General features: G+C 53.9%; 1 protein-coding gene across 1 annotated transcript; it reads left to right on the forward strand.

Moving 5' to 3' along the window:
* Positions 1-24056: 24056 nt before the first annotated feature.
* JADE2 (jade family PHD finger 2) lies at positions 24057-97153 on the forward strand. Its single transcript, XM_054389470.1, has 12 exons — positions 24057-24114; positions 31648-31705; positions 34433-34518; positions 44594-44751; positions 62398-62567; positions 72478-72689; positions 77195-77362; positions 77780-77896; positions 82885-83346; positions 87630-87747; positions 91596-91724; positions 93966-97153. The coding sequence occupies exons 2-12, from the start codon at positions 31648-31650 to the stop codon at positions 94820-94822; spliced, it is 2535 nt and encodes an 844-aa protein (XP_054245445.1). The 5' UTR covers positions 24057-24114; the 3' UTR covers positions 94823-97153.
* Positions 97154-115479: the final 18326 nt, after the last annotated feature.

The raw sequence follows: 115479 nt of genomic DNA on the forward strand, positions 1-115479 counted from the left end.
TCCAAGGCCTACAGCTCCATGATTCTGTGATCTTTCCAAGAGTTATTGCTGCAGGGCTTGTGCTCCAGGCAGCTCTGTGGCTCTGCAGAGCAGCAAGCCAGAGCCCTTCAAAGTCTGCAGCAGCAAAAGCCATTAAAAAAAAAAAAAAAGACTATATGGAAGAGTTTTGTTGCAATTTCTCTTGTGGACAGGTTTAAGAACCAGCTAATGAAGTGTGGCTGTTTGGAGCATGCTGGCATCCTGGAGATTTAAAGGGGGTAGCTTAAAGAACACACACGGGGGAAGGAGCTTAGGCTTGAATTTGATTCACACTGGGCTAAGCCATTGCCAGATGTTTTCAGGGAGCTAACAGGAGGAAAACAATGCTCTGTGTGGGAGAATCCAAAGTATCAAAGGTATGAAGTGCTGAAAATAGTTGAAAATATCAAATTAGTTCTTCTCTGATGACTCAAGGCCTTTTTTTTTTTTTCCTTTGTTCCTCTCCTGCATTGTGGAGAGTTGGTGTAAAAGGGCTGCAGTGATGGGAAGCCACCAGGTAACCACCACTCATCTAACACAGCTCTGGATGTTTAGAATATAGCCAGAAATGACTGGACATTGCTAGAACAAGGCAAACGAAGGGATGGAAAGAGCACTGAAAAGCAGGTACTGAGGACTCATGCACCCAGAGAACAGTGTTTTACCTGTCTGTTGGAAAGCAGAAAGCACAGGTGACAGTCTGGTGATGCCAGACCTGTTTGATGGGGCAGCTGGTACCACAGCAGCACACTTCTGTCCTTCTCCTCTCCAAATAATGCCATGTGCTCAGGGATACAGTGCTTCAGTGTGGGGCCTCAAACTGAACCCAGTAATTGAGGTGTGGCCTTGCCAGTGTCCAGTGCAGGGGCATGATCACTGCCCTGGTCCTGCTGGCCACACTATTTCCGGTGCCCAAATGCTGCCCTCCATAGCAGAGAGCCTGCTCCCAGAGACGTGGCTTCCTCTCTTAGCAGGGACATCTGAGGACCATATTCTAAGTGAAGACATCAAGACTTGGCTTAATATACCTGTAGACATAAGGCTCTTGGGGGGCATAACCTCAATTAATTTGTGTTTTATTGAGCATGGTGTTGGCCAAGTCCCTTGTGCTACAAGGACCTCTCTTCTGGAGAAACCAGGCCCTTAAATGCACCAAAATGGAGAATCTATACAGAATTACTGCTGGCCTGAGGACATTGCAGAGCCCCATCCAGTTCTCAACACTTCTCTGCCTTGGGTCCAGCACTACAGACAGGTTTATTTACTTGGCTCTGCTGTGTTAATGAAAAAGCTGCTTACCAAAACAAACAGAAGGAAGGGTGGACATTTGCAGCCAATTATGGGATTGCAGATCAGCCAAATCGGGCTGGAAACTGCACGTCGAGGTGCAGCTCAGGCAGCTGATCAGTTACCTGGTAGCTTGGTGCCAGTGCACTCCATCAACTTACTAAATCAGTGCAGCTTCAGTCGCTGTGCCAGAATGGCTGTGGAGTCCAAGTGACAGCACCATGCTGTGATGGTGGTTACAAGGAATTGGCCAGACCCCACGGGCTCTTATCTGCTCTGCAGCCCCACCAGTGCTCCAGTAAGTTGGGTGGAATTTGGCTGCCTGGGCTTTAAATGTACCCCTGGGCATCATTTAACATCAGGGGTTTAAAGCCTTTCTTTTTTTGCAACCACAAGGCAAGTTCGTGTGCCAGGCTGTAACTCAGGGCTGACCCAACTGCCAGCCAGCTCCCTGCTTCTAGGGCGAGACTTGCTGCAGCCCTGGAGAGGGCTGTAGAAAATGGGTGGCAGATGCACATCTTGGCTGGTTTCTGGGCAGCTTCCTCTTCATAATTGGCTCTGGCATTTTAGCTGCTGTGCTCTGGGGTGGGGTTAGAAGGGAAGGCTGAACTCACTGGGTTTACTGACAAGAAAGTTTGCTTGAAGTGTGGGGAAAACAGGGCTGAAAGCTCTGTGCTGAGCTGGAGCAAAGAGATGCAGGAGCTGCTGGAAGTGCTGCTGATCACTTGCTCCCACAGCTGCTGTCCCCAGTTTCAGTGCTCTCAGTTCTTCTCATAGAACCACAGAATCGTTTTGGTTGGAAGAGACCTTAAAGACTATCAGGGCACCACTAACCCATGGCCCTCAGCAGCACATCCACACAGCTTTGAAATCCCTCCAAGGACGGGGACTCCACCACTGCCCTGGGCAGCCTGGGCCAGGCCTGGACAACCCTTTTGGGGAAGAAATTATTCCTCATGTCTAACCTAAACCTCTTCTGCTGCAGCCTGAGGCCATATCCTCTCGTCCTATCATTTGTTACTTGGGAGAAGAGACCAAACCCCACTTGGCTCCAATCTCCTTTCAGGTAGTTGCAGAGAGCAATGAGGTCTCCCCTCAGCCTCCTCTTCTCCACACTAAACACCTCCAGCTCCCTCAGCTGCTCCTCACCAGCCCTGTTCTCCAGATCCCTCCCCAGCTTCATTGCCCTTTGTCTGATCCCTCCTCACCCTCCTGCTCCATGCCAGTGCCAGCTGCAGCTTGCTGGGTGCTGCCAGCTGTGCTGTTCTTCTCCAGGGGATGTGCTGGTACTGGGTGTTTATAGGCTGGGAGCACATGCAGGGAGCTGAGCCATGGCTGTGCTGGGTGCTTTGCAAAAGCAGGAGGAAAAGAATGAAAGGCAATCCCTGCCCTGAGGGTCCTGTGCTCTGCAGGCATGAAAACCCATGGGGATAGAGCATACAAAAAAACCCTAAACATTTACAAATCCCTATAGCAAGGACCCTTTGGGATCAGTTTGGGTTGGGTGATGCTTTGCTGAGGGCACAAGGAGGGAGCAAGGAAGGCAGGGAAGAAAATCCTAACTCCTGCGTGGCCCAGCTGCAGCCAGGGCTGTGTCTGCAGGGATTTTTGGCAGCAGGGAGTTTGAGGATGGTTCTGAAGCAGGAGGAAGGAGTGGCTCTGCAGATCTTATCGGGCAGCTTTTTCCCAGGCTTGAAAGAACAGGAGGCTGCTCCTGGAGAAGGAGCTGGGGAGGATTAGGGAGGCTGGCAGGGCAAAGGCTGTGGGCTGGCCACATGGGAGCCAGGCGTGAGTTCAGCCAGGGAAGAGGAGATGTGCAAATGTAACAGGGATGAGGAGAGGGCAAGGAGCTTGGCAGTGATGTAGGTGAAAGCACAGTGTGATGGTGAAGGGATGTGGGCTTGAGGGCAGCAGCTGAAGCCAAAGATTACAGCAGCTGATGGAGGAGGGGGAGGCTGGGAGGAGAGTTTGGTTTGTATTGGATAAAAAGGCTTTGGGGATGTTAAAAAGAGCAAACTTCAGATGTGATTCCAAAGAAATCCAGTCTGCAGGTGGTGGATGAAGGCTGTGGACCTGAGAGGAAGGATGGGATGTTGTTGAGTGAGAGAAAAAGGGGGCAAAGTGGGAGGATGGCAGCAAACTGCTTACACCCAGCATACCAGAGGGGTGGGAAGCAGAGCCCTGAGCTGTTCTAGAGAGTTGCTTCCTCCTTTTTGAGTGATCTGAGTATTGTTTCCAGTTCTTTGATTAACAGAATCATTGCTGATTCTGGCAGCCAGGCTTTGTTCAGCGGTGCCCAGAGACAGGACAAGGGGCAGCACACACAAACTGGAACATCAGAAGTTCCATCTGAACACGAGGAGGAACTTCTGTAATTTGAGAGTGACAGTGCCCTGGAGCAAGCTGTCCAGAGAGGTGGTGGAGTCTCCATCTCTGGAGACATTCAAAACCTGCCTGAATGTGTTTCTGTGTGACCTTTAGGTGCCTTGGCAGGGGGCTGGGCTGGATGCCCTCCAGAGGTCCCTTCCAACCCCTGCTGTTCTGTGAGCTTAGCCAGAGGCCCAGAATGTGGCTGCCTGTGGGTGGTATCCTGCCCCTTCAGTCTGGTTCCTCAGCTGACACCAGCTTCACACAGGGGCATTTGCTTTTGCTACTTCCAGAAGTTCAGAGCAGCAAAGCACTGAGCAAATGTTGTCTTGTGGTGCTTTATCCTTTCAGACTTTGGCCACCGCTCAGAAATTGGCAATGGTTTGTGGAAAAAAAGAGGAATTTAAAAAATAGTGTAGCTGGATTTTTCCAAACCAGCAGAGCAGTTTTTACCCATTCCTGAGAAAAGAGGAAGGGTCAAGGGACCCTTCCCTTGATGCCAGGGTGCAGAGTATTGCCCAGGGGAGTCTTTCACTGCAGATGCTTTTGTGTTTGTCCCATCAAATGCAGAAGATTTCCTTTCTTTCTCCGACCTCCAAATCCTTACATTACAGATGTCAAGAAGCAGATTTGTTTTCCTTCCTTAATTTACTTGATTGGAAAAAAAGCGTTCTGGGTTATCCAGAGCTTTTTGTTCTGTTCAGGGCAGGATGCAAAGCCAGGCTGTGGGACAGCTGGGGATGGGCGGGGGCTTCATGTCAGATTTGGAGAGCATCACATCCCAGTATGATGTGTGGGAAAGCAGGGGTGAAATCCTGCATCCAGAGGCAGCAGTACTGCCTTTAGCTTTCATTCCCTGCATGAGATGTGAGTTAAACCAGTACATGCCCTTTCAAAAGCCACCACTTTTCCTCCAGAAGTGACTGCTTTGGGATCCCTTTCCAGTTGGAAACTATCCTGCTTTATCTTAGTTCTTTCTGCAGAATCACAGCTTTGGCTCTGAGTTCCCTCAGGCTTCCACAAGGAGGTCCTGAGCTCCAGATGGGGTGGGATAGTTAAGGAGCATTGCTGGAGAGGATCTCTGGGAGGTGATACTCATGGATCATATGTCCATAGAAGGGCAACGAAACTGGTGAAGGGTCTAGAGAACAAGTCCTGTGAGGAGCAGCTGAGGGACCTGAGGGTGTTTGGTCTGGAGAATGAGGAGAGACTTCATTGCTCTCTATAGTTCCCTGCAAGGAGGTTGGAGCAAGGTGGAGGTTGGAGCAAGGTGGGGGTCGGTCTCTTCTCCCTGGTAACAAGTGACTGGAGGAAAGGAAATGGCCTCAAGTTGTGTCAGGAGAAATTTAGGCTGAAAATGAGGAAGAATTTCTTCCCCCAAAGGATTGTCAAGCTCTGGCACGGGCTGCCCAGGGAGGTGGTGGAGTCCCCATCCCTAGAGATGTTCAAGAAACCTGTGGCCATGGCACTTGGGGACATGGTTTAGTGGACATGGGTGTGTTGGGTCAACAGTTGGACTCAATGATCTTAGAGGTCTTTTCCAACTGAAATGATTGAATGATTCTATGAAACATAGCCCCAAAGGAGCTCTGTGTCTTTACCTTGGCCTCAGATGGCACACAAGAATGGGGAGGTCCTGCAGCCCTGGATGCAGCTTCCTCACCCTGCGCTCCCAGGGCTGAGATCCTTTTGCATAAGGAGCAGGTGGGTGAGCAAGAGCTGCCTCTGCAGACAGCAAACGCCGCAGGTAGCCTGTGGTAGACCTGCTGCAGCTGTGGGCAGGGAGGAGGTGCTTTGCTGGGAGCAGGGCATGAAAGCCTTAGTGGCCGTGGCTGTGCTTTGAAAGCCACTGAGCCCCACCTCTGCACAAGCAACTGCTTGGTTATCAGAGCAGGCATCTCCCAAAGCCCTTGGAGCCACTGCATGAACCAGAGCTTGCTGCTGTTGCTCAGCATCTCACTCTTACTCCTGCAGTGTATTGCTGCTCATTGCAATGACATCATGGGTTTAAGGAGTGCAGTTCTTCAGGCTGCTCCTTGAAGTGGGCTCAAGGTGGTACAAGTGGAAATCACAGAATCATAGAATGCACTGGGCAGGAAGGGACCCTCCGAGGTTATCTTGTCCAACTCCCCTGCAGTCAGCAGGGACATCTTTAACTAGAGCAGGCTTCTCAGGGACACATCGAGTTTGAACTTGAATGCCTCCAGGGATGGGGTTTCTACCACCTTTCTGGGCAATCTGTTCCACTATTTCACAGCCTCATTGTGCAGAATTTCCTCCTGATGTCCAATCTAAATCTGCCCTGCTGCAGTTTCAAACCATTGCCCCTTGTCCCTTGTAGACAGTCCTCCCCCAAATCCCAGCATCCCAGCATGCTGGGGTTGGAAGAGACCTCTGGAGCTCACCCAGTCCATCCCCTGCTCCAGCAGGGCACCCACAGCAGCTTGCCCAGGGTCACAATGGCCAGGGGGGTTTGGAAACTCTCCAGAGAAGAAGACTCCACAACCTCTCTGGGTAGCCTGCTCCAGGACCCTCACAGCAGAGAAGTTTCTCCTTAGTTTAGGTGGAAAATCTCCACTGTTAGATGGTTGGCCTGGATCTGTGGCACCTGCAGTGGCTGTGTTTGCCCAGTCCTAAGCTACAGCTGTGCAGTGGCACAGACCTTTGGTTGTCATCACAGAACTGAGCCTAAGATTAAACTGGGCTTGCTCGTAGAGAAGATCGTTTCTTCAGAGCCAGGTGCTGGACACAGCTCATGGCCAGGCTGTAAATCTGGGGGCTGAGTTGTTCCTGACTTTGGCCTTGGATGCCTAGATTGCTGGAGCAAACTTCTGTGTTTCTGTGTCCCCATGTGGAGCTAAGGACACAGTTCCCTGGATGAAGTGCTAAGGAGCCATGCTGATTGTAATTATTATTAGGGACAATGGTTTGAAACCAGAGCAGGGCAGATTTAGGTTGGACATCAGGAAGAAGTTCTTTACTGTGAGGGTGGTGAGACACTGGAAGGGGTTGTCCAGAGAAGCTGTGGGCACCTGAGCCCTGGAAGTGTTTAAGACCAGGCTGGATGAGGCTTTGAGCAGCCTGGGCTGGTGGAAGGTGTCCCTGCCCATGGCAGGAGGATTGTGACTGGATGCTCTTTAAGGTCCCTTCCAACTCAACGCGTTCTGTGATTGTTGTATGTGCAGAAGCTGGCAGTGCTGCTGCTGAGCTTCCTGCAGGAGTGCATGCCTCTGCAAAAGGGAGGAAGAACCCACAGAGGAAGATTTTGTCCTGTTTGAGTTGAGGAAGCAGATGATCTGTGACACAGCCAACAGCTTTTATATACTGTGAACATCGGAGTCTTGCTGCCAATCCCCCATCAAGATAGAATGCAGGCATTTGGTTAAAATGGTAACTTAGTGCTCCAGAGGTTTAACTGGCCCCACTCTAGAGTCAGAATCAACACAGAGTGCAGTCTGCAGCTCCTAACTTCAGCCAGGAATGCAGCTCCCCACAAAGCAGTCAATAAGAGGGAGATGTTTGCAGCGTGTGCTCAGGTTTTCTGCTCCTTCCCACAACAAACTTACAAACCTGCTGCTGCCAAGAGCTTTCTTGCAAAGCCCAGGTTCTCCCTTAGCTATTTCCATAAACTTCACAGCCTCTTCCTGCTGCATTTAGCTTTGTGTGTAGCATCTATATCGCTGGTACTGAACTGAGGAGTTCACAGTGCTGGCAGACAGAATTTCCACCTTGCTTTCCTGTACCAGCAGGAATCACCAGGCTGAGCTCAGCAGTGCTGATGATTGAGCTTTGGAAGGGCCTTGGCTGCAGAAAGGGTCAATGAGGCAGTTGCACTTTCCTGGGCTGTGGCTGAGGTGACCTCTGGCATGAGCCTCTGCTCTATGGGATGAAGGACCAGTGCTCCTCTGCTGCAGTTCCTGCTGCTTTTCCTCTTTAAAGACTTCAGGCCTTGCAGCGTAGCTGTAGGACCAGCTTTGGATCTTTCCTGGTGCAGTTTTCCCTTTGTAAGTGAAGCTTTATTTAGTCCAGCCCATTTTTTGAACAAGGTCACTTGGCTGTGCCAGCTCCTGTGGATCCCTGGACAAAGTCAGTATTTTACCCAGTACTTTGCAAAGCCTTTCCCCATGCTGGTACCCAGTCAGACAGCTCTATCTGAGCAAGCCCAGCCAGCACAGGTACTGCCAGTAGTGCAGCTGCAGTCCTCTGCCTTCTGCTGGGGGCTGAGCTCTGGCTTCCCAAGCTGGAGCTGTTTCTGCAGGAGCCATCACAGATGTTGCTCTCTACTTTCTACTCTCTCTAAGCAAGGGCTAAATGCTCTTACCACCACTAGCCCCCTGAAAAAAAGCAACACCTTCTGTATCCTGCCCCTCCTGACTTCTAGAAAGAAGAGATACCCTGTGAGCACCCCCTGCCCAAACAGTGCTGGCCTGGTTAGTGCCACACTTTCCATCCAGCACGAGTGTTTGTTTTTCCATGCTCTTAATCTTACAAATTGAATCGACTCTGATAAAAGTGACTTCCTGAATATTGCATAACAGTTTGTGTCTGTCAGCATGGAAGGCAAACAAACCTGACCTTCAACTTGAAAAGTTTTCTCCCAGCAGGTAGGATCTTCCAAACACCTGCAATGATCTGGGGAATACCAGAAAAGACTCCTGGTCTCCTGGCTGCCTGGGACATCCGTGAGGTTTCCCTGGAAGCTACTCTGTCCCCCCCAGAAAAGCTTTGGATTCTCCTCTGGGGACTGGAGAATCCACTGGAAAGAGCTGGGGCAGGAAGGCAGCAGCATGTTCTGGCTCCAAAAAGGAGGCAGAGGAGGAATCCTGTCCCTATCTGGCGCAGTTTAGCCTCCAGGGATTAATTAAAGGCTTTTTCAGTTTTTCTTTCAAACCTCACAGCATTCTTCTCTGCCTGGCTGCACAGGAAGAAGGGAGAGGCGTTTCTCGCTGAATCACAGCCTGCTTCAGTATGCACTTTTACATTGCAGTAATATTTTTTTCCTAAGGGAATACCACAGGGAAGGGCAAGCTTTGACTTCTCACCATCAGAGCATTGCGTCATTAGCAGGAGCTGGAACCCTGAGTGGCAGGGGAAACAAACATTCCCTTACCTAAGCATTCCCTGCTTTCCCTTGCTTCTCCTGGGCCCTCTTCCCTGCCCAGGGGTGAGACAGGTGAAGGTGTGGGATGGGGGACCAGGAGCCTGTCTGGTAAGTGTCCATCTCCTCCTGAGGAACAAGTGACAGGATGAGAGGAAACAGCCTCAAGTTGTGCCAGGGGAGGTTTAGGTTGGAGATCAGAAGGAACTTCTTCACTGAAATGGTTCTGAAACACGGGAGCGGCCTGCCCAGGGAGGTGGTTGCTTCCCCAACCCTGGAGGTGTTTCAAAGAGGCAGAGATGTGGTGCTGAAGGCCTTGGCAGAGTTAGGGAAGGGTTGGACTTGATCTTAAAGGTCTTTTCCAACCAAAACAATTTTATGATTCTTTGCTACAGGAGCAGGGAGGTGTCCTGCATCCCCTGAGTTGCTGGCAGTGCTGGGACTGGATACTAATAGAGCTCTGGGGCAGCAAAATCCTGTCTTCTACAACTCACTTGTGGTGATGGATGCAATGGGGGAGAAGGAGCCACCCAGCTGAAGGGGCTCCACATGGAACCTTTCACATGTTTCCCAGCACCAGAAAAGCATGGGAGTTGGGAGACTCTGGTTTGGGGGTACCATTGCTCCTGGCTCAGCCTGCCCTGGGCGTGTGTGGTGCCCTGTCCATGGGGCCCTCCAGCTGTGCCCTGGCTGTGGTGTTTGGCTTCTGACCCCAGTACCTATCCCAGTTTGGTTTTCAGCTGCTTAGGCTTGATTATTTTAACCCCCTTCTATCTGCTTACCAGCAGGCTATAGATGAAGCTTCCTGGGGATCCCCAGCAGCACTGCAGGAGGATCATTGGCCTCCCATTCATGCTCCTGGAGGGTGCTGGTCAGCAGGGAGGTGAGGAGGAGAGCGATGGGGATGGTACCAGCCTGGGGGAAAGGTGCAGCCTCTGTGATGCTGCCTGACAGATCTGAGGGACTTTGCTGCCTGAGTGATGCCCTTGCTGCCATGGTGTGCAAGCAGATGCACGCTGGGAGGTCCTCACCACCCTAGGAGGTACTGGTGGTGGGCACCATGACACATGCTAAGCTGCACCAGCATGGGAGGATGCTTCTGGGAGTGGAGCTGGGCATGGCGACTGGTGCTGGCATGGCAGGGTGCTGTGGATGGGTACTGAAGCTGGGCAGCCCTGTACAGCCTTCCCAGAGCTGCTGTGCTCTTCCTTTTTGCTTTTCCATTGTTACCTAAAGCTGTCCTCCTCCCACAGCAGGGTGAAGAAGCCTCCAGCTGGCCTAGGAGCTCATCAGCTCTGGCTGGCTGGGTGTTAGCAGCTATTTGCATAAGTACCTGTCCCCTGCACCCCGCTACCTTTCTGACTCACCCTGTTTGCTTATTGCTCCTCCAGCAGCCAGGCCTGCAGCTCCCCAAGCTATGCCAGGGCAGATGCCTCCACCCCTGGGCACAGCAGGATTGGGCCAGGCTCTGCACCCTGCTTGGCTCCCCTGCTTCCTGCAGGACCAGCTGGGAAGTTCAGCGCACAGCTCCCTGAGTCCCCTTTGCTGCTGGCTGTCAGGGTAGAGTTAAACTGAATCCCCCTGCACACAGCTGACCCTGGCTGGGGAGAGTGAAGCTACCTCTGGACTTCATACCCAGTGTGCATCAAAGAAGATTTGAGGGCTGGAAGCCCTCTGCTGTGAGGCCAGGCTGAGAGAGTTGGGGTTGTGCAGCCTGGAGAGGAGAAGGCTTCAGGAGACCTTCTGGTGGCCTTGCAGTGCTTCAAGGGTGAGCAGAAAGCTGGGGACAGAGTTTTGAGCTGGGCCTGTTGGGACAGGATAAGGGGTGGTGGTTTGAACTAAAAGAGGGAAATTCAGACAGGATACAAGGAAGAAATTTTTTCCACTGAGGGTGGTGAGACCCTGGCCCAGGTTGCCTAGAGAAATGGGAGACGCCCCATCCCTGGAACCATTGCAGGTCAGGAGGTCAGGTTGTTTGGGGCTCTGGGTGCAACTGTCCCTGCTGACTGCAGGAGGGCCGTGAAAGGTCCCTTCCAACCTGAAGCATTTTATGATTGCAGGGAAGGGTGATGCAGCTGGGTCAAGGGTGGGTCACCATCTCCTCCCTGCTGTTAGATGAGCAGAAGCTGAGATCCTTAAAGCCCTCTCTGAACTCAGGTCTCAGTTCCAAAGGCAGCACAACCTGCTGGACCGACTCTGGATCTGATGTGCTGAAGCAAGCATGGCTGCAGCTCTGCCCCCAGTGCTGCTCACCTCCGCAGGTAGCAGCCAAGGAGCCTTGTTTCTGCTCATTAGCTCCCAGAGCTTTTTTCATCCATAATAAGAGAGTTGTTAATGTTAAACTTCTGCTGCCAGCTGTGATTGACTGGGAGATTAACCCCCGCAGAGGGGCCTGTGCTGCATGTGCACTGTGGTGAGTGCTGGCATGCAGGAGCTGCTGCTCCAGGGGGTGTCTGCCAGCCGATGCTTGGATGGATGTGGGGCTGCTCATGGCCTGTTGGCAGAGGGTACATCCAGATCAGGAGCTGGTGTATGTTCTGATCCATCCCCTGTCCCAGGAGATGCTGGACTCTGGTTTAACAACTCCTCATGCTCTTGTTGCTGTGATAGTTTACAAATGTGGGGCACAGCCTCCAGGCCCTCCATGTTCATAGGAGGGCAATACCCAGCCTGAGCCCCCCTCTGCAAGGAGCCACCACTACTGAGGTCCTGAATTCAGGACACAGAAATGTGTCCTGCTGGTGTTATAGAATCACAAAGGTTGGAAAAAGAGTTCTAAGATGAAGCCCAACCATCAGCCCAATGCCCCCACGGCCACTAAACCACATCCCCAAGTACCATGGCCACAGGTTTCTTGAACACCTCCAGGGATGGGGACTCCATCACCTCCCTGGGCAGCCTGTTCTGTTCCCTGACCACTCCTGCAGCAAAGAATTTCTTTTTTTCCTCATATACAACCTAAACCTCCCCTGGCACAAACTTCCCCTTACTCTTAGGTCCTCCTGCTCCATCACCACCAGTCCCATGTCCCACGTGCCACCCTGTCTGCTCGCTGCAGCCAGGCTAAGTTTGCTGGTTTGGAATATTAGAATCATAGAATCATAGAATCATAGAATCAAGAAGGCTGGAAGAGACCTCAAAGATCATCGAGTCCAACCTGTCACCCTACACCTCATGACTATCTAAACCATGGCACCAAGTGCCACGTCCAATCCCCTCTTGAACACCTCCAGGGATGGTGACTCCACCACCTCCCTGGGCAGCCCATTCCAATGGCCAACCACTCTCTCTATGAAGAACTTTCTCCTCACCTCCAGCCTAAACCTCCCCTGGCACAGCTTGAGACTGTGTCCTCTTGTTCTGCTGCTGGCTGCCTGGGAGAAGAGACCAACCCCCTCCTGGCTACAACCTCCCTTCAGGTAGTTGTAGACAGCAATGAGGTCTCCCCTGAGCCTCCTCTTCTCCAGGCTAAACAGTCCCAGCTCCCTCAGCCTCTCCTCACAGGGCTTGTGCTCAAGGCCTCTCACCAGCCTCGTTGCCCTTTTCTGGACATGCTCCAGCAATTCAACATCTTTCCTAAACTGAGGGGCCCAGAACTGGACACAGGACTCAAGGTGTGGCCTAACCAGTGCTGTGTACAGGGGTACAATGACCTCCCTGCTCCTGCTGGCCAAACTATGCCTGATGCAGGCCAGGATGCCATTGGCTCTCTTGGCCACCTGGGCACACTGCTGGCTCCTGTTCAGCTGCTGTCAACCAGTACCCCCAGGTCCCTTTCCACCTGGCTGCTCTCCAGCCACTCTGACCCCAGCCTGTAGCTCTGCATGGGGTTGTTGTGGCCAAAGTGCAGCACCTGGCACTTGGACTTGTTGAATGCCATCCTGTTGGACTCTGCCCATCTGTCCAGCCTGGCAAGGTCCCTCTGCAGAGCCCTTCTACCTTCTAACAGATCAACACCTGCTCCCAGCTTGGTGTCATCTGCAAATTTACTGATGATGGACTCAATCCCCTCATCCAGATCATCAATAAAGATATTGAACAGGATGGGGCCCAGCACTGATCCCTGGGGGACACCACTAGTGACAGGCTGCCAGCTGGATGTGGCACCATTCACCACCACTCTCTGGGCTCTGCCCTCCAGCCAGTTCCTAACCCAGCACAGAGTGCTGGTGTCCAAGCCACAGGCTGCCAGCTTGGCCAGGAGTTTGCTGTGGGGGACAGTGTCAAAGGCCTTGCTGAAGTCCAGGTAGACTACATCCACAGCCTTTCCCACGTCCACCAGGCTGTCACCTGATCATAGAAGGAGATCAGGTTGGTGAGGCAGGACCTGCCCTTCCTAAATCCATGTTGGCTGGGCCTGATTCCTTGGCCATCCTTCAGGTGTGCAGTGATTGCCCCCAAGACAATCTGCTCCATGATTTTCCCTGGCACTGAGGTCAGGCTGACAGGCCTGTAGTTCCCAGGTTCTTCTGTCCGTCCCTTCTTGTGGATGGGTGTCACATTGGCCAGTTTCCAGTCTTCTGGGACCTCTCCAGTGAGCCAGGACTGGTGGAAAATGATGGAGAGAGGCTTGGCCAGCTCATCTGCCAGCTCTTTCAGCACCCTAGGATGAATCCCATCAGGTCCCATGGACTTGTGAATATCCAAGTGACTCAACAAGTCTCGAACTAATTCCACATGGATTTCAGGAGTACAACACTGCTCCTTGACCCCATCAACCAGCTCAGGAGGCCAGTTATCCTGAAGTCCTCCTGCCTTACTGTTGAAAATGGAGGCAAAGAAGGTATTTAGAATCTCAGCCTTCTCCTCATCCTTAGTTACAATGTTACCCTCCACGTCCAACAAAGAGTGGAGGCTCCTCTTGCCCCTCTTTTTAGCATTAATATATTTATAAAAATGCTTTTTGTTGTCTTTCACAGAAGCGGCCAGTTTAATTTCTAACTGTGCTTTTGCCTCTCTAATTTTTCTCCTACATGATCTAACAACATCCTTAAACATATCACTAGTTGCCTACCCCCTTTCCAAAGGTGATAAACCCTCTTTTTTTCCCTTAAATCCTTCAGGAGCTGCTTGCTCATCCAGGCCGGTCGTCTTCCCTGCCAGCTCATCTTACGGCATGTGGGAACTGCCAGTTCCTGTGCCTTTAGGAGCTCCTGTTTGAAGTAGGTCCAACCACCCTGGACCCCTTTCTTCTTAAGGGCTGTTACCCAGGGAACTTTCCGAATAAGTTGCCTGAACAACCTGAAGTTTGCCCTCCGAAAGTCCAAAGTGAGGGTTCTGTTACTGCTCCTCCCTATTTCCCTGCATATTGAAAACTCCACTATCTCATGGTCGCTGCACCCTAGACAGCCTCCAACCATCACATCTCCCACCAGCCCTTCTCTATTTGAGAACAGCAGATCAAGCAGAGCCTTACCCCTGGCAGGTTCACCTAAGAGCTGCATCAGGAAGTTGTCATCCATGCACTCTAGGAACCTTCTGGACTGTCTCCTCTCTGCTGAATTAAGTTCCCAGCAGATGTCTGGTAGGTTAAAGTCCCCCACAAGGACAAGGTCTGATGATCTTGAGACAGCTTCCAGCTGCTTATAGAATATCTCATTGGCCTCCTCGTCCTGGTTGGGTGGTCTATAACAGACTCCAACCAGGATGTCAGTTTTGTGCAGCCTCCCTCTGATTTTAACCCATAAGCATTCAACCCTTTCTTCTGCAACCTCAAGTTGTGAGGCATCAAAGGATTCCCTAATATACAGGGCCACCCCTCCTCCTCTTCTCCCTTGCCTGTCTCTCCTAAAGAGCTTATAACCCCCCAGTGCGGTACTCCAATTGTGAGAATCGTCCCACCATGTTTCTGTGATGGCAACTACATCATAGTTCTCCTGGTGAACCAAGAGTTCCAGTTCATCTTGTTTGTTGCCCACACTGCGTGCATTGGTGTACATGCACTTCAGCTGGGCTGCTGATTTCACCAGTTTATGTGGTCCGCCCTCCTCTCCAGGGAGACTGGTTTCCTCACCCACCCCCTTCAGACCTAGTTTAAAGCCCTCCCAATGAGTCCTGCCAAGCCCAGTTCCAGCACCCTCTTACCCTTTCTAGATAAATTCAACCCAACTTGGTCCAGCAGGTCAGGTGCAGTAAGAGTTGCCCCGTGATCAAAGAAGCCAAAATTCCGCTGCTGGCACCATCTCCTAAGCCAGCTGTTGATGGTGAAGGCAATGGAGTGTCAGCCCCCCAATGATTAAAAGCAACCCTGTAAGCAAACCCTCATCGTTTTATTTATGACTTTCGGATGAGATAATGGTTTTCCACTTTGAAAAGAAAGCTCTCTCCTCCAGTATGTATTTTCTGTAAATGCCTTGGCATTTATATTGCAACAGGAGACTATTCAGTGACATTAGCTGATAAATATCATGTTCTACAGCTGCAATTTACAATGCATATATTTTTAACGGTCCTTCTGAGCTAAATTAAATGCTCCTGCAATATGGTACTTACAGAAAACAAATGTCTGTCTGAGCACTTTGGGTTTTCTGGGGGCATTGTTGGGGTTTTTAATTTTTTTTTTTTTTAAACCAGATCCCATCTTTATCCTGTCAGGCAGTAAATTATGCACTTGCACTTTCATCAACTCTTCCCTTGGGAATGTAGTCAATGAAATGGAAATGTCTTTTTTACACCCTCCAACTCCAGAGCAATGCAGGGAAACAGCCAACCTGGTTATAAAGCCAGTGTCCAGAGGGAATCCCTGCCACACGTGGGTGACTGCAGCCTTGGTGCATCTGCTGTTTGCATGACACTGCTCCCTCTCATGCTGCATCCTGGTGTGACTCACAGCTTGCCTGGCTCTTTCTCCCTTCTAATGGAGAGAGTAATTACAGGTTCTGTGGTAGGATCTGCAGCTAGGAAGGCACCTGCTGGTACCTGGCTGTCAGCCTCCCTCCCAAGCTAGGGCAGCTGTGGGAGGAGGAAAACTCTGTTGGCCTGCTCAGGGGAGTAAAAGACAACTGTTTTTACACCTAGGTGGATCCTTCTCTGAAAGGAGGTTGGAGTGAGGTGGGGGCTGGTCGCTTTTCACATACAACAAGTGACAGAACAAGAGGAAAAGGCCTTAAGTTGTGCCACGGGAGGCTCAGTTTGGGTATTAGGTACAATTCCTTCCCAGCAAGGGCTCTCAGGCACTGCCCCAGGCTGCCCAGGGAGGTGGTAGAGTCCCCATCCCTGGAGGTCTTTAAAAGCCACATGAGTGTGGTGCTGAGTGACATGGTTCTGTGGCAGTGGTGAGATTGTGGGCTCTGGGTGAGTGTTGGACTGGATGAGCTCAAAGGTCTCTTCCAACCTCAACACTTCTGTGGTTCTGTGATTCTCCGGACTGTGGGATGGGAACAGGCAGAACAAGGCTTTGCAGTAGCATGTCCTGCCTTTGGGATGGCCCTTCATGACTTGGAGAAGTTGATCAGGTAGGTCCCTTCCAACTGAACCATTCTAAATCTACTTCTGTTTTCATTGTCCATCATGCAGAACTGCAGAGTTTGCCCAGAGCAGCCAAATGTCTTCACATAAAACTCAGTGTGGTCCCTGGGGATGCTGTTGGGGGTGCTGAGACAGGAGCTAGCACTGTGCACTCATAGCCCAGCCCCAGCCTGTCCTGGGCTGATCCTCAGCAGTGTGGGCAGCAGGGCATTGAGGGAGGGGATTCTTCCCCTCTGCTGTGCTCTGCTGAGACTCCCCCTGCAGTGCTGGGGCAGCTCTGGAGTCCTCAGCACAGAAAGGGACCTGCTGGAGCAGGGCCAGAGGAGGCCACAGCAATGCTGGCAGGGCTGGAAGCCCTCTGCTGTGAGGCCAGGCTGAGCGAGTTGGACTTGGGCAGTCTGGAGAGGAAAAGGCTCCAGGAGACCTTCTGGTGGCCTTTTGAAATTTAAAGGGGTTTATGAGAAAGCTGGGGACAGACTTTTTATCAGGACCTGTTGTGACAGGACAAGGAGGGATGATTTCACACTGGAGAGAAGGAAGAAATTTTTTCTACTGAGAGTGGTGAGTCCCTGGCCCAAGGTGCCCAGAGAGGTGGGAGATGTCCCATCCCTGGCAGCACTGCAGGCCAGGTTGTTTGTGGCTCTGAGCAACCTGCTCCAGTTGAAGATGTCACTGTGGGAGATTGGATCAGGTGACTTTTAAGGGTCCCTTCCAACCCAACCCAGTCCATGGTTCTATGATCCTGTATGGAAAGCCTGAAATGCCAAGGAGGGAGAAAAGCAATGAAAGTGAGGAGGTGTGATGCAGGGGTCTGCTGTGGTGCCCAAGGATCCATCCAAAGCAGGAGGAGCTACAGCAGGTCTCCTGTCACAGGAGCTGCTCTGAAGCTGTTCAGCTGACCACTGAGGGTCCCCAAAACTCCCCTGGAGGACCCTCTGAAAGCCCCAGTTCTTGCAGTCTGGCGACTGGATGAATTATTTGCCATCTTAAATGTGCTGTACAATAGAACTGAACTCACAGAAAACAGAGAAAACCACAATAAAATGACTTTTCAAATTGGGCAGAAAACCCAGTGCCCCAAGCCCATGAGAGCGTGAACATCCTTGCACAACCCCACTTAGATTCATTCCTGAGAGGTAATCCCTTCAGAGAGAGAGCTGCTGCCATTTCTTTGAAAGATATTAAAGCAGCTCTTGCTGGAACACTGAGAATTTTGGAGCTATCCATCAAGGGAAGGACATTGTAATGCTAGATCTATTTTTTTCTGGTCGCTGTTGTTGTTTACAGTTTATTTTGATATCCAGTTTCTAGCTGCTGAAGGTAATTGAGACTGCAAACAAAATCTCACTATCCACTGATCTGCCAAATCAAATTCTCTTCCCCTGTAAGCACGGTATTTTTCGTTAGCTTCTGTGGGGAGAAGAGTGATGCAGAGTGAGTGAGAAAGGAAAGGGGCTAGTTTGTATAATGACCATGGCAGCCATCTCTCCCTTGATCTTTCCCCAGCAGTTCATTCTGGAAGATGGGAGTGATTATTATTGTAATTTAGAACAGAGCTGCTGCTTTTCCTTCTGCTGCTGCTGCTCCCTGCTCACCAAATTAACACAGCTTTTAATAACAACTAAATATCCTGGTTAGAGCTGGGACAGCACCACCCTGCCTGGACTACAGCTGAAGCAACACCTTCAGCATTTTTCTGTTCCCCTCCCAGAACGGCCACACATTGCTCTGGTTCTTTTAGAAACTGAAGTAGCCATGAGGGAGGGGATTCTGCCCCTCTGCTTTGCAGAGACTCCACCTGTAATGCTGGGGGCAGCCTTGGAGCCCAGAGCACCAGAAGGACATTGAGGGAGGGGATTCTGCTGTGCTCTGCTGAGACCCCCCACCCTGCAGTGCTGGGACAGCTCTGGAGTCCTCAGCACAGACAGGGACCTGCTGGAGCAGGGCCAGAGGAGGCCACAGCAATACTGGCAGGGCTGGAAGCCCTCTGCTGTGAGTCCAGGCTGAGAGAGGTGGGCTTGGGCAGCATGGAGGGAAGTCTTCAGAAGACCTTCTGGTGGCCTTTTGATATTTAAAGGGGTTTATGAGAAAACTGGGGACAGACTTTTTATCAGGACCTGTTGTGACAGGACAAGAAGGGATGGTTCAAACTATACAAGGGAGATTTAGAGAGAAGGAAAAAATTTGTTACACTGAGGGTGGTGAGAGCCTGGCCCAAGTTGCACAAAATTATGGTTGTCCCATTCCTGGAACCATTCCAGCCCAGGCTGTTTGGGGCTGTGAGCAACCTGCTCTAGGTGCAGCTGTCCCTGCTGACTGCAGGGGAGTTGGACTGGATAAGCTTCAGAGGACCCTCCCAACCCAGCCCATGGTTCTATCCAGTGTGCTCCAACAAGGCAGCTGGGTTTTCTTTCTCTCCCATGAGATCTGCCTGCAGTGACATTTTCACTGGCCTCAAGTCACAAGGAGGAGTTCCATCAAACCAAAGTGTGAGCAGATGAACTCTCTGCTAGGCTTGCTCTGGAGCTGCTCCAGCAGTTGTGCAGTGCTGGCTGAGACACTTCACCCCCAAATTGCCTCTTTGCAGCCAGCCAGCAGCAGCTCCCTGGAGCTGGCAGCAGCTCCGAGGGACAGGCGGTGCAGGCAGCATCTCTGTGCAGGACTCAGGGTTCGGGACAGGATTTAACTCTGCAGAACTCCTACAAAATTTAGAGAGGCTCCATTCTTGACTTAAGCTGTCAGTTCCACTCCTGTGCTTATTGGCAGAGCTTCCCTGGATCTTTTTCCTTCAGGTTTGCAAAAATCAGCCCCGGTGAGCGGAGATGAAAGGCAAACGCGGCTGCTGCCTTCCCTGGGGATCATATTCCTGACTTGTTGCATAACTGCTTATTTTAGCATCCATCAGCTGAGCCTTTGTTGTGCAGACAGCTCTGTCCTCTGCAGCACTTGGGCAGTATTATTTCTTCCAAAGTGCTTTGTTGTTGTTGTTGTTGTTTTTATTATTAGATTCATTTCTTCTCTTAACAAACAGCAGCTGACAACACCCTGTCAGAGCTCTTCATGACTGCTATAGAGCTGTCATCCCATGCAAACTGAGCACCACACAGCTCCTGAACATGGTCTTCCTGCAGAGCCACCCAGCAGAGGTCATCTCTGTGTCCTGGATCCGTGTATCACACAGAGACATCCACAGAGGAGCTTTGCTGCAGTGTGCAGGTGTGGTGGCCAAAAGCCTGGTAAGCCTGAGATCACAGAATTCCCCAACGGCAGGAGCTGGCAGGGACCTCTGGAGATCACCCTGCTCCAGCAGGACACCCACAGCAGCTTGCCCAGGATCACACTGGCCAGGGAGGGTTTGGAAGCTCTCCAGAGAAGTAGACTCCACAACCTCTCTGGGCAGCCTGCTCCAGGGCTCAGCACCTTCACACCGAAGAATTTTCTCTTCCTGCTCAGGTGGAACCTCCTGGGTTCCAGTTTGTGCCCTTTGCCCCTTGTCCTGTCCCTGGGCACCACTGAGCAGAGTCTGGCCCCAGCCTCTTGTCCCCCAGCCTTTATCTCCTGCTGAGCATTCTTCAGATCCCCTCTGGGGCTGCTCTTCTCCAGGCTCTCAGCCCCAGGGCTCTCATCATTTGCTCCTCACAGAGCTGCTCCATGCCCCTCAGCATCTTTGTAGCCTCCACTGGACTCTCTCCAGGTAATTTCCAGTCTCTCTGGAACTGGAGCTCCCAGAACTGGACCCAGTATTCCAGATCTAGCCTCAGTAGGGCAGAGTAGAGGGGGAGAACTGCCTCTGACCTGCTGGTCTACTCTTCTTAATGCAAAATGGTCTCATTGGCCTTCTTGCCCGTGAGGGCACATTTCTGGCTCATGGGGAACTTGTCCATTGGCACTCCCAGGCCCTTCTCCACATAGCTGCTTTCCAGTAGGTCACCCCTCACCTGTACTGGTGCAGAGGATTATTCCTTGCCAGGTGCAGAACTCTACATTGCCCTTGCTGAACTTCATGAGGCTCCCCTCTGGCCAGGAAAGAACTCAAAATGCAGAAATGTCTGATTTTTTGTTGGTGGTGCAACTTGATCCACACCTGTTTGTTGAAGTAGGACAAGATTTTAACTGCATGCTCATGAGGTGGTCAGTCAGGGGCTCAGCAGCACCAGCTAGTTTCTATTGCTCAGCAGATGATACTAGGCCTTAGCTCAGCACATTACTCATGTCTGACCACTTTTGGATTTCACAGCAATAGACAATTCAGCTCCAATACTCCTGTGGGCAGGTTTTAATGCAAAACTTCTAAAGGTGGTCATCTTCTGGATGTCAAGAAGGCTTTGCGGTTGCCTCTAGGCATGCTGCAGTGGGTAGCCCATCTGCGCCCAGGGACTGATCTGCCTTCCTGGAGCTTGGCATGCTGTCACCTTCTCTAGAGGGCCAGAAATTCTGGGGAAATGGTCAGCAGGGTCGTAAGGCCCCAGTGCTGCACAGGACCAGAGCCATGCACAGGACCAGGGCCATGGGCAGGTTCCTCTGCAGACAATTACTCATTGCCTCCTGGCTTTTTCTATAGAACTTTTCACTACACCGCACCAATGCCTCATCACCTACATTAATCCAGCCCAAAGTGAACAGGGGCAGGGTGATGCATGGATAGGTTGAGGGTCAGTTGTGACTGATTCATGGTGCTCCAGCTGAGAAGCCTCAAGCCTGCCCGCTCAGAGCACCTCACAACACACAGCACCCACTGCTGCCAGATGGACAAAGAGGAAGCAGCAGCTCAGGCGAAGGCTTCGAGGTGCACACCCACAGCGTGGCCAGTCCAGCCAGCAGCACCCAAGAGCTGGGCTTGATGACTTTGTCACAAAACCTGTGGCAAAGACAAGAGGAGAATTCTCTTCTTCAGGAGAGTTTGATCATGTCCTTGCTGTCAGACTGTATCCGCATCTTGCATCCTTGCCATTGCTCCATGGGCAATGCTTGGTTCTGCAGGTAAGATGAGGGTCTGCCCAAACATTTGGTTCTTCTGTGACTCACAGAACAGGTCTGTGGGATGTAGGTGTCAGAGAGCAGACTGTGACAATGTGATTAAGAAGTGCAGTAGAATATGGGTATGCAAGGAAGTCTCCATGATCTGGTACAAAATGCCTCACCAGAGACCTTTCCGACCTTCTGACCAGGTAACACAGTGACCTCTGAAACATCCCTTAATGCAGCCTGTGCACACGGATGGGTGGCATCCATGGGTGATGGTTGCTGGGCCAGCTCCTGCCCAGGTATCTGGGACTGGTAGGACAGACAGAAGGGGCAGAATCCCACCACTCTTGTCCTACCAGGGAGGGCTTTTTTAAACTAGGGGCTGAGGTTTTCCATTCTCTGGGGAGCTGCTGAGTAGGCTCTGAGCACTGGGCCAGCACATGCCCCAAGAGCAGCATCTTGAGGGACGCCAGACCAGGCATGCTCTTCCCTGGAAGGTCAAGGCCAGGTCGGATGGGGCTTTGAGCAACCTGGACTAGTGGGAGGTGCTCCTTCCATTGGCAGCAGAGTTGGGACTGGATGGTCCCAACCCAAACCATTCTGTGTTCTTTTTGTCATGTGTTGTGAGCTGCTCTTCTTCAAAGCCCAGTGACTAATTTGGGTTTATCTAAAGGACCAGAAAAGGCTCTGCACCATGCTGCGTTTCATGACCGTATTTCCAGAGTTACAGGTCCACAAAAACCTCAACGAGCCCAAGAATGACCAAAGCAAAGCTTCTCTACTCCTCTGCTTTCATCCTTGGAAGAGCCAAAGGTCCTGGAGCATTCATAAAACATTCAGCACAAGCTGCCAAAGCCAAAAGGTGCAGCTTAATTGAATTCACTCCAATTTGGCAAATCATAAGGAGCCAGAGCAGGGCTGTAGATGAAGAAGACATCCATGAATCAGTACAGAATGCCTCACTTTGGATCTTTTGGATGTTCTGAGCAGGTAACTGCAACTTTAAAAATATCCCTTAATGCAGTACATAGGTGGGATGGGATGGGATGGGATGGGATGGGATGGGATGGGATGATCTGTAGGGGGAGTATGGGGAGGATCTGACTAACTTAGCTGTGGTGATTCCAGTTGTGGGGATTCCAGCTGTGGTCCCAGTGGTTTAAACAACTGCCAGAGCTGGCCAACTCAACAAATGTAAGAGTTGATGGCAGACTGTGATGGGAAGGGACAGCTTTAACCTGAATTTTAATTTCCTACAGGGGTGATTTAAAGCAGTGTAAGGCACAATTTCCAAAGAAGTTTGGAACGAAGGATGTTGTATAAGCCCCTCCACAGACCCCTCCAATGTCTTACTTTGATTATTATCATTATTGTTGTGTGGTTTTAGCACATTTTAAACAGGGGCACTATGTGCCGCCCCTGAGCCCATTCAGGGAGCAGAGGGTCACCCCGGGATGGGGGTGGGTGGGCAGGACCCACTCTGCTCCTCCCCATGGACATCCTCCAAGTTTCTTTGATTTTTTTTTTTTGTGTTTTTTTAGGGTTTGGTGGGTTTTTTGGTGGTGTTGGTTGGTTGGTGTGGGGTTTTTGGTTTGGTTTGTTTTTTTTGTTGGGTGTTTTGGTTTTGTTTTGCTTTTTGGGGAACAGGGGGAGGGGCGCAGAGATGATCCTTTTCCCACCCTCGGGCAGGTGTGGGGGGGTGCAGGGCTGGACTGCTGCCCCACACCACTCCCCGCCCTCCCGTCAGCCCCCCGCGGGGGGCGCGCACCCGCGGAAGTTTGCTGCGCGGTGGGGAGGCGGAACTGGGGGGGGGGGGGCGGAAGGTAAAGAAGCATTTGCACACTGCAGCCCCCCCACTCCCAGCTCCGCGATGGGCAAGAGCTGTCTTTTTTTTTGACGCAGGAGAAATAGCAAATTTTAAGTACGTCATTAATATGGCGCCAAAAGGGTGGCTTTTTTTTTCTTAAGTATAAGCTGCCTTTTTTTTTTTTTTTTTTTTTTTAAGGTTGCAGAAGCGATTCCGTCTACGCCTGTGCGGGGAGCGGCGGAGAGGGGGGGGGGGCTGGAGGGAGGAAGAGGAGGGAAAGGAGTGTGAGTGTGTGTGAAGGGACAGCGGAGCGAGCGGGCTCCGGGGGTTCGGTGCTGGGGCTCCGGGCAACGCCATGGGGGAGCCCCGGCGAGCGGCGGCGGCAGCGGCAGCGGCGGGGGGGTGAGAAGCGGAACAGCGGGGAACGGGGGGAGGGGGGCGGCGGCGGCGTGGCCCGGGATGGGACCGGTGCTGGCAGCACCTGGCCCTGCCGCTGCGCCTCGGGAAGGGAGAAGGCGCAGGAGGGAAAGAAATTGACAATTTGGGGCAGGCAAAGAAAGGAGGGAGGGAGTTTTTTGGGGGGTGAGGGGGGGAAGCACCGCCACCATTATCCGTCCCCGCTCCGAAAGTCGCTTCCCCGCCTCCCTGCCGGAGCCCCGGGCGGGCGGGCGGGCGGGCGGAGGGGCGAGGAAAGCCTGAGGAAGTGCGGGGTGAAAAACAAAAAAGCCGAACAGCCCCCCCTCTCCCCAAACAACAACAACAACAACAACAAAAACACAACAGAAAAAAACCAAACCCCAACCAACCGAAAGAAAAAACAACATAACCCAACCGAAAAGAGAAAACAGGCGGGCAGGGCTCGCCCGGCCGCTGCGGAGCGGCCATCTCGGCTTTGGAGCGGGGCCGCATCCATGGAGTCCCCGGGAGGGTGTTCCTGAGAGAAGGGCCCGGGCCGGCGCGGCCCCGGCAATGACACCGGATTGAGGCGGCCGAGGGGGGCTCTGCCGGCCGGGGACTGCGGGAGCATCCCCCCGCCCCCCGCCTCCTTCCCCGCCCGTAACCCGAGAGACAGCCTCAACTCTTGGAAGACACTCTCCTGGCAAAGGTAAAGAGCTCGGCGGGGGCTGGCGGCGGGAGCGGGCTTTATTTTGCAGCCGAGGGGGATTTTCGCAGCTCCCTCTGCTCTGCTGGCATTTATTTATTTTTCATTATTTATCCCCCGCCCCCCCGGGCTGCCGGGCAGGAGATGTACACCGTTTTCCATGGCGGGGGGGGTGGGGTGGGGGGTGTGTGTGTGGGATTGCGCATGTTGGTCACTCTTGCTTTAAAGTCAATGAGGGAGGCAGCGGGGATGTAAACAAGAACTTTTAAAGGCTCGGGCTCACAGCTTCGCCTTTTTATTTATTTATTTATATTATTATTATTCCCCAAATTAATGACTGCGGCAAGAGGCTGCCGCGCTCCCCTGCCCGCCGGGGGTGGGAACGAGCACGCCGCGGTTTCCCGGTCCCGGTGTGTGCCGGTATCGGTCTGGGAAGCGCGGGGATGGAGGAAGATGCTCCGCAGGGCTCCGGACAGCGCTACCGCGGGGGCCGGATAAGCGCTGCGCGGGCGCGGAGCCGGGATGGCGGTGCCCGGGGGCGTGGCGGCTGCCGGCTCCCGCCTGTCCTCCTCCTTCCCCCTCCCCCCGCAGTTCCTTTCCTCCTCCCCAGTGCTCCTCGGGGCTTCCCCCGCCGCTTCCCCCTCCGCTACTGCTGTCTCCGCGGGGCTGCCGTGCTCGGGAGGCGGCTGCATCCCTTCCTCCACTCCTGCATCACCCGAAAACATCCGCCGGTACCCAGCACCGTGGCTCTGCCGAGGTCCCGCGGGGCAACTACCGCAATCCTCAGGCTCCATCCTTTCTCCGGGGGAAGGCTCCCGCAGCGCCCCCGCAGCCGCTCCAGCCCGTTTCCCACCTGCCGAGCAGGGCAGCGGCTTCTGCCGCGTCGCTTTCGGGATGAAGGCTGGGAGCGCCGGTATTCTGCCCTGACCCTTCTCCGCCCTCCGCCCCTCGCTCCGCTCCCGGGGATGCACGCAGCGAGCTGGAAGTTGGGGAGCGGAGCAAAGGCCGAGGCGGGGGAGGGTGTGCTGAATTGTCAAGCTGGGCACAGTTAGGGGAGAGTCAGATGTATGCTCACCTGTGCCGTTGTTGCGGGGAATACACACATGTCTCCGTATGGACCTGTGCATCCTGAGCGCTGCTTGAGTGGGAAGGGAAGGATGGCTTTCCCACAAGGAAAATTCCCAGCTCCTTTATACAGCACGCAATGAAAATTGTTTATTTAGGGGTTTGTGCCTGGAGACCCTCAATCCCGCTGGGACAGTTCGAAGAAGAGATTTTGCCTGGGGCTGGGGGATGTGGTGGAAGTCAGCGATCTCAGCCTTTCTCCCAAGGGTAGGGAGTCCAGCTCTTAGGAATGGTGTTTGACCTTTAAGCGTTTATTGGCTACTGAGGTTAAAATAAGCTTGAGATGGAAGCAAAAATATCTTGCAGAAAGGTTAAATCAAAGGTTAAATTTGTTTTTCCTAGAAAAATTGAGGCTGATGTGCAAAAATGAAGGCTTGGAGTGAAGGATGGGAGGGTAGGTGTTATGTCTGGAGGCAGGGAGATGCAATTCATCTAAAGTATTGGTGGCTGTTGATGCTTGACATCAGGTGCTGAGAATTGGTGGATAGGTGGTCCTCGAAGTTTTAAATGAGGTCTGGTCTTTGTCTTTCTCTGGGTATTTGGTACAAAAATTGGAGTGCCCCTAACTCCTGTTGGTTGTCCTTGGAGTTGGGGATGCTGAGACCTGGAGGATGCAGATGAAGAGCTGTGCCCGGTGTCTCCTGCCCCAAGGCAGGGGTGGCCCCAGTAACCTTTCTGATTACCTGTGCTCTGTCTGGGCTTGCTGAGGTAAAAATGGATAATTAGAGGGTAACAAGTCAGCAGAGGCAAGTGAAGTTGTGAGTAGTAAAGAAAAGAAAGAAAATCCCCTTGTAGATATGGAAAAAGGCAAAGCACAGGAAGTAAAGTAGCACTTGTTTTGTTTCAAATTTAAATGAGATTAAATTTTGCCCCAGGGAGCCACGCCAGCAAGCAGAGCTGGGGAGGAGAGGAGCTTTGGCTCTTGCTGCACCGGGGCAGATGCTGAAGTTGTTGTTGAAGATGTTGGAGCTGACAGCAGGTTGTGCAGGAGGCAGCGGGGAAGCGAGCCCTGGCTGGCAGGGTCAGGCTCCTGCTGCACAAAAAGGAGTATCCTGCGTACCAGGATCGTCCCTTCCTGGCTTTACACTTCACAGGGCTATCAGGGGGGTGAAGGAAAGAGCAGCATGGTGGAAGGGCTGTGCCCCAAGGAGGGTGGTGGCACAGGCGTTGTGTGTGTCTCTCAAAAAGTTTGTTCATCTGCAGCCGTGAGACCAGGGCTCTGCCTGCGCTGGGGGCTCTGCCTGCGCTGGGGGCTCTGCCTGCGCTGGGGGCTCTGCTGCTCTCTCTGAGCTTCCTATAGCAATATTTGGCCCCAAAACTGTTAATGAGGAAAGGAAGGCAATTGGAGGGCGACGCTCCTGTGCTGTAAAGCCGGGGACCTTCCGGTCTCCACCCTTTGTCTATTTTCTAACAACTGGTTGATAGCCCTAGACAGAGCAAAGAAATAGTTAAGCCTGAGAGAGGGAAGCCTGGAGAGCAGCCCCTTGACTCCATCCCTGTTGTTCTCCATCCCTGTCACCCACCTGGGTACAGGTGATGAGTCTGGGGCTCTGGGACAGGGGGTCCCTGGAAGCAGGGTTTCAGGGGTCCCTGAATGCAAGGATTCAGGCTTTTTGGAGTGGTGCGCATGATAGGGCAAGGTCCCTGGGATGGGGGATCCCTGGAGCAGGGGCCTCTAGGACAAAGGATCCCAGATGTAAGGATCTGGGCTGGGCAGACTGATATGCATGATTGGACAGAGGATCCCTAGGAGCAGATGTCCCTGTGAGTGGGGTCCGTACTGACTGGAGCAGTGTGCATGATGGGACAGGGGCTCTGGAAGTAGGAGTCTGCAGGAGCAGGTGTCCCTGGAAGCAGGATCCAGCCTGGCTGGAGTGATGTGCATGATGAGATAGGGTGCCTGTGACTGGGAATCTGGGGATCCCTCAGAGCAGGAATCCAGGCTTTCTGGAGTGGTGAGCATCATGGGACAGGGTCCCTGGGACCGGGGATCCAGGGGTCCCTGGAAGCAGGGATCTGGGCTGACTGGAGCAGTGTGTATAGTGGGACAGAGGCTCTGGCACCAGGAGTCCAGGGGTCCCTGGGAGCAGCGTCCAGGGTGATGTTCATGATGGAAGCAGTGCTGTGGAACCAGAGAAGGGGACCTGAGAGGGGATCCGAGGGGGCTGGGGTCCCTGGGAGCTGGGTCCGGGCTGTCTGGAGCGGTATGGATGCCGCTGGGGGCACTCTTCTGGTCGTGTTCCTATTTCTGCGCTGGAAGAACAAACAGGGAAGTGGTTTTTCTGCAGTCTCATTGCAGCTCACAAACACAGCAGACAATTCAGCTGCTGTTGCTCAACTGTCATAGCGTCAGAGGTGACGGCGCAGGGGGACTGCGCGACGCATCCGTCTCACAGCGCTGGCAGCAGGGCATGAGCCAATACTTTGTTCTTTTGATGCAACCTGTGCAGGGTTCTGTGCCTGGTCCCTGTGGGTCAGTGGGCAGAGGCATTTAGGTGTTCTGGTTTGCTTGTCGCTGCCCAGAAGGGTTCATCTCGCACACAGGGTGCTGGGGTGCCAGGAGAAGCTCCCGGTCCCGCGGGGACTTGACGTGCAGAAGAGTTTGCAGGAAGCAGCAGCAGGTTGCCCACCGTAGGGGGATGGTGGTGGGGTCCACAGAGCTGTTACCATTCTGGGGTGTGTGGGAGCGTGTGGCTGTCCTACGTGGGACGGGAGCAGAGCATCTGGGGGCATCTCTGTGCTGCTGTCGGTGCTGCTGCCTTCACTGCTCCCAGGTTACACGGGTTGGGCAAAATGGCAGCTCCAAAAGCTCCCTTTTCAACCCTCTCCTGCTGTGAGGCAGGATCAGGCAGCCTGAAGCCATCAACTCAATTTTCCCACCAGTCTTGCTGCTAATTTGTCCGGGGCCCTGGTGATTTACATTTGTTTAGGTTGATGGAGGGCCATCATCTTCCTGGGTTTAGCATTTATCTGCCTTCCTCAGCTTGAACAAAGGCAGTGCTGAACATGTGTTAGTTTGCAAGCAATTCCCCTTTTTTTGGTTTTCCAGTCATTAGCACCCAGCTCTGCCTCTGGATTTGAGTTGCAGACACTTCAGGGGGATGTTCATTTGTTTATAAAAGAAACCCACATCTGTTTCTGTTTGAATTTTTTAAGCAAGCATACACAGAAACCTTTCTCTTGGTTTCTGGCTCTGTAAAAGCTCCGGTTTGGGCCAAGCTTGACCTAACCGTGACCTTTTCAAAGTATTACAAATTTTTTTGGTATTTGTTTATGACTTTAATAATGATGCCATGCAGGGAATGGGTCAGTGGAAGGTGAAATTAGCTTCTAATGTAAACAAAAGATTAATTTTGGAGCAGAGACTGTATTTCATAGAGACTTCAAATTGCTCAGTAGTACACCAACTGAACTGCTCCTGAGAGCTCTTCAGGGCTGGAGTTCCAGCCTTGGGATGGGAGGGATGTGTGTGATGGGTCCCCCTGGGCTGGGTGTCAGGAGTCCGTGGCTCACCCAGCCACCATCAGACTTTATGACCCTGAGCTGCAGATGGGGAAATGGCCCAATTACCCTTTTTCTACAGTAAATTCCTCTCTTAACTACCCTGTGGTTTACTACTGTCTGGCTGCTTGGGAAGATCGAGTCCTTCAGAAACCAGCATCTTCTTAGCACTGCCTGGAAGCAAACAGTTTTCTGGAGAGGGTTGGTTGAACCCTGTGGTTTTGGCCCCAAGTTTCACTCCCTTCAAGGAACGCAGTACCTGTGGTACCTTGTATGCCATCCCCATCCCAGGCAGTGGTTGCATTTCAGTGCTGCTGTCCATCCTTTTCTCAAGCCAGAATTTCATTCAGAGCAATTGAAATGTAGTTTGGTTCAGAGGGTGCTGCCTTGGATCTTGCCAAATGGTGGCAAAGTGATTTATTGAAGCAGAGCCACTGCTTTACCTGCAGTGTGAACCACTTCAGTGTGTGAATATAAATCCCTGCTGTTACAAAGTGCATTGTTCAGGACAGACACAGGATGCAAGGACCAAGTTCACTCCAAGTGATTATCTGAACATCTGCTGACAGATATGCCAGAGCCAAAACCAGTCCCAGCATCCTCACACCTGTGCTGTGCATTAATCCTGTGCCTCCTTCTCTCCTCTACACCGGGAGTGATGTCACTGCCCAGCTGTAAAGCAAAGATGGGGAACACCGGAAATCCCACGGGGTATTGGTAGCATTCCTTTGCTTCAGCTCAGGTGTTTTCCCTGTTGTCTTTGGCTTATTTGATGTGGACTAGGAACTGCAGAATCCGTGAGAGCATGGCTCCAGCTTTGTGCTTTAAAAGCCTGTTTGCTGCTTCAGACCAGTGGGAACCAGATTAAAAGGCTCAGATAGAATTTCTACTAAAAATGAGTAAACTGTGGTTGAGGCTGCCCCCAGTATCACTTTCCCCAAGCAGAATCTAGTGGCTGCTTGGAGCAGGACTGGTTTCCCTAGCATCTGTTTCCCCTGGAATCCCTGGGGGCAGGTGTTGACAACGCCGCATTCTCCAGGAGCATGTCAGGTGGCGTGGCCTCACCTCACATGTTGTGATGTAGTATTGCCCTTGTCGTGGTGTGATCAAAGATAGCACAGGCAGCAGAAAACAGAGGCATTCTGGAGGGGTCCAGCTGCTTCTGTGAAACCTTTTCTGTTGCTCTGGGGAGAAGTGGCATGCTGTGGCCTGCTCTCCAGCCAGTGTGTTGCTCATACCTGCTGCCACCGGCCGCACCTCTCCAGTCTCTTGCCACGTTAGCAGCTCTGGGCTCTTACAGAGTACCTCAGGAAGTGATGGGGAAATTTCACAGAATCCCAGAATGCCAGCTTGGAAGGAATCCCAAGGATCACCTGCCCTCAGCCTTTCTAGGGGATGGGGCAGTCGCAGTGAGCTTGCTTAGCACCCTGTCAGGATGAGTCTTCCAACTGTCCAATGCAGGCGACTCCACTGCTTCCCTTGTCCAGCTGTGCTCATGGGGAAACATTTTCTTCTGGAGTGCCATGGGAATGTCCCCAGCAGTATCTTGTCCTCATCACTTTCTGTCTTTTCCATGGCACTCCTTGTACAAAGGGAGTCTCCATCCTGCTGGTAGTCTCCTTTCTGTCCTGGTCCATGCAGATAAGGTCTCCCCTGAGCCTTCTCCTGGCAGAACACCCGCAGCCGTCTCAGCTGTTCCTCACACGGGGGCTGTCAGTCCTCTGCCCATTCCTGTGACCCTTCTCTGGACACTTGCCAGCCAGTCTACATTTTTTTTGTGCAGTAGGAACCAAAAATGAATGCAGTGATCCAGGTGTGGCCTGACCAGCGCTGAGTGGAGTTCCAGAAGGTTCACATGGGAGCTGTGTTTTAGCTCCCACCACGTTGGATAGCAGTTGTCTGCTCCATGGGCAGCCCTTTCCATCCAGAGCTGCTCAAAGCCCTGTAGTGGGAGGCCACATTGATCAGCCACCAGCTACATCAATAGACTTCAAAAGTTAAAATCTCTTTTACTTCTTTATTTTTGCTGTTCACTTAAAGCACTCACTGAAACATGGATCTGACTTTCAGCTCTGAGTGCTGGTTGCTAAGGGGTGAGTGCAGGAGAACCTGCTGATTCCAGGTTTGCTGTGGCTTGTTCAAAGTCACAAAGCAAATCAGTAGCTCAGCTTGAAATGGGTCTCCTGTCCTCCCCACTGGTGCAGTGGTACCTGCTGATGTGCTTTTGTCTCTGAGAGGATGGAGAAGTCCCAGCAGCTGTGCAGAAGTTGCTTGCTCACCCCCCTGGCAGCTGTGGGTCTGGTGGGGGGCTGCACGGCTGTGCTGGAGCAGGCAGAGCAGCTCTGTGTGATGGGAAGCATGCTCCTGGCTGTGTGACAAATACACCAGAAGTCTTAACAGGAGTAGATACTGCCTGAGTGGGAAGATGAGTCAGAGGGTAAAACCCAGGCTGGTTGCACAGAAGGGTCCTCTGTGGCTCTGGGATGCTTGGACTTCCCCTGCACACATACTGAGAGTGCACACAGTTTCAGTCCTTCTAGCTGGGCACTTCTCAGATTTGGAGCCCAGGGACATCTTGTCGCATCCTCCAGTTCCATGGTCTGTGGTGAGGCTTCCTCCAGTGGGATGCTCCTGCAGACGTGCAGTCACTGGGTTGTGAAGCCTGCCAGCGGTAATCACAGAGTGCTCCCAGGAGCAGGGGAGCTGCTGAGAGACAGTGACACCCTGAGAGGCTGACAGGAAGCCTTGTGAGCCATGTTTGCCTCCTTTGTGGTGCCGCTGGGCAGGTGTCTGTCCTGAGGGTGAGCACTGAGATAAGAGGGTGTGCAGGTCCTCAGGGCTGACAGTGCTTTGCTGCTGGGATGAGCTTCCTGGGCACTCAGAATGATTGTTCCGTTTCCTCTGTTGCAGATGGAAGAAAAACGCCGCAAGTACTCCATCAGCAGCGACAACTCGGACACCACTGACAGTAAGCCCTTGAACTGCAGGCTCTGGGGCAGGTAGCTGGGCGAGGGAGAGCCTGAAAGTGGTTGCTGTGCAGTGTGGAGGGAGCTGTGCTCGTGAGCAGAGCTCCTCACAGGGCACTCTGTGACCATCCGGCTCTAGCAGCAAGGCAGCAAGAGGCTGACAGCAGTTTAAAGGCCCCGGCTGAGGCTCCTCTGAGCTGGTGAGAGCAGCTCAGTCCTGTGCAGAGCCTGGTTGCAGATCTGCTAACAAAGCCAACACCCTCTATAGACAACTTGTTCTTCCCTGTGAGCTGCAGCCTCACATGAGTTAGCTCTTGATGGAGTTGTACAGGGGGAAAGAGGAGTTTGTACTGGAATCGGGGTAAAACTGCAGTGCTGGGCCAGCTCTGGAGTCCTCAGCACAGCACAGACAGGGACCTGTTGGAGCAGGGCCAGAGTAGGCCACAGCAATGCTGGCAGGGCTGGAAGCCCTCTGTTGGGAGGCCAGACTGAGAGAGTTGGGCTTGGTCAGCCTGGAGAGAAGGCTACAGGGAGACCTTCTGGTGGCCTTTCAGTATTTAAAGGGGCCAATAAGAAAGCTGGGGACAGAGTTTTTTTAGCAGGTCCTGTTGTGACAGGACAAGGGGTGACGATTCAAACTGCAAGAGGGAGATTTAGACTGGAGAGAAGGTGGTGAGAGCCTAGCCTAGATTGCCCAGAGAGGTAATAGAAGCCCCTGGAACCATTCCAGGGTCAGGTGGTTTGGGGCTGTGAGCAACCTACTTTAGTTTCAGTTGTCCCTGCTAGCTGCAGGAGGTTGGACTGGATGACCCTTAAAAGTCCCTCCCAACCCAGCTTATGAGTCTGATTCTATGATTTTTGCTAGCTGAAGAGTGATGTGGGAAGAGGAATAAAGCTCAAGCCAGCAAGGCTTGCAAGCCCACGCTTGCTTTTCACCATCTAGCTCACTTCATCCTCATTCAGGGAAGCACAGAAGCATGTGCTCAACACCAAACGTGCAAATGTGCTGGATTTGGGCTATAAATAGAGCACTTTCCTCTCCCACTTATTCCAGGGTCTCACCCGCTGCAGACAGCTGCAGTGCTGGGTACCCTGGGGGGCCCTGCTCTAATCCCTTGTCTGGCTCTGGAGTTCCCTACTAGTTGCTCTTTCCAATGTCACAGTGATTTCATTTGGGCTGTGCTGGGAATTTGCTCTCCACACTTCACAGGATCTGGCTGCTGGATCTCTGAGAAGGAAGGGGCTAAAGACACTGCACTTCCTGGGCCCTTTCCTAACAGGATGATGGGGAGATTACAGGGGTTGTGGAGAAGCTGAGCTCGCCGCCTTTGCCTGCTCTGCCCACAACTTCAGCCAAAAAAGCTGTCAATGTGTGTGGGGTTTGCACAACTGCTGCCAAGGAGAAGCTGCTGTTGGGCTGCTGGAGGGGACCCCCATTCTGCCAGGGGTCTCTGGGGGCTGAGCCATGCGTCCAGAGAGTGTTTCAGGCTCTGTCAAGACTGCTTGCTCCTCATGAAGTAAAACATCTCTGTCTCAGGAAGGAGTTTATTGTGGAAGCTGTGCTCCAAACTTCCATCTCCTTACCCCCAGATGTTCCAAGGCTTTCCCAGGGAGCTGTGCTCACTGACTTGCCTGCGTCTGGGGCAAGGCTTCTGTAAGCAGCACATGGAGCAGCTCTGCCTTCTCTCTGCCAGGCTTGGGCAGTGTGCTGCAGGTGCTGCCTTAGTTGGTGACAATAGCTATCCTGCAGGATGACTGCAAACAACGTGGTGACCCTTGTTATGCGTCCTCAGGGATGCTGCTGCCTTGTTACCTGTCTGCATGCCTGTAGCCCCAGGGTGTAGCTTGTGGGGGAGCAAGGTTGGGGGGGTGGGGCAAGGCTTGAGCTGCTGTTGCCCTGCTTTTGAGCAGCTGGCTGGGGGAAGTGGCTGTAGCCTGTGTAGTCCTGCTGCCTCCTGAAATGAGCAGTAAAATGCTGCTTTGTGGAGGCTGCCTGGTGACCTCTAGTCTGAGCTGCAGTCAGAAAAGCAGCTGCTGTCCCGGGGAGCCCCTGCTGCCAGCAGCCCTGGGCTCCACCTTGTGCAGCATGAGAGGAGGCTTCCCACGAGTGCAGGACTCAACTGCCTGAGCTGGCAGAGAGAGGGACATTGCCCATCCCAGTGGTACCTCATCCGGGACAATCCTGGTCCTTCATGCCAGCTCTCAGCTACCAAACGCTGCCTAGGGCATTGGCTTGCTGTGTCTTGTTGGGTGGTTCCCTCTAGGTGCAGAACTGCACACAGGCATGGAAGGGACTGGTGCCTTTTGCCCAGTCTGGGCACCACTTCTGACCATGGGGTGTGAAGTCCTGGAGCAGTTCAGATGCTTGTCTTTGAGCATCCTTCTTTGAAAAATTGTAGCCACATCTCTGTAATTTCTGATCCCAACAGATTCCTGCTTCCAGGAAGGAGCCCTGGCTCATTCCTTCTTAGAAGCTGTTCTTGCTCATGATTTTGGGTTCTCATTTCTGATGTTTGCATTTGGCAGCAGTGTTCTTGAATTTCAGAGGCCTCTGGTTCATCAGCTATAGCAGCAGGAGAGTGATGTTGCCCTGCTTAGGTGAAGTACCCTGGGATGTGCACAGAAATAATGCCCTGTTGTGTGCCCACAGTGTTGGTTGAGGCTGAAGTGCCAGTGGGACTGGTGGCAAAGACTCCTCCAGCTGAGCTGTTTCTGCTGCCTCCTTGCAGGTCACACCACGTCCACCTCCAGATGCTCCAAAATTCCAAGCACCAAATCTGCCTGGTCACGCCAGAAGGAGAAGAAGCCCTCTGAGGTAGGTGGCCTTGTAGGCTTTTGCCAGAGGAGTTTCCCCTGGGGTAGTGCCTGCTTGGGTGTGTTGGCAACCAGCATGCTCCCAGTTGGCTGTGGGCAGTGGGTGCCAGGACAGGGCTTCTTCCAGGAAGACAGAGCCCATGCTGCACATCTGCAGCTCCTGCCAGCTGTGCCAGCTTCAGCCTTGGGAGGTACCCAGTGGGCATCTTTGGTGAAGGGGTGTGACCAAATCTCTGATGGAGGGTGTGCTTACTCCACTGGGGCCCTTCATCTCTGTCGATACAAGTGGGGAGAGGTTGAATTTGGTGGGATTGGGGGGGTCCTACACTCTGGGGGTGGCTGCATGCTGAGGTTTGCCAGTTTGAGTGCCTGCCTGGATGTTCCTTTCATGAATGGCACAGGTGATAGAGCTGGTGCCAGGGGAGGCTGGCTCAGTGACATGGAAACTCCTCCCTGAGAAGAAGTGGGAGGTGCAGAAAGCCATGAAATGAGAGACAGTCCAGCTGAGCTGCAGCTTGGGATGTGTTGGTTTCCTCCTGTCATGGGGCTCAAGGGCGCTAAGCTGAGGCTGTTGGTGCTTGACCTTGCTGCAGGGTTTTCCCTCACTGCAGGCTGGACTGGGCAGTGCTGCCCACCCCAAGGGACATTGCCCAAGTCACCCCTGCCTGCTGGGGTCTGGGACCAGGCTGGGTGGAGCTGTGCTTCCTGAGGACCCTGCTGAAGGGACGTTGCTGTTTCCCTGTTGTCCTGCATGTGTCTCAGATTTCCACTGGGCATGGAAACTATACCAGGCATGAGCTGCTGTTGTAACAACTGCAGTGTTTAGCAGTGGTCGTCTTCATTTCAGGAGCAACATGAGCAAAGCCAGAGGGACATTGTTCTCGCATTCCCTTTCCTCTGGACCAGGGTCTGGAGTCAGAGCTAAATTTAGAAGCAGGGGAAACTGGCACAGCTCATGCCTGCTCACAGGCTGGGAACTCCTTCCCAAGCCCCCATGACACCTCTGCTGAGGCTGTGACCTGGTAAGCACACACCTCTCTAACATCTCCCTTTGCACCAGGCTGAGTAGAGATTTCGAGGTTTTCCTGTGGTCACTGCCTGAACTGCAGCTGCACTTGGTCCTTATCACTCAGGCAGATTTGCTCTGCTAGGTCTGACGTGTTGGCAGTGGGCAGAGACTGGAAGAGTCCAAGCTGTTTGTGTCTTGGGTAAAGAGAGGGACTGAAAAACTCTTGCTACTAGCTCAGTAGTTGGAAACACTCCACAGAGCAAAGAACCAAAGTGCAGATGCCACTGGCTGCTGACAAGACTGCTAGGAAGCTGTGTGCTAGGGCTGGTAATGTCAGTTCCTGGTTATGGATGTCTGTAGGGGATGTATTCTGTGAGCTGGAAAGTGAAGCATTTAGGGCATCTCCTCCTCCTGGGACACTGTTAGCCCCTCTCTGAGATAACTTCCCATCCATGTGCCCGAAGTGCCTGTAGAGGCATCAGGGCAGCTGTGTAGGTGCCTTGCTGGTTAGGTGTGTGAGGATGGGATTGAGGTCACTGACAGTGCCACTCCTGCCACTGTCACTGTGCTGCCCACTGAAATCCTTTTGCAAGAGAACCTGTGTTGGGAGAGCTGTTGCTGCACCACTGCTCCAGACAGGCTTTTGTCTCCAGTGAGGTAGCACTGAGGGGAGAGCACGGTGAATGTGGTGGCAGATGTTGAAACCTCCTGGGCAGTCTGCTCCAGATGCTTTGGGTCTGCACAAGCATTTTGAAACAGTAACTCCAACGCCAGGTTTACTCGTGGTTTTCAGACTTGAGTTGCTGTTGAGGTGCAGAGGGGTCCAGGCATGTCCTGAGGAGCTGCCATGCTAGGGGAATGGGGTAGCTTTGTGTGTGGACCCACCAAGCTTTGCTGCCCCTCTCTGAGTCATGTCCCTGTTTCTCTGCCAGCTGCATTCCCCCTGACAACCCAAGCAGGAGATGCAGAAATCAAAAGCATTAGTGTTGCATTAGTTATTAGCCAGGTCAGGAGGTGATGTTTATTATGAAAGACTGTGTGAGAAGGGATTAGCTCTGGACATGAAAACCCACCCGAGAGAAGGCATCTGGGGGAACAAGCTCCTTAGCATGGAAAAGTACTGAGCTGTTAGTAAACATCTGCTGAGGGGCTGCTGCCAGGCTGATTATATTTATCTGTGCCTGTCACGGGGCTCTGCCCAGGCTCTGCCTGACGTGTCCCAGGCACTAGCTCTTCATCTTGGCTGCCTCCGTGGCAGAGGTGGCATTTGTCTCCCGTCAGGCTCCATGCCCGGGCATCAGAGACCTCAGGGCAAAGCCCTGCTGCGATGCTGATGGTGCCCCAGGTATGGGCATGGCTCTTCTGCTCTGCCTTTTCCCATAGGCACAGAGTGGAGAGCCTCCAGCAGCTTCTTGCATGTGCAGTGATAGCAGTCTGCCAAGCTGGGCATTGTGCTGGAGCCCAATAGAGCTCTGAACCTGAAAGGGAACGTGATGGCTGGTATCCATCCCTGGGCACTAGCAGCCAAGGAGCCCTGTGAGGAGACTCACAGAATGGTTTGGGTGGGAAGGGACCTTGAAGACCATCCAGTTGTAACCCCCTGCCATGGGCAGGGACACCTCCCCCTAGACCAAGCTGCTCCAAACCTTACCCAGCCTGGCTTTGAACCCCTTCAGGGATGAAGAATCCACAGCCTCGCTGGCAACTTGTTCCAGTGTCTCACCACCCTCAGTGTAAGGAATTCCTAATCTTCAGTCTCAGTCTGCCCTCCTCACCCACCCAGAGCCCTGCAACGAGATGCTGGTTGTGCTCCCAGCCCCAGGAGCTGGAGGGGGGAGGATGCTCGCTGGGCTGCTTACTGTGTTGGATGTCGAGTGTGCAGCAGGGCAGGAGCTGTGCCTGCAGTCTGGATTGGTGCTGCTGGCAGTGCCCTGTTGGTGCAGCCCAGCCCCTGGCCATGCCAGTGCAAGCTTCACTGTTTAGCCTGCAGCCATCAGGCCCTCTCCTGCTGCTGACAGGCAGCACTTGTCAGTGTCTGAGGAGGGATGGGAGAACAAGGCAAATGTGTGATGATAGTCACCAGCTCAGTCTGCCAGCTCCCAGCCATCAGCGGCCTGGGGACTCCCTGGGTTGCTACCTGAGTCACTGCCTGAGCTGCTGCCTTACTCATGAGCTCCTCAGCTCTCTGGGATCCAAACCACTACCCTGTGGGGAGCTGCACTGCTCGAGTATGTTCTGGGGTCAGAACATCCACTCTGCTTGTTTGGGCAAACCACCTGCCTGACACTCTTTGAGCCATGCCTTTCCCAGGGCCGAAGAGCCCTGCACAGTCTCAACTCTCCTCCACAGGTGCTGCTCATCCTCATCTAACCGAGTTGGATGATGTTAGTCCTGGGCTAAACCATAGCCCTAAGAACCACATCTGCAGGGCTTAAATACCTCCACCACCTCCCTGGGCAGCCTGGTCCAATGCCTGAGAACCCTTTCAGTAAAGAAATTCTTCCTTCCCTTGGTGCAACTTAAGGTCATTTCCTCTCATCCTGTCACTTGTGACTTGGTTGAACAAACCAACCCTCAACTGGCTCCAGCCTCCTTTCAGGGGGCTGTAGAGAGCAATGAGGTCTCTCCTCAGCCTCTTCTTCTCCAGACTAAATACCCCCAGGTCTCTCAGCTGCTCCTCACCAGCCCTGTTCTCTAGACCCTTCCCCAGCTTTGTTGTCCTTTTCTGAACCCACTGCAGCACCTTGATTTCCGTCTTGGAGCGAAGGGCCCAAAACTGACCCCAGTATTCAAGATGCAGCTCCAGCAGTGCTGAGTACAGGGGTAGGATGGGGGGCCAGCTGCAGGCAGGGTTCAAGATGAAGGGAAAACCACAGATTTATACAGTTTACATTATTTTCTGCTTGCCTTGTTTAGATATTGCTTCCATGTTTTGAAAGATGTCTTTTCATATCCCCTCCCAAGGATTTAACCCCTCTAGCAAACATCCTCCTTGTTTCCTTCCTAGGAAGTCATTCTTAGGACATTAGATCTTGGTTTTTTTCCCTGTCAGGGCATACAGTGGCCCAGTGCAATGTGAATTTAGTCCCCAGGCTCTCCACACTTGGAGAAGGGCTTTCCTGAGAATGGCCAAGCAAGCCTGACTGTGCTTGGGCTGGCCTGGATGAGGAGAAAATCCTTTTTGCTTAAGAGGTTTGGTCGTGGTGGCTTTGTCCCTCTTCCCAAGCTGGCATGGGGATGACAGATTGATACCATTGTCTTTTGAGTGCTGAGAAGGGGCAGACAAAAGTGCTGCACTTGGAGAGGAGAAAGACTAGATGCAGAGACAAGAGGCTGCTCCCAGAAGAGCACAGGACCCACAGGCAGATGATATCACTGCCTACAACACACATCAGGCACTGCCACGCTTAGGAGCTGTGCTCCTGAGCATCACTGCTCATCTTGTTTTGTAGAGGGCTGGAAAATTGTGATATAACAGCAGGGAAATAGGGCTGGGAGGGCTGGAGGGGAGCTGAGACAGTCAGGCAAGGGCTGTACCCACCGAGGTGCCCGCTGAAGTTGATATGGAGACAGTTTGTGCAACCCCAAACTATTCCCAGGGCTCCCATTGTTCCTGTTGTTTTCCCTCTTCTCTGAAAATCCTCATGAGTCATGAGCTACGCAATTTTATGCTTGAAAAAGTTAAGTGCTAATAGTGCTGGCTGGAAATGAGGAGGGAGTCCTGTGTGGGAGGCAGCCCCAGACTGCCCAGGTCCCAGTGTGGAAGGGGATTATGGCTGCAGGCTACAAGGGACACAGCTGCTAGGACTGCAGCCAGGGGCCAAAAAACAGATGTTGAGCCCAAATCTAGAGGCAACCTGTTACCTTGGTGCCAAAATCACTGCCACGTGCAGTGGCCCTGCTGCTGCCATCATGTGGAGCCAGGCTCAGATGCTGTGTGCTTGCTACAGAGAGGTCACCCTTGTGAGGTCCCACCAGATGGAAGGGAACTGGGGGACAATTGCAGATCTGTGGGGTTGGAGGGAATGGATTCAAAAGTGAGATTGCAGATGCAGGTTGTGACCAGTCCCTTCTCACTTCTCCTGTCCATAGTGAGCATGTTGCACTTGATTTTGAGCCATGAGCTTCATTTCTGTTGCAATGCTTCACAAGTGGGTGCTTTGGGAGGGCTTTTTCTTGAGACTTTTCATGGATACAGATGTCTTGGCATATAAACAAAATTATATCCCATGTCAGGACTGGGAGCAGGGATGGAGCTTTTCCCTCTGCTGCAGGAGCAAGGTCTGAGAGCCCCAAGGTCAGAGGCAGGGGAAAACACAGAACACAGTTCCCGCTGGCTCAGAAATCCTGGTGTGCAGGACTCCAGTCTGCTGGAAGCCATCTGTGTGGGGCTGGTCCCTTCAGAGCTGGTTTTCAGCCCGGCTGGTCTGCAGCAGGCGCCGGCAGCCGGCTGGCCCGGGTTATGCTGAGGCCACACTGGGTGCAGTGGCTGTGCCGGAGTCTTCTCAGCAGCCTCTGGGCCGTCAGAGGCTTTGGCAGCTAAGTAAACCAATGCTGGGCCAGGGGGTTGTGTGTTTGGACTGAAAGCCGAAACCAGATCCGGCCTTTGGCCCTCTCCCAGGAGCTGGTTTGGTAGGAGCGGGAAGTGGGGAGTGCAGGATCTGGCCTGGGCGGTGCGGAGCCCTGGATGGGGCTGAGCATGATTGGCAGCAACCAATCCTGAGGCTGCGGTGCCAGCGCTTGGAGAGCTGAGTCCTTGAGAGCATAAAGTGGAGCCAAGTGGCAGTGAGATTGCTGAGCCTGTTGAGGAGAGGGGCTCAGGAGAGGGGCAGAGACCCTGGCAATCGATACCAGTGTCGTAGAGAGGGTGGTGGAGAGGCTCCGTCAGGAGCTGCTCAGGTGTGGAGAGGCAGAGCAGGAGGAATGCTTTGCCGAGTGGCTCAGCCTGGGAGTGGGATCCCAGAATCAGTCACAGAGTCGTTTTGGTTGGGAAAGGTCTTCAAGATTGAGTCCAACCTTCAACCCAGCACCTCCATGCCCACTAAACCCTGTCCCCAGGTGCTGGGGTGTCCATGTGGTTATTGAACATCTCCAGGCATGGTGACTCCACCACCTCCCTGGGCAGCCTGTTCCAGTGCCTGACCACTCCTGCAGTAAAGAAATGGTTCCTAATCTCCAACCTCAGCAGGGGACTAAGAGGGAGGTTTTCTCCATGTGTCTTTCTTCTGCCTGGGTTCTGAGGCTGCAGAGCACACCGACTCCAACATCCCTCTGGCTTTGAAGTAAGAAGTAAAAACTGTTTTGGGCTTGTGCAATTCTATGTTCTATGGAGCTGGAGCACAGGCCTGGGTAGGAGCAGCTGAGGGAGCTGGGGTTGTTCAGCCTGAAGAGGAGACTGAGGGGAGATCTTCTGGCTCTACAACTGCCTGAAAGGAGGCTGGAGCGAGATGGGGGTCGGTCTCCTCAACCAAATAATGAGTGATAAGACCAGAGAAAACAGCCCCAGGTTGCACCAGGGAAGGTTTAGGTTGGACATGAGGAATAATTTCTTCCCCAAAAGGGTTGTCCAAGCCTGGCCCAGGCTGTCCAGGGTCCCCATCCCTGGAGGGATTTCAAAGCTGTGTGGATGTGCTGCTGAGGGCCATGGGTTAGTGGTGCCCTGGCAGTGCTAGGTTGGTGACTGGACTTGAAGGTCTCTTCCAACCAGAAGGGGTCTGTGATTCTTTTTCCCCCTCTCCAAAGCTGCTGGTAGCTCAGGGCGATGCTGGCCCTGGGGCACCAGTGTGAGCATCGCTGCAAGCTGCCTGAGGTTCCTGAGCAAGCAGAGGCAATCAAGTCAGCAGCTCCCTTTGGCCTTCCCCATGCCTGGCAGATCATCAGGCAATAAACCAGATCCTGCTGCCGGGTTGGAAGGGGAGGAGAGAGCCTGGGGTGCAGGCTGCAGCAGCAGCAGCCTCGCTGTGGGGACAGTGTGTCAGCTCCTGCAGCTGGGGAGAAACATCAAACACTCCTTTGGAGGGAAAATTGATTGTTTTCTGGTACCCAGCTTTTTGCTGGTTTTCTGGTACCCAGCTTTCTCTTCCCTGCCAGGTCCTCAGTTCATCAGTGCTCAATTTATCCTTTATTTGATTTTCATAAATAATTCAGAGGAGTTTGAGTAGAATAATTGAGTCTTTTCCGAACCCTAATCCCAGACAATTCAAAACAAAAAGACATTTAGATTACAATTTGTGCATATTAGCTGCTGGGAGATTTCCAGGCAACTGAGCTGCTTTCCTTTACAATTTCTGGGCCCTTCTGTTGTTTCTAAAGTGTTCTGCTTTAATGGTTAATAATAATCTGAGCATTTCCAGCTCTCCATGAAGAGACAGAGGCATGGCCCTGGTGATGCCTTTGCATGGGCAAGAGCTCTGTTTTCCAAGAAGGTTTAGATAAATGCAGTGATGGGATTGCAAATCCAGCCAGGATGTGCCTCTGGGGAGACAGACACAATCCTGCTGGCTTGGCTGAGAATGAGAACTTCAGCTCCTGCACTGGTGGGAGCTGAGGAGCCAGAAGGGGTGGATTTGAGGAAGGCTGGATGCAGGAAAACACCAGACTGGGATCCACACCATGCAGAGAGGAGAAACTGCACCAAGGACTGGGCCTGTGGGTGTGTTTCTCGACGTGGAGGCTGTGAGGTACACATGGAGCTTAGCGGGGGGCTGGCATCTGCTGAGGGTGCTAGGAGCATTGGTGAGGCTGGTGCTGCTGGCTCAGAGTGGTGGTGAGTAGTGTGGGAGGCACAGCCAGCTGCCCTGGGATGTTGCTGAGCGCCTGGGCTGCTGAAGCCCTGACCCCTGCAAAGAGCTGAGAGCACTGAAGGAATTGCCTAATAGCTGTCAGCACTGCCAAACGTGCTTGGCTTCTGACACCAGGAGTTGCTTTGCTTCCTACCTGTGGATGACAGCCCTAGGGGCTTCCCAGCAGTGCTTCCAGCTCCTCCTCAGTGTGGCTGCATGTTGTCATGCAGGCTCCTTCCTCTCCCTCCTCATCAGGAGGAGGAAGGTGATGGGCCATGAATCTTGAGGGCAAGTGTCCCCAGACCAGAATTCTCTGTAGCAGATCTGTAGAGGCAGTGGTGTAGAAGTGCTGCAACACCCTGGCCCCGGGCACTGCCCTCCACCAGATGCCAGGGAGCATCTTGTCTGCCAAAGCAGAGTGGCCCAAGCTGGGGAGGCTCGCAGGGGTTTGCAGTGTCCTTGTTGGAGGTGGGCATCAAATCTTTGTGGCAGAGATGCCATTTGCCTGAGCTGTGCAGAGGTGTCAGGAGTGGGTGCATTTCTACACCATGATGAGCTACAATGGGGTTACTTTGGTTGCTTTGCTACACAGCCAGATGGTACTGGCAGGACAATGGCCCTTCTCACGTGGCCCTTCTCATTTTTGTTGAACACATATCTTCATGTTTTCCTTTACTTTTAAATTTCTCACACTGTCAGCAAGTAAAAGGTTACTGTGGCACCCACAACCATGACTTTGTAGCACGTGGAGGCTTAAAGGGACCTGATCTTTCTCAAACCAAGCCTAATCCTGACTGTAATGTGTAGCCTGTTAATGATGCTTGTTGAAGGATGGGCTGAGCCAGCTCAAATCAGATTTATATAGATGTGGTCAAGAACATCTTCAAGCAGATGCATCAGGAGGGAGGTGCCAGTACCATTCAGAGGTCCCAGCAGAGGAAAGGTTGTTTATGTATTGTGTTGGACTCTAATTGGGTTAGCAGCTGAGACTCTGAGGATTAAGCAAACTGACCTAAATACTGGTCTCAGTGGTCTTAGTTAATGCCTTGTTTCCTGCATCTCAGCTGCTTGGGTTCCTCAGATACTCCCCAAAGAGTGTTGTCGCGGTATCCAAAGTGTCAAACCACATTGTTGTGGTTCTGACAGAGCAATGCTCATTTGGAGGACAGACTCCAGGAGCAGATTGAAGAGGGTCTGAAGAAAACATCTGATCCATCCCAGCCCCATGCAGATGCCACAGGGCTGGAGCAGGCAGAGCAAGGTGGTGTCCAGCCCATTCTGGCTGCAGCTAAGAGCAGATGGCAGAGGACAACTCATCCATTTCCAATGACAAGGCATTCTCCTGCTGCAAGAGGCTGGATTGCTCCAGTCAGTGCTGTCAGACAGCCCTCTGGAAGGAAAATCCTATTTACCACCAGGGATTTTGTGGAATGAGCTTTTCATCGTGGTGTGTTGAGAGAAAACCCTGCAGGACCAGAAGTGAGGTGGGGAGTGAGCTGGAGGCTTGTCACAGAGGAGGACCAGGGTCCATCTCTTTATTGGGTCAGGGAACATCTTTGTGTTTTGGCACCTGGACCAGCACTTAGCCCAGGTACCTACCAGGTTCAGCTGGCTTTATTCTGTCTTCTGCTCCTTCATGTGCAATCACCACTGAAGCAGTTGAGCCCTGATGGCTAACTTCAGCTTTTGGCTGTCCCCTCTTGGGACAGTGAGGAGATGTGATGGGGACATGAAGGTGCTTGGAGCAGTGAGGTGATGTGGGGGGGACAGGAAGGTGCTCAGGGCAATGAGGTGCCTCTGTGTTCCCCACAGTTTCATTTATGTCAAGAACATAATTTCCCCCAATGAGGCTGAACATGGAAAAGCCTCTCTGCTGTGCATTCCTTGGTATTTGGAGCAACTACTGCTGTTAAGACCCTGATCCCCTAAGAAAAAGCAGCCTCTCATTTCTTTAATACTAATTTTTGATCCATGTCTTGGCCGAGCTTGCACCCTGGGGCTGGATTTGCCCTCTGCCTAGTGTGAGGGACCTTGGAGGGGTTGCAGCCATGGGGCCTTGGACTCTTGCCACTGCTTGCCGAGGCAGGGGAGTCCCTGCTTGTGCACCTCCCCAAAATCTTGTCCTGGAGGTGACAAAGTGGCACACCAAAGCCGTGCTGTTGGGGATGCAGGCACCCCTCACTCTGCCCCTTGGGGACCAGTTCCCCAGGACACCCTCCCTGGGAATGTGTGCACCCAGCCTGTGCCAGAGTCTTCACCCTGCCTGGTTTTGTATCCTGGTGCAGGTTTTCCGTACGGATCTGATAACAGCCATGAAGATCCCTGACTCCTTCCAGCTGAGCCCTGATGAGTACTACATCCTGGCTGATCCCTGGAGGCAGGAGTGGGAGAAAGGTGTCCAGGTGCCAGCGAGCGCTGAGGCCATCCCGGAGCCCGTGGTCAGGTAAGAGAGGGAGGTCCCATCTGCGGGGTCCTCTCTGCTGGGGCCCTCCTGCAGGGCTGCCTGCACCTGGTCTCATCCATGGAGGTCCCTTCTGTGGGGTCTCCTTTGCTGGGTGTTCTATGTGTGTTCTCCTCTGCCTTGGTAGGGTGCACACCATCTCAGAGGGTGTTAAAAGGGGTGCATGAGGAGCTGCACCCTGGCATGGGCACTTGCTCTCTGAAGGTGTGGACAGCTTTGCTTGGACAGCAGTGAGGACCTGTGCCAGGTGGACCAGCTCCTCATTTGCTCTTGGTCAGGGAATTTTAGCAAGACCTAATAAATCAAAGGGAGGATAAGACATTGCCAGCAGGAGAGCCCCCAGCAGAGCAGCCACTGCGTGGCTGCTTGATGCATCTGCATCCGGAGAGATGTGGCTGTGCGGCTGCTGTCTCGCGGCAGGGTGCCGGAGCTGGCATTGAAAACTTCCCTCTCCCCTGTGAGCTGCTGGGGCATGTTGGGAACCTGCTGGCTTGCAGACAAGCATCTCACAGGCCTGCTGGAGCTGATGGCTGTCGGCCTGGGTCAGTGTCTCATTAGCTGGAGTTTAAAACAGGTACCTCAGCAGCTGCTGGGGTGGGGCGGGGCAGGGCAGGGCTGGGGGAGCTGTGAGCCACTCGCTGTGCTGGGGATTGTCCCAGAGCCAGGACTGAGGGTGTGAGGGAAGGCTGGTGCTGCTGAGGGGTGGAATGGGATAGTCTGGGAAGGGACCCAAAAAACTCTCAGGGTTGGACCTGAAAACTCTCAGGATTGGACTCAAAAACTTGCAGGGTCAGACCTCAAAACTCAGAGGGTTGGACCTCAGACCTCGCTGGATTTTGGGGTTCGCAGGACCTTTGCAGCTCTCTTGTGCTCACACTCCACATTGTGTGACTCCAGGCACACATCCTGGGCCAGCACGGTGCTGTGGGGTTTGGGAGGTTGTGTTTTGCTGAGGGATTTGGGCAGGATGAGGAGGCTGGTAGAGGCTGTGAGGCTGGTGGAGGCTCTGCTTGTCCCACAGCAAGAGCAGCTGCTGCTGCAGCTGCCGACCCCATTGCTGAAGTGAACTTTTGTGTACACTCCCTTGCTCCCACTGGGGAAAGGAAGAAAGAAATGAAACTTGTAGTGAGTCTGAGCACATCAGAGGGGAGCTGTGAAGGGGGCTGCTGGGTTGATTTAATCCTTGGGAAAAAAGCATAACACAAACACACAATGGAAAGAGGCAAATCCCAGTCCTGGGTGTGGAATAGCTTTCTTTAGGTGCCTTTGATAGCTACCCACAGGCTGGACTCTGAGGACTCTGCTCCCAGCTGAGGGCTCCTTCTGATGCTGTTTCTGGCCCAGAAGTGATATCTTGGTGCTGCCCAGGCTGGCAGTGCCTGTGGAGAGCCAGCCTGCGCGGTGGGCTGCCTGTGGCATCCCCTCGGGTCAGGTTTTGCATCCCAAAGCTCTGAGCTGTGGGCTGCAGATGTACCCCACTGCTTCCCTCCAAGCCTTTGTTTTTTGGTGTTCCCCAGGGCAGCTCTGTCTGTGCAGTGTGTTCCCATGTAGGGATACTCCTGAAGTGATGCCTGGTACAGGTTGTCCTCCCAATGTCCCCATCCCACCTTTCTCTGCCCCAACACCAGCCCTTTCGCCGTATCTTTTGTGTTGGATGTGTTTCAAAGCTGCAGAGATGTGGTGCTGAGGGCCATGGGTTAGAACCAACCTTGGCAGGCTCAGGTCTAGGTTGGACTGGGTGACCCTAAAGGGCTTTTCCAAGTGGAGTGATTCTGTGGTGCTCTGTTTTGGGCTGCCATTGTGTCTCCCCTCAGTCCTCTCTCCTCTAGACTGAAGGGATCTGTTTGTTTTAGACTCAGTGATCTTAAAGATCTTCTCCAGCTAAGTAATTCTGTGATGTTAGCCTCCCAGCAAAGGTCCTGTTTTCTGGAGCTGTGAATTTTTGTCACCAGGCTTCCTCTAATTTTGCCCTGGTTACCTCAGGGATATGGCCATAGGCTTCAGAGGGGCTATGAGACATCCTACCACAGCCTGGTGCTGCCCACTCACCTTGAGCTTGGGTTTCACCTCCACTGCCAGATCCTCTGAAGAATTTTCTCATTCTTGGGGTTATTTTGGTCATTTGTCTGCCTCCAAGCCTGACACTGTTTCATAATCCTTGAGGAACTGCCTCTGGAAATACTTCAAGCTCTTTCTTCAATGCCTCAACACCAGTTTGAGTTCAAGCCTGGCTCTCCAAAGAGTTTGTGACTTCCCTTTCTTTAGAATCATAGAATCAGTCAGGTTTGGAAGGGACCACAAGGATCATCCAGTTCCAACCCCCCTGCCATGGGCAGGGACACCTCACACTACATCAGGCTGGCCAGAGCCTCATCCAGCCTGGCCTTCAACACCTCCAGGGATGGGGCCTCAACCACCTCCCTGGACAACCCATTCCAGGCTCTCACCACTCTCATGGGGAAGAACTTCTTCCTCACTTCCAGCCTGAATCTCCCCACTTCCAGCTTCATTCCATTCCTCCTAGTCCTATCACTACCTGATATCCTAAAAAGTCCCTCCCCAGCTTTCTTGTAGCCCCCTTCAGATACTGGAAGGCCACAATAAGGTCTCCTTGGAGCCTTCTCTTCTCCAGACTGAACAGCCCCAACTCTTTCAGTCTCTCCTCATAGGAGAGGTGCTCCAGCCCTCTGATCATCCTGGTGGCCCTTCTCTGGACAGCTTCCAGCATGTCCATATCCCTCTTGTAATAGGGGCTCCAGAACTGGACACAGTACTCCAGGTGGGGTCTCACCAGAGCTGAGCAGAGGGGGAGAATCACCTCCCTTGACCTGCTGGCCACACTTCTCTTGATGCAGCCCAGGATCTGGTTGGCTTTCTGGGCTGCAAGTGCACACTGACAGCTCATGTTGAGCTTCTCATCCACCAGCACCCCCAAGTCCCTCTCCTCAGGGCTGCTTTCTAGCCAGTCCCTGCCCAGCCTGTGCTTGGGATTGCCTCGACCCAGGTGCAGGACCTTGCACTTGGTCTTGTTGAACCTCATGAGGTTGGCTTGTGCTCACCTCTCCAGCCTGTCCAGGTCCCTCTGGATGGATCCCTTCCCTCCAGCGTGTCTGCTGCACCACACAGCTTGGTGTCATCAGCAAACTTTCTGAGGGTGCACTCAATGCCTCTGTCCATGGCACCAACAAAGATGCTGAAAAAGACTGGTCCTAGGATTGATCCCTGAGGGACTCCGCTTGTCCCTGGCCTCCACTGGGACATGGAGCCATTGACAGCCACTCTTTGGGTGCAGCCATCAAGCCAGTTCTTTATCCATCTCGTGGTCCACCCATCAAACCCATGTGTCACCAGCTTGGAGACCAGGATGTGGTGTGGGACAGTGTGGAAGGCTTTGCTCAGGTCCAGGTCAATGCCATCAGTTGCTCTCCCCTCATCTATTAATGTTGTCATCTGGTCATAGAAGGCCACCAGGTTTGTCAGGCAGGATTTGCCCATAGTAAACCCATGCTGACTGTACCCAATCACCTCTTCACTATTCCTCTGTCTCAGTAGTGCCTCCAGGAGAATCTGCTCCATGATCTTACCAGGCACAGAGGTGAGACTGACTGGCCTGGAATTCCCTGGTTCTTCCTTCTTCCCCTTTTTGGAAATGGGAGTAATGTTTCCCCTTTTCCAGTCAGTGGGGACTTCCCTAGACTGCCAGGACTTTTGGAATATAATAGAGAGGGGTTTAGCAACCTCCTCTGCCAGTTCTCTCAGTACCCGTGGGTGTATCCCCTCGGGTCCCATGGACTTGAACACTTTCAGGTTCTTCAGGTGATCACCAACCTGACCTTCACTTATGATGGGCAGTTCTTCCTTCTGGTTCTTGCCATTCGCTTCCATGACTATTCCAGGAGTGTGGCTGGAGGCCCTTGCAGTGAAGACTGAGGTAAAGAAGTCCTTGAGAACCTCAGCCTTTTCCAGGTCCCTTGTGACCATTTCACCTGTTTCCTTTCTGAGGGGGCCCACACCTTCCCTAGGCTTCTTTTGACCATTAATATACCTGTAGAAATTCTTAGTGTTCCCTTTGCCCTCCCTGGCTAGATTCAATTCAAACTGTGCTTTGACTTTCCTAAGCAGGTCTCTTGCTGCTCAGACAGCTTCCTTACCTGCCCCCATTCCAGCTGTCCTTTCCTCCACTCCTTGTAGAGCTTCCTTTTAAGTGATAGTGTGTCCAGCAGCTCCTCGCTCATCCAGGCAGGCCTCCTAGCATTCTTCCCTGTTTTTCTCTTTGTTGGTATACATTGCTCCTGGACACAGAGGAGGTGGTCCTTGGGTCCTTTGGAGTTAAACTCGGCAGATTGCCCAAGCCTGCCTGGTGTCTGTGTGAGGGCACCAGCCCAGCCCAGGGGCACCACTGAGCACTGCCTGCCAGCTTGGTCAGGATGGGTCTCACCTGCTGCTCTCCTGTCTGTGCATGGCAGAGCTCCCATCCCCTGCTCTGTGTCTGTCCATGCAGGTTGTTTATGGGTGACTGATGTGTTCCAGTGGGCTTCCTGTGTTTGCAGCAGATCATGGGAGTCAGCTTCTGATCCTCTGAAATCTGACCCTCTCTCTGCAACCTCTCAGACACTTGTTAGTGGCTCTGTCACTTAGGGCTAATCCCAGGTGGATTTCTGCTGCCCCTCAGGATTGTGACATGAACTGCTCACCCCAGCCTGTTCCTTCCAGTGCTGCTTACTCATGGTCTTAGCTGCCTTGGAGATCTTCCTTTTCTCGTTGTTCCATCTGTCTGTCCTGCACCTCATCTGCCTGAACCATGCCTCTGCTGGCAATACAGCAAGCATGGCCTGGAGGATTTGTCCTCCTTCTGAAGCCTGCTGAGGGTGTTTTGCCGTGGCTGGCACCATCTGAGTGCAAGGAGGAGCTCAGTTTACAGCAGTGCTAATGGTTCCACCTGGTTTGTGGCCACAATGCACGTCCCAGGGGCACAAGCAGCCACACTGCCAGGTTTTGTTTTGATCAAGCCAACATCTCTCCACATGCCCAGCAGAAGGCACAGCAGAGATAAGCGTCACTCCTGCTGAGCAGTTCTCCCTCTGATAGCTTCCCTGTCAGTGTTTTCCCATCTGGGTCAGTGATGGGAGTCAGGAGAGCTGCGGTGGCAGTGCCAGGCACCGGTGAGGGCCGATGAGGACTGTGGTCCCCTGCCCAGCTGCAGTGTCAGCCCAGTGCCCATTCAGCTTGCCCTCCCCTGCAGAACTGTCAGGGATTTCACAGCAGATGACTGTATTTCATCTGCCTGAAGAGAGCAGCCTCAAAAGGCTTCACAGCTCCCCTTACCTCCCCGCTTTAATTAGCCCCCATCTCCATGACCTGAGCTGCTGCTTTTGGTTCCCCCTGCAACTGCTGCCCCATGGGCTCTGCACCAGGGGCTCCCTTTGCTTCCCAATTTGCCTTTTTCCTTACTCTAACAAAAATTTTTGCTTAAGCCCCACAGATCCTGCTGGGCTATAGGTGGATAACGAATCCTGTATCAGATATGGACAATCTATACTCCTTGCCCTGCTGAAAAGAAAATCCTGGCACTGTTTTTTTTGTGGATTGGGAAATTTGGAGCCCTGCAGGTGCTGCTCTTCCTCTGCTTTCCCCCCACCCCAAAGGTGTAGGTGTGACAGAGTATTCTGCCTTTGAGTTTAGCAGAGGAAGGATGCCTGTGCTGATCCAGTCCTGGTGTTGTCACTCCTGAGGCCATTTCCATCTGAAATTCCTAGAGGGAGGAGAAGCCACTAGAGCCCTGGGAGCTGGAGAGCAGGCAAGCACTGCCTGCACAAATCATCTTCAGCCCCATGACCCTGCTCCCAGGGCTCTGGTTCCTGGGCTGGGTGAGCAGATTTTGCTGTGCAGGGCATGAGGATCATTTCCCATCTGGAGATGGATCTCACCCTTCAAAAGGTGCCTTGTGCTCAGCTGCTGCTGCTCTTTTCATCTCCTGCCTGGGTGCCTGGAAACCAGCTCGTGCTGCCTGCACCCTGCCTCTAGGGTTTTTGTGCCTCCCAAGCTGAAAATTAGATATTTTTTTCTGAAACATTTTATTTTTCTGCAGCTCTGAAATGTCAAAAGCTGGGGGGGAGAGAGAGAAGGAAAGGGCTGTCTTTTAAGGAATGCTTTCCCCAGAAAGCAGCTGTCTCAGAATGCCTCCACTGAGAGCCACCTTAAACCCCAGGGTCCTTTCTGGGTTAGCAGAAATCGCAGTGCAGTGCCGAGGAGAGCAGCAGGGGAAGAGGGGCAGCAGCCCCTGCCTGGCTGTCCTGGGAGGCAGGGCTGCTGCTGGTGGCCACCCTGGTGCTGCTGGTGGCCACCCACATGCCAGGGCTGTCAGGCAATGCAGAGATAAGCTCTTTGCTCTCCACAGTCACGTCTGGCTCAGTGTTACTGAGAAGGGGTGTGCCCTCTGTGTGCCAGAGAGCTGCCCAAGCCTGGCAGGCTCCAGTGTGTGAGGAGAGCTGCCTGCAGTCAGGGGACAGCAGGGCAGTGGGGACAGCACCCTCTGACTGCATGGCTTCAGGTCAGCCACCCTGGAGGGTGCTGACACCACCTCTGCTAGAGCCTACAGCTGAAGGATATCCACCCAGAAGTGAGCTCCACCCTGTGAGAGCTCTACAGTTGATTTACAAATGGGTAAACTGAGGCATGGAGATTGTTGCCATGAGTCAGTGTTAGAGCCAGGTGTGAGGTTGCAGTTGGGTGTGGGGGTGCAGGTGGGTGCTGGGTGCAGTGCTGGATCGTCTCAGCATGTCTTGAGTTGGAGGATGATGATAAAGTGTCAGGAAGAGTTACCAGAACAGTTTTGCAGCATCAAGGCTGTAGGTACTGCAGCTGTTGGGAAAGGGAAGCTTGAGACAGAATCAGATAATTGTTTTGCTTGGAAGAGACCTTGAAGACCATCAAGTCCAACCATGGCCCTCAGCACTGCATCTGCAAAGCTTTTTGATCCCTCCAGGAATGGCGCTCCTCCTGCTCTGGGCAGCCTGGTCCAGGGTTTGATAACCCTTTGGGGGAAGAAACCTTTCCTAATGTCCAACCTAAACCTCCCCTGGCTCAACTCAAGGCTGTTTTCTCTTGTCCTGTTTCTTGGAAACAGAGACTGCCCCCTGCCATGGCTCCAACGTGCTCTCAGGGAGTTGTAGAGAGCAGTGAGGTCTCCCCTCAGCCTCCTTTTCAGCGTGAGCTTTATATTCCCAGACACAGCCTGGCAGGCCCGATGGCGAGCTGGCCTTGCTGGTGTGCTGTGGGTGCTCGCAGGGGGCTGTGAGGCCCTTTGGCAGAGTGGCTGTGTGGGGACTTGCCCTGGGCTGGTCCCTGCCCCCAGTGATGACGCAGGGGCCGTGCACAGGTGTGTCCCTCCCCAGAGCAGCGCCACCCCGATGGGATTCGTGCACCTGTGCAGGTTTTGGTTCCTCCATTCTTTCATGCTTTGCATGGCTCTGCCCTGGGCAGCACCTTGAGGTGGCTTTGGGTGCTGAGCCTCACCAGTGAGCGCTGCAGGTTCTGCTCCCTGTGAGTGCAGGCAGCAGGAGGCTGCCTCTCGCTGGCAGCGTTCCCAGGGGCTCCTGCCGCTGCAGATCTATCCTCGTGTTGCTGTTGTGGCCCTGTTTGAACAGAAAGTGCTGTGGCAACAGGAGGGCACAGCCTCGGCCAGCACCAGCTGGGTGATGGCAGCAGCACGGGCACCGCCTGCCACCTTGACGTGGTGTTGGTGTCCTGGACTTCTCCTTCTCCCCCTGGGCCCCTCCTGGCTCTGCTCCTCTGAAGCCCACTCAGCAGGTAGGGCAGCTCCGTGCTGCACTGCTGGCCACATGTTGAACTGGTGCAGGGCTGGCTGTGCTGGATTGAGCTGCTCAGAGCTCTTCTCCTTCAAGCTGTGTTGTTCTTTAGTGACTCCAGCCCTGCAGGGAGTTGCCCCAACATCTCCAGAGCCCAGCAGCTCTCTGAGAGAGCACAGAGCTGTTGGCAGGGACAGTTGTGGTGTGGTTTTGTAATACCAGTGTCACTGCAAACAGGAGGAGAGGAGGGGTACAGAGTGGGTCTGCTCTCAGGTGTTGAAGGACAGAGACCTCTGGGGATCACCCAGTCCAACTCCTGCTAAAGCAGGGCACCCACAGCAGCTTGCCCAGGAGCACAGTGTCCAGGGGGGCTTGGAAGCTCTCCAGAGGAGACTCCACAACCTCTCTGGGCAGCCTGCTCCAGGGCTCAGCACCCTCACACCAAAGAACTTTCTCTTCCTGTTCAGATGCAACCTCCTGGGTTCCAGTTTGTGCCCTTTGCCCCTTGTCCTGTCCCTGGGCACCATTGAGCAGAGTCTGGCTCCAGCCTCTTGCCCCCCAGTCTTTATCTCTTGCTGAGCATTGCTCAGATCCCCTCTGGGGCTGCTCTTCTCCAGGCTCAACAGCCCTGGATCCTTTCCATTAGTTCCTTGTCTCTGTTGAACTGGGAAGCTCAGGGTGAAGGTACTGTGGTGTGGCCAATTAACTGATGCACCAGTAATGAATGTGGGAGCAGTTCCAGCAAAGGTTAAATAATAACCCTGGGAGCAATCCAAGCTGTGGTGTGGAGCGTGGCAGTGCCAAGGAGCTGTGGCCAGGCTGGCCCAGCATGATATGAATGTCCCAGCAGTGCCCAGCATGCAGCAGGAGCCCTGGCAGAGACCCAGGCAGCATCCTCACAGCAGCACCACTCTTGGCCTGGGCAGGGTTGGCTGAGGCTTGGCTCCCTTGGAGCCCTGTGCTGGCTCAGCAGCAGGCTGCCTGTTGACTCATCAGCAGCCTCCCCTGGGCTTTGCTGCAGAAGGGGCAGGAAGGATTTTCTGCAGCAGTTTGTGGAGCTTTTGGAACAGAGCTTTTTGCCTTTGTTTTTTTTTACCATGATGCTTTCTGCCTTTTTTTCTTTTTTCCCTCTTGTGTGCTTTTTCCTTCTTTCTGCCCTCTCTTGCAGCTCATCCTGCAAGCTGTGTGAGGGGGGCTGGCAGGGGCAGTGCTTGTACAGAGGGCTGTTCCTGGGGTCAGTTACCCCTGTTCTGTGCCTGCCTGCCCTTACATTGGGCTGGGTCCTGGTGCACTTCAGAGGCACACAAACGCTTCCCTTTCAACATCTGAGCCTCTGCTCTGATCAAAAGGAACACAGATCCCAGCTGCCCCAGCTCTGAGTGCTTAGATCACAGGCCCTGGGACAGGGGAGTGCAGAGAGCTTGCACGCTCCTGAGCACCCCAGGGAGAGGCCTGGCCACAGCTAGGGTGAGATGGAGGCCAGTGCCACTGGCCCAGGACAGCAGGAAAGACCCCAGCCAGGTGACATCAGAGAGGTCCCTTTGCAGCTCCACTGCTGGGAAATGATTCCCAGTTGATTCCCAGTTGGATCTGCTCTGGCAGCTCTTGTCCCTGCAAGCACTGTGAAGGGAGGGATTGTTTGCAGGGGGGGATCTGTCCTGCAGGTCTTTAGGTGTCTGACTGGGGTTGGGGTGAGTAGCCTTCAGGGCAGCAGTGGTTCAGAGGGTGAGGGCAGTGCAGAAGGTCGTGTCAGGGTGGTAGAGGTTCATAGAATCATGGACTCACAGAATGGTTTCCTTTGGGAGGAACCTTTCAAGCTCGTCCAGTCCAACCCTGCTGCAGTCAGCAGGGACAGCTGCAACTAGAGCAGGGTGCTCAGAGCCCCAAACTCCCTGACCTGCAATGGTTTCATCATCTACCACCTCTCTGGCCACCCTGGGTCAGTGTCCTCCTTCAGTGTACACCTTCCGTGTAAATTATTTCATCCTTATATCTAGTCAAAATCTCCTTCTTTTGATTTCAGACCATCACTCCTTGTCCTGTCACCACAGGCTCTGCTAAAACTGCAGCTGTGTGCAAATCACCTGGCAGTGGCTCAGTGTCCCCCATGTCCCCTCTGAGCCTGGCAGTCGCTCAGTGCACCCTGTGTCCCCTCTGGCATAGCTCTGAAGTGCTCTTCAGAGGGATGGGAGGAGCAGGGCAGCCCTGCAGCTGCTGGGTTCCTCTTCTCCTGTTGCTGGTTCCTCTGGAGAAGAGACCAGATGCCACCTGGCTCCAGCCTCCTTTCAGGGAGCTATAGAGCACCAGCAGGTCTCCCCTCAGCCTCTTTAGGCTGAACAGCCCCAGTTTCCTCAGCTGCTCCTCAGAACAGTTGCTGTCTAGACCCTTCACTGGGTTCATTGCTCTTCTCCAGATCTGCTCCAGCACCTGAATGTCCTTCTGGGAGTATGGGGTCCAAAAGTGACCCAGCACTAGAGGTGCAGCCTCAGAAGTGCTGAGTACAGGGAAGCAATCCTTGCCCTGGTGCTGCTGGCCACTCCACTGCTGATCTGGGGCAGACCCTCTCTGCTGCAGCCCTGATGCACCAGGACCAGTGTGCCCACACGAGGCAGGTGCAAAGAGGCAGAGGGATCCCTGCTGGATGTCTGCGATGGGCTGCAGGCTGCCTCCTGTGCCTCAGTGCCAGAGCTGCTCTCGGGTGCTCAGGGTTCAGCACTGGAGCAGTGACTCCAACGTCAGAAGAGGCTGGATGCTGCCTTTCCACATTCCTCAGAGCTCTGCTTTCATGGCTTGGTGTTGTGGGAGGAGGCCTGGATGGCACTGTGCTGACCATGGAACAGGCATCTTTGTGGCTGCTGTTGGAGCTCTCTGATGCTTTGCTGTGTTAGCAGCAAGACTGGGGGAGATTTGGCCAATTCCTGATCTGCTGTGACTCACTCACAGCCCCCTCTCAGAGCCTGGCAGGTGCAAAGCTGCAGCCATCACCCACGGCCTCTGTCTCTGCCCCTCCTTGGTAGGTGGTACAGACGTGTGGAGCTGCTTCTGTTACTGCAGTCAGGCTGCAAGCATTATCTGGCTGGGAAATGGGTTCCAGATGCTGCAAGGTCCCTGGTTTGGCTTCACTCACGCCAAGAAGAGCATTTTCCATCTTTTTATATCCACAAACATGCTCCAGTGCCCCTGGCTGTCCTGCTAGCAGTTCCAATTGCTTCAATGGAAATGAGCAGGACACTCCTGACCTTCTGCCTGGGGCTGGAGCAGGTGGACATGTGACAGGAGTCCCTGAAAGGCCACCAGGTAGGTCAGTAGGTGCTGGTCATGGCTGCTGCCACTGCTGCTGTTCTGGCTGCCTGCAGGGAGCAGATGCTGCCTGAGCATCCTCTGCAGCTGCCCTGGGGTTGGGGGTCAAGAGAACATAAGATGATCTCCCCAGGTCAGGAGAGATAAGGAACTACTGGGGAGAGTCCCACAGAGGTCACAAAGATATTGAGGGGCCTGCAGCATCTCTGTGAGGCTGAGAGCCCTGGGATTGTTTAACCTGGAGAAGAGCAGCCCCAGAGGGGATCTGAAGAATGCTCAGCAGGAGATAAAGGCTGGGGGACAAGAGGCTGGGGCCAGACTCTGCTCAGTGGTGCCCAGGGACAGGACAAGGGGCAAAGGGCACAAACTGGAACCCAGGAGGTTCCACCTGAGCAGGAAGAGAAAATTCTTCGGTGTGAAGGTGCTGAGCCCTGGAGCAGGCTGCCCAGAGAGGTTGTGGAGTCTCCTTCTCTGGAGAGCATCCAAACCTTCCCTGGCCATTGGGCTCCTGGGCAAGCTGCTGTGGGTGCCCTGCTGGAGCAGGAGTTGGACTGGGTGATCTCCAGAGGTCCCTTCCAACCCCCACTGTGCTGGGGTCCTGGGGTTCTGTGTTTTACTGGGTTTTGGAGGCAGAAGAGCAGCTCAGGCTGTGCCTCCTCCCAGCAGCAGATCACAGCTCCCTCCTGTTGCCTTCAGTGCTGCTGCTGAGGCTAAATGGTTCAGCAGGGAAAGGGGAGCAGGAACAGCAAGGAGCTCCTGTACAGCATCCCAGTAACATCTCCTGCTCTCAGCCCAGGCACTGGCTGTGTCTGGTCCCCAGCAAAGCAGCTGTGTGTGGTTGTTGTTGCAGGCAGCCCACCAGCAAATGCTGCCTGGCCAGCGCTGCCTGCAGCTGGTCTGTCCTTGCAGCTGTGTCTCCTTCTGCACAGGAGCTGTGCAGGTGACCCCTGTGAAGTGGTGGCTGTCCTCTCCTCCACCTTGGGAAGCTGCTCTGCCACTTCCCACCTGAGCTATTCTTTACCAGGTCCCTTCTCTCATCCACATCAAAATGGTTTTCTGGGCACTGATTCTTGTTGAGACTTAAATAATTCATTTGTTGAGCTAAGTCTTGGTGAGATGTAGGCTAGAATATCAAGGTGAGGGAGGCAAGGACATCAGCACCCTGCTCCTTTTCTAGGCTGCTGAGCATGGGGCTCTTTAAATGGTGATAAACAGCTCGGAAAGGAGTTGGCAGAGATGTCTGCATTTAACAAGATGGCTGTGTAGTGCCTCCTGTTCACTTGTTTTGTTCTTTTTATCACATCAAAGAAGAGTGAATCACTTTCTCCTTAGAGGATTACATTGTTCCAGAGGGCTGGAAGGACCCACTCTGGTTACAGGCTGTTACAGGGGATTTGGGGTGGAGAAGGGCAAACAGCGTTTTTCTCCTTGCACCTGTTAACTGCAGTGTGGAGCTGCAGCTGCATCTCTGTACAACTTGCAGAAGCTGCCTGTATCCACTGGAGCTGCCAGCAGCATGGGAGGGGCCTCCCTACCTTGTCCTTCGTGTTCTGTACAGGAAAGGACATTGTCCCAGGGGAATTTCCAAGCCCAGAAAGGCCCTGGAATGTCCCAGAGCCAAAGGCTGTTTCCCATCTGAGGTGTGTGCGTGGTGCTGTGGGCAGGGAGGCTGTGCTGGGGCTGAGTGCTGCAGAGCTGGGCTGCTGGGCATGGTTGCATAGTGATCATAACAAGGGCTTGGACTGGGTAATCCCTAGAGCTCCTGCCAGCCCCTAACATTCTGTGATTCCTGATATTCACTGGAGAACTCTTTTGGGTATCCATGATTCAGCTGGGAAAACAGCAGCTAAAGAGATGGTGGTGTGCAGCTGAGCCTCACTGGCTGGGCCAGAGGGTGCCAGGAGCCCTGACACATCCCCAGGTTCCTGCTGCACCCTGGGGTCCTTGATGACACATTTCACTGTCCCTGGTGCTTTCTGGGGTCCCTGATGCATATCCCATGCAGGAGGGATGGGATCTACAGAGAGTCTGAGTATGCAGGGATGGGTGTGCCAGGAGGGGTGTGCAGGGGAGGGGTGTGCAGGGGAGGGGTGTGCAGGGAGGGGTGTGCAGGAGGGCTGTGCAGGAGGGCTGTGCAGGGATGGGTGTGCAGGAGGGCTGTGCAGGAGGGCTGTGCAGGGCCGAAGTGCAGCCTGCAGCCAGGCAGCACTGCACATGACGTCACCTGGAGCCACACTCACTGGCTGCTGGTGCCCGGAGGCAGGACACTGCTGCAGGCAGAGTTAACTCCTTCCTGAGCATCTCGAGTAACAGAATGCAACCTTCAAGGGGCTGGCCATTGGCTGCTGATGGCTGCAGTCAGGGGGTCCTCTTGGGCATGGGTGCTGATGTTCCAAGAGCTGAATGAATCCTTCTGGGGCCACATCCAGCTTCTTTCCTCTTCCAAAACAGCAGCAAGAAGTCAGACAGCCTCAGAGCTGAACCAAGTGCTTCTGCCTGCACAAGTTTCTGGGGCAGGCAGTTTCCAGCAGGATTGGGTTATGCCAGAGGACAGTGCCAGCCCAACCATCACCCACATCAGCAGTGCTGGCTGCACACAGCTGCTGGCAGGAGCACAGGTGTGCCTGGAAAGGGTTGGGGTTACCTTACCCACATCCACCTTAATTTGTTGGAAATGTGCTTGTTGCAGCCTCTGGCGTGAGGAGCACCTGGGAGTGGCACAAAGTGGGGTGGCAGACTGGGCCACCAGACCAGACAGGCACCATAGCTTCCCCTTCCCAGACCCATCTCTGACCCCTGGGCTGAGCCCTGCACCTGCAGCCACTTCTGTTATGTACTTAGGAATCGTTGTGGTTTTGCAGAGGCTGTTGCCAGATCTGGAGGGGTCTTGGCTCCAGCAGCCAATAAGGAAATGCTGCAGATTCTTTTCTGCAGAGCAGTCCCAGCAGTGCCAGCTGCATATGGGGCTTTAATTCTTTGGAGGCTCTTGTTTGGTTTAAAATGAAAGTGTTTGGTGCCAGTCCAGACAGTGTCACTGCTCTCCTCTCTGGGACCAGCCATCTCCAGCCTTTTCTTTGCTCCATCACACAGGAGGATGTGTTGGCAGGCACTGGGTACCAGTGGTCCTTCCCTTGGAATTCAGGAGCTCTAGTTTCAGGTCTCCTGCCAGGGTCCTGACAGCAGGGTGCTCACAGGGTCTGCTCTCTTGAGCACTGGTCAGCAGGGTGCTCCAGATGTTACCTGAAGCATCTTCAGTTGATGAGGGCAGTGAAGTACACTAGCACCTGTTAGCACCAAGGCCTGGATCCTAAAGATGCTCTTGGGCTCATCCAGCCACTCCAGCCAGCCTGCAAGCAGGTCTGAACATCAGGCCAGTTAATTTAAACCCTAACCCAGTTAATGTTTTCTTGGCATTCCCTTTCTTCCTTGAACTCAGCTTAGGGAGGCCAAGTTTTGGTGCATGGCTTCACCGGCTGCAGGGGAGCCATGGCAGTGGAGTGAGTGGGCAGGGCGTGGTTGGGGAGTGGTTCTGGGGACACTGAAGGCCACAGAAACTTCTTTGTGGGTTGCAGCTCTGCTGTGACCATCCACCACCATCCTTGAGTGGTGGGCCTTGAGCAGCCTGGGCTTCTCAGCTTCCAACCTAACCCATTCTGTGATCCTTTGCCCTCAGGCCACCAGTCTCTAACATCTTAAATCCTATTCTGCTGTCAAGGAGCAATGGTGGCTGTAAAACTTGCCAGCTGAAGGTCCTGAGATTGGGCACCATAGCTGAGGGGCCTGCTAGGCACTGTTTTAACAACCAGAAAATGCAAACCGTGCCTTTAAGTAGTGCCCTTACAGTCCTTGTGAGCCACAGAGGTCCCCTGTGAGCAAAGCTGGCTGCAAGAACAGCAGCAGTGCTGCCGGAGGTTGTTGGCAGAGTTCTCTTCCCATTGCCTGCCCTAAGCTGATTTATTTATGGATGCTGGACAAGACTAATTTAGACTGGAGCTTAGGTAAGGAGGCCTGGCTACAGCAGGCATTTTCAGAAGAGAGGTGCTGCCCAGGGTGGATTGTTGGTGTCTGAGATGGAGGGGAGGCATGCAGGGAGATGCCTGCTGCCCTCAGCCACAGCGGTGCTCAGCCTGCAGAGATGATTCACCGTGGGAATTTGCTGACTGTGTTGCATTGCCACATCCTCTTCAGGGAGTGATGTGATTCTCAAGAGTGTTGGGGTCTACTTACTCCTTTTCCTCAAGTGCCCTTGAGACCCACTTTCAGACTAATGGCCTCAGGCTTGTGCTTTTCAGGCTGATCCAAATTTCCAACCCTTTGTTTAAATGAGCCCTTGACTGACGGAGATTTTTGGGTTTTTTCAATGCTCTGTTTCTGCCTGGATGGGTGAATGAAGGAGTGAATGCTCCTGCAGCGCTGCAGCTTCTGTGCAATGAATGCTCCTGCAGCCCTGCAGCTTCTGTGTAGTGAATGCTCTTGCAGCTTCTGTGCATTGTGAATGCTCCTGCAGCCCTGCAGCTTCTGTGTAGTGAATGCTCTTGCAGCTTCTGTGCATTGTGAATGCTCCTGCAGCCCTGCAGCTTCTGTGTAGTGAATGCTTCTGCAACCCAACAGTTTCTGTACCTGCTGCAGAACTTGGTGCAGGCTTTGCCTGTGTGAGGCTTTGAGATGGTGGCACAGGGAGAGCCACGGTGTCCTGGTGGTGGCACATCATCAGCAAACACCAGTGCCAGGGTAGACCTGGGCTCCTGGGAAGAAGTTCAGTCACTCCTGGGTAAAGGTGCTGAAAGATCTGGAGAGCAAGGCTTATGAGGAGCACCTGAGGGAACTGAGGTTGTTTAGCCTGGAGAAGGGCAGGCTGAGGGGAGACCTCATTACTTTCTACAGCTCCCTGAGAGGAGGCTGTTGTGAGGTGCGGGTCAGCCTCTTCTCTCAAGTAACCAGTGACAGCACAAGAGGAAGTGGCCTCAAGTTGCACCAGGGAGAGTTTAGGTTGGATGTTAGGAAAACTTTCTTTACTGCAAGAGTGGTCAGGCATTGGAACAGGCTGCCCAGGGAAGTGGTGGCATCACCATCCCTGGAGGGGTTCACCTGGCATTTTGGGGTGTGGTTTTTGTGGGCACGTTGTTGGGTTGGCAGTTGGACTTGATGATCTGAAAGGTGTTTTCCAACCATGAGGATTCTGTGGTTCAGTGCATGTTGGACCAGTGCCTACTGTGCTTGGGGGTTTGGAGCTCCTTTGATGAGAGTCCTGAAGCCTGAGCAGAGCATGCCTGGCTTCAATGCATTAAATACAGCCGTGGCTGAACCCCAAGCCCTGGCCTAGATGACAGAGGCTTGTTTCACCACCTGGGGACTGAGAGCTCTCTGTTCATGGGATTATTTTCAGATCCTGAAATGAAATTTGAGCATGTCCTCAGGACACTGGGACACATCTTTATTTTCAATTTACTGGTGGGGAAAGTAAGACAAAAGAGGCCAAAGGGAGCCCTTTTCTGATGTTTCCCTCTTCGAGCAATCACATTATTGCTTCTCCTACTGGTGGCTATGGGAGTGACTGCCAAGGGCAGCAATTAAACTGCATGTCTGGGTCTGGAGAAACTCCAGGTTCATTTTCCTGCCCTGCCACAGATTTCCTTCCTGACCTTGGGCAAGGCAAGTAAGGTCCCATTCCCTAGGGCAGCTCTGCACAGATTTCTTCTCTCAGTACTTGCAGACCTTGGAGCATCTGCTGCCCAGGGCTCAGCTGGTGGCACCATGGGCATGGTGGCTTTGCCCCAGACACTTCCCAGAGCAGGAGGCCCTCTGTGCTCTGGCATTAGCTTACGTGTCAGGGCAGAAGGCAGACAAAAGCCTTGTGGGGGCCAGTGGGCTGTCCAGCTAGTGCTGGTGCAGGGCTGAAGCCTTGCTGCTTGGAAGGAAGTGAGGAGCTGTGGTGGGTTGCTGCTTGCTGGTGTGTCCTCTGTTGGCATTCCTGCAGGGAGATGGCATTTCAGGGAAGGGACATGAGCTGTGGCACTCCTGCAGCGAGCTGCAGCACCTGGCCTCACAGAGCTGTCAGCTGATATCATGGGCTGCCATCAGCTGGCACCATGGGCAGCTGCCAGCTCACCCCCTGCTCTCTGTGGCAGAGTTGCTGGCAGCCTCCAGTTGCTTGCTGCCCATGCAGGGACTCTCCAGCTGAGAAAAGCACAAACTCTGGGTCTGAGGTCCCAGGCAGGGGAGCTGACAACCAGACTATGCCCAGTGTGTTCTGACACCCAGCTTGTTGTGACACGTCCCAGTTCAAGCCAGCAGATGCAGCGCCCAGACCAGCAGACTGTGGGAGAGTGCCTGTGCCTGAAGTGTGGTCCCCAAGGATGTCCAAGGCACAGGGACAGACAGAGTGCACAAAGCCCTTGGGTTTTGCAGGGCTTGTTTCATTCCCAGGGCCCTCCTTGTGTGTGACATGGCTGCACCCTCCCTGGCAAAGCCCAGGCTGGGAGCTGTAGCTCTTCCTGAACCTCTTCTGCTTTCCTTGCAGGATCATACCCCAGCTGGAGGGCTGCCCTGCTCAACTGTCACCAGCCAGCCTGCCTGGCTCTGAGCTTTCGGAGGCGACCAGGACTCACCTGCAGGGCATGAGCCGCTATGACCTGGATGAGCTGGATGCCTGCTGGTTGGAGCTGGTCAATATGGAGCTGAAGGAGATGGGTGAGTAGTGCTGGTGGTCCTTGCCTGGGCATCCCAGAGTGGACAGTCAGGATTTTTAAGTAATTATGTGGGAGAAAAGGCCTTGAAGATGAAATCTTCATGGAGACTCTCCCAGAGAGATGGTGTGGACTGCTGTAGTACAGGAGCTTGGCTGTATCTCACAAAGGGCTTTAGGGACATGGTGCAAGGAGAGCCATGGGGCAAGCCAGGTGCTGGTAACAGTGCAGGTGCATAGGAACAGAGCAGGAGAACTGCTTCTTCACCTGCAGGAGAACTGACAGATGCAGATCATTCCTGACAGTGCTCTGGCTGCATGGCCATAGTCACCTTCACACCAATCCCTGCAGCCCCTGCACTGCAGGAGGAGAGGTTGGTCAGGATGGGTTTGTGGAGCCTGACTCTTCCTTTTCCTTTCACTGGCTGTATCTGAAAGCTTTTCTCCAACGTACATAGAGTCACAGAATGAGTTGGGTTGGAAGGGACCTTAAAGACCATACAGTTCTACCCCCCTGCCATGGTCATGGACACCTCCCACCAGCCCAGGCTGCTCAAAGCCTCATCCAGCCTGGCCTTGAACACCTCCAGGGAGGAGGCATCCACAGCCTCTCTGGGCAGCCTGTTCCTGTGTCTCATCACCCTCACAGTAAAGAACTTCTTCCTGATGTCCTAATTTCTCCAGTCACAGTCAGTGGGCAGATGGATTCAGAAGGAAGAGGACTTCCTGGTCAGAATTGTCAGCAGTACTGGTCCTGGCCTGTCTCTTATCCCAGCACAGGCCCTGCCCCTTCCAAACAGCCCTCTGTGCATTCCAGCTGAGTGCAGGTACCTGAGCTGTGGCCACTGGCACTGGTACTTAGCAGGGTCTGCTGGGCAGATCTGGCACAGACACCTGGCGGTGGAGTCCTGCCAGCCTGGGGGGGGATTTTCCAGTCCTTGTTAGGTGAGGGTTGCTGTGGGGTAGCTGCTGCTACACAGGTGAGGATAATAGCACAATAAAGCATTCACCTTGTGAGGGCAGTGAGGGCTGAGGAGTGCCTGCAGCAAGAATGCTTCCTCCTTGCAAAGGTTTCTCAGGAGTGGGACAAAGTGTGCTGGCAGGGGCTTGAGCAGGAGGGCTGCTGGCTAAGGGCTGCAGTGAGGTTCAGTGAGCTGTGGCTCAGCAGGCTCATGTGGGGCATGAAGGAGCTCAGAAGTTGGCCACCATGCTGCCTGATCCTGGTGGCAGAACATCTCTTTTCTTCTGATGCACTCCTCATTTACACCAAAGTTTTGTTGCCATGATCTCCAGGACGTTGAAAAGGTTGTAGAGGGCTGGGGGTCTGGCACGTAGGGAATGGGATGAGTGCTGGAGCCCTTGCCTGTGGGACCATGGGCACATCACCCATGGCAGCCATGTCTGGTGCTGGACTGCAGGGGCTGCAGGGCACCAGGGCTGCTTGGGCAGTGGGCTTGCATGGGAAGGATGCATTTTGTGCCTGGGGAAGTGATGGGTCTAGGGGCTTACAAAGCTATTGCAGTAAATCCATCACTACTCACCTCCTGGGCTGTGCTGGAGGGGAGGCTCTGCTTCCTCTGCTTCTCATATGGAAGAAGCCAGGAGCAGTAGGGGTGAAATTTGGGTGCCCTTCAGCACCTAGTGCAGAGAGTTGCTGCTTGCCTGGGCTGCAGGCAGCCCATAAATAGCTTTCTCCCGGAAGCCCTTGACATTAATGACACACTGAGAGTTCCAGAGCAGCTCTGATAATCTCTGAGATAATTAACATGACTTCACTGGAGGACTGCAGCCTCTCTTTCTGCTCAGAGGAGTCAGCAGTTATCTCCCAGCCTCAAGAGATAGGCAGAAGTTGAAAGTCCTCTGAGCTCTTGTCCCTGGGCAGTGCAGGGCACAATGTCTCATTCCCCAAATACTTAAGGCCAGGGAAGGAGGCTGGCTCTGGAGGAGAGCTGGAAAACACCTATGAGATCATCCTGCTGGCTTCCTGTCACACACAGCTCCTGCCTTTTCCAGTCCTTTTTAGGTCACCTCAGGGGTGGAATTTTATCACCCGGATCAGATCAACCTCCAGATAGCTCCAGCTCCCTGTGCTCTGCCTGCTCCTCTCCCAGTTAGGTGGCAGTGCTTGGGACAGCAAAAGTTTTACACATAAAGCAGCTTTAAATAGCTGTAAAGCCCCACAGCGAGAGGCCTCAGTAGCTGTGGCAGTAGGGCTGTGCTGTTTGAAGAGATGGAATCAGTGTTTGAGCAGGCCTGAGAGTTTTATTGGCCACTGCTGTGATGTGAGATAGTGCCAGAAAAGTGTGTCTGGAGGAGACTGACTGCAAGGCTGAGCCAGGCTGTGTCCCTGCTGCTGCAGGCAGCACACACCTTTGCCTTTGCCTTTGCCTTTGCTTTGCCTTTGCCTTTGCCTTTGCAGAGCAGCATTCTTTCCCTGCTGACATTTGGTGCCGTGTTTTGTGATGTCTGATAAATCTAAAGCTCTGCTAAGAGTCAGGCTGGAGAGACTTCAAAGCCCAAAGCTGAAAGATGCTTTTGTGGTGATGGACACCTCATGAACAGACCCCAGATCCTCCAGAGACTGCTGAAGCCGCTGCCAGAACAGTGTTGCTGAGGGCAGAGCTGAGGGATCCAAGCCTTCCCTGAGCTCAATCCATATGGAGCCTGCTGCTCCCATGTCCTTTTGGGAGCCCTTTTTCCCCTGGCATTGGCACACCTGTCCCCATGCAGCTGCACCCACACACCCACAGGTGCCAGCACCATGGCCAAGCTCCATCTTTAGCAGCTCTGGGCACAGTTCCCTGCTGTGCTGCTGTGGCAGAGGCACAGCTCCGTGCCCTGCTGCTGCAGCTGCCCAGAAGGAGAGGTAGGATAGGGACCACTGCCCCCCAAAGCCAGGGAGCCAGTGGCTGCCAACCTCCCCAGGGATCCTCTCCAGCCACAACTGGCTGGGGGATGTACAGAGTCTGTCCTTATAGTGGGATCACAGAATCCCAGCATGCTGGGGTTAGAAAGAACCCTTGGAGCTCACCCAGTCCAGCCCCTGCTCCAGCAGGGCACCCACACCAGCTTGCCCACGATTACAGGCAAGGGCAGGGTTGGAAGCTCTCCAGAGAAGGAGACTCCACAGCCTCTCTGGGCAGCCTGCTCCAGGGTTTGACAAGCCTTTTGGGGGAGAAATTGTTCTTAATGTCCAAACTAAACCTCTCCTGCCACAACTCGAGGACATTTCCTCTTCTCCTGTCACTTGCTCCTTGGGAGAAGAGACCAAACCTCACCTGGCTCCAGCCTCCTTGCAGGGAGTTGTAGAGAGCAATGAGGTCTCCCTCAGGCTCCTCTTCTCCACACTGAACAGCCCCAGTTCCCTCAGCCTCTCTTCATGAGAATTGTTCCCTAGACTCTTCCCCAGCTCTTTTGCCCCTCTCTGGCCCTGATCCAGCCCCTCACTGTCCATGTAGTGAGGCGCCCAAGAAGAAGAATAATTCAGGGTTAAATAGTGCAGGTTAATTTCCTGTGAAAATGACCTTCAGCTTTTAGCTTCTCTTTAAGCAAGGGAATCCAGAGGTATTTCAGGTGGCAGTTCCTTAAGTTGCTGGCAGAGCTGAGAACACCCTGCGCCTGTGGAAGGCAGACTGCAGCTTTCTTAGGTCCTTGTAGGAGCTGATTTCGCAGGGAAGTGCTTTTCATGAGCAGATGAGCAGGGCTGGAACTCAGCAGGAGAAGCTCTATGCATTTTACCTCCCTGTTCTTCAGCCCAGTCAGTTTGATGTCATTCTGCTCTGTCCATCAGTTCCTCCCAGTAGCTGTGATTTCCAGCAACCATCAAAGTTCTGCTACTGGATGGAGCAAGGAGACTTCCATCAGGAGTTCTGCAGGACAGCTCCACAGTGCTGAGCACTGCTGGAGACAGACAGCTCCTTAGAAAGTGGCTTCTGAAACACTTTGTCATCATCTTGAATGTGAGCAATAATTGCTGTTGCTGGGTGGCAGAAAGGTGCTGTAAACCTTTGAAGGCTTTTTGCAGACTGGTGGTGGTGCCAGAAGATGTGGAGGTTGCACTGGGGTGCTCAGGCTGCAGCCTGTGTGGCTGCTGGGTTTCCTGGTCATGCCTCACCTGGAGGCTCTGCTTGTGAACAGCATTGGTGAAGGGTTAAGGTGCAGTTCCTGCATCTCCCAGGCCTTGTGTGCCTGCAGGTGAGGGGTTGGAGGTGGCTGGATGAGTCCCAGGTGGTCTGATGTGGTGTTTGGGTGGTTGTCCATCACCTCCATGACCTTCACAAAGGATGCTTGAGACAGGACTCAGGATAGGCAGAGGAACACCTGGCCTGGAGCAGGGGTACCTAGAGTGCCCATGAGTGCCTTGAACATCTGGCTGCTCAGCTCCCAGACTTACTTAGAGGCAAATCATAGACTAACATAATGGTTTGGGTTGGAAGGGACCTTGAAGATCATCCAGTTTCCTGCCATGGGTGGGCACACCTTCCATTAGGCTCCATCTGACCTGTCCTTGAACCTTGAGGTATCCACAGTCCTGCTGGGCAAAGCAAATCCTTCTGCCTAGCAGTGACTAGACTCCAGCCTAGCACCCAGCCCCTGCTTCTTATCTTGGGGTTGCTTTAGTCTCATGGAACCCCAGGACCTGCTCCAACCTTTCTAGGTGATGGTGTAGATGAAATGAGCTGGCCCAGCAGCCTGTCAAGCTGAGTCTTAAAGCTGTCCAAGGGAGGAGACTCCACTGCTTCCCTTGGGAGATGATTCCAGTGTCCAGCTGTGCTCATGGGGAAACATTTCCTTTTGGACTCCAGTGGGATTGTCCCCAGCAGTACCTTGTCCCTATCAGTCCTTGTCTGTTCCATGGACTCCTTGTACAAAGGGAGCCTCTGTCCTCCTGGCCCTAAAGGAGAATCCTCAGCCCAGCTTTGCAAGGGTGGAAGCCCAAGCAGCAGGTTCAAAGTGACTCCCCCAGAGCTGGAGGGACCAAGAGCTGTCATGAGGTCTCAGGAGCCCATGGTCCCTGGCAGGTATGAACCCCCCAACCCCATCAGGGAGCTGCTGTCCTTTCACTCTCAGTTTCAAAGACACCAGGAGGCTGCATCACCTCAAACATGCTTCCCTTCTTAGCTCAAAAGCCCTCTTGCTTTGCCTGTTGATTGGGATTTGTACTGCAAAGCAGGCTCCGAGGCTTAGAGCTGAGCTGCTGGCACAGCCTGCAGCACTGAGGAATTTGTGCAGGAGCTGTTCCATCTCCAGGTGTCCTCCACAGGGCCAAGGGATTCATTGTTTCAGTCAACTGACTTCAGCAGAGCACCGTTTAGTCACAAAGAGCTCTGTCTGGTGAAAGGTGGCTCCCCAGCTGTTTCCTCCCCAAGCAGTGAGTCAGCTCTAGCACAGCATGCTCTCAAGGAGCAGCTGAGATGTGGTTCAGCAGAGGAAGATTGCTCCTTGGTGGCCACATCAGTGAGGGTGCTCCAGAAATGATCTCTAGGGAAAGCAGCACTGGGTAAAGGAAAAGTGCCTGGTGGTGCTCCCAGACCCACTGCTGAGGCTCTGGGGCCAGCCCAGCAATCCCAGCTCCTGGTGGATAAAACACTGACATGTGTCTCAGATGCTGTGCAGGCAGATGCTGAGAGGTCTAGGGGAGCTGAGGGGCATGGGGTCAGGAGCCTCCAGGGACTGCAGGGGTGCTGGGTGACTGTGGAGCTGCAGGGATTGTGGCAGACCCCAAGGGCAGAGACAGAAGAAAGAGTCTGAGCTGGGAGCAAATTTCAGATGAAAGTCCCAAGTCCTGCACGTTCTGCCTTCTGGAAGCAGAGCTGGAGACCTCCTGTAGCACATCATCTTCTGGCACTGCTCCTGGCTCGAGCAAAGTCTCCCCTCTTCTCTCAGGCACACCTTGTGGCTGGGTACCTGCTGACCACCAGCATCCTGCTCTGGGCTGAGGGAGGACAGACTTTCTGCAGCTGGGATGCCAAGGGAGGATAGTTTCTGACCAGCTGGGATGCAGTGGTATGAATCTTTTCTCCCAAACCAGCAGAGAAACTTCTTTGTTGTGAGGGGGCTGAGCCCTGGAGCAGGCTGCCCAGAGAGGCTGTGAAGTCTCCTTCTCTGCAGATCTTCCAAACCCCCCTGGCCATTGTGATCCTCAGCAAGCTGCTGTGGGTGCCCTGCTTTAACAGGGGTTTGGACTGGGTGATCTCTAGAGGTCCCTTCCAACCCCACCACGCTGGGGTTCTTTGGTACAGTGCCCTTCTCTGTAGAGACTCCAAGAAGGCCTCCTTCTCCCCTCTCCCCCCTCCTCCCCAGTCCTTTTGTACAGGACCTTGGCACACCTTAACCTTAACCTTCCTCTTGGTCAGAGGTAGAGTCTGTGGTTCTGATGATCATCTCAGATGATGATCATCTCAGATCATCTCAGCCTTACTTCCTGGACATCACTTGGTTTATTCACTGTAGCCAGGATCAGTGTCTGGGTCTTTGCTTTCCCTGTCCTGGGGACAGTAGGGATGTCCCTTGTGCATGGCCACAGGGCATGTTCTGGTGGCGTGGTTGCTGTTCAGCTGGCCACAGTCAGCACAGCTCCTGTGCTGCCAGCCAGAAATGTGGCAGTGTTGTGAATGGAGCTGAGCAGCAGAAACTACAGATGATGCAGAAGCAGATGAGTGGAGCACAAATGGAGAGCAGAAGCTGGTACCCCAGGCCCCATGGTTTAGGTTTCATAAGTGATGGATGCCCAGCCAGGGCCATCCTCAGTCCCTGAGCTCCAGGGGGCTTGCCAGAGGGGGGAGCTCCTGGTGTCAGTGCAGCTGAACAGGATCTGTGCCATCTGACAGCCACTTGACACAGGGACTGGGAAGGAAACCTGCCTGAGCTGCTGCTCCTGCTCCAGAGCTCTGTGGGATCAGGGGCAGCTTCTCCCCAGGTTTCAGCTGGTGCTGCCAGGGCATGGCTGTGGATGGAAAGTGCAGGAGGAGGCATGGGAGCAGGTGGCGTGGGAATGGTGATGTCAGTGTGAGCCTCACCCCATGGGCAGGTTGGGGTCATGATTCCTGTGGGAACCTCCCTCCCTTTCCTTCCTCTTGCTGCCTGCTGCCTGCAGGCTGCCAGCTGCCTGCCTGCACTCCTCCCTGAGCACAGCCTGTGGGGAAAAGCAGCAGGAACTATTTGGTGACCATTTTGATGTCCAGAGAGGGCAGAGCCTGAAGTGTTGGGATAAAGAGAGTAGCTCCAGGCTGACACTTCAGTGCCCAGGATCAGTCACAGCTCTGGAGCTGAAACCCTGACCAGTGAGTTCCTGCTGGGCTTGTTTAATGCTTGCATGGAGCCATGGCCTGTGGCTCTGCACAGGGCAGGTGCAGCTTTGCAGCTGATCCAGCCCAACCCCCCCCCCCCACTCAGCACGGACATCCACGACTAGGGCAGGCTGCTCAGAGCCCCAGACAACCTGACCTGCAATAGTGCCAGGAATGGGACATCTCCCACCTCTCTGGGCAGCCTGGGCCAGGCTCTCCCCACTCTGCGAGTGAAAGATTTCTTCCATCTCTCCAGTCTGAATCTCCCTCTTTCAGTCCAACCATCCCCCCTTGTCCTGTCATAACAGGCCCTGCTAAAAGCTCTGTCCCCAGCTTTTTATTGTCCCACTTTAAGCACCAAAAAGCTACCAGAAGGTCTCCCTGGAGCCTTCTCCAGACTGCCCAAGCCCAACTCTCTCAGCCTGGCCTCACAGCAGAGGGCTTCCAGCCCTGCCAGCATTGCTGTAGCCTCCTCTGGCCCTCCTCCAACAGGTCCCTGTCTGTGCTGAGGACTCCAGAGCTGTCCCAGCACTGCAGGGGGAGTCTCAGCAGAGCACAGCAGAGGGGCAGAATCCCCTCCCTGCCCCTGCTGCCCACACTGCTGGGAACCAGTCCAGGACAGGCTGGGGCTGAGCTGGCAGCGCTTGGTGCCAGCTCAGGGCCAGCACTGCACCTCCAGCACCCCAAGTCCTTCTCCACAGGGCTGCTCTCCAGCCCTTCAGCCCCAGCCTGGGCAGGCTGTGACAGCTCTCAGAGCTCCTGCACCCCTTGCTGGGGCTGTTCCCTGGCAGGACAGGTGCTGGCAGGCTCCTGGGCGTGTGGCAGCACAGCAGCGGGCGCTGGAAGGACTGTGCTAGGGAGCAGTGTTGTCTGTCTCAGATGGCATCTCCGACTCGACACAGACGTACAAAATGCCAGGCTGGATGTTTGCAGAGACTTGTGGAGCCAAGGGAGCCGTGCCAGTGTGCATGGCTGGGGGAGAGCCGAGGAAGGCAGACAATGGTGCCTGTGCTCGCCAAGCCCCTGCGGCTGCGCTCCCCCTTGGCAGAGCTTCTCAGCCAGTCCCTGGCCGTTGTCTCAAGAGGAATGGCTGAGGGACTTGGGGCTTTGTAGCTGGGAGAGGAGACTGGGGGGGATCCTATCAATGCTGGCAAATACTGAAGGGGTGGCTGTCTGGAGGGTGGGGCCAGGCTGTGTTCAGTGCTGCCCAGTGACAGGACAAGGAGCAATGGGCACCACCCTGAACATCAGAAGGTCTTTACTCTGAGGGTGGTGGAGCATTGGAACAGGCTGCCCAGAGAGGTGGTGAAGTCTCCATCTCTGGAGTCATCCAAACCCACCTGGATGCCATCCTGTGCACCTTGCTGTGAGGTTTGGACTCAGTGATCTCCAGAGGGCCCTTCCAGACCCTGTCCTTCTGTGTGACTAGGGGAGGGTGCAGCCCCTGCTTGACCCAGGGCAGGGACATCACCCTGTGGCCTGACAAATGCCCAGGATGGCAGATTTCTCGCTGAACATTTCATTCATGAATAGTTCAGACTGGTACTGCCTCTAGCCTTTTTTCCTCCTGTGCTTGTAAATGAGATCTTTTCTCCTATTTCCTTGCAACAAGGAGGGTGGACAGCAGCATGGGTCAGGCTGCTCTGCTGGCTGGTGCTTTCTGCAGTATCCTTGCCATCATCATGGATAATATATGCAAAAAGTGCAAGGGTCAAAAGTCTTGTATTGCATCCTCCTGGTATCTCCATGCCCATCTCTGTGCCTTCCTTGGTGATGGACTAGGGACAGGGTACAGTGAGGACTGAACTCTTCCCTCACTCCTGCTGCTGCCAGATCTTTTCCCTTTTTTGACTTACCTGGAGTGAGCTCAGGTTGTATTTGTGGCACCAGGATCTTGGAGTGTGGGTGAGAGGCAGCGCTTCTGAGAACAGCATTCAGCCTTGCACTGTGCCAGTGCTGCAAAGCTCCTGGCAGCAGCATCCCCTTGTGATGATGGCTGGGTACCCTGCTGCTGGAAATTAATGCCCTGAAAGAGCCTTTCCTGGTTATTGGCCTTGTTTTCCTGGTTGTGACCCTGGAGAAACCTCTGGTAAAGCACCATTGCCACTTCTTTCTGCTAGAGGGGGAATAAAAGACAGCACAGCAGAGTTCAGCTCGTCAGAGTCTGAGCTTTTGGTTCCTCTAGAGCCAACCAGGAGGAAAACCCTGACTTGGTCTTAATTTCAGCGTTTGGCTTCAATTGTGCAGTTCCCTTTAACTGGCCTTTAACTGTACCAATTGCAGCCTTGCCCCTGTGTGGCCAGGGCTGGTGGGAGCCCTGGCTGAGCACAAGCACTTCTGGAGCACTGGTCTCCTCCAGACTGTCAGAGCTCATTGCCCACCCTGCTGCAGCTGAATGGGTGCCCTCCCTGGCAGGCAGCAGTGATGCTGTATCACACAACCTGCAGCCCCAGCCACAGGCAGCCCTGCCCTGTCTGGCTGCCCCTTTGCCCCCAGAGCTGCCATCTGAAAGGCTCAGCCAGGGCAGAGCTCCCCAAGGTTGGCCAAGAACTCCCCAAGGGCAGCTGAGAGCTCCCGGGGGCAGCCGCAGCCTCAGCAGCCTCCTCCGCTGCCTTCTGCCCCGCAGAGAAGCCTGAGCTGGACGAGGTGACCCTGGAGCGCGTGCTGGAGGAGCTGGAGACTGTGTGCCAGGAGAACATGGCCCTGGCCATCGAGACGGAGGAGGGGCTGGGCATCGAGTACGACGAGGACGTGGTGTGCGACGTGTGCCGCTCGCCCGAGGGTGAGGATGGCAACGAGATGGTCTTCTGTGACAAGTGCAACGTCTGCGTGCACCAGGTGAGCCCCGGGCACCTCGCCCCTCCCTGCCTGCTCTCCAGCCCTGCGAAGCTGTGGGGGCTCCTCCGTGCATCTCCCGTGGGGTGAAGACGGCAGGTGGGGTCTGGCACAGCTGGCAAGCAGCAGACTTGCTTGGCAGCAACAGAACAGGGTCACAGAACCATGTTGGGGTGAAAGGACCTTCAAAGCTCATCCAGTCCAACCCCCTGAACTCAGCAGGGACATCCCCAACTAGAGGGGGTTGCTCAGAGCCCCAAACCTGACCTCAACTGGTGCCAGGGATGGTGCATCTGCCACTTCTCTGGGGAGCCTGGGCCAGGGTCTCTCCACTCCCAGGGTAAAAGATTTCTTCCTTGTATCCACTCTGCATCTCCCTCTTGTAGTGTAAACCATCTGCCCATGTCCTGTCAGCCCTGCTGAAGGTACTGGTGCCCCTCTTTAAGTGCTGAAAGGCCACAGGAAGGTGTCTCTGCACAGTCCAAGCTAGAAAACCACTTCCTGTGAGCTTGCCTTGCTCCATCCTTTTATTCTCTGGTTTCTGTGGTGTTTTATTTTGTACCTCCACTTCCATTCCTGTCCTTACTCTGCTTTCTCTGCCCCTTTTTTCTTTATTAAATTGCAGTGGGCACCTAGGGATGACCTGCACCATGTGTGGGACTGGCTGATGGGCTGGGAGGGATGCAGGTCTGCACTCACCTCACACTCACTGGTGCTGCTTGGACCTCTAGTGTCTTCCACAGCATTATAGTGGGGGTAGGAGGACCTTCCATAGCTCTGTCTTACCTCCCAGGGTTTCTGTCCCAGCTTCCCTGTTGAGCAGGGTAGGATTTCATTTCCCCTTGCTGCCTGGAGTAAGCAATTCTGTTTCAGGGCTGATAGAAATGCTCCAAGCCCTTGCTGGGGGGGGCTGTGGGTTCCTGCACTTGGGGAAACCTTGACATGGAGCAAGCAGCCATCTGAGGCTCCCCTGGGGCCAGCATGGGTGCAGGGAGGCTTTGCTGGTCGTGCTGAGAGGGGAAGCAGTGTGTGGTGCTGGGACAGTGATGGCAGCTCCTGGGCTTCTCCCTCTGTGTGAAGGGTTTGGTTTTTCCCTCTGAAGAGAGCCATTTGCTCATCTCTGGGCAGCTTCTCCTGGAGGTGGGAAGGCACTGGAGATATCTATAGCTGGCGGTGGGTGTGGGAATGGTTTCCATCAGTGACTCAGACTCCATGGAATACCAGCACCATTCAGGGCTGGCACTGGGGCGGGTTGTGTGTGTTCAGTTATCTTTTTTAACAATCCCAATTGGCAGCCTCAGGCTGAGAGCTGCCAGATGCCAGGGCCAGGAGCCTGGGGGAAGGCAGACAGCATGCCCAGGGCTGCCAGGGGGCTGTACTGACCCCCACTCTTCTCACCACAGGCTGCAGCTCTGCTTTCAGTGCTGGGAGCAGAGTGGTGCTGCAGAAGAATCACAGAATGCCAGGTTGAAAGGGCCTCCAAGGATCTTCTGGTCCAAGAAGGGGATGTGGTAGGCTGGATTTCTAGGCTGTTGAAAGCAGAGGGAGATTTTCCCTTGTTTTCAGGGAGCAGAGTCCAGCCCTGAGCCCGATGCCAGCCCTTAAGCTGCCTGTGATTTATCTCTGTCCTGATTCATGCCCTAAGCCCCCAAGCCCAGAGCCACAGCCCACAGTGTTCCCTGGCATCATTTCTTATCTAACCTGCCCTGTGCCCCACAACCCAAGCCTGCTGGGGACCTGTCCTGCAGGCAGCTGGGTGCCAGTGCCACAGCCTTCATGTATGTGAGCAGTGATTCAGGGCAGCTGTGGTCCTGTGGGACGTGGCTGGAGCTGTGCCTCATCCCCCTGCACCCCAGCAGGATGGGGCAGAGGCAGGGCTGTGCTCAGACACATGGTGCTAGGTTGTGGTGCTGGAAGGGATGGTTGTGATCATCTCATCTGCATCACACAAGCCGTGAGACTTGCTGGTAATGAATTGCTGTGAAGCGTGGTTCTTGGAAAGCACAGGTAGCGCTCCTTTCAGAGCTCAGAGAGAGGAGGAATCTTTCCCCCTGCTGCTGAACCCTTGTGGTTCAGGCTCTCTGCTTCTGTTTAGTAGGGGAATGATCCAGCCCCAGCACCCAGCCCCTGGTCTTGTCCTGCTGGAATTCCCATCCACTGGTGTGGGACATAGCCCTACTACAAGGACCACTCCCCCTACTACAAGGACCACCCCAAGTCTCTCTGTGGCTCAGCATCCTCCCTCTTTGGTGTCCCCTTCCTGGTGGCATCACAGCAGGGACAGGCACAGCAATAGAACAGCTGCTCTGCTGCTGCTCACAACTGTTCCTGGACCACTTCTGCCTGCTGCTGGGCTGGGACACTGTGTCCAAACCACCCCACTTCCAGAGCTGCTCCTTGGCTGGCACAGAGGCTCTGTGCTGTTTGCTCCCAGAAGCAGAGCTATGCCTTCAGCTACGCTGAAACCTCCCAGGCTAAAGAACCAGAGGCAGGGCTCTGCTGGAGGTGTGATACTGGCCATAATTTCTGTTTTCCCTGGAGTTCTGGGGTCTGTCTGCCTGTTTATTCTCCTGGTGGTACATGCCAGGCTGATTTCTGTCTGGTGCTAGACCTCATGCTTTGTAGAACTGTTCCAGGAATGATTTCCCTCTCAGGCTGGAGGTGCTGTGAGACACAGGAGTTCAGTCTCTGACCTGTGCAGTCTCACAGCAGCATTGCCTCCCTTAACTCCTCATGAGCCCAGCAGTCTGTTCACAAAGAGGCTTTACCTCTTGGCACTCACTGTCAGACTCAACCTGTGTTTTGGGGCCACCTAAAGCCATGTGATGAAGTCTGCTCCTAGCAAGAGAAGGCTGAGGCTGCACCTTTCCCATGCTCACACATCTCCACAGGTATTCTCTGCCCCTGCCCCCTTCCAGCACTGTCACTCTCGGTGGCAGTGACCTGCAGCAGCAGGATGAAAAGTTGTTCTTTGGGGGTAAGCTTCAAGGAGGGCAGCTGACAGAATGCCTGGGCTCAGTTTACAGCCCCAGCACTGGGGGGTCTTGTTGGCACTACTCACTTGCTTTCTGAGGGGTCAGAGCAGCCAGCTCTGGAACTGATGACATCCCTTGAAAGCAGTGAAAGCAGTGCCACAGCCCCACCTGAGTGCCCAAGGCACTGGTCTGCCACTCTGGAATCCCTTTAAGTGCAGGCTATCAGGAACTGCCACTTAGAAACTGTCTGGGTTTAGCAGGAGCTGCTTAACACAGCCCTGAGCTGTGACTGCCCAGGAAAGCCTTTTCTCATCAGCACTGTGTGATGAGGCTCCATCAGCTGCCTCTGCCCTGAGAGCAGAAATATTTATGAAGCACTTTGGCTTCCCTGTGTCCTCTGCTCTCACAGCAGCTCGGGGAGCTCCCACTGCCTTCAGTCCTCACTCTCTGGGCTGTAGACTTCTCCCTGCCTCCTTTACATTTATCATCCCCTATGATTCCTTTGTTTTGCTTCTCGCTCCGGGAAGGACACTGAGGGGCTGGGGTGTGTCCAAACAAGCAGTGAAGCTGGGGAAGGGTCTGGAGAACAGGGCTGGTGAGGAGCAGCTGAGGGACCTGGGGTTTCTGAGCCTGGAGAAGAGGAGACTGAGGGGAGACATCATTGCTGTCTACAGCACCCTGCAAGGAGGTTGCATTGAGGTGGGGGTTGGACTCTTATCACAAGGAGCAAGTGGTAGGATGAGAGGAAATGGCCTGAAGTTGCAGTAGAGGCAGTTCGGGTTGAGCATCAGGAGCAATTTCTTCCCCAAAAGGGTTGTCCAGGCCTGGCCCAGGCTGCCCAGGACGGGGTGGAATCCTCACCCTTGGAGGGGTTTCAGAGCCATGGAGATGTGGTTCTGAGGGCCATGGTTCAGTGGTGCCCTGGCAGTGCTGGGGTAAGGGTTGAATTCAGTGGTCTGAAAGGTCTCTTCCAGAACAGCTCTGTGATTCTATGGCTCTGTGACCATTGGTTTCCTCTTTTTACCTTTCTGTAGTGATTTTCCCTTCCCCTCTGGGCTGTGTTGGCTGTGTAACCAGCCTGACCATCTTGCTCAGCCCTGGGTTGTGGTTTTCCAGCCTTCAGCCACCTCAGAGGCATTCTCCACAGGGCATTTCTTACTTCTCCAAGTCATCATGGGTCTGGTGGCTGTTCAGGGAACAGGCAGGAGATGAGCAGGCAGATGTCCCACCACAGACAGCCCATGGTGGGAGCTCTGGTGGAGCAGCCTGCTTGCCCATCCCCCAATACCAAGGCCTTCATGCTCACTGTTCCAGCAGGAGTGTCCATGTGAGGAGAGGGAAGGGAACAAGGAGGGAAGAGCTTGACCTTGCTGTCTGTGGCCGTGGGGCTGCTCTGTGTCTGCTCTGCATCAGGGTGCCCAGGTGTGGAGGCAGTAAGCCAGTGGTGGTGAAAGAGGTGGGAGTGAAGGAGGAGGTCTGGGAGGATGCTCTTCCTGGGCTGCTGGCACTAACCCATCTTCTCCACCTCTGCAGGCCTGCTATGGCATCCTGAAGGTGCCCATCGGGAGCTGGCTGTGCCGGACCTGTGCCCTGGGCGTGCAGCCCAAGTGTCTGCTGTGCCCCAAGAGGGGGGGAGCGCTGAAGCCCACCCGCAGCGGGACCAAGTGGGTCCATGTTAGCTGTGCCTTATGGATACCTGAGGTGAGATGTTTGCCAGCCTGCTCCAGACAGACAGAGGGGCATGGACCTGCTTTCCAGGTCTGAGCCCAGGATGTTCGTTCATGTCCTGAGTGGCAAGCCCAGAGCCAGGGTCAGGGCTGTGTGCTTGGTGGGCAGCCAAGGGACACCCAGTGAAGGGAGGGTGCAGTTGGGGGGCATTCACAGGAGCTCTGGGTAGGGTAAAGCTAATTCCATGTGCCCAGCCAAGGTACACAGCCACGTCCAGGTGAGGAATTCATTCAATATTAACTCAGAATTGCTTCTGGTTTGGGTGGGGGTTTCCCCAGTTACAAGTGACCCTTAAAAATCCATGCTTCACTCAGACTGCCACCAACATCCCCTGTAGGACACGTGGGGTGGTGGCCAGCATTCACAACTTGTTTTCTATTCCATGCCCAGGTTAGCATTGGATGTCCTGAGAAAATGGAACCTATTACAAAGATTTCCCATATCCCAGCGAGCAGATGGGCTTTGTCCTGCAGCCTCTGCAAGGAATGCACTGGGACCTGCATCCAGGTATGCAACTGGGCACCAAAGAGGCTCAGACCCCTGGGGCTGTGCCTGTAACAACCACTGGAGATGCTTGAGATGGTAGTGACTGTGGTCTGGCCATGGTGTGTTCCTGCTCTGAGCCAACTGGGGAAAGGGAGCAAGAGCAGCCCTCAGACAGCAGCAGATGTTGTCTGCAGCCACTGCATGTCCTGAGTGCTAGGAATCTCCATTAGCTTCCATTGCATGGCCCAGTGATGCTGCTGGAGTGACACTAATTACCAGCACTGCAAATGACCTTGGTTTGGAATCAGGAACCTGCAGCAGTCTGGATGCAGCTGCCAGAAAAGTGAGATGTGCAGGAGAGCCATGGCCAAGCACCTCACAAATCAGTGGGGCCTGGCTGGGAAGCCTTTCCCTGGGGGGGGATATCAGGAAACCCTGGGGCTAGGCAGTCCTCAGTAGCCTGTTGGCTTGGCAAACAGAGTATTTGGCATGTGTGCCGGTGCCACATCCACTCCACACCACAGCAAAGCACTACAGGCACTGGTTGCCTGCTCTGCCCACAGCAGCAGTGTGCTAAAGAGGGGGGAGACCTTCCCAGCCCAGACCAAAAGCAGGATGCTCTGGGGTGTCCTATGGCAAAAGTGGGACAGAGCTTCCTGGATCATGAGCTGTCTTCCTGAGGAGCAAAGAACTGAGCCACAGAATGGGTTGGGTCAGAAAGGACCTTAAAGGTGATCCTGTTCCAACCCCTCTGTCTTGGCCTCCTTCATGGCCTCAAGAAGCTCCCCCACAAAATGCAGTGCCTGGGGAGCCTTACTGCATGCACTCATTCCCCCTGCTTCCCTCTGCCCAGCCAGTGTGATGTTCTGGTGGTGCTTGGGCATGGACTCCAGCACCAGCTGCTGTTGCTTTCAGTGGCACACCAGGTGTGCAAGCAGCCCTGGCACGCAGGGAGGGATGAAAAATGGGAAGAAAGTTTAGAATGGGTACCATCCTCAACTGATGAGCTCCTGTACAGCACCAGGAGCTGCTCCTGTCAGGGTGGCTGGAACAGCAGTGACCATTTGGGGCCCAGAAGAGCTGGCTGGGTGCAGAAAGATGGTAGGAACAGGGGGTCTGCAGGTTCTGCTGTGTTTGTGCCACCACCTTGAGTTCAGTGCTTCAAAGGGAGCTGTTGCAAAGCAGTCATCTTCCCTTGGAGTGAGATCTCAGCATGCTGCTTTAAATCTCCATCTCTGACTCACTTCTCCTTGGTGGCTCTGGCTGTTCCCCCTGCCAGATGGAGACTCTGTGCCATGGCAGCAGCTGCTTTCAAAGAACGGAAGGGCAGGCAGGGAGGCAAACAGGCTTGGCAGCATCTCTGAGCCTTCATCCTCTTGCTGCCAGCACAGCATGGGAGCTGTGAGATCCCAGGGACTCGCTGGATGTGCACTAAATGTCACCAGAGATGGAACAGGAGCTTTATACTCTTGTGTGCCAGCAGCTCACGGTGCAGAAGGCTTCATGTGATTGACAGTGGAGCATTTGCTGAGGTGACCACAGCACAGCTGGGATGGTTTTGCTTCAAGGAGAAGGGGGAGAAGGGGAAGAAAAGCAGGCAGTGCCTTGGTCTAAGGATTTCTGGGGTAAAGCCACCAGGCCAGCCACAGACAAATAACCACTGGGTACTCAACTAGTGGTGCAGAGCTCTCCTTGCAAAGCTTTGTGTTTCTGGAGCACACCTCTGGTGAGTGCCTGTTTGTAGGGGTGTCCCATGAGCACCCCTGTCAGCATCTCAGGGTTGTGACCCAGCTCTGCCAGGAGCAGCCTGTGTGCTGCTGAAGCCCTGAGCCTGTAGCCTTGGCAGCTCCAGGTAGGGCAGCTCTGGGGAGGGAGGAGGGGGTCTTGGTCACAGGAGTGGGGGTTTCCAAGTGGCTGGTTGGAACTGGGCTTGGCCAGAACAGGAGGAGGAATCTAGAAGGAAAGCTGGAGGGGCAGAAGACTCATCCCAGAAGGGCACAGGGAGGCTCAGAGGCTGCCCTGCAACATAAACACCCACCTGGACCACACCTGCAGAGACAAATGTGAGCTGTTTTCCACAGGCACTGCTGTGTCTTGAGATGTTTTTCCCCATCCAAACTTGACCAGCAAAAAGGAAACAAGCCCTGGGAGGCCTGAGGAAGGGCTCCCCACTGCCTTCATGCCTTTGACCTTGCTGCTGCCCTTCCTTTCTGCTGCAGAGCTGTGAGCCCAGGCATGCAGCCCATTCCCATGGCTCCATGGTGGCTCCTGTGGTCAGACATCAGGAGATGACAAGGGGAGCTCAGGATCCAGCGGCAGCTTTCTTGCTGCATTGCTGAGATGGAAAAGGGAGTGCCAGGATCTGGGCTGCCTTGGAGCCAAGTCCTGGCTGTGCTTGCTTTGGACCCAGCTCCTGCCTCACCAGCTCCCTTCTTGCCTCTCACGGTGACTGGAGGGGCTGACCAGGACCTTTCAGAGCAGCACAGGAAGGCAGATCTCTGTCAGCTGCTGGCAGCTTCTGCAGAGGGTGTGATCCTCTGCTGTCACCATCTCCAGCTTGCTTTTTGGGGGTGTTGTTTGGAGGACAAGCCCTCAACATGTCCTCCACCACTCATTCATTGTCACTCCACTGCCCACTGCTGCCTGCTCCCCTTGAGCTGTTTGTGCCTCTGGCCCACATCCCCTGGGATCACTGCAGTGGTGGTTCCCAAAGCTGCTGTCCAGTTGTGCCTGAGAAGGTGCAGCATGAGACCAGAGGCAGAGCAGCCTGTCTGCAGCCCATCCCCAAGGGTGTCTGTGATGCTGAAGTCACTGAGCTCAGCTGGGAAGCACCACCAGGATCCAGGCCATCTGTGGTCACCAGGAATCACATAGCAGCTTTTGTGAGGCTGCAGAACTGTAGTGGCTGATGGCTTGGCCAGGCTTCAGCACCGGTAATTAATTTTTACTTCCTGAGCTCCCCTCACAGCTCTGTTGGAGGAGCTGCTTCCTTCCCCTGCAGTTCCAAACCACAGCACTGTAAGCTGGTAAACCTCTGCTTGGATTTCCCTGGCAAACCAAACCATCCCCCTCTCACCAGCCAGAGTGGCTGGAGGGCTAATTACCAGCCCACATTAATCCCTGGTGCAGTTTTCACCCTCTCTCTCGGAACCCGGAGGTGGATTTGCCTGACTCAGGACAATGTGCTGCCAGCCTTGCCTGAGAGGTGCTGTAGGCTGGGGAGGCACAGTGATAAGGCAGCAGGATTGATAACCAAGCGTGGGCAGTAAGGGAGCAGGGTCAGTAGCAAAGCAGAGGGGGACTGCACCCATCTGAGCCTGCTTTATTCCTTCCGGGGTGGAGCAGTGGGTTTCAGCTGTCAGTTCAGGCAAGGTCCCTGGGTGCCTGTGCCCAGCCAGGTCCCTCTCCTGGCTGCCCTGTCAGCTGAGCTGCCTGATGGCTTCCTCTTTGCATTTGGGGCAGGGTTCCTGCCAAGTGCTGCTTGCCATCTGACGGAGGAGAGCTTCAGGATGGGTGTCACTCAGTTTGCTTGGTTCTTAAGGTGGAGGGATGGTTGTTCCTGCTAGCAGGATGTTGTCCTGGCAGGAGCCACAGCTGTGTTGCTACTGCTGCTGTTAGCTCTGGTGGCAGAAAAGGGAGGGAGGGAGGTTGTTGTGTGGCTTTCCTAGCTCCCATCTGCAGCACAGGACAGCAGCAAGCCACTGGCATCCCCTCGCTCTGCCAGAGGTGTTCATGGGCACAAAAGGCTGCTGGAGTTTGAAGCACCCCCTGGTTGTTACCCCAGAACAGCCAGGGTAGGAGTACATCAGCAGTTTACCAGGAGCACGGCAGGAATGTGTCAATAGCACAGAGTCAGAGTGGTTTGGGTGGGAAGGGACCTCTCCAACTCATCTAATGCAGACCCCTGCAGAAAGCAGGGACATCTGCACCTAGAGCAGCTTGCTCAGAACCCCATCAAGCCTGACCTTGAATGTCTCCAGAAATGGGGCCTCTACCACCTGCCTGGGCAACCTGTTGCAGTGTTCCACCACCCTCATAGTAAAGAACTTCTTCCTCATGTCCCTCCTAAATCTGCCCTGCTCCAGCTGGCAGCCATTGCCACACGCTGGAAGTACATCAGGACTTCACCAGGAGTCCATCAGGAGCTCTGTAGCTCCATGCAATGCTATTACCAGAGAAGCAAGCAAGCAAAGGCTTCCAGATGTGCCATTAAAATGAGGAAGAGTGACTCCTCCAGGTGTCATCCCGTCTCCTTGTAGCAGTGCTCACTCCCAAAGCCACAGGTTGCTTTGAAAACCAGGCTGTGACAGACTGCACTGAGCAAATCTGGATGCCACAAGTCAGCTCCCTCTGTCCCTTCAAGCACCAGAAATACCCACAAGGGGGGCTGGTGCCTCACCCCCTCGGGAGGCTGTGACAGAGTTTATCCCCTGCCAGGGGCAGGCACCCACTGCCCAGCACTGTGCTGGGTGCCCTGGGCTTGCACAGGGAGCACTGGTGGGTCCCACGCAAGCACCAGCAGCAGGGCAGAGGGAGCAGAGTTTTGCAAGCTGTCAGCTATTCCATGAGGAATTGCAGGCTGAAGTGAGGAGCGATTGGCTGTATTGGAGCAGGGTGAGCAAGGGCAGGAGTTCATCATCTGTTTGCACTTGGTACCTGCAGGAGTTAGAGCACAACATCCCTGCCCAGAGCCAGGCTGGGACAGTTCAGGGCTTGGCCAAGGCATCAGGGCAGGGCTGCATCCAGCACTTCCCAGTGGCTCTGGAGAGCCCTAGGAGTGGAGGACCTGGACACTGCTGGCCAGCGCTTGGCCCTGGCAGCCACATGAGTCTGCCCAGCCCATAGGTGCGTCAGGCGTGGGCAGTGCGGGTGTTCCCCGTGAGGAGTAGGTGCAGTGAAGCATCCATGGCTCCATGGGAGGTGCTGCCACTCAGGTGGGTGTCCCCAGGGTTGGATAAGCAGTGGTGGCCCTGCTGTGCCCTGCCCTGAGCCCTGTGCTGTGCCTGCAGTGCTCCATTCCCACCTGCGTCACCGCGTTCCACGTCACCTGCGCCTTCGACCACAGCCTGGACATGAGGACTATCCTGGCAGAGAATGACGAGGTCAAGTTCAAGTCCTTCTGCCTGGAGCACAGCACTGGTGCCACCAAGCTGCCCGAGGAGGCACGGTCAGAACCTGACCAAGCCCAGCTAGACCTGGAGAAGGTCACGCTGCGGAAGCAGAAGCTCCAGCAGCTGGAAGAGGACTTCTATGAACTCGTGAAGCCCTCAGAGGTGGCAGAGAACCTTGACCTAAGTGAATCGTTGGTGGATTTTGTCTATCAGTACTGGAAGCTGAAGAGGAAAGCAAATTCCAACAAACCACTGCTGACACCAAAAACAGATGAAGTGGACAACTTGGCCCAGCAAGAACAGGATGTCCTCTACCGACGCTTGAAGCTCTTCATGCACCTCAGGCAAGACCTGGAGAGGGTGAGTACAGCTTCTCCTTCAGTGATGTGCCCATGTGCTCCACCAGGGCTGCTTTGATGTGTACTGCTGCCTATAGGGTTTGACAGGGACCTCTGGACATCACCCAGTCCAATCCCCTGCTCCAGCACCCACAGCAGCTTGCCGAGGATCACAGTGTCCTGGGGGGGGTGGAATCTCTCCAGAGAAGGAGATTTCACAACCTCTCTGGGCAGCCTGCTCCAGGGCTCAGCAGCCTCACACCAAGAAGGTTTCTCCTCCTGTTCAGATGCAACCTCCTGGGTTCCACTTTGTGCTCTTTGCCCCTTGTCCTGTCCCTGGGCACCACTGAGCAGAGTCTGGCCCCAGCCTCTTGCCCCCCAGCCTTTATCTCTTGCTGAGCATTGCTCAGATCCCCTCTGGGGCTGTTCTTCTCCAGACTCTCAGCCCCAGGGCTCTCAGCCTTTGCTCCTCACAGAGCTGCTCCAGGCCTCTCAAACATCTCTGCAGCAGTTCCTTGTCTCTCTTGTCTCCTTGTTCCCCCTTGGTTCAGTTTGATGTCTCTGAGAGCGGTGTCCCTTCACCTGGAGTATCTCTCAGAAGCAGAGCCCTGCTCAGTGTGTCATTGCTGCAGCACGTTGGCACTGATGGAATGAGTCAGTGATGGACTCACCTCCAAGAGAGCTGCAGGGAGAGCTGCCCTGCAGCGGGGCTGGGAGGCAGATGCTGCTGCTCCACTGAGCTCTTGGTGTCTCAGTGCACAGAATGATCCTGTGCTGCCCCTGAGATGCTTTCCAGCAGCAAGGGGCAGGAGCACTTCGTTGGTTATTTCCATGAAACATAAAGGACAGGTGAATGGCAGCAGTGAGCAGCAGCACTGGGCACTCCTGCAACTTTAAGTGGGTCAGCTCCTCAGGGAGCTGCTGCTTGAGGATGCAGCTGCCAGATGCAGGTGCCTGCAGCTTACATGGTGCAGAGCATCCTTGCACAGGGGAGGGGACAGCCACATATGGGATGCTTTTTGGAGGCAGCAGGTGTTGATGGAGCAGCAGTGCCAGGACTGCTGCCCGAGCCCCCCTGGCTGTGCTCACTGCCTGGCTGTGCTCACTGCCTGGCTGTGCTCACTGCCTGCCTGCAGGTGTGGCTGTGATGGCTGCAGGGAGGGAAGGAGCAGGCAGGAGCAGGGAAGAGGCAGAGGCAGGCTGGAGAGCAGGAGGAGGAGGGGTGAAGGCAAGAAGCAGTGAAGAGAAGAAGCACAGGAGAAGAAGCACAACACCTGGAATGAGATGGCAGAGCGGCCAGGGAAGGGACAGGTGTGGTAGTGTCACTGCTGAGAGTGGGACATGGACAAAGCATGGGGTGGAGGACAGCAGGGCAGGGCAGGGCTGCTGAACCTGGCATGTAGGGGCCAAGGTCCCTCTCCTCTTCTGCTTAAAACCTGAGCCCTGCCTGGTCCCCCCTCTCCTGCTTCTGCCAGAGGGATGAGCCCATGGCCCCTTTTTGGGCCCACTCCTGGCCACCCACCCAGTGTGCAAAGCCAGGGAAGTGCCCAGGGATTGTTTGGGAGCAGGCAAGGAAGGAGGGAAGCAGAGTAACAGCACTGCTTTGGCCTGGAGGAAGTGCTGCCCTGAGCTGGGGCAGAGGGTGCTGCAGAGGACATGCTGCTGCCTGGAAGGTGGAAGTGGAGGTGATGATGCTCCTGCAGTGATGTTGTCCCTGCATAGCCCTGAACCCTATCTCCAAACTGCTGTGGTTCTGCATCTTCATTTAACCCATGGGGGCAAGGACCTTGCAGGTGAGTAGGTTGCTCCTGCCCAGGTGGGGTTTCAGCTCTGGACCAACCCATCCTGGTTCCTCATTGCACTACCCGATGTAGGACTCAAAGCCTGAGATCCTTCTTCTGTGTCAAAGCAGTTGGATCTCAAGCTGCTGGTCTCTTCTCTGTGACCTTGCTGGCCTTCATCCCTGTGTGCATCACTGCCATGACCCTGCCAATCTGTCTTGCTGCACCATGATTCCCTCTGTGCTGGTCTGGGCTTGTGCTGCCGTTGGTGGTTCTCCAGTGTCAAGCTGTAGGCAACAGGTTGCAGCTACCCGATCCAGGGGCAACAAGGTCAGTTCACTTTTTCCCTCTCCTCTGCTTTTCTGTAGTGCAAACCTCAGCTGGGCTGCTCTACCTCCTCCTGTTTCTCTTGTTCCCAGCCTGCCTTCCCCAGCTGCAGGAGCTGGGCTCAGGACTTTGCTGCAGGAGCTGCCTGCTCCAGAGGCGCCGGCAGCAGCTTCCCTTTGATTTCCTTGTGTCACACTGACACTGGTACCAGAGTTCTCATTTCCAGAGCTGCCTCCAGGCTCCATGGGATCATTCCCCATCAGCCTCTGCTTAGCAACTCCCTGCCAGGTATCAGTGCTGGGCCCTGGACGAGCCATTTGTTTGCTCTGCTTCCAAAGAGGAGGAACAATAAACACTGTGCAGGTTGAAGTCTAGTGCTCAGGTGGGTGCCTAGCACTGCCAGCACCCCCCAGATGTCTGATCTTCTGTCAGCACCACTCACAGCCACCCCATTTCACTTGCAAATAGGAAGGCATCACATCAAATAGGGGTTGGAGAAGGGCAGCCTGGAGGGGTGGCTGTCAGGGGATGTTCACAGGGCACCACGCTGCTGTCTCAGTGTTTTCAACAATTATGTGGCAGAAATGGCTGTGGAGATGTGATCTGGATCCACCAGCTGGGCAGGCAGAAGCAGCAGGGCAGGTGATGGCCAGGGGTGATAGCATTTCCCTTCACCATCTCTTAACCTCTGTCATTTCTTCCCAGAACTTCTTCCATTTCTTCCCCAAAAGGGTCGTCCAGGCCTGGCCCAGGCTGCCCACGGCAGTTGTCGAGTCCCCATCCCTGGAGGGGTTGCAAAGCTGTGGAGATGTGGTGCTGAGAGCTGTGTTTTGGTGGTGCCCTGGCAGTGCTGGGCTGACAGTTGGACTGGATGACCTTAAAGGTCTCCCAACCAAAACAGTTCTGTGATTCTGCACTTAACAGAGCCAGCAAATTAAACCTGGGAATCCCCTCCCTTTGCTTGTTGGCCTTTTTTTAGCCCTCTCTGCCTGGTCTTGGTGGGGGTGTTTCAATCTTTTTTCCAAGGACTGGTTGTTGTAAATGAGCTGTAACAGGAGTTCTGGTTGCCAGGCTTGCATAGCAGCATCTCAGCTTGGCTTGGGGAAGCAGCACTGGGTGGTACTTGCTGTGTCAGTGTGTAAATACCAGCAGCCACCAAGCAGCCTCCAAGTGATGTTTTCTTGCAGGACTATCACATCCTAGAGATCCCACCAAGCACCTGGAGATGCAGGCTGCCAGAGGCAGTTGTTTCCCTCATAAAGAAATTTTGTTTTGATGTTTGCTTCGATCCAGAACAAAACAAAGAGGATGCAGTAAAAATCCACAGTGTGCAGCTGCTGCTTGATGTTTGCAGCAAGGGGCTTCAGCAGGAAAAAGGAGCAGCTTCTCCTCCTGAGTGCTTCCCAATGCTGCTTAGATAAGGTTGATGTCCTCAGGGGATGGCCGTGGTCGTCCTGCTGCCCTCACAACCTTCGGCAGTGAACCAAAGAAGGCAGGGACAAGGTCTTGCTTGTGGGAAGCACAAAGTCTTCCCCCTCATAGGGACAGTTCCCTGAGCCTAGCAGAGCCCCCTGCATCCTCTGCAGGTGAGGAGGGGGAGCAGTCAGAGGTGACACATGAGTGTGGACATACCCACACACATCCCTCCCCTTGCCTGCGTTCAGGCCACCTCCTCCTTGCCTCACTGCAGGCAGTCTGCTGTGTGCCAGCATCAGGAGGCTGAGTCAGGCCTGGCAGCTCCTGGTAGCTGCCAGCAGCATTTCCTGCTTGGCAGCCAAACCCTCTGTCTCCTCCCAGCATGCTGCCCCTGCAGCCATGGTGACAGAGCCCTGCTCTGCAGCCAGCCTGGCGTGGGGCTGGCAGAAAGCATGGCACTGACAGTCCCCAGGAGGCAGGTGCCAGCAGGTATCACACCACAGCTCTGGCACCTGGGGTATTCAGCAGCCTGTGTGAGGAGCAGGGTCAAGCTGCTGCTGCCCCAGCTCGTGTGAGGGCTTCTGTCCTGGGCTTTGCTCTTTGCGTTTAGGGCCTGACCCTGGCCAATGCCAAGACCTCTGTTAGAAGTTATGGATGATGGTGAGATGAAGAACAAATCCTAGGGAATGGGGAGTTCCCTGGGCAGCAGCAATAGCCACACAGGTTGAGGAGCCCTCTGCTGACCCTGCCTGAGCCTGAGGCTGTTTGTGTGTCTGTGTAGGTCAGGAATCTCTGCTACATGGTGACCAGGCGGGAGAAGATGAAGCACACCATCTGCAAGCTGCAGGAGCAGATATTCCATCTCCAGATGAAGCTGATTGAGAAGGATCTTTACCCAGGTCAGTACTGCATTCAGGGCCTCTTCTCACCAGTGAGGTCATACCCAGGGCTACCAGAGTCACAGAGCTTGTGTTTGGTCATACCCCTCTTGATCTTCCTCTGCCCCAGAAGCTGGTCAGAAGGACCTAATTTTGTTAGGTGGTGATGCCAAGGCAGTGCTTGGGAGGAGATGGCAAATCCTGGGCACAGGGCTGCTGACCTTGGAGCTGACCCACAGCAAGTGGCTCCCTGGCACAGGTCAGAAGCCCTCACTCTGGACTCGCTGCAGAGGCCTTTGACTCTGTCCAGGACCGAGGGTTGAGCTGCTGTTGCTCCTAGGGAGCAGCTCCTTTAGCTTTGGTCATCTGCAGTTTTCTGCTCCACACAGCTCTTGGTGGAGAGCCTCACACTGCAGCAGGCAAAGCTCTGGCAGATGTTGTTAAGGAACAGGAATGAAGCTGCTGGTCTCCTTCTGGCCTGTTTTGCTCTCCCTTTGCACAAGCTGCTGCTTCCTCCTCTCCCTTCAGTGGCAGGGCAGCCCAGAGTCCGTGGCTGCAGCAGGGTTTTTCCAGCAGCAGCAGCTGGTGCTTTGGCAGCCTCCTGTGCTTATGGCTTTGGAGCTGCTACTGAGGCCATCACATGGTTGGGCTTCTTCAGGAACAGTCTGGGCTGAGCCTTCCCTGACTGACAAACGTTGCCTTTGACTGAGGTTTTGGAGGCTGAGCAATGTGTGTTGAGATGTTTGTGACTTGGACCCTCTGCAAATTCCTCTTGATGGCCAGAGCCAGGCAGCAGTGTGGGACAGGAGTGGCCAGGACCCAAGGATGTGCTGCAGGGAGACTTGGGTCCTGCAGGCACAGGTCAGTGTCACTGTTGCTTTGTACAGCCTTGCTGGACGAGCAGTGCTGTTCCTGACTGTTCCTACCAGACAGACCCCACACTGCACATCCCAAGAGCATTCCGTGGCACCCAGGATTCCAGTTAGTGCCAGGTGGTGCTCCCACAGCACTGCCGCTGGCTGAGACAGCGAGGTGGAGGGGCAGCTTGGGAAGAACGGGAGGGCAGAAGCCAAGAGCCACACACTCAGATGCTGAAGGCAGATGCCTGTGATCTGCCACTGGGCTCTGCAGGGACTCACGGTGCTCTCGGTTCAGCTGGGGGACCTCTGTTTGCAGCTCTCCAGAGGAGGCAGGCCCTGGGCTAGTCTGTTGTGGTTAATGTGGAAGGGAAATTTCAACCCACCACATCCAGGAAGACTCTCTGAGCTCACACATGGGATACTGGACAGCTGGAAATGCCCTGGAGGACCTGCATCCCCCAAAGTGCCTCCGTTGTGTGCCCACTGTGGTGCAGGATGGGGTGGCTGGGCTGGGGCTTGGCTGCTCACATGCCAGGCTGTGGGACAGCTTCGTGCTTCTGCTGCAAGTGTTCTTCTATCCTGCTGCAAGTGGTTGGGTTGTTGATTTTCAGCTCTGAAGTGATCAAGCTGAGGGCTCATCCCTCCTGGGATGGGCACTTTGGTTGAGCCTGAGCAGGGCTCCTGCCTCTGGGACCTGGCTCCCTTGAGTCAGTGCTGCTGGGAAAAGGAATTTGGACCTGGGATCTCCAAGTGGTTTGGGCACCAGTCCTTCCCATGCTAGAGGGACCTGAGTGCCTTTCAGCACTGGTGTGTAAGTTCTCCTGAGCTTGGGAGAAGTTCCCTTGCTGGGACTCAGTGTCAGGCCATAAGCTGCAATCCCAAATGTGGGAAGAGAAGAGGCTGGCTAGGTGTGACAGTCAGCATGCAGGCAAGAGCAGGCATGGCTGTGTGCCTCCTGCAGTGCAGGGCACAACCCACCCTGATCTCCAAGTCCTACCAAGTGCTCCCAACACCCACACCTTTGCTAAGCCTCCTCCATGCCAGCTGACCACGCTCATAGCTAAAGGTACTCAGGCCCTGGTGGGAGCAAATCTGTGGCTAGCTCATGGCTGCATCTTCCACGGTTGTGACGTGCTCACTGGTTGTACAGGGGGAATGGTTCCTGTCACATCCTCTCTGCCCAGCCCCGTGTGCCTCAGGGTTCTTGGAGAAAGGAAGAAGTCTCCAGTATTTGGCCTGGTTGAGGCTGGTTTTTAACTGCTGTTACAGTAGTCACCAACTCTAGTCTGTTGGGGTTATTCCAAGGGTGGTTTTGGCACAAAGGTGTTTTTGGAAGGGCTCCCACACGGAGCTCAGAGCTGGGGGTTTCTGTTTCCCACTGACAAGTGATCACTGAAGCAGGAGATGTTTAATGAAACCAGTGAGACCTGCCCCTGTAAAATGAACCCACCCCTGCCCTGTATGATCCTTGCCTGGAGTGGAAAGTAAACACTGTGGTTTTGAAAGGTGGGGACTGTTTTGACAGGTTCCTCTTCAAAAGTCCTGCTCAGGTTTCTCTTTAGCTTCCTTGTGCTGTCTAAAGAGAGGTGGATTTTTTTGTTGTGTAAGTGAAGTGAGAAATGTGGCTGCCTCCCTCCATTTGTTTGGCAGCATCACAGCAAACAGCAACTCTGCTTTTGCTTTGCTAGCTTGCAGTGAGTCCTTTGCTCAGGAGGGGTTCCTGGCCAGGCAGCCCCAGGACTATAAATCCTCTGTTAAGCCAGGCTCAGGCAGGTGCAGCCCCAGCTCACCCAGTACATATCCACTGCCGCTGCAAGGGGGGAGCAGGGCTTGTTCCCTCTGGCCCTGTCCAGCTCTGAGGCTCTTTGCAGCTCTGCTGCTTGCCAGCACAGCAAACTGATGTCCCTGGGCCAGGGACTCAACCACCCTCAACAGAAAAAATGTCTTCCTTCTCGCCAGTCTGAATCTCCCTCTTTTAATTTAAGCCATCTCCTTGTCCTGTCACAACAGGTCCTGCTCAAAAGTCTATTCCCAGCTTTCTTATTGATGCCTTTAAGCACTGCAGGGCCACCAGAAGGTCTCCCTGAAGCCTTCTCCAGGCTGAACAACCCCTACCCTCTCAGCCTTTCTCACCCTGCCAGTCTAAATCTTCCTCCTCTGAAAACTAACAGAAGCTTCATCAGGGGCTTCTGTGGGAGAGTGACCCAGGGGAGTGAGCCAAAGCTGTTGGGGTGTTTGGCTTGGCACCACAAGTTATACTTTTCTAGTCTGTCTGTCCTGCTTACCCGAGAGGAATAAATCCAGCAGCAGTTCAGAGCCATTCAAGCAATGCTGGTTTGCAGCTGGGTGTCTGCACAGCTGGGAGCTCTCTCCCTGGATCCACAGGCAGTGCTGGGCAGCTTTCCTCCTCCGCTTACTTCTGCTGGATGCACTGCTTCGGTTCTGTAGCTCTGGGGGTTCCAGTGTGAGTGTGAGCAGTTACTCCTGCAAAAGGTCACAGCAGATCAAGGGCTGCTCTCAAGCACTGCTGGTACCATTGCTCTCAGACTGCTTTGCAGCTGAAACTCTCCAGCAGATGTTCTTACCAGTGATGGGTGACGCACCACTGATTTCGGAGGTCCTGATGTCTCCTGCAGGGTGTCTGAGCAGGGTTTGGGGTTGCTCCTTCTGCTCCTCCTTCTGCTTGTGCTCCTCCTGGTCCAGGAGGGCACAGTGGTGGCTGTAGGGCCTTCAGTGGGACTGCTTCTGTGGCCACATGAAGTTCATGTCCACGTTCATGTCCAAGGCCCAAACCTCTTCTTTGTATGCAGGATTCAGATTTTCTTGATGTGAGGAGACCTTAAGCTACAGCTGGCCAAGAAGCAGCTGCTGTTCTTCCTTTGGCTTGGAGCTGTGTGCAGGTCTGCTGCAGGTCCCCACCAGAGGGGTGAGCCCCAAGGGATGTGCTCCCTGCAGTATCCCTGATCCCTGTCTCACATGGAGTTTTCCTTTCTTTCTGAAAAATGCCAGAGCAAACTGGGAAGAAGACAAAGGGTAAGAAAAGTGACCCAAGAAGGAAAGGAAGAGATGGTAGAAAAAATAGTCCTGAGAAGAAAGAGAAAAGGAAATCAGTCCACGAAACTGTGTTGGGACAGCTGGGTAAGTCTGATTTTATGGGCCCACAGCTGTGCCCCTGGAGGGCCCTGTTTGGGGAGCAGGGTTAAGAGCCCCAGCCCCTGAGCCCTCCTGCACGTCCAGGGTGGAGTTACGCCCACGACCATGGGGACCTCTTCCATCTCCTCCTGGATTACCAATGTGCCATGGGAGAGACATGGTCCATAGTGGGGCAGGGGTGTAAAACTTCCCCCAGCCCCAGGGCTTGCTCTGGGGTTTGCAATTGTGTCCCCAGCCATGGTGTGCTGCTGAAGCAGCATTTCCCTTCCCAGGGATAAAATCAGACTTACCCACCCCACAGCAGGGCTGGGAGTTGGCATGGTGAGTGCTGCCTGGGAGCATGGGGACATGCTGGTGGCCCAGGAGCAGCCAGGATGCTGGCACAGGGTGTCCTGAGCTAGCTGAAGGGCCATGGAGATGCATGCTGGCTCTGAGGATGCTTCACCCACCTCTGGCTGCAACCTAATGCCACTTGGCGTGGGGAGAGGAGTAAACAAATGGAACAAAAAGGCTTTTTTGGCCAGATCCATGCCAATTGCAGTTGTTTTTTACATGGAACTGGGTTTTTGTTTGATGCCCTCTGGCGCTGTCACCTCTGCTAGCATGTGGGGCAGGAGGTGATGACTTTGTGGATGCTCAGGGTGGGCTTCTTCTGTAGGCTCTCAAGCATTTCAGGGGTTCCCTAAAACCCTCTTGAGGGTACAGAGAGTTTCTCTGGGGTCTGGGCCACCCTAGGGGCCTTGCTTCTGCTTCGCCTGTTGGTGTTTTCTGTCTGTCTCAGAGGTGCTGGGTTTCAAGGGGGAGCCCCTTTGGAAATGGGGCTCCTGAGCTCATCCTGTCTCTGAAAAAACAATGTTAGGTTTTCTAGGGCAAATGCTGTCTGATAATGGAGGGCTGGGGGAACCTCTGAGAAAAGCTGCACTGCTGTGAGCCAGGGACACCAAACAGCCAAGGCAGAATTTCAGCAGGTTCTGGGAACCTCCTGGATTTGGTTAAGGGATTGAAGCATCATCACTTGGGGCTGCAGGCAGCAGAGAAGGGTTGGGGAAAGGTGACTTTGGGCAGCACCCTCGCTGGCAAAACCTTGGACTGTTGGGCTCATGGGCACCACACCATGCCCTGAGACCGTGGTGACCTGCCAGGAGGGGCAGGACTGCCACCTTGACAGTATCAGCTCGGAGAGGGCATCCAACCTCCCTAGTACTGCCCTTGAGCAGCCCTGGCACTGTGCAGGGTGTCCTGTTTGTCCCTCTTTGGGTGGCTGCTCATGCATCATGGAGCACAGGGTCCCATCCTAGATGGCTGCTCACAGGGGAGAGTGGTGCAGAGCTGTGCCTGAGCTCTGCAGGTATTGCCACTCTGAGGCACCCTGCCAGTGCTACTGCTCTTTCCCTTTCTGTTGCTGAACTTCCAAAGGAAAGCTCTTGGCTGAAATCAAAGCTCAGGCACAGCTTTTCCTCCTTCCATAACCCCAGCTCTGCTGGTGACCCCCTGGGATTCTCTTGTGGGATGGAAGCTGTGCTGGGGCAGGTGTGTGCCTATCCAGTTGCTGCTGAGCCCCAGCCACCATGCTCCTTGCTCTCAGAGCTCAGCAGCAGCAGGTGTTTCTCCATCCCACTCTCAGCTCTGCTCCTCTTCTTCCATTTTCACACCACTTGAGCATTCAGAGATGTTCTCAGACCTGCCTCCTGCCCTCCCTGCCTTTAGACACAGGCTTAGCACCAGTCCTGTCCCCCTGCTGCCCACCAGGCTGCTGATGTCCAGGGGTTTCATCAGCATGCGGCCTGGCAGTGGCTGCTCCCTGGGGAACCTGGCAGCCCTCACCAGGGCACAGGTCCTGCTCTGGTAGCAGTCACCACAGCTTTAGGTTTCCCCTCAGACTGTTTGCCTGCACTTGGCCCAGTGGTGTGTGTCTCTTCCACCCACACTGGGGTGGGCTGGGTCTTGGGGTGGGCTGGGCTTGGCCTCCTCGCTGCAGGGTTATGGTCTGGGTAAATTCAGGGAGGTTCAGTGTTGGATGTGAGACACCACTGGTGGTGCTGTGCTGTGACCTCAGTGAACCCCAACTTCAGCATCAGTGCTGGAGGGAAGCTTCTCCTCTGTCCTGATGTGGTGCATTCTGTGGCTGACCTTTAGAGCCCCTTTTGGGTGCAGGTGGTGGTGGTATCCAAGGGGCAGTGTGGCTGTTTCTGGCTTCTGAGGCAACCTCTCCCTGTCGTGTTTCAGGCCTGTCAACCTCCTTCCCCATCGATGGGACCTTCTTCAACAGCTGGCTAGCACAGTCGGTGCAGATCACTGCCGAGAACATGGCCATGAGTGAGTGGTCCCTCAACAACGCCCACCACGAGGACAGCACCCCTGGCCTCTCTGAGGAGCTCCTGCAGGATGAGGAGACCTTGCTCAGCTTCATGATGGACCACTCCCTCAGGTCCCCGTTCAAGCAGAGTGAGGCCACAAAGAAGGTGAAAAGCAAAACAAGAACGAACAGTAAGAAAAAGCTGCCCAGGAGTGGCGACCCCAGCGTGGGGGGCAGCCAGCAGGAGAGCTCCGAGCCCTGGACTAACGATGGCAGCGACCTGTCAGATGATGCCGCCCAGCCCAGATTCACCCCAGACTCCAGGCCCAGCAGGTCGGAGAAGGGGACAGGGAAGCTTCCCGGGGACCGCAGAGGGCCGGGCGAGGCCAAGAAGGCAGCCAAGAAGGGCCCAGTCTCAAAGGGCAGCGAGCCTCAGCCCCCAGCCGGGCCGAGGGGCTGCAGCGGCCCGGAGCCGGAGCCCAGCGCCACCCAAGTGCCTGACTCCGCTGGGAGCCCCAAGGCCGCCCTGCGCTTCAGGTCGCCCAAGGAGGCCCGGGGGGCTCGGAGGCCGCCGGCTGGCAAGGCAGGGGGGGCCACGCTGCGCCTGGCACACACGGACCTGGCACACACGGACCTGGCACACACGGACCTGGCACCTACGGACGGGTACTGCTCTGATGCCGAGATGAGCGACTCGGATGGCGAGCCCCGTGGGCGCCGGGCACAGCGGGCACAGCGGGAGGCAGCCAGCGAGGACATCGTCAGGATGAGCATCCTGGCCTCCTAACTCCGGCGGCACCACGAGGAGGCCCCGGCCCGGTCACAACTGCCATGTCCGGTCCCTGCCTGGTGCCGCGGCCGGGGGCTTTTTAACGTGTACATAGCTGGGACCTTGGCACTGGTGTCTCTCTCTTCCCTACACACCTGAGATGCAGCTTCAGCTTCACCGCCATCGAGGACCCTGCCAGCCACGCTCCCTTCCCGGCTCCCAGCCAAACCCTGCTCCCCAGCAGGACCGATGCTGAGGGTGCTGAGAGGCTGGAGGGCACTGGTCCCCCTTGCTTTCTGCAGGGCTGACAGTTTAATTAACGGGCATTATTTAATGAGGGGCAGAGTCCTGCCTGGGATGGTTGGAGCCGCAGAGCAGGGAGCTAGCCAGCAGAGGGTTGGGTAGCTGTGGGAAGGGCCGCTCCCAGCAGTGTGTGTCTGTGGGAGGAAGGAAGAGAAGTGATGTTCAAATAAATAACGACTAAAGCACAAACAGTTCGTTGGGGGGAGGAGAGCAATGCTACCTTCCTGGGTTTAGAGGAAAGCACCCCTTGGTCGTTACTGCCCCTTCATTTCCTGTCGAGCTGGGATCCGTCCAGGGGCTGGGATGCAGACACTCCCCATCCCTGCCCCAGGGTCATTGAGGTGGTGAGAAGCAGCAAAGTGATTAATTAACTCAGGTGAATTGATCAGCCAGCAGCAAGCTGGGAAATGGAGACATGGGGCAGGCTGCAGGACAAAACCATCCTTTAACAGCAGCGTGGGGAGCAGGGGTTGATTCGACCCAGGAGGTTGAGTGACGTTTTCCTTGCCCATGCTTCTCTCCACTGGCTGCCAGGCTGGCACCTTCAGCATCCCCTTTGCACAAGGAAAGGTTTGGCCCCTGGGCCAAGCCTGCTGGCACTGAGGGGCGGTGGAGATGCTTCACCTTCACCATTCCCTTTTCTTACCAAAAGCTCCCATGGCAATGGTGAATTTGTTCCTCCCCATCGTTTGTTGGGTTTGGCTTTTCGTTTGAATTCCTTCAGTCCTGGTTACAAGCTGTTGGCTTGTGGGAGGGTGATTCACAGAAGCTGATGTTCTGACAATAATTTAATGCATAAAATGTCCCCAGTAAGCCTTAAATGTCGTTGAGAAGCCCATGGTACCTACAAGTCAGGCAGATTTCCATGTTTGCACTTAATTGCACCATTACTGCGGTTTTGGCTTCAAAGGTCACAGTTTTAAGTCGTGCTTCATGTTTTATTGGAGTGACCCCAGTGTGAGCTCAGGGAACAAACAAAATAACACATAAAAAAAACTACAAAAAAAAAAGAATTCACTGGGAAACTTTTGTTGTAGTTGTTTTTTAAAAATAATAATGAAAAAAAAAGTTTAAAAAAATTAAAAAAAAATTAAAAACAAAACCCCACCAAAACCACACCACAACCACCCCCAAACCTGGGACACTTCTGCAACCGGTCAAACCCAGTCACTAGCCAGAAACAAACCCTGCAGTTGTCAGACCAAGCCGGCAGAGAATTTTTGTGGATGCCAAAGAATATTTTGACAGTCAAGCAGCACAGCTAGACACCGGAAACTTGTCACTATGGAAAACAAAATCAGTCACAAAATACTAAGAATTGGAAGCTCTTCGGTCCACAGGGGGCTGAGGGCACACTCATGACACACTGCTGTGGCGTTAGGTTCCAGGCTTGCTCCAAGGGATGCTGCTGCTCCCGGTCTGCATCCTGCCCTTTTTGATTTCCAGTGCTTTGTGCTCATTCCACTGTGAGCTTCCTGTTGAAACTCTGAGACTCCTGCAGCTGGCGTTCCATAGTCGATCATCTTTGATCAGCCTTCCAAAGTCCTTGCGATTGATCAAACTGCAGCAGAGATAAGCGATGACAACCTGGCTTGCCCCAGGCTGCAGCAGGCTCCGGGCAGGACATCTGCACCCAGCCCTGCCTCGGCCCAGCACTAACCCAGCTGACACCATGCCTGGGGAGGAGCCTTCTTCTGATGGGAAAGATGTTATTAGCAAGAAAATAAGTAATCATAAAAAAGACCAAAAAAGGCCAACAACAACAAAAAAACCCCCAACCAAACCAAAATCATCAAACCAGGAACCACTTTTGTTACAAATTAGCGTAATCCCTGGAGGTTGGAAATGCAAATCTGCTCATGAATTAAGGCTCAGTATGTTCAGATAATGTTAAATACAGTAAATAGGACTTAGTTTATCTTACCAGGCTTGCTAGCTTTAGCTACAGTATCCTAGTATAAGAGTCATAACAATAATCAATATGCTGCCTTTTAATGAATCTTGCTTCCGTGTGCTTCACTCAATTATGGATTAAAAAAAAAAAAAAAAAAAAAGGCAAAAAAGCAATCCACAAACCTCACTGTCCACAGCTCCTCCCATCAGCTTCCGCACTCCTTGTCTGCTCAGCACAGGAACACAAGGAGGGGACCCCTGCAAGAACAACCAACCCAGCACTGCCAGCACCAGGCAATAGCTGCTCTGAAGCGCTCCCACAGACCCTGCTTTGCCATCAGCAGGTGGTTTCAGTGGGGAAGGCTCCAGGTGGGCTGCTGGGGCACATCAGAGCCAGGGAAAGGAAGGGGCTGGGGGGAACAGAAAGCTGAGAAAGGGCTGAGGGATCTGGCAGGGCTGCACCCAGCGGCATGGCTATGGGCACCCCAGCGTGTCCCCTGCCCGCTGCCTGTGCGGGTTCAGGAGAGAAAAATGTACGAGGAGAATATTTTTGATGTTGCTATAAATGTATTTTGAAATGAATAGAAAGAAAATGATAAATAAAAGGTTTATTTTGGTAGGGAAATGTTGTCTTTTACGATGTATAAACGGCAGGAACTGACATTTGCACTGTACGGGGAGCTGTTTCCTTGGGGAAGCAGCAGCTGCTGAGGTGGAGGTGAGGATGCAAAGACCATGTTGCCCTGCTTGTGGAGCTCAGCCCCCATGGCTGCAGGAGATCCCCAGGACGGCCCCAGCACCATCCCCACTGCCCACAGCCTTTTTTGCCCCCTGCACCTACTCCTGGGAGTCTGGCTGCCTGCTGCCCACAGCCCTCGGCCCGCGGTGGGGTGTGGAGGGGAGGCAGGCTGCAGGAGCCGGGAGCAGGCTGTGAGGGTTGGTTGTTCTTCAAGGAGATTTCCCCCGCCCTGGTTTGCTCCATTCTGCATCCAAACAAACCCACTTCACATCAGTTACAGGAAACGATATGAATGTCGCAGGGGCAGAAGCCTCCTGTTTCTTTGTTTCAAAGAACGTGATGTGCCATTTGTTAATATAAAAGAGAAATACTGAAAAAAATATATTGAAAAGAGCAATTTTAAATTATTTTTGGCTTATGTTGCAATATTTATTTTCTTGTATTAGAAATTCCTTTGTAGAGAAAAAAAATGTATTTTTCATTAATGCAAAAACCTATTTCTCCTTTTTGTACATTTTCCATGTTAGTTAATCCTTAAAGCAATATAATGTTACCAACCTCGTTCTGTGTGAGACTGTATTATGCATGCTCTTTGTGTTGCCTTGGAATAGCTCTGTCTGCCATTCTCTCCATCCTGTTCACATACAGTGTAAGCTGTAATACATTGGGACCATGGCCCATTGCTGATGAAACAAACAGCCCCTTTGCATTCCTCAATGTGTTGCAAATGCAGTCAATAAAGCAGTGTTTCTGTGTCATGTGTTGGTGTCAGTGAGCAAGGGCACACCAAGCACCCTGGCAGCCCAAGGGCAGCCTGGGCTGCAGCCAAAGCAGCGTGGCCAGCAGTGAGAGAGGGACTCCTCCCCTTCTGCTCTGCTGAGACGTCACCTGCAGTGCTGTGCAGAGCTATGGGACCCCCTACACAAGGGAGACATGGACCCAATGGAGAGGGTCCAGAGGGGGCCACCAAGATGATCAAAGGGCTGAAAGAATTGAGAGTTGTTGAGCCTGGAGAAGAGAAGGCTCCAGGGAGATCTCACTGTTGCATTTCACTGTCTGACGGGGACCTACAGGAAGGCTGGGGAAAGGGGTGTTGGTCAACAGCCAGCTGAAAATGAGCCAGCAGTGTCCAGGTGGGCAAGAAAGTCACCGGCATGCTGGATCAGCAATGATGTGACCAGAGGAGCAGGGCAGGGATTGTCCCCCTGTGCTAAGTGCTGCTGAGGCTGCACCTCAAATACTGGGTTCAGTTTTGGGCCCCTTATTACAAGAAGAATCTTGGCCTGGAGCAGGTCCAGAGAAAGACAACAAAACTGGGGAAGGGTCTGGAGAACAGGGCTGGAGAGGAGCAGCTGAGGGACCTGGAGGTGTTTAGTCTGGAGGAGGCTGTGAGGGGAGACCTCGTTGCTCTCTACAGCTCTCTGAGAGGGATGCCTCCAGCCCCTATGTCAGAGCAGAGCTGACTGAGGTGGTCAGGGTGGCTGTGTTGTGAGAACTCAAATGCTGGGAAGTAAAGGAAGAGACCACACTGTCCTTCTCCTACTTTGTCCTTTTCCTGCTTTGCCTTCTACATTGTCCTTCTCCTGCAGCCCAGGCTGAGTAAAACCTGCCCAACAAAGTTACCAAACTCTGGCTACTCATCTCCCTATTTACAGGCACTCGCAGCACACAGAGCTTCCCTGCCTGCCTTGCTTGGGGTTTGCCTCTAGTACCCTCACCACAGATGGTGCTGAAGGCTCACCCCAGAGCGAGCAAAAGGAGGATTTCAGTTTAACTGCAAAAGAAGTGTTGGGCTGTCCCCTGTACGCTCTGCATGAGGGCTGTGGCACCCACCACAAACACCCAGGGGTCAGCTATGCCCTGGGTCAGTGAATCACCAGCAACAGATGTGAAAATTCCTTGCCCTTCAGCTTACCCCAAGAGAGCTGCAGTGGGGTGGGGGTTTACTGAGGTTCATCAAGTGCTGGTGGTGCCAACCATGCAGAATGTTGGCTCTACACTTGTGCATCAGCGTCGCTGGTGCCACGAGCATGGATTTAGTTCACTCTTCCAAAGTTAATACATTTAGGGGAGACATTTTCCCCACTAAAAATAGTTCCTTGGTCTTGCATTTCCATGTAGGGCTGTGAAGTGATGTGGCTGCTGTGACTGCAACAGATGAATAATAATAAGAAAAGCAAGACTCTAAAAAAATAAACAAACTGTGACTAAGCTACAAAGCAAGGGGAAAATTCCACTGCAGCCAGCGCTGACCCTGGGTTCCACAAGTGCTGCCTCTGCTTTGGCATCTTGCCCATCCCAAACTCATTCCCCACCCATCTGATGCACAAAACCCAGCCTCAGGTGTGTGGCAGGAAGGCTTTAACCAGGCACCTTTATCCCTGGAGGTTTAGCATGGGGAAGTAGAAGTGAGGAGGTGGGGCTGGGTTTGTTTGCAGGCAGCTCTCTCTGCTCCTCTGAGGGCTCCATATGCTGGAGACCATCCCTTGAGTGGTAGGGAGGTGCTCAACCCCCCAGCCAAGTAGTTCTGAGGGCATAGTGTGAGCCCCTGGCTTTGCTGGTACCCATCCCTCATCCGTGGGATGATGCTATGGGTGCTGATCCTGAACCTTGTCTGCACAGGGATGTAAATCATGCAAAGGACAACCAATTTAGAGGGGAATGAGGAGGTAGGAGGGATGCAGACCCTTTCCAAAGTCAGGTGCTGGAGGCATTGTTACTGCTGAGGCTGCTTGGAGAAACGAGCCCTGGGGGTATCCATGAACTTTGCTGGTATGTGCAGTGGTGAGATGGAACCTCGCAAAGGGGTGGGATGGAGCTTCCCCAGCCCAAGGCACTGTGCTGAGCAGCAGCTGTGGTGGTGTTGCTCAGGAGCAGCTGCTGCAGGTTCAGATGTAATAAAGATTAAAATAATTGACTGCCTGTGCTCTGCTCTAAGTGGTGCTTTATAAAGCTGACACTGAGCACCGGGAGAGAAAGCAGAGGTTAAAATATTGCTGCTGCAGCTGGGTCATTAGCAGCCCTGCAGTGAGCTGGAAGTGCTCTGATCAATGGGCTGGGGATTTCCCTGGGAGGCAGGCAGGTCAGAAAGCAAAATAACACAGCCTCAGCCATAACTCCTGGGAATAGCTCTCAGGAGGAGATGCAGTGTTTGTCCAGGACTCTGCTGTGGGACACCGGCCATGCATGCAGGTCTGGGCCTGCCACAGGATCTGCCTCCACCCAGACACCCTCCTGTGCAGGCTGGAGTGCTCTCAGCAGCTCCAGGCACCCTGCAAGGGAGAGAATTCCCTGAGGAAAACAAGGTACCGAAAGCACAGCCAGCTGAAAATAGGTGTTTGGGGGGTGCGAGGAGGTGGGGGGTGGACAGACCAGAAATAACCCTCAGGCTGCACAGGGGATAAATCCCTGCCCTTGCTAAGCAAGCAAGAGCAATACATAATTCCCCAAAGGGGGAAATCAGCAGCTGCATAGCACCAGCCTGAGACTAAGGCTGGGAGATAAAGCACAGCAGCAAGGATGCCAACCAACCCTTGTGCCTTGAGCCACCTTGAGGGACACAAGAGTCCTCAACCCACCATGAGACCAGCAGCAGCCCTGAGAGGGCCCAGTCCTGCCTCTGGGCATCTCTGGGGAAGGAGCTGGCTCCAGCCCAGTTTGGAAACCCAGCACAGGGAGCAGCCTCCAGGGCAGCACAGGGCGAAGCACAGCCCTGCATGGGCACAGGCAGGCTAGGGACAGGCACCCCTGTGCCCGGAGTGTCACCTCCTCCCCACCGGCCCTTCTCCAGCTGCTTTGTTAGGCTCTCTGAGGCATGGGGGTGCCGAGGCGCAGCTGGGCACAGTACAGCACTGCTGCTGTTCATTGGCATGGCAAGAGCCAGGTTGTGTGCCAGACCATGAGGATCTGGTCACTCCTCTGACCTGAAGCATCTCCCCAGTCTCCTGCATGTGCTAGACAACAGCTCTGAAGCTGGCTGGCATGAAGACACCAGGAGGAAGAGGCACTATAAATAGCTGGGCTCTGGGCACGCGGTGCGGGCACAGCCTGGCACCGGCACAGCCGGAGCCAGGAGCACGCCAAGAGTGGCCAAGCCTCCCCCACACCACCAGCAACTGAGCCACCTCTCAGCAGCCCACCTGCCCCCTGTGTGCAGCACTCTCCCTCCCAAGCATTAGAGGGTAAAGGAACTGCCCCAGCCGACACCGAGGGAGGTGTCACTAGCACCTCCAGCTCACAGCTGGAAGAGGAGTGGAGCTCTGAGCCTCAGCAGCCCTGTCCTACTGCTTGCTCCTCAACTGCCTGGAGGAGGTGGCATCGTTAGACCAGGGGAGGGTTAGGCTGAAGAGGAAGACAATCTTCTGTACCAAAAAGGTTATCAAAGGCTGGAACAGGCTGCCCAGGGCAGTGGTTGAATCACCATGCCTAGATGTATTTGAAAGCCATCAATATATGGCCATGGTAGAGTCAGATAATGGTTGGGCTTGATGATCTTGAAGGCCTTCTCCAAGCACAGTGATTCTGTGTGATTGCTTGGGATCAGTTCTAAACCTCAGGGGGATGATCTCCTCAGCAAGGCCAGGGAACTGAGCTCTGCATACTTTAAATGCCACTTAAATCAGCTTGAGCAGAGCTGCACTGAACGCTGTGCTCTTCCTGTTCTTGCAGAGTGTGCTGTCTTTTACCTAATATTTCGATGCTGAGCAGTTCCTTGTTTAACCACAGCATCTTATCTGTGTGATAGAGATCTGCAGCTGTGACACTTCAGGGCTGTTGCCTCTGCAGCATCTGCAATAAGAGAAGGATGAAAAGCGTCAGCACGAGCAGGGGACAAGGCAAATACACACTGAGTGTCCTACATGGAGGGGACAGATAAGGGATTGTTTCCCATGTGTCAGCATTTGGAAAGGGAAAAAAGAGTTGATTCTGGGAGGTTTTATTGCTCTATCCCTCCTTGTTCACCTCTCCTCTGGGGCTTGGCAGCAGGCATGCTGGAAAAGAGCCCATTAAGTGCAGGGCACAACATGCCAGCCCACAAGGAACCCAGCAAAGGCTGCCCCAGAATGTCCCTACTGCAGCAGGGTTGTGCTTGGGTTTGGTGGTGAACTGCAGGAGGGTAAAGGAAAGCTGCTCACCTCTCATGGTGGTGCTCTCTGACCTTCTTCAAACAGAAGGGAACCTTTGGCTTGGAAGCAACAGGAAAGGTTTCTGAAGGCTGTAAGCTTCACCAGGAGGGTTGTTCTGGACTGGCACAGGAAAGCTGAGGGCGAGGACAGGGCATCTACAGCTCTGGCAGAAGCACCGCATGCCCCAGGAGTCAGCAGAGCTAGAGCAGAGGCTGGACAACATGCTGAGAAGTGAGGTTCCTTCAGCAGGGGGAACGAGCCTGGGTCCATCAGAGGGGGCTTCTTCCCCTTTCCTCCCCTCTGGCTTTCATTCAGCACCAGTGATGCTGAGTTTTGTTATTCCCTCTGGACACAGAAGGAAGAGGCAAACACATTCAGCAGGAGACCATGGCAGCTTTGGGCTGGTTCCTCACCAACAGCCAGCCCCATCTGGCCACAGGCCCAGTCAGAATGAAACTCCTGGTGGGGAGGACCTGAAACACAGGAACCCCAGGGAGGCTGCACCCATGCGCAGGAGGAGAAGGCAGCTGGGAGACTGCAAAGGGCTGACACCAGCTCTGCTTGGGACCTCTGACAGTTAGTCCCCTCTGCTCCCAAGCCTGGCCTCCCATAGGTGCTGCAGCCCTTTTTAGGATGCTCTTGGTCCCCATCTGAGCAAGAAGACTGAGAGGCTCAGCTCCTGCCCAGAGGAATTTCCTTCTAATCCTATGACATCATCAAATGTAAACCTGAAGGAGAAGCCCAACCCAGCTCCTACTCCATAAAGGACTGGTCCGAAGTCCCCAGTCTGCTTGCCCTGCACAGCTGAGCCCTGTCAAGCTCAGTGCAGTTCAGCAGCACAGCAGGATCATGGAATCATAGAATGCATCAGGTTGGAAGGGACCCTCCAAGGACATCTTGTCCAACCCCCTGCAGTGAGTAGGGACACCTCCAACTAGAGCAGGCTGCCCAGGGCCACATCCAGCCTGATCTTGAATATCTCCAGGTACAGGGCCTCAACCACATCCCTGGGCCATGGCCACACCTTTCTTGAACAGCTCCAGGGACGCTGACACCACTACTACCCTGGGCAGCCTGTGCCAGTGCCTGCACCGAGGGTGCCACCTGTCCTTTCCCCAGGGCCATCACCTCACTTTAGCACAGGTTTGGCACCTTCAGCTGGGGAAGGGGAGGGAGGAGAAGGCATCACTGGATGGCACCAACAGCATCACCTTTCCCACGGAGCCCATGAGTCACCGCCACACGGCACTGCCGGTGCCCACCTGCGACACAGGATTGCAGTGCTCTGCCCACGGCCGCTGAAGGGAGCCAGCCCCACAGAGCCTCCCTAGCTTCCCAGCAGCACCCGACCCCCTCCTTCCTTCTCTCCTTCCCTCCCTCTCTCCCCGCCACCACTCCCAACAGCCACCGGCTCTGCTCGGGAGGATGCTGCTTTTCAGAAGGTTTTCGGTGGCAGACTGGCGCCAGCTGGCTTCAGAACGACAAACCAGAGCTCAGCTGCCCCCTCCCTGCGTCTCACACAGCTCTCCCGGGGAGCTGCTTGGACAAAGTTGGGTTCTTTTTCCAAGGCTGTGCTGACACAGAACAGGTTCTCCAGGACATTTTCTTACCCCCCAGTTGGACTTTCTGCTGTTTTTCTTCACAGAGCAGTTCGGCAAGGAGCTGCAAAGGGCCTTTAGCACCTTAAAGAATTTGCTGCCCTCACAGCAGCTCCAGGCACGAAGCTCTGGAGATGGTTGCACAGCTCCTGAGCTCCTGTAGAGCAGCAGTGCCGAGGTTAAACATTTTAGATCTTGCTGCCACCTACGGATGGAAAACAGTGAGAGCAGCAAGTACCAGAGGAGACTTCAGCTCCATCGGCGCTGTGGTGGGGAGATGGCAGCAGCCCTGGGCAAGACCTAAGCCTTCTAACTCAGTAAGGTGCAGAGGGCTGGGGTAGAGCATTGGAAAATTCCTTACCCATCATGTGAACAGCCTTTGTCCAGAGAAGGGCCATGGGAATGGGCAGAGGACTGGCAGCCCCCATGTGAGGAACAGCTGAGACAGCTGGGGGTGTTCAGCCTGGAGAACAGAAGGCTTAGAGCAGACCTTATCTGCATTGACCAGGACAGAAAGGGAGGCTACCAGGAGGATGGAGACTCCCTTGGTACAAGGAATACCATGGAAAAGACAAAAAGTGTTGGGGATAAGTCACTGCTGGGGCATTCCCATGGCACTCCAGAAGAAAATGTTTCCCCATGAGCACAGCTGGACACTGGAATCACCTCCCAGGTGAAGCAGTGGAGTCCCCTGCTGTTACAGTGGAGAGCTGGAATCCCCCTCCCACATTACCAATAACCAGGCTAGCTCAGTCTGGAAGCAAAGAAAGCTGTATTCACAGGCACAAGTACGACCTATGATGAAAGGCAATGGACATGCACAAATATACACTACTCACAACAAATATGGACAATCAACAGGAAAACACAACAAAGCCCTTTGGCCCCAAAGAGGCTGTGCTTCTCCCCACCTCCAAGCCAAGAGATTCATCAAACTTAGCTGGTCAAGGTCAGCGTGCCAGTACGTTATCTGCAGAACAGCAGTGCAGGACAGACAGAGGCTGCCCGTACCTTCTTTTGAGTACTGACTCAAACATTTTTCTCTCCCCAATGGAAATGTTTAGAATAATCATCATTTTGCTTTCTTACACCCAGTTGTGATTTATTTACATTCTTTCGCTTTTCTGCTCAGACTTTGTGAGGAAAAATTAAAGACACAGTCTTAAAACCATCACACTTGCTTTGGACAGTCGGAAGCCTCATCCATACAGGGTGCTGAGCCAGCTCATTGCAACTGCCCCATCCCCTAGAAAGGCTGGTGGCAGGTGACCCTGGGGGTCCCTTCTGTGATCCTAAGGCAGGAGCTCAGGCACACTGTGGCTGGCTGGATGACTGACCAGGCTGGTGTTATTGATGGACTGGACTCACCTCCTCCTTCCCTAACTGTTCTGATTTAATCAAACCCTTAAACTAATTGCATGTATTTGCATTCAGATCCTTCAGGCGATAACTTCTGCCACAAAACTCTACAGGATGCCTAAAAAGGACATTTGTGGGGCCACAGAAACTGCAGGGGTGGCAGATTCCAGACTTGCTGAAGGAAGCAGAGAAGCCCTGCAGTATGCATAGCACCATACCTAGCAGAGCCTCTGGAGCATGGAAGAGGCTTGGTTTGTGTCAGGGGACACCTCTCACTCCAAGAGCAGCCTACCTGCAAACTGGACCACCCTTCACTCAGCTGGACCAACCTTACACCTTAGGACGGACAAGCAGAAGAGGCCAGGCAGGATGATGCAGGATGGCCACAACTCAACTCTGTGTGAGATGCTGTTATAGATACATCAGGTTTAATGCTCATGGGTTGGCTTGGAAAAGACCTCTGAGATCATCCAGGACAACCATTGACCTAACACCACCATAGCCACCAAACCGTGTCCCAGAGTGCCATGGCCACAGGTCTCTGGTATGAACTTTTGGGGGTTTTGCTCTCGTTAGCGGAAGGCAGACACCAAGGGTGGGAAGCTGCCTGGCAGCAGGCAGGGTCCGAGCCACCGTCCTGCTGCTTAGAGCAACATTTGGTGCTTCCAACACAGGGTTAAAGATGTCCTCTCCTGCTATGCCTTTTCATCATTTCATCAAGCTTCAGCTCCTTGAAAAACCTGTTTTTGCTTTAACCCAGGACATGTCAGATGAAGCAGCTATTGTTCTGCACTCTGACTCACCACTTTGCAAGCCCCTGGAGGGCTTCGACAGAGGCGAGGGCAGTCAGCCCTCACTTACCAACACGCTGGCACCTCGCTGCTGCCCTGGCTCACCACTGCTTCAACCTCACTTTGCTTCTGCTGCTGTCCAGTGGTGAGTCCAGAGGGCTGCTTCCCTTTGCTTCAGTGCTTGCTCGAGCCATGGCTCACTGACAACCTGCTGCCTAGAAAGACAAGAGTCTGCCTGCTGCTGCTGCAGCACCTGGGGACAGCTGCTCCTTGCTGCCACAGCTCATGCAGGACAAGCAGCATCTAAGAATCTGTTGTGGGCCCTCACTGCAAGAGGGACATTGAGGTGGGGGAGCAGGTCTGCAGAAGGGCAGCGAGGCTGGGGAAGGGTCTGCAGAACAGGGCTGGTGCGGAGCAGCTGAGGCACCTGGGGGTGTTCAGCCTGGAGAAGAGGAGGCTGAGGGGACACTTCATTGATCTCTACAGCTCCCTGAAAGTAAGCTAGAGCCAGGTGGAGGTTGGTCTCTATTCCCTAGGAACAAGAGAGGAGGACAAGAGGAAATGGCCTCAAAAGTTGTATCAGGGAGCTTTAGGCTGGACGTTAGGAAAAATGTCAAGGCCTGGCCCAGGCTGCCCTGGATGGAGTCCCCATCCCTGGAGGGATTGAAAGGCTTTGCAGATGTGGTGCTGAGGGCCATGGTTTGGTGGTGACCTGGCAGTGCTGGGCTAACAAGCTGGACTTGACCTTAAAGGTCTCTTCCAAAGTGATTCTACAACTCTGTGATTCTAATTCATAGGGCAAAGGAGACCCCATCCAAATTATCCACTTCACTGAAGCTCTTACATGAATCACAACTGAATCCTTCAGAAATCCAAGTCCCCAGGAGCTCTTTTGGAGCCAGACTCCTCTCTTCCAACTGCAGGTGCATCACAGTTGCCCAGCAAGCAGTGGCAGCAGCAGTGGCCAGGGGGATGAGCAAACCCAAACCTTTCCAGGTATAAAATGCAAGGTCTGATCCTGCTTTTCTCTTGCACGTAGACCTCAGCAATTCTCCTTGTGTGCTGCTGCTGAGCAAGTAGCAATGAACCCAAAGGGCCCAAGCAGCCTGGCTGCACTGCTTCTCTAAACCCCATAGCTGGCAAGAATAGTTGATATCCAGCACACCATAATGAGCTCAAACTGAGGCACAAATTCCTGTTTTCCCCAACAGCCCCTTGATGAATTTTCACACAGGTCAGCCATCCTTGCCCTCCTACTCCTCTGTGCCAACCTTTCATTGTTCATCTTCAGCAGGTGGAAGAAAAACAGTTGAAAGCCATCTACAGCCAAAATTTCTCCAGCAGTCACCACCAGCTGGCTGCTGGCAGAGCTGCCCAGGCAGACTGTACAGAGCACAAACAGAGGCTTAAGAGGGACTGAGCTGAAGTGGGGGCTTGGGGTTTTCCTTGGCCCTCAGGCAGCAGTGGCAGGACAGCCTGGGTTGCTGATGGGAACTCTTCTGGCTTTCCACCAGCAACCTCTCCTGTAGCACTGAGGGCTTTGTGGAGGGATGCTGCTCCTCCCACTTCAGCTCATGCTTTAGTTTTAGCCCCCAAAACCTCCCAAGGACTAGCACTGAGAGCAGATGAATCCCTAGGGAGACACAGAGCTGTGGCCTAAAGGGGAGGGCAGAGGGTTTTGACACACACCCCACAGGCTTCGTTACACAGGAGAGAGATGAGGGCACACAGCTGCAAGCAGGAGCTCCCTTGTCTCTTCTGTGACAAGGACAACAGGAATGGAGCACATCCAGGATCCCAGTGGGCTCTTTTTTCCCCTCCACATTTCTGCTCTTCCTCTTTGCATGACTTGGTTTACTGGTGGACTTGGCGTGCTGGGTTACTGGTTGGGCTCTGACCTTCAAGATCTTTTCCAGCCAAAACAGTTCTGTGCTTCTATGACTTTTCCCCTCAGTTCCCAGGACAGCCTCTGGTTTTCCTCCCACCTGCCTGCACAGGCAGAGGCAGGCAAGCTGCTGCTTGTCCCAGGAGCTCCTGCCTGGTGCAACCCAGCACACAGCCCACTCCCTGCCCACTCATTCCCCTTTGGCAATCAGCTCTGGCTCCCAAACAGGCTGCCTGAGCTTCCCTAGGGCAGTGAGCTAGACCTCACCTGGGTGTTGGATGAGATGCTGTGCCAGGGCAGACCTCCCACAGCCACTGAGCACCACTGACCTTCACAGCTGGGATGCAGCTAGGCTCTGGAGCTGACACAGAGCAGAGGTGACAGGGATGCAGGTAGGACACCTGGAAAAGAGCAGCAGCAGGGGAGGGCACAGTTGAGGGAGGATCCAGGACCAGTTCCTTCCTCACCCAGCCTTGTGCCACGCAGGTCTCCATCAGTACCACCCAAATACCAAAGCTAAGCATAAATGGCCTGCTTCTCCCACAACTTTTTCCTCTTCTTTTGCCATCTGGAGACACTTTCCCCCCCTCTTATTTTCTCAGAAAGGATCCCAGCCTCAGCCACAGGTCTCTTTTAACCAGCATTCACTTCAGCTCTGGACTGTACCAAGCAGAGTTCTGCTGAATTTTTTTTCCTAGATGCTGTCTTTGTGAAGTCCTGCCATGTCCACAAGCTGTGTGAGATGGCTACAGACACCTCCAGCAGCTTCGCTCTTACCTGGTAACACCCTGGGTGGTTTCTTTGCCTGACCTACTTCCCTCCCAATACACTCTCCAGGAGCTCCCTGTTCTGCAGTGAGCTAAATTCACTTTGTCCCCCTAGAGGGGCTCAAGTCCAGCAGTAGCTGAGCAGGTCAGGTGAGGACTTGAGCAGCACATCTCCATGGTGTGCATTTCATCAGGGCATGTTTACAGAGACACAAATAGCCTCCATCCCAGTCACATGCAGGAGGATCTGGTACACATTCTTCTCTGCAGTCAGACTTGCAGCAGCTCTGTGAACTTCAGCTAACTACAGTGATTCACTTGGGGCTTGGTTTTCCTCATTTCTCCCCAAAACACCAGCAGAATTTCTTGATAGAAAAGCCCCTCACAAATTCCTCCCCGAGGATTTTAGACACTGAACTGTTCAAGAAAAGCTCTCCCAAAACAGCCTGAGGAACAAAAAAATGCCTGTTCCTGTTGGGTTTTAAACTCTGGAGGCAAGGCAAAGTACAGAGTAGAAAGCAAAAGGAAGTTTACGAAGCAAATGCTGTTACAGATGTTGCAATAGCAGATGGGGGGGGGACAAGAGAACTAAAAATAAAGACTCTCATCAAAAAGGTTCTCCTGATAGACATCTTCAGGGCCAAAGGTCACATCAACATAGCCTTCTTCTGGGGCTGTTGATCAGGGCACCCCCAGCAAGCAGTGAGGAGAAGCAGGGGGCTGGGACACGCTTGCCAAAGCCTCTCTAGTAAAGCTCTCATTTTGCAGGAACACCCAAATTTCCCTCCAGCAGTGCTAAAAGTGTCCCAGGTGCCAGGGACTAAGCACAAGCACACTACAGCACCAGCTCTGCCTCCTCTTCCTCCGCCTCAAGGCTGCTGCTCCAGGCAGCACCCGGCACTCCAGCTGCTCTCCCCTCTGGAGCTGCACATCTGGATTTCTCCCAGGGTCTCTTGTGGTTATTTTCCACCAGCACAGCAGAAAGCTTTTGATTTTCCCTGCTGTAAACTCTGGATTTGTTTAATTGCTTGGTTTAGCCTTTAAAACCTACCAGGAGCAGAGGCTTCCACTAAACATCCTCTGCAATTTCAATGCTGATGCAGCTCAGCAACTCGATGTTGAACAGAGTTCTTTTAAACCTCACCATGCAGTGGTGAGCTGGCATCTGTAGGGTTATAGCCAAGAGCTGTTATACAGAAGAGATGATACTGTACTGACCTACCTGATAGCTGTATGCAGTGCCTAACCCAGACACACAGACCAATGACCACAAGAGCTGGGAGGCATGGACAGAAGCCTCCCTTTTACAGTTCCAGTTTATGTGAACCTAAAGCAAAATCCTGCTCTAAGAAAGCAAAGAGCAAACAGCATTCAGGCACTGGGGCTGGAACCACACTCCAGGCTGAAGGTAAAATCCACCTCTGACAACAGATAAACAAGAGCTTAAAACATGGGTCTGAGCTGTGCAGCTCGTGCTTATCTCTGGTCAGAAATCAAGTGCATCAAAACAAGCGACCTCAGCTTTGTCCTTGGGCAGCAGCTGACCAAGGATCAGCAGCTCTCTGTGACTTAGCACAGCCCAGCTCGTCTGCAGGACGCTGGACAGGTTTCACACGAAGCTGCCACACGTGGCGCCAGCAGAGCAGGCACAGCCTGGCTGAAGCGCAGCTCTGCTCTCCCCTCTCTGCTTTCACAAGCAGCAGCCTTTCCAAATCCCAGCCCCAGGGGCAGCCCACAAACAAGCTGTGGCAGAGTAGCCTTAGGAGCCCTGCTCATAATTGTTCTCCGTTTTACCTCCCTGGCAAGAGGACACTTTCCACACCAATTGATTTTTCCCTCCCTCCACTGCACAGCTGGGAACTTGGTCAGGTATCTCTCTCTCCTGGAGCTGCCTGTACAACCTGTGGGGCAGCCCCTGTGTCACAGTCCCCACTGCTGACCCTTCCTCTTGCTGCTAGCAAAGCTTTCAGGTTTCAGCAAGCCTTTAACAAAGGCTGAACAAATTCTGGCTTAAACCAAGCTCTAACCTTCCTCTTGAGAGCCACATTCTCACTGGAATGCAGCTTCCTTTGCTCAGGAGCCTCATGTGCTGCAGAGCCTGAACGACCTCGGCTCCTCTCAACAGGGTGCGATCAGGTTCCCCCCAGCTCGGCTTCCCCAGCTGCACCTATCACAAGCACCAGTCCTACCCCTCCCAGAGCAGCAGCTTCTCACAGTACACCACCAACAGCCCAGCTATGTCCCCTCCTGGCCTTGGGGACTCAAGTGTCATTGAATTGCTAAGATCAGGTCTCCAACAGCTCATCTGTGCCCTAAGCTACTGCCAGGGGTTTGCTCCAGCTCCTGCTGCCCCCAGGTTATTCAAAGCACTGGCAGGGAGGGACCAGTATTGCAGGGGCAAAACTTAACCCAGCAGCAGACATTCTGATTTGCCCAGGCCAGGCCCTTGCCCCCAGTGCTGCAAGAACCACTCTGAGGCCTCCTGCACACGGGTGGTGCTTGCTGGCATGGCACAGCTGAGCAGCAGAAATCCCCACCAGATCCCAGCCTGGCACCACACAACACACTGCAGGCTTTGTGCTGTTCTTTTTACCTTGCTGCCTGCTCAATCCTGCCCTAGCTGGCTGCAGCACAGCTGACAAGGAGCAGTGCATACTCAAAGCAGTATTTTTGCTATGAATGCAGAGGGGACCCAAAATGTCATCAACTTAAACCTGCTGTGTGCAGTACCTTCCATGGCTTGCTCATGGTGAAGGCTTCTGTCATCACTGTCACAGTGCTCAGGTCAAGGCAGGAACCATTCCATTTGGTGTCACTGGTGGCTGCTGTGAGAGCTCCTCTGACTCTGGCAGTCACCAACCAACCAAACCCCTCTGGCCCTCACCTTCATCACAGGTCAAATGAGGACAACAGGAGCCCTCTGCCTCACAAGGGTGTTGAGGCAGCATCAGCAGGCAGAAAGCTTCAAGGTCCTGGACTGAAAGGCATCAAAGGCTCAAACATATTACCACGAATTTCCTACTCTGATGGGACACTTGCCATGAGAAATGGAGCACAAGAAAACCAAGGGATACTTGATGGGTTTGGAATGGGTATTTCACCATAACCACCAAACACACTGTTGGCTTTAAGGACAAGAGCAGGCAAGCAAGTTCACTTGTTTTAGAAAATTATTTCTAAGGAGAAGATGGAGCTGGGAGTGGGAAACACTTCTGTGCCACAGTGAGCTGAACAGGCTTGGTCAGGGCCTATGCCAAGCAGGGCTGAGAGGACCCAGCAGCAAACCTCACTGGGTATAGCCCCACCAATAACACAGCTCTTAGAGGGCTGCTGGACTCCAGGGCAGCCTCAGCCACCTGCAATCTCACATCCTTTCAGCCCATTTATCATGTCGAGAAAGAAAATGTCATTTTCCCATGCTTAAAGAATTTCCCAGGGAGAGGAGTTGCTTCCATGCACAGACAGACTTCTGGACAGAGACTATTACACCTACACTGAAACACCTCAGCCCCAGCTCCTGTGCACTAGGGCAGCACTTCCCCTGCTTTCACCATTTGACAAGGGTTTTAAACTCCTTTTCTCCACATTCCAAGCCAGAATTTTACTTAACATTCCCAGTACTTCAATTTCAAGCAGGGGCTGGGATAACACAACAACACAGTCAGAACATGTTTAGGCTTTCATCTTCAGCCTTTCTGCTGCAGTTTATTCTATAAATGATGCTTTTGAACATGGACAGCACTGCAAACAGAGAACATTTATGTCCACACTGAGGCACCAGGACAAAGAGTGGCTTGGCTAAGTGCAAACAGGCTCCACCTCCTCACTGACCACCAGTGGATTGCACTGGATTGAACAGAACTCCTAATTCCATATCTAACAATGCAGTTACCCACACAGAATCTGAGCATCATGCCCACAGCAATGCTGGACTTCGGTGAGGACCAACTGCTCTGGCAGTACAAACAGGAGAAGAAGGATTTGACTCAAAGCAGACTTGTCAATCCACCAGGCCTGGAGACCACCACCAGAGCTCTCCTACCCTGCTTTTAGTTGTAACCAAGTAGGCTCCAAGTGCTCTGTCTGATGTTCAGTTCTAATCATTAAAATCCAAACTAAGCTCACAGGCAGGTATTTTGTGTCAGTGAATGGCACAGCTCACCTGGGGCACAGCACAGACAGCACCTGCATACTGGACACAGAAACAGGAGTGAAAGCATCTTGATCCAGCAAGAGGCTAAATGAGAGCTCAGAGATCCTGGCCAGCTCCAGGGCCACTACCTGTCCATGAAGAACTTACAAAACCAAGGCTGAAATACAGCATTGCCTCTTGGCTACACAGTACTAACCCCAGGCTTCACTACATCCAAGCAAAGTAAATCTTATCCAATTCAGAGATACTGGCATGTGGGGGCACTCTCTCAGAAGCAGCTATCAGGACCTCAAAGGCTGCATTAATTTCTCTTCCAGAACTGTTGCAATGGAAAAACAAAGCCAGACACTTGGTAAATCACAGCTTTATTCATGAGTTTTCTTTGTCACATCCTTTAAAGTGATGCTGAATGAAATTCTGCATAGTCAAAGAGTGCAACCCCCCCAGGATTCACAGAAGTCAGCCCCAAAGGTGAATGCTGCTTTTCTGGTTCAGTGACACTGATCACAACCAGAGCAAGGAGCAACCTCCAGGAAAAAGTGACCAGGGAGATGTAGAAGGGGTGGGGATGAAACCCACCAAAACCACTCTAGTGTATGTCTACAACTGAGGTCTTCACACAGGGACACACAACACCCACTCACATCCAGGTGCACCACAGGACAGACTACAGAGACAGACACTTCCTCTGGTGAATGCACTGAGCCAGAGCAGGAGTGTCTGTTTCACTGGCAGCTGATCAGCTGCTTCTACCACAGCAGCTGTTACAATATGCAGGTGGACAAGGTCCAGATTGCTTCGTGCCCTTGTTACAGCCACCCTACAGTAAACAGGAAATCTGAGTGCTTCCCCAACACCCAGACTCACTCTTAGCACACTTAAAGCAGCATCACCTCTCCTTTGGAATTCTTAACACACTCAACCCTCTCCTTACTGCTCCTTTTATTCCCAATTGGTTGGAAGAGCAGCTGAAGAGGACCTCTCAGTGCCCATGTAATGGTTCAGCCTGTGGAAGTGGTCCTCAGAACACCTCCAGCTTCATTTCCATAAGCACAGGCATCACAGTCCCAGCATCCCACTTCAACACCACAATGTGACTCAAAAAGAGTGTTTTTAATATTTACACCATCTCCTGATTAAACTTTCTCTGCATGATGACCATCACCAGAAAAAGAGAGGAGAGAGAGTCCTGGCCCCTGCATACCAGCTGTGGGAATCCAAGACTCTCATGCTGCCCATGTGGTGGTGAGAGGCCATTTCTTACCTCTGGCTCTGATGCATACAGAGACACTGAGCAGTGGTTTCAATGCAGAGTTGCCCCAGGCTGCTCATTTACCAAAGCTCCCAGATAGCACCACCCTGACCTGCATGTGCAAAGCAGGAGACACTGCATGACTGTGCCATAATGCACTTGAGCTGGAGCTGCCATTAGGCAGGTTCTGAATTGTTCATCCAATTCAGGTGCACAGTCCAGGGCTGTGGGGAACTCATCAGCAACACTTAACCATCCAAGTTCAGATCTGGGTAAGGAACCACTTCTATCTGTTTGCTACAAGCCTACAGGCTGCAGATCTGAGATTTTCTCTTGACCTGATCAGGCAGAAATGCAATTGCTGCCATGGGTAAGGGGAACATCAGGCCTAAAGCATTTTGGAGAAGACCTACAACAGCAAGAGAAAAGGATCCAGTAAAGACATTTGCAGCACTTTGTGCTTGTGCAAGGAGAAAACAAATGACGCAGCAAAACTCCAGAGGGACTCCAGGGATGAAACTCTACCTTCATGTGACAGTGACACACGCCCAGCACACAGCAGCAGCAGCAGCCACAGCTCCACAGCAGTGCCAACCAGCACCACCGAGATGCTGCCAGGCAGACGCTGATGGACCCTGCCCTCCAAACCACCCTGCCCTCTCTACAGGGAGCCAGTGCACTCAGAGGTTTAGTTTAGAGATCACTAGAGCAAGAGCACTTTGGCCATCAGCTCCACATTCATGTTGGCACAGCTGATCTGTGTCATTTGCATGTTTTACCGGGGGTGCTTCTAAGGGCATTGGGTTAGA

Source organism: Indicator indicator, chromosome 18 (assembly GCF_027791375.1).
Source record: "Indicator indicator isolate 239-I01 chromosome 18, UM_Iind_1.1, whole genome shotgun sequence".
Classification (NCBI taxonomy): domain Eukaryota; kingdom Metazoa; phylum Chordata; class Aves; order Piciformes; family Indicatoridae; genus Indicator; species Indicator indicator.

Excerpts from the sequence above, each read along its gene's own strand:
- JADE2 (XM_054389470.1), top strand. The coding sequence starts at position 31,648 with ATGGAAGAAAAACGCCGCAAGTACTCCATCAGCAGCGACAACTCGGAC. Across the intron at positions 62,568-72,477 it reads TATGGAGCTGAAGGAGATGG|AGAAGCCTGAGCTGGACGAG; the intron begins GTGAGTAGTGCT and ends TCTGCCCCGCAG. Across the intron at positions 87,748-91,595 it reads TGAGAAGGATCTTTACCCAG|AGCAAACTGGGAAGAAGACA; the intron begins GTCAGTACTGCA and ends GAAAAATGCCAG.